The sequence below is a fragment of the Cupressus sempervirens genome, chromosome 9, assembly GCF_028749045.1.
Source record: "Cupressus sempervirens isolate cs-2001-9-10 chromosome 9, ASM2874904v1, whole genome shotgun sequence".
NCBI lineage: Eukaryota > Viridiplantae > Streptophyta > Pinopsida > Cupressales > Cupressaceae > Cupressus > Cupressus sempervirens.
This window is the reverse complement of record NC_143126.1, coordinates 614,532,719-614,676,897: the sequence shown is the minus strand read 5'-3', so window position 1 is coordinate 614,676,897 and position 144,179 is coordinate 614,532,719. Positions and strand designations below refer to the sequence as shown.

Below are 144,179 nucleotides of genomic sequence, written 5' to 3'. Positions count from 1 at the left end.
CTATGATGCTATTTTGATTTTGTATCATTTGCATTCATAGTTTAGATATTTACTCTTTGCACTAGTTTTCTGGGTTATTAATCTTTTCAGATTCTAACATAGAACTCTTTAGGATGTGCATGCATATGTTGGTCTAGTGGTATTAATTCCATAAAAATGTTGTGTAATAGGAATTTGTTTCACTGGTAATGTGCTAATGAATTTTGGGTGGTCCACACTGAAAAAGCTATAGAATCCTAATGATTGGCTTAAAATTCCTCAAGCATAATCAATGAGACTATGCTCCATTTCCTTTTTATGCTTGCAAGTTATTTTTTGGCTTATATTATGCTCTGTTCATTGCCTTGTATAAGTTCTCATATGATTTGTCAATGTTGTTATGCGTCACCATAGTGTCGAGATGGTCATTATCTGAGCATTGTCTTGTTGTGCCCTTCTTTATAAAAGTCCACCCTCTACAATGATACATGTTTGTCGATCGATACTTATATGCACTTCCATTTATTATCTAAAACTTTGCTTATACTTTCAAATCAAACACCTATCATTGTATCACTTGCGCTTCTTTGAATGCAAGTGCTAGTGTATTTCATGATATATTTGATTGCACATATTTGTAGGAAAGATTGTCATCTATAATTATTGTGTCTAACATTTTATGGATTATGTCAATTGAAAAATGATATGACTAACACTAATAATTGATATCTGACACTAATAATCAATATCAGCTAAAACCTTACACCTTCTTTCAGTGCTAGGGCTAGTATATTTCAGAGTGTAGAAAAATGCGGTCGAAAGTGCGGCACTAGGAAGCTTTTAGAACAAGAAAATCAGCATGTGATGATAAACAAATCTAATAATCAATATCAGCTAAAACCTTACACCTTCTTTCAGTGCTAGGGCTAGTATATTTCAGAGTGTAGAAAAATGCGGTCGAAAGTGCGGCACTAGGAAGCTTTTAGAACAAGAAAATCAGCATGTGATGATAAACAAATCCAAAGTGCGGCGCGGGGAAGCTTCTAGAACAAATAAACAATGAAAGTTAACATGTGACGCTGAAAAGCATCTACTCTGTCTAAAATCGTGAGCCAAAGTGATTTCTGGCATTTGTAATCCATCTAAACTCAAGTGAGTCAACAAACAAGTGAGAAGAGGGCACAGTGCAATTAGTAGAACAGCACCTCTATAAATACCATAACAATCATGTCATACATCACACAACAAAGGCGAGGCGAGGCAAGCATTTCTTAACAAGAAGATTCCAAGTAGAAATCTGAACTGTTGAGATAGTTGAAAAAGAGAAGATGGTGGCAGGAAGCTACACAGTTGAAATAGAGTCTCCAGTGGAGGCAAAGAGGCTCTGGAACTCAACAAAGGACTTGCACAACTTCATGCCAAAGCATGCCCCTTCTCTCGTTTCGGGCATCACCCTTGTTGAAGGAGATGGAGGAGTTGGCACCATTCGACAAGTTAACTTCACGGAAGGTAAGCATATCTATATTTTGCTCATAAATACAATGACAATGTGCCCATGATTCAATCCTTAGATTGTTAGATGAAATCATGAATTTATTGCAAAATAGAGATATTGACATATTGATAAATTGGTGTGTGTTGCAGGCAACAAGCATTACAGGTATGTGAAAGAGAGAGTGGATTTGATCGACGAGGAGAAGATGGTGTATGGGTTCAGCCATGTGGAAGGAGGGGTGATTGGGACAAAGGCAGCGTACACAAAGTTCAACGTGAAAATCACAGCCAAAGCAGGTGGAGGATCCGTTTCAAGCACGACTGTGAGTTATGAGACGCTCCCTGGCGTACCGTATGACGAAGGGGAAGTGGAGGAGATCAAGGCGGGCAGCGTTGCTCTGTTCAGGATGCTCGAGGGAACTCTCATTGCCAATCCCTCTCTCTACTGCTAACAAAAACACACCATCAACAAGATCCTCCTCTGTTTCTGTTGTTTCAATACTAGTACTAGTAGTAGTAGTAGCAGCTTGCTCAATAAGAGAATGCGTGTTTCTCACACCTGAAATTCCCCTCTTTCTCAGTGGAAGAAGATTTGTGTGTATTCCAGGACTCATGTTTTGGCAAGATCTATCGAGTAACTAACTGATCATCTTTTATCCTCGCATGAACTCTATAAAAGATTAAAAATTCTTCACGAGGCGTGGTAACGAAAAGCTTCATATGTTAACGACATAGAATAATAATAATAACAAAAATGTGAACATTTGTATTTTGAAAATGACATAGAATAACCAAAATGTGAGTAATCTCTATATATGTGTATCCTACAAATGACCTCTCTTGAAATGACATCCCCAAACTGCATCCTCTTATGTCACTTTATCCTTATCCTTTAAATGCTATAGAACACTATTTTCATTTCTAAACACTTAATTTTTTCCTTCAAAATTATTTTATTTTACTATTGACTAATTTAAGAATTATGTTATTTAATTAACATTGCCACCTTTATGTTTATTTGAAAAGTATAATGATTTTTCTAAAGATTTATTTGTATTTAAAAATTAAATTTCAATCTTTTATTTTATTTTAATGGCTATTTCCCATCATCCCTGAATTTGAGAACATTGATATCTCTGGGAAAAAAATTAGATGTTATTAATTAAGTATTGTCTCATCAAGCTAAATTTAAAAAACACGTGTCTTTATATGTAAATGAAAGCAATAAGTGGTCTCATATTAAATATATATGAGATAATGATCTTATATTAAGTTTACAATCCCATTAGTGGTGTACTTGATGAAACAATTCCTATGAGCTTTGACCTTTTACTTGAACATTTTATTAAACTCTATAAACTAGCATTACACACAAAAACATTGATTGGTAATTTTATCCTCTTATTGAAAATTAAAATAGTAGTTCAATTTCAAAGCCTGGGTAAATATTATGCTAAACATATGAGGCCAAATCTAATTTATTTTCAGATATTCAAATCCAATTAAGGAATCAAATTGTTAAACACATGGACATAACAATGTATATTAGATTATAATAGGTTTGAGGTATTTGAAATATTCCAAAAGTATCAATCCTACAAATTTCGCATCATCTTTACAAAGAGGAGCCAAAACAATCTTTGACCTTGAAGATGTCTTACCTTATTTTTTTTTATTGCAATACTTTTCTATAATTGAGAGAGCAACTTGAGGAAAATGTAACAAGCTTCTCCTATATTCATCTTGAAAGATTAAAAAATGTATGATTGGATGTAACTTAATTGCAAAAAAAATGAAGTGTTTCAATCCCTTCGCTCATTGGAAAAATACTAAACAAGACAGGTATCATTGTCCCATATAAGATTTAATTCCTTCTCATAAATTGGGGGAAGAGAAAGACTCATGCTTCACTCTAATATTAGATGGACAATTTTCACTCCAAATATTGAAGATAATAGTCTATAAATAAAAGGGAGTTCACATTATAAGTTGTGGGAAATATATTGACAGAGATGATTTTATGGGATACAAAAGTTGAGTTATAGCCAAAATGATATGTCCATCAATCATAATTACATGGAAGGAGTAGAAAATATTTTTTCTCTATTATTATATTCATTTTAATCCAATCTAGGAATGCTTACTGTTTGTGGTAGATGAGATTTGATAGGACACAATTGATTTCGCAACCAAAATGTCATGTCTACTACTTATAGTATTGTGTCTTTGGTCTTTTCGGTGTAGCTACATAGAAAGTGACATGATTTTATTTTCGATGAGAATGAGATATTATGCCTTGGGTATTCTTTTATAAAAGCATCAAAGAAAAATAATTAAAAATATCTGACAATCAAAATGACTAAATTTAGCCCTTACATCTGATATAAGAAAACACCTACGATGTTAATTACCATCTCTAATATCTCTACTAATGTATGCCATCCCTTATCTTCTCCATATATCCCTATCCTCTATATCCAAATTTCTTCCCTATCTATCCCTATCTCTCTCTATCGATATACATCTCCCTCTCTACTTTCTCTTCTTTATATATTTCATTCCCACTTTCTTTCTGTGGACCTCTTCCTCTCATCTGCATATACCTCTTCTTTTGAATCTCCATCCCCATGTATCTCTCTATCTCCTTACTATCTCTTGTTCTACCCTTTGCACATCTCTCTCTCTCTCTCTCTCTCTCTCTCTCTCTCTCTCTCTCTCTCTCTCTCTCTCTCTCACACACACACACACACACACACACACACACACACACACACACACACACACTCATGCACTCGCACTTGCACTCGCACTCTCACTCTCACTCTCACTCTCACTCTCACTCCCTCTCTCTCTCTCTCTCCCTCTCTCTCTCTCTCTCTCTCTCTCAAACACACACACACATTCAATTTTTTTATGGACCAACTATAATATATCAAATAATTATATATTTAAATTAAAAAAAATTATCACAAATCATTTAAATTTGGTGCATACCTTTTTTATTTATCTATATTATATTTTAAATATCGTTTGGAGTACTGATTTAAATAATTGTTGTTAATATGTTCATTCATTATAATATAATTAGTAATGATATATTTAAATTAAAAATTATATTTCCATTAAATAATCATAAACATAAGAATTAATTTGACCTATTTAATTAGTTTCTATTTAAGAATTTTAATGATCTTTTAAGCATTTACAATATTGTTATATTATTAATATTTTAAATATAATTTTATTTTGTAAATATCATCCTAATCTAAAAAGATTAAGTTTAAATAAATAATAAATTATGAGAGGCATAAATGTTATATTTTAAATTTGATAAATTTATTTTAGATGTATTATAAAAACAAAATATTATATTTTTGTTTTTTCAAGTAAAATTTAATAATATGTTAAGAAAGTTTTGGTGACATTGTATTAAAAGTAATCATGATGCATATCCATATTTATATATAGATATTTATTTAGTTTCTTAACTATATGTTAAATTATATTCTCAACAAGCATAGTTTAAAATAGGACAAGATGAATAATAGATATAAATAATAAACTTTTATTTTGTTAGGGACACTAGTACATTTACACTCAAGTTTTCACCAAGATTTTTGACCAAGCCCTAAATGGGTTTCTTCAAACACTTTCTTTTTTTATTTTTTGCTTGAGTTGGTTAAAATTTTGACCAACTTAGGGTTTCCCAATTTGGTCAAATTGAGCCCATAATAATAAAAAAGATATGATTTAGGCATTGTGTGTTTTTGTTATTTTATTATTTGGGCATTTTGTGTTTTTGTTGCTAGTTTGCAGCAACATGGAAGCCATTGAAAGGTTAGTGCAAGATAATCCATCAACATTTCTTGTTTGAATTTCTTTTTTAAATCTATAACTTTGAAACTTCACATATGTTTCCACATTCAAATTTGTTAAAACATTGTAGATGGGTAAAAGCACAAACCTGTGTCACCCTTTTACAAAGGAAAAGTCTAACAAAAGTATAATTGTTCACCTTCAATGACATAAAACTTGTATTATTATTTAAAATTTATAAATGAAGTAAACTAATGAAATGTGTTGAAATGGATGAAGTTTAGGATTATAATTTTTAATAATTATTTGGAATAAGAAATGATATAGTTTCCTATTTTTTAGTGATAACTTTTTAGTTGCTAAAAAACACTAGAAATCAAGAGTCTAGTTCCTACCACAAAACTACATTGAAATAGACTTATCTCCCTTTGATCTCATATTATGTTATAGATAATATATGTAGCTAGAACAATCACAAATAAAAATTGTCTTTAGACCCATATTTTCTCTTTTATAACGATTCAAACTTCTACTTATTCAAATCAATAGTATTCAAATCAATAGTTTTCATCTCCCACCACATTTTTCAAAATTATTCTATTCCAACCAAAAGAAAACTCAGAGATTCTGAAAGAGGACTCTTTCCTCTAGAATGTCATATAATTTTTTATTTCTATTGATTTGATTTAATATTTTTTTCTTTCTCAAAATCGACATCTTTCTGAGTGTTAAAATATGTACTTATAGAATTTTTTTAATTACAAAATGGGTATGTGTAGGACCATGGTCAACCAAACTATGACCTTAAGTCGTATTAAAAAACTAGCAAATCAAGGTTATGTCAACTTGACACATAATTTTAAAGTGGTTTTGGACTTTATATCAAAAAGTTGTAAGAAAATAATCTGTAGGAAATTGAATGTAGTTTCTAAACTACTAGGCCTTATCTAGAGAAAAAAAAATTTGATTGGTCAAAAGTTTGGATTTTAATGCAGTACTACAAAAATTTTAGAGCAAAAATAAAAAGTAGGTGTATGTCTGACCACCTTAATCAAAATCAAATGATAATATTTCTAAATATAATTATAGATATAAAAAGTAGACTCATGCTCAAATGTGACACATATTTTTGGGTATTTTTATTTCAAATAAATAATTAAATATGAATTTTCTACTAATTTTTTTTTGGAAAAATAAAAATAAAAAATCCCCTATCTCATCAACTTAACTAATAGAAAACTTTACGAATTTTTATTTATTTTTCCTTATACTAGCGAAGCATAGAATGTGATGCAACTTTTGAATTTTAAAACTATTATACCATTTGAAAGTTATAGATATTTTTCAATTAGTATGTCAATCAGAGCTTTACAATCATCTTCATTGAAAATTAACTAATAAATACCTATCAAATTTAGAATTTGACAACAATTATATCAATGGAATTTCAAGAGTGTTATAAAGAAAACTTTTCATTTCATTGAATTTTGATAAAAATAACATTGTTAGATGGCTAACCGAAGTTTGAGTGTCAATGAAATCCTTCTCACACACATTTTTTGGGTTAAGAAAATAGGCTTGGTAAATACCAAACCTAATTAAATACCCAAAATAAAATTGAGTATCCTATCTAAAATCAAATATTCGATATGAAATTGGGTATCTGGTCACTGCTTGATTTTTCAAGTATAATTTTGGAGGGAAATTTAAGAGGAAAGATTTTTCAATTGCAATTTTGGAGGGAGGGAAATTTATTTGAGGAAAGTGTGGACATTGATATTATTATTACATATGATTATGATTATTATTATTAACTATTATTATTATATATGATTATAATTATTATTATATATAGTAATATGTATGATCATTATTATTAAATATAATATAAGTATAAATATAATAATTATTATTATAACTAAATATAATATAGTAATATATATGATAAATATTATTATTATTAACTATATTTGTAATATTATATGACTATTATTATATATAATAATATATATGGTCATTATTATTATTAAAACTATAATCTAGCAACATATATGATTATTATTGTTATATAATCTAATAATATATTATTATTATATTAAAATATACAATATTATATTATTATTAAATATAATATTGTCATAAAATGAATCAAAAGGGGTCATAGGTTAACCTATGACCCCTTTCGACACATTCCTAATGCCTCCCTAGGGTTCCTAGGGCCCCTAGGGACATACATTTTCATGAAATGCGTCGAGAGAGCTATGACCCATCTCCATACATTATAACCAAACAAATGCATCATTAGGGGTCCTTGGCCCATATGGACATACATTGTCATGAAATGTGTCGATACGGCTCATAAGTTAACCTATGACCCCTCTAGACTCATTGGAATCAACCAAATGCATCCCTAGGGGTCCTAGAACACCTACGGACATAGGTTGTTATGAAATGCATTGAGAGGGCTCATAGTTTAACCTATGACCCCTCTTGACACATTGGAACCAACCACATGTGTCCCTAGGGGTCCTAGGGCCCCTAGGGACATACATTGTCATGAAATGAATCGAGAGGGGTCATAGGTTAACCTATGACCCCTCTTAAATTATTAGAACCAACCACATGCATCCCTAGGGGTTCTAAGGCCCCTAGGGACATACATTGTCATGAAATGCATGGAAAGGGGTCATAGGTTAACCTATGACCCCTCTCGATGCATTGGAAACAACCACATGCGTCCCTCGGGGTCCAAGGACCCTTAACAACATAGGTTGTCATGAAATGCGTCGATAGACCTATGACCTCTCTCGACACATTGGAACCAACCACATGCATCCCTAGGGGTCCTAGGGCCCCTAGGGACATAAGTTATCACAAATTGCATTGAGAGGAGACATATGTTAACCTATGATGCCTCTCGATGCATTAGAACCAACCACATGTGTCCCTAGGGTTCTTCGGGCCCCTAGGGACATATGTTGTCATGAAATGCATCAAGAAGGGTCGTAGGTTAACCTAGGACCCCTCTCGATGCATTATGACCAACCAAATGTGTCCTTAGGTATCCTAGGGCCTCTAGGGACATACGTTGTCATGAAATGCGATGAGAGACCCCTCTCGATGCATTATAACTAACCAAATGCATCTCTAGGGGTCCTCGGGCCCCTAGAGAAATACATTTTCATGAAATGTGTTGATAGGGGTCATAGGTTAACCTATGACCCCTCTTGATGCATTGGAACCAACCAAATGTGTCCCTATGGGCCATAGGACCCAGGGGACATAGGTTGTAATGAAATGCATCAAGAGGGGTCATAGGTTAACTTATGACTCCTCTTGACACATTAAAACCAACAAAATGTGTCCCTAGGAGTCCTAGGCCCCCTAGGGACATACATTGTCATAAAATGCGTTGATAGGGGTCATAGGTTCTCGATGCTTTGGAAGCAACAACATGCATCCTTAGGGGTCCTAGGGCCCCTAGGAACATATGTTGTCATGAAATGTGTTGATAGGGGTCATAGGTTAACCTATGACCCCTCTCAATGCATTGGAACCAACCACATTCATCCTTAGGGGTCCTAGGGCTTCTAGGGATATGGATTGTCATGAAATGTGTCGATAGCCCTCTTGATGGATTGGAACCAATCACATGCATCATTAGGGGTCCTAGGGCCCCTAGGGACATAGGTTGTCATGAATTGCATTGAGAGCGGTCATAGTTTAACCTATAATGCATCAAGATCCTATGACCCCTCTTGACAAATTATAACCAACCAAATGAGTCCCTAGGGGTCCCAGGGCCCTAGGGACATACAACATCATGAAATGCATCGATAGGGGTATTAGGTTAACCTATGACCCCTCTCGACACATTATAACCAACCAAATGTGTCCTTAGGGGTCGTAGGGACCCTAGGGACACACATTGTCATGAAATGTGTTAATAGGGGTCTTAGGTTAACCTATGATGCCTCTCGACGCATTAGAACCAACCACATGAGTCCCTAGGGCTCTCAGTGCTGCTAGGGACATAGGTTGTCACAAAATGCATTGAGAGGGGTCATAGGTTAACCTATGACCCCTCTCGATGCATTATAGCCAAGAAAATGTGTCCCTAGGGGTCCTAGGGCCCCTAGGGACATATGTTGTCATGAAATGGGATGAGAGGGGTCATAGCTTAACCTATGACCCCTCTTGATGCATTATAACCAACCAAATATGTCCCTAGGGGTCCTAGGGCCCCTAGCGACATACATTGTCATGAAATGCATCAATAGGGGTCATAGGTTAACTTATGACACCTCTTGACACATTGGAACCAACCAAATGCATCCCTAGGGGCCCTAGGACCCCTATGGACATAGGTTGTCATGAAATGCATTGAGAGGGGTCATAGGTTAACCTATGACCCCTCTCGACCTATGATCCCTCTTGATGCATTAGAACCAACTAAATGTGTCACGAGGGGTCCTAGGGCCCCTAGGGATATACATTGTCATGAAATGTATTGATAGGGGTCATAGGTTAACCTATGACCCCTCTTGACACATTGGAACCAACCACATGTGTCCCTAGGGGTCTTCAAGCCCCTAGGGACATACATTGTCATGAAATGAGTTGATAGGGGTCATAGGTTAAACTATGACCCCTCTTAATGCATTGGAACCAATCACATGTGTCCTTAGGGGTCCTAGGGCCTCTCGGGACATAGGTTGTTGAGAAATGCTCCTAATGCATTGGAACCAATCACATGCATCACTAGGGGTCCTAGGGTCCCTAGGGACATAGGTTGTGATGAATTGCATCAAAAGGGGTCATAGGCTAACCTATGACAGCTCTTGGCACATTAGAACCAATGAGATGCATCGCTAGGGGTCCTAGGGCCCTTAGGGACATACATTGTCATGAAATGTGTTGAGAGGTGGCATAGGTTAACCTATGACCCCTCTTAATGCATTATAACCAACCAAATGCATCTGTAGGGGTCCTAGGGCCCTTAGGGACATATATTGTAATAAAATGCATTGACAGGTGTCATAGGTTAACATATGACCCCTCTCGATGCATTATAACCAACCAAATGCATCCCTAGGGGTCCCAAGGCCCCTAGGGACATATATTGTCATGAAATTCTTTGATAAGGGTCATATGTTAACCTATGATGCCTCTTGATGCATTAGAACAAACCACATGTGTCCCTAGGGGTCCTAGGGGCCCTAGGGACATAGGTTGTCATAAAATGTGTCGATAGGTATCATAGATTAACCTATGACCCCTCTTGATGCATTAGAACCAACCAAATATATCCCTAAGGGTCCTAGGGCCCGTAGGAACATACATTTTCAATGAATGCATCGATAGGAGTTAACCTATGACCCCTCTCGATGCATTATAACTAGCCAAATGCATCCCTAGGGGTCTTAGGTCTCCTAGGGACATACATTGTAATAAAATTGGTTGATCAGGGTCATAGGTTAACCTATGACCACTCTTGATGCATTGGAACCAACCAAATGCATCCGTAGGGGCCTTATGACCCCTAGGGACATAGGTTGTCATGAAATGCATCGATAGGGGTCATAGGTTAATGTACGATCCCTCTTGATGCATTAGAACCAAGTAAATGCATCCCTAGGGGTCCTAGGGCCCCTAGGACATACATTATCATGAAATTTGTTGATAGGGATCATACATTAACCTATTACCCCTCTTGACACATTGAAACCAACCAAATGTGTTCATAAAGGTCCTAGGGCCCCTAGGGACATAGGTTTTCATGAAATACATTGATAGGGGTCATAGGTTAACCTATGACTCCTTTCGATGCATTGGAACCTTCCACATGCATCCCTAGGGGTCCTAGGGCCCCTAAAGACATACATTGTCATGAAATGCATCGAGAGGGGTCATAGGTTAATCGACAACCCCTCTCAACACATTATAACCAACCAAATACATCCCTAGGAATCCTAGGGCTCGTAGGGACATACATTGTCATGAAATGCGTCAATAGGGGTCATAGGATCTCTATGCATAATAACCAACCAAATGCATCCCTTGGGGTCCTAGGGCCCCTAGGGAATAACATTGTCATTAAATGTGTCCATAAGGCTCATAGGTTAACCTATGACCCCTCTTGACTCATTGAAACCAACCAAATACATCCATAGGGGCCTTAGGACTCCTAGGAACATAGGTTGTTATGAAATGAGTCGAGAGTGGTCATAGTTTAACCTATGACCCCTCTTGATGCAATGGAACCAACCACATGCATCCCTATGGGTCCTAGGTCCCCTAGGGATAGATGTTGTCATGAAATGTATCAAGAGGGGTCATAGGTTAACCTATGACCCCTCTCAAAGCATTGGAACCAACCATATGCGTCCCTACAGGTCCTAGGGCCCCTAGGGACATACGTTGTCATGAAATGCATTGACAGGGGTCATACGTTAACCTATGACACCTCTTGATGCATTGGAACCAATGACATGCATCCCTAGGGGTACTAGGCCCCCTAGGAACATAGGTTGTCATGAAATGCATCGATAGGCGTCATAGGTTAACATATGACCCCTATCAATGCATTGGAACTAACCACATGCATCACTAGGGGTCCTAGGGCCCCTAAGGACAAAGGTTGTAATGAATTGCATCAAGAGGGGTCATAGGTTAACCTATGATGCCTCTTGATGCATTAGAACCAACCACATGCATCCCTAGGGGTCTTAGGGCCCCTAGGGACATATGTTTTCATAAAATGCGTCGAGAGGGGTCATAGGTTAGCCGATGACCCTTCTCAATGCATTATAATGAACGAAATGCATCACTAGGGGTCCTAGGTCCCTTAGGGACATACATTGTCATGAAATGCAACGAGAGGGGTCATAGGCTAACCTATGACCCGTCTTGATGCATTATAACGAACCAAATGTGTCCCTAGGGGTCCTAGGGCCCCTAGGGACATAGGTTGTTGTGAAATGCATCAATAGGGATCATAGGTTAACCTATTACCCCTTTCGACGCATTGAAACCAACCACATGTGTCTTAGGGGTCCTAGGGCCCCTAGTGACATAGGTTTTCATGAAATGCATCGATAGGGGTAATAGGTTAACCTATGACCTCTCTCGACACATTAGAACCAACCACATGCGTCATAGGTTGTCATGAATTGTGTTGAGAGGGGTCATAGGTTAACTTATGACCCCTCTCGATGCATTTTAGATTCAACCAAATAGATCATAGGTCATAATAATAATAATAACAATAATATTATATGTTGTTTTATTTAATAATAATAATAATAATAATAACAATAACATAGTATATTAATATATTTTAATAACATAGGTCATAATAATAATATTAATCACATATATTATGTTATTATATTTAATAATAATAGTAAAAGTAATAATATAATATAATAATCATATATATTAATAATAATAATAGGTCATAGTAATATATAATACATAACTCATTATATATTATTGACACAAATCTTAATCCTAAATAATATTATACATAACTCATTATACGTTATAATCTTAATCTTAATCCTTATTTCCCTCCAAAATTTTGGTGTGAATATCAGATATCCGATTTGAAATCAAATATTTGATTTATTATCGGGTATCCAATCTCATATTGGATACCCAATTATACTAGCATGGTTTTCCCAAAATATTCCCTGTGATTGTAGATCTGACAACATCGCTTTTTGTGGGCCATTTTCACAAGTTTTGAGAAAAGTAACATTTTTGGGGCCAAATGATAAAAAATGTTTGATAATATATCATTAGCTGTTTGATATTGTCATCTAAATGGGGAGCAATAGTCATTGAAACACGAAATGCAAAATGAAGGTATCCAATGAAGACATTGTGACATATAGGGAAAGGAACAAAGTAAGTCATCGAAGGAAAAGACAAGGTATGTTAAATGTGAGTCAAGTTGACGATGAATTAGTCAAAGTTGAAATCATAGAGTCAGACAATGAATATGTATAGTTGGAGAATAAAAATGTACCAATTGAAAACAATAATGCTAAGATTGAAAATTTAGAGAATACAAATTTGGAGGATGAAATGGTACCAGGTCATAATGTAAATTGCATGATTGACCATGTCAAACATGACAATGCACAAGAATCTTACATATCTCCTAATTATAATCAGCATGAAGGTTCTAGAACACCAAAATGGATAATTGAAATTGATGAAACGATTATGGCCAATTTGGAAGGGACAAAATTAGAAAGAACCATTCGGTTATGGGCTTCAAGACTATATAAGATGTTTTTCGACAACAAGATAGTGGTGGAGCAATGTCAGCTTTTTATGCACTTATTAAAGATGAAAAAGATGAGACCTATGCTTTCCAAATTGAAGATTCATGTTAATAAAAAATTGGAAAGAAATGTCATTATTGTGATGAATATTTTCAGTGCTCTCAATAGCAGTGAGAAAAATAGCAGGGAGAAGGATAAGAGAGCTGTTCGAATAGTTATTACAACCTCTTTGGTAAGTCATCATTTGAGAAATGGTAGATATATGGGACAAACTTGTATTGACTTGAACCTAAATTGTACTACTTTGAGAAGAGCACTTAGTAGATGAGAGAGAATTGACGATCCTCTTCAAAATGAAACATGGGCTTTTGGTGGGAGACTTCCACGTTCTGATAAGAAGCTACCCAATGATGTGAAGGAAGAAGTTACACAATTCTGGCACTCTAGCTCAAGAGTATCACCCAATGCTAAAGACGTGTTAAAGTTGAGAATTGGCATCAAAGATTGCACACTACATCTTGAACATTATTTGGAGGTAAGTCAAAGTATGTTGTTCAAACAATTTAGAGAGAGTCATCCAAGTCTTCATATATCACAAAGGGCTTTTGAATGTTTGAAGCCATTTTATTGTGTGCCACTTAAAATTCAAAATACATGTTGTTGCAAATATCATGTCAAGTTTTCTATGCACCATGAACTACTATGCTCCATCCATTCTACTTTTCATAGTAAAGAAATGTTGGAAAATTGTGGTGCTAGTGGGCTTCCAAAATCATCAAGAGACTTGCTAGATCAATTTTTATATCATAGAGTTGATGGTTGTTTCTTTTATAGAAATGCTTGCTTAAATGAGAAGTGTTCAGAATGTGGTGGCTTATCCAAGTTTGACACATGTTTCCATGAGGGGTCCAAACAAGATCTTGGAAAGACAATAGTAAAAAAAAAAAAGGTATATGAAATGGTGAAATACACATTGAAGAGTGAGGGTGAGGGCTCTAGATGTGAATTAGTTGCAAAAGAAATAAGTGTGGCTAGTTTTATTTCAGATTTCAAGACAAATATTTTCTACAAGTATGCAAGACATAGTCACAGGTCTCAGTAGTTGGATCAACAATTTAGAATGTGTAAGGAAACTTTTTCCATTGGCACTATTATATCAGTTGTTGACTTTGCTAAGAACTCCACATTTCAATCTTAAAATGAGACACAATCTCATTATTACAACTCCATTCAAATTGCTATTTTCGTCCACATAACATATAGACATGCCTCTAATAGTGTGGAAGATAATCATAAGATTATTAGAGAGTATCATTTATATATGAGTGATGATAGATCTCACTCTCACGAGTTTGTGCAACATTGTTTCAAGAGTTATTTTGATTTCTTACAAAAGCATGCAATTGCTATGGATAGACATATCATTTGGTCAGATAACTATATAGGTCAATTCAAGAATGCTCGCATGTTTTATTGGTTGTGTAGGATGCATTTAGAGAGGGGATGCCTCATATTTGGAGTATTTTTCAGTCTGGCCATGGGAAAGGGGAACATGATGGAGCAGGGGCATGTGTGAAGGGAGCTCTAGTTAAGGAGCAATTGAAGATTTTAGGAGCATAGCTTCTTGATGCTCGTAGCATTGTTGATTGGTGTAGTTTAACATTATCACAAGGGGACTCTTGATTTAGTGGTACACAAGTTCTTATGGTTGGTTGAGGAAGGGTCCATAGGTGATAAATCAAATTGTACTATAGTGAGAGACTCATAAAAAATATATTCATTCCAAAGCTCTAATTCTAGTACATGGACCATTTGGACACGACGTTTAGCTTGCTTTTGTCCTAGTTGTTTTCACTGTGATTAGGATCACGGTGAGTCGAGTGAGTGGGTGGACACATGGGCTCCACATTATCTTAGTTCATTGTCTATCATACCCTTTATTAGAAATGATGACATGGAAAGTTCACTTGAGCATAACCATCTATCAAATCTTCTTCAACTAGGACATGTCTTTGCATCGGTTGCACCACAAGGGAATGATGAGAAATCCAATTATTTGTTAGCACATTATGTAAGAGGTAAACAAAAGCTTGCACTATTGATCACAGATGATGATGGATTTACATATCCTATTGGTTCAGTGGTTGTCACTGGAACATGGCTATAGACATACATGCTTAGAAGAATGGAATTCCTACATTCAAAGTCTATCAGAAGCACAAAATAATTCTCATATATTCGCATCTTATTATAGCAACAAATGTAAAGTTGTTGAAGCATCAAGGAAGACCAAAAGTAAGAGAACATTTTTCTATTACTAATGCTAATCATGAAGCCCTATTGGAGACCCTAAAATAGAGAGAGGACCCTATTGGAACACTCAACTAGGTATATTTACTTCTTATGTTATTTTCTTCATAATGATTCAGTGAACCGATGATTATCTTGTTTAATACAATAAGTTACTAATATTTGTTATGATATTAGAATGTAGGTACATCATGAAGAGTAGCTAGGCATGAAGATAAAAAGATAAATAAGGAGAATAATGAAGAAAAATCTATTCTATATTTGACACTATGATTTTTGACAATACTTTTATTGATACTACGATTTTTGACACTACTATTTATGACACAATGATTTTTGGTAGTTGTGTATTGATGTAATAATGATGAAAAAATTGATATATTGTAAATGTGAACTTGTTGATTTAATGTAAGAAACAAAGATGATTTTACTTAATGCAATTTATGTGGTGGGACCTAAAAAATGATGATTTTAAAACATATTAACACCAAACTTGCATTGTGCCAAATGCCAAAAATTGGAGAGAGATAAAAAATAATGTTTTCTCTTTTAATAATAACCCTAGTGACACCATTGTTCTAGTTGCAGAGACCATCCATCGTCCGTGGCCACCCCGTACTGAGGAGTCTCTGAGGTGCTCTAAGTGCATTTTGAGGTCGATCTTCTGAGGGTTGTAACTCAAAGCTCATGAGGGCTATAGATTAAATGTTAAACTCTATAGGAAAGTGATGTCGAGCCTAAAATAACCTATCTCATTTTTGAGAGATCACATTCCATTTGGATTTGGTATAGCGATCTCGCTCGATGCTAAAACTCACAGTGTGCCTCAGTTCATAGGTGCACCACAACATAGCTTTGAAACCATTGATCTTGGCATCAAATTTTCAGTACCATTAGCTCTGGATGGATGGGTGAACCCTAGTGACACCCTTGTTCTAGCTGTGGAGACCATCCATTGTTCGCGGCCACCCTGTACTAAGGAGTCTCCAAGGTACTCTAAGTGCGTTTCAAGGTCAATCTTTTGAGGGTCGTAACTCAGAGCTCATGAGGACTATTGATGAAACATCAAATGCTATAGGATGGTGATGTTGAGGCCTAAAATAAGCTATCTCTTTTTTGAGAGATCACATTCTATTTGGATTCGGCACAATGATCTTGCTCGATGCCAAAACTCATAGTGTGCCTCAGTTCATAGGTGCACCACAACGTAACTTTGAAATAGTTGATCTTGGCATCAAATCATCATTTCCATTAGCCTTGGATGGGTGGGTGAACCCTAGTGACACATTTTTTTTGGCCACAAAAACCATCCATTATCCACGGCCACTCTATACTGAGGAGTCTCCAAGGTGCTCTCAGTGTGTTTCGAGGTTGATCTTCTGAGGGTCATAACTCAGAGCTAGTGAGGGCTAACAACAAAACATCAAATGCTACAAGATAATGATGCTAAGGCCTAAAATAACCTATCTCATTTTTGAGAGATCACATTCCATTTGGATTCAACACAATGATCTCGCTCAATGCCAAAACTTGTAGTGTGCCTCAGTTCATAGGTGTACCATAGTGTAACTTTGAAACAGTTGATCTTGGCATTGAATCATTAGTACCATTAGCTCTAGATGGGTGGGTAAACCCTAGCTTCACCCTTGTTTCAACTGTGAAGACCCTCCATTGTCTACGGCCACCTCGTACCGAGGAGTCTCCAAGGTGCTCTAAGTGCATTTCGAGGTCGATCTTCCGAGGGCCTTAACTTGAAGCTCGTAAGGACTATTGATAAACTATCAAATGCTATAGGATGGTGATGACAAGGCCTAAAATAACATATCTCATTTTCAAGAAATCACGTTCCATTTGGATTCGGCATAGTGATCTCGCTCGATGCCAAAACTCGTAGTGTGCCTTAGTTCATAGGTGCACCACAATGTAACTTTGAAACCACTGATCTTGGCATCAAATCATCAATACCATTAGCTTCAGATGGGCAGGTGAATCCTAGTGACACCCTTTTTTTGGCCGCAAAGACCATCCATTGTTCGTAGCCACCCTGTATTAAGGAGTCTCCAAGGTGATCTAAGTTCGTTTCGAGGTCAATCTTTTGAGAGCCATAACTCAGAGCTCATGAGGGCTATCAATGAATTGTCAAATGCTATAGGACAATGATGTCGAGGCCTAAAATAACCTATCTTATTTTTAAGAGATCACGTTCCATTTGGATTCGGCATAGTGATCTCGCTTGGTGCCAAAACTCATAGTGTGCCTCATTTCATAGGTGCACCACAATGCAACTTTGAAACCCCTGACTTAGCATCAAATCATTAGTGCCATTAGCTTTGAATGGGTGGATGAAACCTAGTGACACGCTTGATCTAGCTATGAAGATCATCCATTGTCTACAGCCACCCTGTACTGAGGAGTCTCTAAGCTGCTCTAAGTGCATTTCGAGATCAACATTTTGAGGGTCATAACTCGGAGCTCGTGAGGGCTATCAATGAACCATTGAATGCTACAAGAAGGTGATGTGGAGGCCTAAAATAAACTATGCTACAAGAAAATGATGTGGAGGCCTAAAATAAACTATCTCATTTTTGAGAGATCACGTTCCATTTGGATTCGACACAACGATCTCGCTAGATGCCAAAACTCGCAGTGTGCCTCAATTCATAGGTGCACCACAGTGTAACTTTGAAACCACTGACCTTTGCATCGAATTTTTAGTTCCATTAGCTCTAGATGGGCGGGTAAACCCTAATAACACCCTTTTTTTGGTCGCGAAGACCCTCCATTATCCACAACCACCCCATACCGAGGAGACTCCAAGGTGCTTTAAGTGTGTTTCAAGGTCAATCTTCCAAGGGTTGTAATTCAAAGCTCATGCAGGCTATTGATAACCCCTTACCAATTTTGGTGAACTCATCTAATTAAGAATTTAAAGCTATAGCAAAAATTTTTGAAAATTGCAAAAGTTGCAAAATTGCAATTTTGCAACTTTTTCTTGCAAAGTGAAAATGAGTGCAAAGAGTCAGTTAGGGGTTTGAGCATGACCATGCAAGGTTGGAAACACCTATATAAGGTGTGAAATAATAACATGCATTAATGAAGTCAATTTTGTTAAGTGGATCAGTATAGGTAATCTAATCAATGTGAGAAATGTATAGATGTTATTCATATGGATATGGTATTGGGGAACCAAGTTAAAAAGGTTTGATCCAATCAAGTCTCTTAAGTTGGGATATTTTGAGGTTATGTTGAAATTGAAAAGTTGTAGTATGAGGATAGTAACAAAGTGAAGGGCTAGTTATCAAAGATTATGAGTCTAGGAATGAGTTCATGGTTGGGAATAGAATCCATGGTTGAGGAGTGGTGTCCTTAAGTGTGTTGAGATTAGATTTGAAGCCAAGAGTTAGTCTCAAGGTTGAAGGTGGAGTTTAAAATCAGATTTGGGGTTATGTGAACCTTTTGTAGGAGGTTAACAAGTGTGCTTATGTCATGATAGCACTTCAATTAAGCATTGCATCCAAATTTGATAATAAAGGTTGTTAAAATGTTATTCACAAATTATTGCATTTGAATCAAATATAACAAACATAATCAAAATTAATGATATTCCATACACATGAACAATACACATGATTCATGATAAAGTGAACAATACTAGATACTAAATTAATATGTATATAATTGTGCACATAAATGACAAAAATATATATCAAAATACATAGATCCATATACAAAATGTGGCTGATCATGCCATGAGAATGTGTATAATATCAATGTTTTTGTAAACAATGTGGCATATGCCATCTCAAAATGTCTCATGATGCATCGTATGACAACTATACTATCCTAGGGTGTTGGCGGATGATCAAAATGTAGCCTCTTCGCTACATTAGGTGGATCAGATGCCTCCTACATAAACAAAAAAGGAAAACCCAAAGTTAGACTACTAAATTTATATGATTCTTTCCTAATAAATAATAAACTTTCATAATAAATACCTCCCTTGTCAACCTCCTGTGCTAGTCAAGAGTCCTCTTGTATGCCCTCAACAATGCTTGTACCTCACCAATTGTGGCTTGTGTATGTTAAAATATGTTTGTTAGATGAATCTACAACTTAAACTATAACATTATAATTCATAGCATGCTAAATTTATAACAGATTTAATCAAGAATTCAAATTACAACTTACTAGTGTAGGCTCCTCCTTAGGATATAGTGGTTGCATCATCAAAGATACAAAACTCTCTCATCCAACCTCATGTGCACATAGTAGTTTTTAATATCACAAAAATTAGTTTTGAGTTTATTTATGAAGATAAGGAAAATAAAAAAGAAATGGTACTTATACATACAATGGGGCTCTTAGTGTGAATAGAAATGCTTGAGTGTCTACGACGCAGAATCTACATGGGCTCATTGCCAGTAGCCATCCCCTATACAATAAAGAATGTAATTAAATTTCATTACCACAAACATTTTACAAGAATGAATTGATATTTAATCAAATAGAAAGCACCTAATTACCTTTCCTTTGTCAATCAGTCCTAGCTCATCCCCCGCACTTTGTGCCCCAGGGAGAGGTGGTACCTACAAGATAAAAGAAAGATTAGAAACCATATATGCTACAATATCAAATAGAAAAAACAATGAGAACATAACATAATGTACCGTAGGTCTCTCAAGGCCAAATGAAATGGCCGAGAGCATGGCATCATCAACCTATCTGAGATTCTCCTTAGTCATCAACTAAACATGAATGAAGATCACTACATGTATAAATCAGCATGGCTTAAAAATTAAAATTACTCTATTATAAAAATTAACTTTAAATCACATATGTCATAACAAAAAAATGTATACACGTAATGACATAGAAGGAGTCCATGCCTTTGCATGCCCCTCCTCTCTCACATCAGGGTTTTTCACCTCTACACGTGCATCTGGTGTATCCTCATCTAATACAAAAAAAAAACTTGGGAAGATCACCTATGGCACCCAGACAAATATTCTTGCATGTAATGCAACTATGAGACACACAAACGTGCGATGAGCTAGCCAATGATGAACTTGTGCCAACATCATCAACACGGGGAGGCATGACTAACCTAGTCTGAGATATCAATAGGCTACTCAGTCTATGGATGGATCTAATGGTCTGAGAGTTAGCCTCTGTGATAATATTAGGATGTTGCACTTGACAATGGGGGCAGACATTAGTAGGGGGGACAAAAATGATAGCTTTCTTCCACTGGGAAGAGGGTCTATCCTAAGGAGCTCCTAGTCCTACACCCATGTTGGGCTTCATGCTTCAATAGTTCACTTTGAGTTTCAACACAAATTCTGCATACAATTTTCTAAGGAAATGAAATGGCACCTCTAAATTGCTATGTGGAGGGATGTTAAAAACCATCCACCCATGATCCCAAAAGTTCATACATATGGTGTCGTTTGTGCACCGTTTAATCGATAGTTTGTAGTTTTTGTGGTCAACTACTAAACTAGTTTTTGGGTTTGCAAAAAGGGCAACCAAATCATCTTTACTTATATTGAGGGCTGCAACCTCATCATAGTCCAATCCATCATCAAACACCTCATGCATTTCGTCATGCCAACAAAGAATGACATTTTTTTCCTGGGTAAGTGTTTCAATGTTATCCACTATTGTGTTTAATGTGGATAAAATAGGAGCCAATGTAGGTACATTATTATATGTTGTTCACAAAGCCCTCAATTTGGTGAGATTTTCAAATATCAAATCCTCCATTTGAGGAAGGTTTTGAGGGGGTAAAAGATCATTTTATGGATGATTTTGTGAGGGCACCAGATCATTTGGTGGGGGGTTACAAGGAACAACATTCCTTGCCTCAGTATCATCATTTTGGTCTACCATACCTATTAATTCACAAAACATAATTTATATTTAAAAAAACCTAAATTTTAACAATTTCTATCAAAAAAACCTAAAATTCTAACAAATTCAACTAAAACTAACAAATTTATAGTAAAATTTAATAAATTTATACTAATATTGATTAAAAACAAAAAAAAAAACTTACCTCTTATCACGTATTTGATCAAAAAATGGATATCCGAGCAAGAAAATGCAATATCACTATGAAAACACAACCCACGGGTTGTTTTAAAAAAAAAAAATAGTGATAGTTATTGGGTATCCGATATGATATCAGATACCCAATGTAATCTAATATCAAGTATCCGATATCAAATGAAATACTCGATAAGGGTTGGGGGCCTACTTTCCAGGTTTGGTATCAGGATGGGTGGAAAAAAGTCAGAGTGGATTTTGAAACATTTTTAGATGTTTTCAAACTCTACTTTTTTCACATTGCCACTTTTTGGCACACCATGATTTTGCATATACCCAAATACTATATCTAATTAAAATACTATGAACTCTATATGTGAATATTCTTGAGTTTGAACTCTATAAAATGATGTTTATTTCATGCCCTAAATTTAACAAGGCAAAACACAACCAATTTTTTTTCAAAAGGTGAGCCAAAGGTAATATGTATAGATCTTTACTTGTCATGAATTCTCTATTGAACTATGAGGCATCTGGATGAATGATTCATGTTTCCTCAAGGATGTTATAAGATCACTAATTCGATCATAGAGTTTGGAGATGAAATTGTTGGTGTAAAGGAATTTGTTTCATTTGAAAATTTGGACTTCAAGTTTTCCATGAGAGGCCACCTAGTTTTCTACCATTGGTTGAAATTCCAAATCATAACAATAGAGTTAGATGATGTTATTGTTTTGAATTTTCACCTTCTATACCCCAAAGTATGACACTTTGTATATACAAGTGAAGTACAATTTTCATATAAATGTAGTTGCAATGATTCAAGGGTTTGTGAATGCGGAGATGTTTATAATTGTTCTAAATGTTTCGAATACAAGTTGTCATGCCACATACATATGTACGCACACTTATTATGTGCCTTGCCCATTTATATTCTATTTCCATTTAAATTCATATATATATATATATATATATATATATATATATATATATATATATATATCCCCTTTAATGAACTTGTTACATCTTATCCAGTTTTGAACTTTTATCAAATTGATACATTACTAATTAAGTATTTTTAATTATTTATTTGATTTTATTTTAATTAGATATTTATTTATTTAACTTATTATTATTATTAATTATCCCTTCAATTTACTATTTACACATAATTAATTATTAGATAAAATAATAATCATATGCTTCCATAACTACCACCCCGAAGCTACACATATTTCCTATTAACACATGGGTTTTAAATAATATGTTAACTACCAACTCCTATACATTCATTTTACTATCCATTATTCCACAATACTTACTAAATACTAATATTATAGTTAATCCACTTATATATTTGCATTAAAAAAATTAACTTTAGATAAATAACCCTAAACACCCCATGACATGCTTTATTAACTTATCTAATCTAACAACCTAATCTTACCTCTTAACCTACTTGCTAACTACCACTTTATGCTAATGCTAAATAAAATAAAAGTTTACACATCTACCTACACTTGACCCCATACAAACCCAATCATTAAATGTTATCCTCCTTAAAAATATGTCTTTCCTTTTTATACAAAGTCCCCCCTTTCTCATGACTCACGTACCCTTCTTGTTCTTCCCAAGGTGGGGTGACAAGGTTCACATCCTTCAAGGAAACCTAGGAGACAATCATGTCATGTGGGAAACATGGATCCCAAGAAAGACATCAAATCAAGCATGGATCACTTCACAACTTAACTTGCCCCTCCCTAGGTGTGACATGATTGGGTGAAGTTTTACACTAACTCCAACTCCAAGCAAGGAAGTGGATGCCTAGGAGAAGGTGGCTAACATATGTCCGGAAGTCCAAGGTGGTGTCTAGAGCATGGAATGTTGAACAATATTTAAGTTTAGTATACATATATGTTACTCTTATTTTTCTTGGGTCCAAGTGTTTTGAAAGTTTACAATTTCTTTTATTTGGTTAAATTTTAAAAGTGAAACACATTTCTACTCATGTGGGCTCCACTTGAAGGTGGAGTGTTGTGTAACATCCCAAGGTGAGTAGGCATAGTCTAGGTATCTAAGTGGACTCTTAGGTTACTTTATTATTATTATGTTTTCTTTTGTTCTAAGGTGTTTGTTTTTAATGTATCTTCATAAAAATATTTTGGGTATATGCCTTCTGAATAAAATATTGATCTGCAATAAGTTTCAACACATTTTAACTTTCCCCATACAAATTCCAAAGGATAGAGTATGCACCTACAACAGCTTTTTTTTAATGCATTTTTAACTATGTCATTTAAGATTTATTTTCTTCTACTCTTGTCTTAGGAGGTCATGTTTATGAGCTAACATTGATTTATTTTTGACATCTCTATTAATTCTTAAGTTGCAAGTGTATATTAATATACCATCTATCTCATTTACGGATTTGTGAGAACTTGGAATCCAAATGAACTAATATGGATGCTTGTAAAATGAACTATCAAATATAATAATTTTCTTCCATTATATTGAATACATAATATATAAACTTATGATGCAATCATCTATGTTTTGATTTCAAATCAACTATATCAAAAGAAACATAACCGTTATGAAATAGTGCCACCAATTGATTTATAAGAAGAAGTGTCTCATTTACATGATTCTTCATATTACATCAAACCACATAATGTAAAAAATTACAACGAATATTTCCTTGCAAGTAACTATATACCATTTCTCAATCTATCTTTACATCATTTCAACAATATACAATAATAAGAAGACTTCTTTTTACATCACATTGAAACAAAAATGGAGACTTAACATCACAACACATTTTGTGATAACATAGGAAGATTGGTCTCTCTGCACACTTGGTTTTTCAACTTTTTCAAGGGTGAAACTGTAACATCTTCAAGGATTCCACCTTCAAAAAACCTGCAAACACACACAAACTAGGAACCATGGAGGCTCACCTCCCATCCTAGGCTTCTATGAAGCCACCCACCAAGCAGGGGAACCAAGATCCAAATGGGATACACACATATAACATATGATAATGCATGAGAAACTTATAAGACAACACATAATACTCCCTTCCAAGGTTTACACATCGATTCACCATTGGAATCATAAGAACATTGCGTGACGGTGGGCTCTTCAAGAGGAGACTTGTCATGTCAATACAACTCACACTCATTGAATTCACCATACCTCTACAAGGCTTGCATCATACATGCTTTTCTTCACAATCTTCCACTTATTACCCCCAAATTTATATTTTCACTTATCATCCCCAATCATAATATCAAAACAATGGCTTCAATGGAGCCCATACTCCATGAAAAATTTTCCCTTTCTCTCCAAGAGAAGAGGCTCTCTACTACATTGTTGAGCCCAACTAATCCATTCACCCAAGGCTTCTCTTCCCTCCCAAGGGTGAGTGAAGCTTCCACACCCATGATCACATTCATCATTCAAATCAAAACAAGAAAATAAATAAAGAAAGCCGAGAAATTTACAAGAACACAATACACATTCACATTGTCACACACAATACCAAAATCTACAATATAAAGATTCATCACAGAATGCATGATTCCATGACACATACTCCATGCTTGCAGATTAAATATGCAATACTAAAAGAAAGAAAATGAACATGGTTTGAATCACCAACCTTGGTCCACGCTAAAGGCAATGATAGTTGTTGTAGAGCTCCCTTAATCTCCCTCCAAACCCTAACTATCTCTAAACTTAGAGAATGGGTAAACACCCCACTAGTTTACCACCACTCCTCTAAAAAGAATCTTTGCTAACCCTTTTTAGTAGGAACATCAAGCCCCCTATTTATTACATTGTTGTCCCTTCAAAAAAATAAAGTTTGACCAAGTGGGATTGTGAGCGTACACTCATGGGGAAACCCCAAATTTCGAATTGGTTGAAAAGTGCATTGTTTAAGGTATCCTCTAAGTTAGCTAAGCACTAAAATGGTTGAATTTAGGCCCCTAACATGTTATACTACCATACGGGTGGCTTATTTTCAATAAAATGACACTTTAGGGTCACATTTAGGCCCCCTAAAATATTTAATCATTTTAAATCTGCACTGTTCTATGCACTAATTAATATAAAAATGACTAAAGTATTATAAGCTTAAGACGTAAATATACAATTTTAAAAAATTTAAGGACAATAATTGAAATTAGTTAAACTAAAAATAAAAATAACTAGAGAGAGAGGTATATAAATATTAATATAACTAGATGGTCAAAAAAATGTTATGAAAAATACCATTATGATTACACATAACTATCATCAACATCTACCTTTAAAATAGAAAATCAACCAAGAATAAAATAATGTTCAACAATAATTAAGAGAGTAAAACATACTATCTCAATTAGCACATCCTTACCCATAACTAAACTGAATTTACATGAATAACATTATAGAACTCTACCAACACAAAAAAACAAAATAGAAAAATATCAAAATGTATCCTACAACTAGTGCTTCACAAATGAATAAATGATATGACAATATCAAGGTTTAAAAAAATATCTTGATGTTTTCTTAAAAATAAATATTATGTGGCATGTAAAATTCATATCTCTGACCTAGTCAAGTGTTGATTCCCATTAAGACTATTTTTGGTTTTCCATGGCCTATATGGAAATGTTGTCAGAAACATCACCTTCGCTCAGTTGGTATACACATTGATGTACCAAAAATAGGTGTAGATATTGTAGGGCATAAAAATTGATTGGAAGCTATACCAAGCAATGTCTAAGAAAAAAGGAAATATTTGTTGTGTTGGATTTTAAGAATTTAGGTAAAAACCCTCTTTTCTAAGGGTTATAAAGAATTAGGTTTACATGTGTGCCCTTTTTATTACAGTGTACTACTATAGATCAAGTGCTAAATATGAAAGTGATAAAACATTGACATTGCAGGGTTTGTGGAAGCAAAACATGGATAACAATTTTCATGAACATTTTCCTTCCCTATGGAAAAATGGGTATGAAAATAATTATTATTTTGATTTCAAAGGTCAAACTCTGCAGCTCTAGCTCCATAAAACCTATACCATTCATAATCGGTAACTCACTAATGTATCAATTTCCATTCGGCGATGGTTTACTATCTGTTACTATTTCTTCACTTTTATCTTCCTGTGAGAGGGTAAATGTCGCAACTAATTTATGATCGATTTGATGTTATTACTAATAACCATGATATTGGTCGGCACAATATCATGGTCGGCCTCCATTTCCCCTTGTATGATGTTGCCTGAAGCTGTGGTGAGTGTTCTGAAGCTTGGAAGCCTTAAACATCACACACTAAGGAAGAATTTAAGCCTGGAAAAGTAAGTCAAACTTTGACTATTTAACACTTTTGCACTAGGAATCAAGCCTTAGTGTGTGACGTTTAAGCCTTCGCTGATGCTTCACTCAAATCAAATGACATCCCTATCAGATTGGACGCCTGGTGAAGCTCAAAGTTCTCAATATTTTGAGCAATATGCTTGCTGCGCTACCTGATGGAATAGAAACCTGCTAGTAAGTTATTTAAAATAGTGCAAACGCGTTTTCTCATTTTCTTCTCCGCGAATATCTGCCCGATCTTTCAAGTTAATTACAATATTGAATATTCGCAAATGCAGTTTATTCCTTTATTATCAGTGCAATGGAAGAGTTGATTGCATATTTGAACCAGCTTTCCCATCTCCCGGAAGGTCTAGGGTTCGAACTCGTGAAACTCCAGAGACTTTCGGTGCATTCAAATAGGCTTACTCGTCTCCCCTATTCAACCTCTCACATGATGTGCTCGCATGTTGTGGATGCTCATCTCAATCCCCTTCTAAGTATTCTTCCTACAGATCTGGGAAACCTCACAATGAAAATCTTGAAATCTTCAATTTCAGACAAAATTTTAATATGAAGTTGCATGAACAATTTGGATGTTGCTCCTGGCCTTCTTCAATGCATTTAAAGATCTTTAGTCTAACAATCTTATATACCAAACCCATCGACTCGGTCCAACTTGCAAACTTCTTGCCACTCTTAGCTCAAGCCAAAGCCCACCCTGCCTGCACTTTGGCAGAACTAAGTTGCTCTGCAGCTCTTGTTAAATTTGGTAAGTGTTTTTACAGGGCTGCAGGAGGCACTTAGCACTTGGATAATGAAATTTTATATTAAAAAAACCATATCCCACCATTGTTGATTTAAAAATAATAAATCTGGCACAACTTCCAAACTGTCAAAAAGTAATTTTTACTGACAATTAAAAAGGAGACTGAAGGGAGACGGAAGTTGTTGGGACGGAACTGACGGCACTGGCTATGACCGGGTGCAAATATTCGGCCATTTAGCCAGTGCCGTGTATTTCACAGTGTAGATAAATGCGGGTCGAAAGTGCAGCGCCAGGAAGCTTCTAGAACAAATAAACAATGAAAATTCGCATGCGATGGGAAACATAGAACAAATAAACGATGAAAATAAACACGTGAATGGCTAAGAAGAGGGCAGTGCAATTAGTTGAGGTAGTTGAAAAAGAGAAGATGGTGGCAGGAAGCTACACAGTTGAAATAGAGTCTCCAGTGGAGGCAAAGAGGCTCTGGAACTCAACAAAGGACTTGCACAACTTCCTGCCAAAGCATGCCCCTTCTCTCGTTTGCACATAACATCAAATCAATTACCAGCGAATGTCTTTCTAGTTCTGACATCATCATACACGATTTCCAAGCCCAAGAGGCTAATTTTAACCCTCATTGTTTTGCCAAGATCTATCGAGTAACTGACTGATCATCTTTTCTTTTTGGAAGATCTTTGACGCCATTCTTTTGTCACAAAAAAGAAACACTCAGCTGGATCTGCCAATAGCTAACGTTTGAAGCAACCTTTAACAGGTGGGCTTTCCCAGAATGAGTGAGACAGAATCAAATGATACCAACACAAATAATGCATGTGTAAAATATAATAAATGGCATACACAGTGTTTTGCACATCAAACTAAAATTACAAGATATTTCAGTAGATAAACCAAGAATAGGGGAAGCACCTTAGCATTGTTTTGAAACTTCGAAGTAGTCGACTGAATTCTTTTGCGTTTGAATTAGATGTTGAAAGGCCTTTTGCTCTATTTTTATCATAGAGAGGGACATGAATTATAAATGAGTAAATTGGCCAGTCTTAACTACTCTTACTTCCTTCTTGAAGTGCTATTATGGCCAATTTACATCTAATGGGATGGTTTTAACTTCATTTAAGTTTTGTTTTGAACCCAAGAATCAGAGTACAATGTTCGAGGCGAAAAATCTCACGTTTTTCCTTAATTTAAACCATTACAAACTCTTTAGTAATATTTCCATTGATCTATTTAATATTATTTATCACTTGTAAAAAAGGTGGCAATGCAAAGTAACATGTCATTCCACCATTCAATCTAAATCCCAAGTGAGTCTAGATATAGTTGAACGTTCTAGAATCTAAACTCATACTAGAATTCTTTTGTAAGAAAGAAGTGTCATATTAAGATAGAATTAAATGTTGGAATTGGTGAGGACTATTATTGCTTACAATATAAAAAGTGATGGGATACTGGTTAGAATGGATGATCTCTACATTCACTTTCAGTAGCCACCAATCATATATGAAGATGTGGAACATGTGCTTGTAATAAATCATAATGTCATATAGTCATTAAGGACCCTACCAAGGCAAGAATGAATGTCATCACAAATCATGTATATTCATCCCTTATCCAATTTCATCTAACTCATCTCCTTACTATTTGAGCATTTTTATGTTACTGAAATTGTGAGTGGACACATAATTATTCAATAAAATCTCACAAAGAAATCAACTCAAGAAGAGATTTCTTATACTTTAACTTTGTTAAGTATATATGCTAATTTGACCTTTCATGTTATACATATTTTATTGTACAATATTAAAATTGATTATCTACAATTTTTATTGACATTGAAGAAGTCTCAAACATTTAATGTTGTACCCAACCCTCAAACGTGCATAATTATATTGAGCTAGAGTAATTGGCATTATTGCCACCATTAAGAAAGAGGGGAATGTTAAAATTTTGATCATTATGAGAGACAAACATGCTCTTATTGAATGAATCAATGATTTTAGTGACCCCCACAATAGTAATAGGTCTAAGGGATTATTAACACAGACTGACTAACACTACACCAAAAGCTCAAACTGTTAGTGAGGGTGGCACTAGAGAGATTAGCCAGAGACCGCACAGGTCCGAAGGGAGGGGTTGAGGGTCCCACATGATAATAGTTTAGCCCCCTGAGCTAAGAGGTCCACATGGGACACATGTAACCACGAGATGAGTAAAAAGCCTTGGTGGGATCTAATGAATTGATATCATTTAATTGATAATGCTTCTGTGTTTCAAGTCGTGATGATGTGATAGTCAAAATTCTCAATCAAATCCAATTTTTTCATCATCACACACAATTAAGGGTTGCCCTAGGTCAAAGCTATGAAGTCACGAAATATCGTGTTTGCACTGTCGCAAGTGGTTAAGGGAAAATCATGGTTAAGGTTGTGAAGCAGTGAAGTACATGGAGCACATCATGACAAGGTTCAAGCCATGGTCAAGATTTAAGTTATGATCGTGTGAAAGCTAATACAAGAAGTGAAGTTTACAATGATCGTAGGGTTGCAGAAAATTGATGCCAACTTGAGATCATAACTATGAAGGGGCGACAAAGACAAACAACTATTTTCGCATCGTCACATGGTAAGAAGACTATTAAGTCTAAATCGTAGCAATGGTGTGAATTGCCAATCTCATATCAATTGTAGGGCCACAATGGTTAGGGGGATAAAGTGGAACAAGCTGCAATGCAACAATCAGGCAAAGATGAAGGCACCGGGGTTTTGTAAAGCCAAACAGTTAATGAAAAGTGTGAGTTGTGAATCCATGATTAGAGGCAGTCAGGAGGTCAACATAAAGAAAGAGGTTGAATGAGTTGGTAGGATACTTCAAGGAAATTGGTCCACATGGAGAAGTTTGATGGTTGACTCTATCTGACCTAATGAAATGGTTGACTTGGCATGTCAAGGACAAAGAGAAACAACTTGTTGATGGCAATCGATCCTTTTGATCATCTGTAACTACTTTTTTGGTGATCTCCATGCCTGTTTAAATGCATTTTCCATTCCTTCTACCATCTGGTTATCCATGTACCAGTCAGAATGATTATGGCCACTACTTCTATTTACAAGAACCGAATTTTCATGTAAAAGATTAAATTTCAAAATGGGGACATGCATCTAATCATTATTTTTCTTTTTCTCAATAGTTATTACTCTCTTCTGCAATCTAACTTTATTTGGTTAGAGTTTGAACTCAATATAATATTAGAGTTATACCTGAACTCTATAACAAGTAGTTGTAAATATGTTTTAGGGGTTCCTCCGTCTACACATAGTAGCCTCATGCTCTACAACTGTATTCCTTGCTTTCCATTAATGAAATAGCTCTTTCTTTACCTCTTCTTTCCATTCACTATTTGTGCATGTATCTTGTCTTGTTTTGAATGTTTCTTTCTATTTTTTGAAGTTTGTATGTTGTGCCCAAATTAATGATGATTGTTGTATTGTGAAGATGTCTTTCCCTTCAGCATTTGATCAATTCTAAACCCGCATGTGAATTCCTAGAAATTGGAATAGAGTCAAGACTATATGTACTTTTTCATTGATGTGTTGCACATCCCTGGATAGAGTTGTAACCATTTAAATTAGGTGCATAACCCCCTTTATATTAGATTAGGTAGTGCATCTTGATTGTAAGGAAGTCGGCCTTCTCTGGAGATTCAACCTCAAAGCACAAGTCCCACACTTGGAGGTCATTTCCATGTTACACAAGGTCACTTGAGGGTCATACCTCAATCAAGGGTATAGACTTTTGTGTCAACAAGGACCAAAAGCTCAAATCCTAATAATATCTTCATATTCTTTTCTATGTCTAGCCTCTTGTTATGAATCTTGACTAGAAACATAAGTATTTTATATGCTAAAAATGGCATACAATAACCAAAATGTGAGTAATCTATAAATATATGTACCGTAGAAATGACCCTTTGACATGACATCCCCAAACTACATCCTCTTTTGTCACTCTATCCTTACCCTTTAAATTCTATAGAACTTAGGGTTGAAGAGCTAATTTCATTTCTAAACACTAAATTGTTTCCCTTCAAAATTATTTTATTTTACTATTGACAAATTTAAGAATTATGCTATTTAATTAACATTGCCACCTTTATGCTTATTTGAAAAGTATAATGATTTTTTTAAAGATTGATTTGTATTAAAAATTAAAAATTAAAATTTTATTTTATTTTAATCAATATTCTCAATCATCCCCTAAATTTGAGAACATTGATATCTATGGGGAAAAAATTACATGTTTTTAATTGAATATTGTATCATCAAGCTAAATTTTAAAGGGCACACTTTGTTTTATGTTAATGAAGACAACAAGTGGCTCTTGTAGTAAAAATATATAAGATAATGATCTTATGTTAAGTTTACAATCTCATTAATGGTGTAGTTGATGAAGTAGTTCTTGTGAGCTTTGACCTTTTGATTGAACATTTTATTAAATTCTCTAATTAGCATTACACACAAGATATTGGTTGGTAATTTTATCCTCGTATTAAACATTAAAATAGTAGTTCAAGTTAGAAGTGGTAATTATTATGCTAAATATATGAGGCTAAATCTTGTTTCTTTTTAGATGTTTGAATCCAGTTAAGGACTCAAATGCTCATACACATAGATATAGCAATGTGTAGTAGATTATAATAGGCTAGAGGTATTTGAAATACTCCAAAAATGTCAATCATACAAATTTTGCATCATCTTTAAAAAAAGGAGCCTAAAAATAATCTTAGATGAAAAATGTCTTACCTTAGGCTTTTTTATAACAATATCTTTCTATAATTGAGAGAGCAACTTGAGTAAAATGTAACAAGCTTCTAATATATTCATCTTGTAAGAATTAAAAATGTATGATTGGATGTAACTTAATTGATTGTTTTTGAAGTAATTCAATCCCTTATGTTATTGAAATAATATTAAACAACATAGGTATCACTGTGCCATATAAGATTTAATTCCTCCTTATAAATTGGGGGAAGGGAAAGATTTATACTTCACTCTAATATTAGATGGACGATTTCTCTCCAAATGTTCGAAATAATAATCTATATATGTGAGGAAGTTCACATTATAAAACTTATGTATTGGGAACAGAATAGAAGTGTTTAAGAAAAGTGAAAATAGAGTATGGAAGGAAAGCTAAAAAGAGAGCTTAAGATAAATTAGGTTTCTATTCAAAAAAAATTATTATTAATTTTAATAGAAATTATAAAATATATATACACAGATTTGTAGAGATTGATATTTGTTTTGATTTGTGATCACAAACAATTGCATTAGCCCATGATTTATAATAAAAGAAGGGTAGTTATTGAACTTATCATCCTGCATACAAGTAAAATATATATAGTATGGATAAGGATTTCAATTAGGAAAGAAAGAAATCCAAAATGATTCAGGTGGTGCCAAATTGTCATAGTAATTTTTATAGTTAGTGAATAGTTTGTGCTGACTGATGCAATGAAAATGGTTTGCAAGAGAGAAATTATCTCCAACAAAAATATGAAGTTCTAGTTATCAACTACTCTTTATTGGTTGATTTTTCACCATATAATTTTAACACTTGAAGAACATAATAAAAATTGGACTAACATATATGGAAATGAATGTGTATATAGTTTTAAAAAAAATTGTGGAAAAAGATTCACATAGAAATTTCATATGGTAGTGATGGAAATAAAGAAATGAGAACCAAAACAAAAAGATACATTTTCTAGATTAATTAAACATATTTGTATATCTAAATTAAAATAACTACATACAGTCTATTGAAAGTAAAATGAGATCAATCATGAAATGATGTTATCTTAGTATGAAAGAATTCAAAAATAAAATAAAAACCTATGCACAATGAAATGTGGGCATTGATGATTTTACATTATACATGTGTAGGATTTACCAAACATAAATTACTCAATTAAAAAAAACAATGGTAAATCCATATTCCCTAAATACCTAATCACATCATGGTACTTCCTAAATGTACACATGTCATTGAATAACACATTAAAAATAAAAATATAGTTTCATGAATGTTGCTTTATCAATGGTAACTACTATGGAAATGAAATTTCCTTTGGTTCACATTCACCTTCTATGAAATAGAGGAAATACTTTTTGGTTTCATGTTCACTCCACCACAAACAAACACATTAGAGAGAAGTGGATCAACACTTTTTGGTTATTATTTTACAATTCTAATTAACATCTTAAGAAAAAAGCACAAAATATTGGGACAAAATACCTCTCAACTGATGTATGCAACGAATTTTTCTGAACTCAGATAATTCAAAAACCTCGTTTTGTTTGGCCATGGTGATGGCTATGTGGGAACGTACAAATCAAACCTTTCTATCCATAAAGAAGAATTCAATGCCATGTTGTGGAGTACCCCTATGTTGGTTTTTCTTGTGTTTTTAATCGGGGCATGAAAATTATTTGGTAAGAAAAGAGAGACATTTTTAATTTTAGGAGCTAATGATATTTTTAACACAATGATAGGTCGAGGGATAATTGGTAATGGAAGCTCATCAAAGAGAGAGTGTATGATAATATTACACGTCTCAAGGTAAGAGAGTTTAGGAATAAGCATCTCATTAAAACAACAAGAAGGTATGTGTCTCCTTCTGAATATCCTTCAACCTAACCTAGTGACTTTGGAGGTGGAGGGAATGAAATCTCCTATAGAGACAATACTATTAATCAAAATTAAAGAGCAAATACAAAAGCTAATTTCAAATCTCAAAATCTAGAGCCTTCTATTTATCCCAAAAGAAGGGATGCTCAGTTCTCTAATAGTTAGGTGTAGAAGACAAAATCAACGTAATTACATGTTCCCTTATATTGGATTATCTAGACCTCTTATTTTATTTTACCTAGAAATAGTTTGAAACATACATTGCATTACTAAACATAAGTTTTTTTTGTAGATAAGATTAAGCAATTATTTCTTTCTTAAAAGAAACCTAGTTTTAGGGAACCATTGGTTTCCTTTAGAAAGAGGACACCTTATATTTTGAAGATGAACATGAACACATTAACAAAAAAATATAGGGGAAAATTAAGAAAAAGTAAAAACTCTAACATGGTCTAAACTTGGCTTTGTGCACATGATTATTCCATTGTGTACCGTTGGCTTGCTTGCTTTGGCAAACTAAAATGTGGAGATGAAAACCATATTAAACAATCATAGAAAAAGAATATCATCTATCATTATGGTAGTAGATTAGATTGCAGTGGGACTCTATATGGGATGCCCAACTTTCATCAATACAATTAATTCACTCACATAACCACAAGCCATTGACGTTCCAGATATTTTTTGAAAATGTAGTGTTGTTACTTACTATTAAAGGTGACCATGTTACCAATATAGTCACTACTCATTCTCTAACATCTGACTGAATTGAAGAAAAATAAAATTAATGCAAAAAGTTAGTTGAGAAGAGTTATTTTGTATTTAGATTTGATCACTTCCAAATATACTTTTGGAAAGAAAAAATCACAAAAACTAGATAGTACTATTGGAAACTACAAATAAGACAATTATTATGTTGTCACTGATGTCAAACATAATTGGTAAGACACATTTCTATCTATTTTTTGTGTCATATCTAGATGATTAATGAAGAGGATTTGAGAATAAATAACAATGATGGAAGGATTCAATGAATATGACCTAACCCTAAGATCCATGGTGGTGTTTAAGTGGAAAATGATTAGAATTACCTATTTAATGAGGTACAAGGGCTAACATAATAGTTTGGAGCAGTTGTTGATGGTACTAATTGGAAAACTTAAGTAGGAGATTGAGAAGAGTTCTGAAGAGGTGAAGATTGATTATTTGAAGGGTTTCAAACAAAATCAGAGACTATGATGAAAATGGAGGCCAATCAGTAGATCAACATGTGAGTTGAAATGCAATCTATATTTGCAAAGTGATTTATATTTGTTAGATCAAAACCTACTATTATTTTCTAACCATTGTATTAGTATTGAAATCCTTTAATCAAGGTGGCATTGTAGTGGAATTTTCTAAAGTCCTCTAACAAGGCCACTCCTAATAGGGTGATAAAATCCTTTAACAAGGTCATATTTAATACTATATTTTTTAATGTTTAACAAGGTTGGATCCTAATAGAGCTTACTTAAGACGAGTGAAAGAATAGAGACATGTTACTAGTGGCTTTTCCCAATTTTGATTTCCATGTTAAATCCTAGTGTCAAACTTGTTTGGATGTTACTTGTGATGATTTACTATTAATATTTTGCATTTTACAAGCTTTTTATTATTAGGACAATGGACTACTAGTTGATGCTATTGATAGTTTTCTATAGAGGCCGAGCTAATGGATGCTTAGATCTAAAGTAGTTGAAGTGATTAATTATTGAATTGGTACATCTAGACCTTCAATAATTATTTCACCCCTCCTCTCAACTATTCTAAAAATTCTAACAATTGGTATCAAAGCTCTCATGCTTTTCGAGAAAAATTTGAAGGTACTTGAAACGAAAGATTAAGATGTACAAAAAGAAGGTGCCAAGGTTAAACAAAGAGAATTTTTCCACATGGAAGAATTTGATGAGGTTGTATTTGGCAAGAATTGGAGATCGTAGAATACAATGTGGATAATGCATATGTGGAGATAACAATTATTCCTCTGACAACTCAGGAGCTGGAAGAGAAGGAAGAACACAACCAAGTTATATTTGAGATTGCATCATCCCTAAGCTATGTTGAATTTGATGTCATAAAAGACTACCAAAATGGAAAGTGAATGTGGGATACACTACAGACCATCTATGTAGGAGATGCAAATGTCTTGAAGGAAAAATTAGAGAGCTTGAGAGGTAAGTTTGTTGAAATCAGAATGATGGAAGGTGAGAATATTATCTAGTATTATTGAAGAATCAAAGAGGCTGTAAACACCACAAGAGGAGAAAATGGAAAGATTGATGATGAGACTGTGATCAGCAAGGTATTAAGAACTCTACTTTCAACTTATGCTATTAGGGTTTCTACAATACAAGAATTAAGATGTACTCTGGTAATAACCTAACTCTAGAAGGTGTGATTAGTAGGCTTACTAATTTTGAAATGTCAAATTTTGATAATTTCACCCCTACCACCATTGAATCATCTTTTAAATCACAATTGGTTCTTAGTAAGAAATGAAAAGGAAAATTTTTGAAGAGTGAAAGTGATGCTTCTAAGATGAACTCAATGTGCTTGAAGCACTAATGGCTAGAAGAATTCCAAGAGGTAGAGTAAAATAAAATAGTAAACTTCCGATAATCTATTTTGCATGTAGCAAAGTTGGTCATATTCCTACAAGATGTCCTAAAAAAGAAGACAAGGATGATAGAAGGGAAGGCATGTACAAAGGAAGAAGAGATTACTAAGACACTAGGAGAAACAAGGACTACAAAGACAAAGATAAGAATATTGTTACATTGTTGAAGAAGAAACTAATAATGAATTTGAAAGTAATGATGAAGAAGTTGTCTATGTTCCTATGAAAGAAGATTTTGATGAAGATAAGAAAACTGCATTAATCTCATATGTGGGTAAAGATAATAGATTGATAATTGATAGTGGTTGTTCACATCACATGATTGGTGATAAAAGTAATTTGAAACCATGGAACCATACAAGGGACTACTACATTTGGGCCTGAATTACGACAACCACTTGTCACCTAAGAGACAAAACAAAAAATTGGCTCCCATCGAACATGCATGATACTTTTGTTTTCATAAACTACGATGACAAGGGGTTTCTTCAAAATTGCGATGGATAAAACTATCATAACTTGGAAGAAGGAAGAAGCAAGAGTTCACATTGGCACCATCACAAGTGGGATAGTAGACCATCACAATGACGTTGTCTGAATCTTCTAGTCTATCATTGTAATTGCAATGTCCATGTGAAAGTTATGTTCTAGAAGTGACATTGAACCACTGGAACTAGCTATTGTAATGGTGATCATACTGCGACAATTTTGTTATGAGAGAAATGGCTATCCATCGGAACATGTCATCGCAATTGCAACAAATAGCTGAATAATTAAAAAAATTACTGCTTGTAATGCCTAATGTTTCATTTTCTTTTTAGTGTTTACTTCTATAATTGGACTAGTGTTACCCATATTTGATTGTTGTTTTGGTAGTGCCATAATATTCTCTCTAGTTGTCATTCTTACTCACCTTGTAAGGTTTCATAAATCTTGAACATATAAGTTGAGATCTTCTTTAAAAATAAGGAATTCAAGAAGCCAATAAAAGAGAACTCCATATATTTTAAGTAGATAGGGAAGAAAAATGTTAATTCCATTACCTCGTGATATTATATAGATATCTAGAAATCTTATAAACATATTGTCTGGAATATCAAAACAACTGCCAACCACCCACATAGGCTGCAATTTGGTATTCAAGACGAAGATACAAGGGATATGAGTTATGACATATAGATCATTTCTAGGACAAAAGCATTTTAGATTGATGTGAATGTCTTGTGATTGTGATTGTGTTTCAAAAGTTATCAGACAGGCTGGTCCTGAACCAAATAACAAAAATCACTTGTGATTCAGATCAAGATTAAGACTATCTTATTAAACTCAGTGTTACTACAAACAAATGAGAATTTATCCTAGCTCCAATGCCATGAGAATTATTCAAAGTCTCTAGATAACTCAAATGCATGGAAATTGTGGAACGTCATTGAAGAAAGAGAGAGATTTTTTTTTGAGAAAATGAATGAAAAGACATAAAATAAGAAGCCATAATATGAGCATTGCAATTCCAACTCTATTTATCTCTATCGAGTACTATTACACCTCCTTTGCAAGTAGATAAAGTTAAAAACTACCAAGAAATTAGTTTTATTTTTAAATGTTAAAATATATTAATATAATTTGGGTGCTCAAATTTAAAGTGGATGACTAGATTCCCTAACCATTTACTTTCCCTTCATACCATGGATACAATTAAAGAAGGTGATAGTTTCAATTATTATGCATCCTTAAAGGGTCTTGTCACATGGTAATAAATAAGAAGAGAAGGATTTGGCAAAACACCTGTTAACTTTGCCCCACATTTTTTATATTGATTATTTGACATGGTAGCACTTATTGTATGTCATGGATGATGTCAAGCTCACCCAACTTCCATACCATAAAAATGATAAGCAATTGCTAGCCATTAACAATGGGCACCCAAGGACTAATTCCTATCATTCAATGTTTTGAATCCATAAGTGGACCTACTAAGAATGTGATGAGACAAGTTTCATGGTAAAAAGATGTTGATAAGAAGAAGATTGGGAAGTATAGTTCAACCCAAACAATTGAATTATGATTCATGGGTGGCATCAATGGAAAATTTAATTTAGCACCCTATTATTGATGTCATTCCTAGGTAAAACTTGGCATTGTAAGCTTGAATCTACAATTGAGGGTCAACTACTAAATCTTAAGAAATAAAAATAACTTAACCAAATCTAACCCAACTCATTTTCACCCACTTTCCTTAACTCCTTGTAGTTGATACAAATACATGAAATAAATTAGTATTGTTTAGTGATGCAAGAGAGTTGGGCTGACAAGAAATCCTACATTACCAAAAACCAATTTTTTTCTCATGTTCATGTTTTGCATATTTTATATAGGTCATGATTTCAAGAGCATCTTGTGGAATGTTGTAAGGAAAAAATCTTCTTTATGAAAAAGCTTGGCTTCCATCTCAAAAATCAAAGGCAACTAGGTTGTTTAATGTGATTATATTACACAATTTCAAAATTTAAGAGGTTAAAGAGGTCCATTGGCAAGTTAGAGGAAACTTCTAAAAAAGTCTTAATATTTATTTTGATGATTCTATCAATTTTTTTGCCTCTAAAAGTGTTCATGAGACAAGTGTTTTTCAGTATTCCATTATTGTCTTATTCATTCAATTTGGATTCTTAAAAAGGAAATTTAGTTTATACACTTTTCACTGTAGAAAAGTTGAATTTGGATGATCAAACCATGATAAGATTAAGAAGTTCAAATCTAATTAAAAGTGTATCAAGAAATGAAAAATCTTTCTCCAATTCTAATGTACAAAAACTTGAGTTATCAATTCATTGCAAAATGATGAAAAGTAAAGAACCTAAAACATGCTACTTGAAGGCTTTCACATATATCACTATTTTTTATGATTCTCAGCTTTTACAACTTGATGAAGAAACTTGGCACAAAACTTAGACACAACTTTGTTGATGTAGAAACTTGGCACAAAGCTTAGGCACAACTTTACTTGCACAATAACTCATGTGAAAAAATAGTTCTTCCAAGAAATATAAATGAAGCCCAGCGAGGCAATAATATTTAAGAAGAAGAAAATTTACAAACAATTTTGATATAGAGAAGCAACATAATTTTGAAATAAGAATCAAATTCTTGTTTATGATTCAAGAACAATTTTCCTAAAATAATTGATTACTTAATTTTACAAACATTGTGGAAATTATTAATTCTAATAAGAACGACCTAAAAGCCTCTCAATGTTGAGGTAACACACCAAGGAAACTAATCTGAGGATTGATTATGCAACAAAAGAACACTCATATGCACACGATTCTAAAAATAGTTGTTGATATTGTAAAAGTTTGCACTTCCATTTGTTGCAATAAAAATCTTTTTGAAAAATATATAGTGTTCCTCAACATGATAATTTTCTATGTAATATAGATGATATATTGTGCTACTAAGCCTATTTTTTTTCACATTATTTAATTTTTATATATGATGGTAAGTATTGGTATCAATTGCTAATTACTTCATTTAGGTTCACTTGAAAATTTACAATGTTACTATGTAGATGTTACTTGTGCAAAATGCCACACATTGAATCTAATGGTGTAGTTATGTAGAAGCAACTAAATTTGATATAGGCAAAGGTTAATTAGTCCTAGCTACAAAACCATTTTCATTTTAACATAATCTTATGTCTCTATTACATCTTATAGTGAGAGAATCTTTCTTTTCATGGAGACTTGAAAGGGTGAGGACAACAAAATTCTAGCATACAGGGAGCACATATTTATTCATTTTGTGTAGTTGTAGCCATTCTACTTTAGTGAAAATACACAAAGGAAAAAGGAATTTTATTGAGGAGGACCTATAACATTTTGATGTAGTGTTAATTTGAGATTAATTTTGTTTTTGAAAAGTGGACTATGGGATATTTTCAAAGAGCATGTACTCATCAATGCTGAAGCAATTAAGAGAACTTAGTTAGCTTCGAGTGAGAATTTCATTGGCATCCTAACTTGCATCAAGGGTAACTTTCTAACTAGAGTTTAAATCAAGGTAAAATATTTCTTTTTGTTGGTTTGATAGTAGATACAATAAAAATTCACATATTCTAATGAACAAGCTCTAAAATATTAAGTTTAAGCATATGTATAGTTTGCAACAATAGCCTAGAAATTAACTAAACTTACTAATGGAAAATTGTAGATGTGAATGGCATCATACCATTGATTTGATAAACTTGTGAATGCCACAATGAATTGAGAATGCATGTGCAACTGCATTCTATATGCATGGACAATATGTAGAGATTAAAAAACCCACCACATTTACATTTATTTAATAGGTTTATTCAATTTTTAAATTATAAACCATCATGAACATTAGAACTCTAGCTACTATGGATGAGAGAATGTCCTTAGCATGCCAACACATAGAAAGTCTTGGTTTTCTTGCATGCTGAGGTCATTACCCTTGCTTAAAGAGTTAAAGTTACAATGTTTGTGATGGTCTAAAACTTAAAATACCTAATTAAAGACCTATAACAAAAAGGAAAACCTATTGGATTTTTTTAGCTCCACCTAATGTCTTATGCATATGAATTGAGATTGCATATTGAACTATGCCCTCCTTCTGCATTCCCTGAAACCAAGAGTTTCACACAATTAGTTGGCATGCTAAGTTTGTAGTTAGTGTTACCTCTTTGGTTCTGTTCCTTGTAGCAGGTGGCATAGTGAACAAAGGATCAATGGTAGGAGCTAAATAATGAGATTGTTAGAGCACAATAAAATAAGATTGTTAGAGCTATTAAAAGAGATATTGTTCAAGCAAAATACAAGTGTAGGATAGAACATGTGATGTACTTGAACCACCTAAAGTATCATCCTTTGGGACATCACCCTTGTAACTTCTTAACATACTTTGTAAAAATAACACATATTCATTTTATTTAATGATATAAATAAAATAGTATACTATAAAAATAGTTATTGAACTTTTGTTATAATTAAAAACTACATGAATACTTATTGTATATGTCTAAACTAGGTGCATCAACTCATCCTCCATTTATTGTATTTCACGAGTCTGAGGTTAAGTTGATGCCAATTTCTCTACCATTCTTGGTAAGTCACAAAGCACCTTTTGCACTAGAGCCATAGGATCAGCGGTTGACGCAAAATCAATGACGAATTCATCCTGATTATCATGTATCATGGACTACTATTTCCTTTCCCTTTTCTTGACCAACACTCATCTGTGAGAATAATATTACTAGCACTGTATTTAAAATCAATCTAGAATAGTAGTGAAGAATAAAAAATAATAAAAAATATGCATTAACATATTTCTTGTATCTAATTTGTACAACAACAATGTGTTTTACATGTCAGGAAGAAGTCTCATGAGAACCATCACCACCATGTGTATCCTGTGGCTGTTGATCCATACTTTAGTCCTATATTTCAAAAAAAAAAAATTAAGACATGTTAAAACATGTGTTATTATTCTAAGTTAGCAAAAACAAAATCAAAATTTAATGGTGTGTTGGATTCATTGATTAGAGTTGGTTTTAAATGTGCATAGTACGTACCACCTCACCCATGCTAGTGGTTTTATTTGTATCTTTGCAATTCAAATTGTAATTAATAAGAAGCTCTTCACCTCTATGTATTGATTTTATTGCACATACAAATACATGATTTCCCTTGTACACCCCAAATATTCAATTGGCTCGCTTCTTAGTTGATGTAGGTTATGTACTATTTATAAAACATGTAATATGCCCTGATGCTTTTGGCTTTCTATCAATGTATATAGCTAGTATTTTACTTTGTTCACTAACTTTTTGTTGTATATAATTTTCCGCAAGTGCATAACTATACAATTTTTTTATTATCTACATATCTACATCCAACTATTGTAATCATAGCAAGATCTGACATACTCCATCAATTCAATAACCTTGTTGTAAGAGACCTTTATGTTATCCATGGAAAATAGGCTGAAATGAGGATGGTGTTATGTGATATATCATCTCTCCAATACAAAAAATAATTTTTATTGGAGAAATTTCTTTTGGGACTCATTATTTATGTCAATGTTTTTAACTAAAGGGCACATCAGAGTCACCTTAACACTCATCATCATAAGAAAATGACCCCCCTTTAGAAAGGAAAATTTTTTGATCTCATTTTGGTTTTGACATATGAGTGAAAATACACTTAAAAGTCATTACTTAATAGTACTTAGTGAATGTTGAGCAAGTAGTGTATGCCAAGCATAAGATGTTAGATAATTCATGTTGATCAAAATATATAGTATGTGCCAAGTCACTCCAATGATGAGCAAGCTAATCCATGTTGAGTGATTCAGATGCCTAGTGAATAGTGGATGTCAAGTCATTTAGGAGACAATTTACAACAATGAAGAGTTAATACATGCCAGGTATTAGAGGCTTCAAGTGTCGAGTAAATTTTTTTGGACATAGTTGTTTGTAATGGCACAAAATTCTATGTAAACTATTCTTGGGCCAACTTGAGGATTGTTTTAAGATTCTAGAAGATATATAAGAAGCTATATTATGAATTACTATACAATGCATACATTATATTAAGGGATGTTCTAAAAGGCAAAAAGGGTGAATTGTAATCATTGATTCCTACCTAACCCTAGGTCACCTAAGTCTTCTTAAGGAGGGAAAAACCTAAAGAGTTTTTATGCATAGATGAGAAGAGAAGGGAAAATGCTAAGCATAGAGAGAGAATTCATGGTGACTAAGAAGGTTGTGATCATATTATGAATTTTAGAATCAGTTAGAGAGATAAGAGGAAAGTAGAGAGAGAACATAAGTGATACATTTGATTAGAAGGATCAAGTATACATAAGGAAAGAGGAGATCTAATATCTAGTAGAGAGGTGCTAACCAAAGGATCAAGGCTAAAACATTCTAACAGGTGAATCAGTAAAATATCTTAACTAAGTACTCCTATAAGGCTTTTGTCAATCCTTTAATAGGGTGAGCTTACTTTATTGTAAGTTGAAGTCCTCTAACCAGACACACTTCTAACAAGGTGTTGAAATCTATTAACAAGGTAAGATTTAATAGTCTTTGTAAGCCTTTAATAAGGAAAACATTTCACAAGGTAGATCATAGTTTATGATCAATTGTAACCTTAATTGGATAGACTTTATAACTGTAGTAGTGAAGATTTGTGGGTCTCATCCCCACTCCATTTTTACCTTTTCATTGGAGGGTTTTTGGGTAAAAAATTTACCATGTCATGTGTTAATTATTTTCATGATATGGATAAACATGTGTAGCTAGCTATTTCAATGACATGCAAATTATGAGATAGATGTGTGGTGAATGTTTTTATGGTTAAATTCTTGAAGTTCTAATTAACCACCCCCCACCTTGGCCCCCCTCTTAGAGTTTACTTTCCCATTGTTAATTCCAAAGAGTGTTGGTTCTTTGGAAAGGAAAAATTTGTAACTTTGAGGAAAGATCTTGAAGATGGAAGTCTACAAGTTGGGAAAGACTATTGGGAACTAGAAGATTGAAATCTAGATTTATCTACATCAATTGAATGAAGCAAGAGATGAGTTGAAATGCTCATTAAAGAGAAGGAAAGAGATAGCTATTGAGGAAAGTGACACACATTACAAAGAAAAAGACACTACTAAATTGTTTGTAGATAGAAACTCAAGTGAATTTGATGCAATAGTTATAGATTTGATGGAAAAGAGTGGTGCCCTAACTCAAGAGGTCATAAATCTTAAGATAGAACAAGAAATCCAATCAGTATTGCTATGTGAGGTAACCAAGTAGGAAAAGAAAATTGAGGAAGAAAAAGTCATGATTGAAGATGAAAAAAGAACACTGACCAACATAATGGAAGAGAGGAGATTAGAAGTACAAATAATTTGTAGCATGCAACTAGATACAAGGAATCAACGAATGATTTCCAATCATGAATTGAATGGAAAGGACATTGAGATCACAACCCTAAAGTTATAGAATGAAAAACTCATGAATGAACTAAGAAGAAAAAAGGAATTTGATAAAAATTTTAATAAACCCAATGAAGCTATCAAATACTCTGAGAAATTAATGAGATCTCCTAGATCTAACAATGATACTACTAGATTAGGATACTACAATACCAAGGAAGGAGAATAGTCTAAAAGTGGTGAACAAAGAAATAATAAAGGTAAGAACTACAAACCCACTTGTCATAATTGTGGACACTTAGGTTATACAATAAATCTTTGTAGGAGCAACAATGCAAAATAGAACCCTAAGAAGAAATTGATGGGTTAGTGTCATAGGACATCAAGACCATGAATGTAGGACCAAGACCTTAAGCACACAAATATTTTAAGGATATTGCCACAATTTTCATAAGTATGGACATAAAGAATATGAATGTAGATCTAATAACAAGTGGAGATTAAACAAGAAGACAAAGGTAGAACCCAATGGAAAATCCTAAAATTGGGATTACAATACAAGGTATAGTTATCACTATTGTCAAAAGTATGGATATGTTTTTGAGAATTGCATTGGAACACATTTTAGAAGTGATTATAGTAGGTGGTTGAGTCAAACTACATGTTTTAACTATTTGAAGATTGGTCACATCAACAGAAACTCTCCAACAAGGGCAATAGCACCAAGTAGTAAATTCAATAAAGGCAAAGAGAAGGTTGATGTTGAGAAAGTCAAAGTGCAGATGAATGAGATATGGAAGAAAAAGGAATATTGAAGCACATCAATTTCAGATGAGGTCACTTCATCCAATGGATCAAGTTTTCACATCACCCCCAAGTAGGAAATTAAAAGGTGTGTGAGACTAATATCTCAATGATATATTTGTTGCCCTACTTTTCATTCTCCAATCAATTAGCAATTAATAGTTGTGTTATACTGAGAAGAGTGAATTCTGAGTTGTAATTGACTCTAGGTATAAACCCTCTTAGGTTGGACAAGTCTCCATCAGATTTTCCCTTTACTCCCTCTCCCCATTTCATAATTGGGTGGTTCTTCATTTTGTCGAAGTGATCATGCAAGTAGGTTAGTGCCTAATCTGATGGAGATCTATGTTACTCATTTAGTGATCAATTACAAGTTATATCCACTTATGGCCTACCACTTTTTCAAAGGAAACATAAGCTTATAGAAAATCAAAAATCATTTTATCCTTGGTAGGTTTTATACTCATGAAGATGATTTCTTGCAAAAGGCACTAACTTATGTACATTGATCAAAAACATGAAAAATAGCAAGGCATCCTATGGTGAATCAGTGCTCACTTTGTGATTATGACTTCATAAAATGTTTAAGATTCACCAAGGCTCTCATAATCATCCCTGATGGAAAGCTTAAAACTAACTTCTCCTTGATGGGTTTTCAACCCATGAACTTGGTTTTTTGAAAAGGTAGTTTAGAATGAAAAGGAATGATAACTAGTCTCCTACAAGGTCTTCGCACCTCACTTAGAAATTTTGGATCCCAAGAATGGAAATGGTCTAAATCTTAATTAAGAAAGGAAATGTTGGTAGAGAAACACAAATTGTCTTCTCCTCGGTGGGTTTTCAACCTAGGAAGAAAATTTCATAAATTCTAAATAAAATCAAGCCAATGATCAGGTTAGATTCATAATTTGTGTATTAAACATCTCAGAATGATAACAGAAAGAATCTAACTATTACAGAAAAGAATTAATGAGTAGAATACAACTTAATGGACATTTTCCCATTGAGAAATCTATTGATAACTTCTCAAAGCTTAAAGGAAAATAGGAAAGTAAGTTATGGGGAGATAGAAAGTTACCATTGAACCAACATAATAGTGAAAAGGCCCCTAGATGCCTGCTAAACCCTTACATTTACTATTTCAATGGATATCTCCTTTAATTCATTTGTTTGGCATGAAATCTAAAGACCACTAGATGAATCAAGGCTCCTATATATAAGGAAACATAAATAGTTGAACAAACTACCACTCTTTCTTTGAACTACTATTCTTTTAATGTGCATAACTTTTTCAAAAAGCCAGTATCTATTGCATTAGCCATTCCTTTCACTTTCTTAATTCACATCTCACTCTCAAAACCATGGCAACTAGGTTTGTGGGTTTTGATGAGTTGAACAAAATCAAATCCCAATTGCAAAATTTCAGAGATACCTCTCTTCATTTCTACAACATGGAGGATTTTCAAAAGAAAGTGAAGTCTAAGAAGATTCATCCCATCACTAAGAAGCTTTGAAGATGTGGGTTATTCAAGGCAGCTAGTTTTTCAGTTGTAGTCTAGGCCCCAGAGTTAATGTATAAAGATATACATCATTACAACCTAGAGACAAGGCAAATTGTGCTACTAGATGACATGGTGTTGATTTCAATTGAGAGATAAAATTGTGGTGAATTTCCTTCGAGTACCAGAATGGGAGGAATTCTCAAATTTTACCTTCTGAGGAGCTATTTTTGAGTTCTCTGCAAAGAAAATGATTTGGAGGAAAAAAATCATGCAAACATAGTTCCAGAAACCATAGAGTGCTAAGTGTAAGGTTCCTAAGATCTTGTTTGGGACTAATCTCAAACCAGAGATTATCGATATCTTGGTCCTCTTACATAGATTGAAAGATGAAGTAGAAGATTTGAATTTTGTTGAGCAGTATTTCTTTTTAGTGCAAGTCATTTTCTCTAACACCCAATATATTGATTGGGCCCATGAGGTAAGAAAAATTCAGTCCAATGCTCTCTGTGATACAAAATTTTACAATACATTCTATATGTCCTCTTTCCTCGTCTATATTTTGGCCTCATTACAATTATGGCTAGGCATCCCAAGAGTGGAAAATTTTCCTGATGATGTGAAGTCTTATGAGTTTTACCCATGCCTACAATTGGAAAATAGTTATGTAGAGTATGTGAAAGTTAATGATGCATTCACTATGAGGATTTGTAGGGAGCTAGAGGGACATCTAGAAAGGAGATGTAGTCCTAAAGCCATGGCATCCATCAACCAATTTGGGAGTTATTTCATTTGATTCTCATCCTTCTCTTATTGCATCTTGCAGCTTTCGATGGTTTCCCCTTGAAGCTACCAAGATATCCTAGTGACATGATCATGCTGATCGAGATCGTGCGACAAGTCATTCAAGTGAATGTGTTGAGCAAGATCTTGAAGAAGAAAGGGTACAAATTTCCCATGAAGATGGGGGATTTTAATTGTGACACCTACTCTGATGCCAAGAACATTTTGAAGGTGTTTGAGATGAAGTGTAAATTGGACATGTATGAAGTCTTGAGGCCCATGTTCAACCCAAATGGTTATGCAAGGGATGCTTTGCAAATTAGAACTGTAACTAACCACATTAACACCATTGAGGATTACTGAGCCGATTGTAAGAATGAGTTCAAGAGTTCTGATACAACCTTCACTAGAAAAATAGTCGATCAAGTAAAAATATACAAAGTCAATATTGATGTAGAAGGAGTAGAGGATAATGACCAAAACATGTATAGCGATACTTACCTGACCAAGCTAAGAGGAACTCCAATAAGATCAAACTCTTATGAAGATAATGGGGAAGAGCTAGATATAATGATTGATTGAATCTACAAGTAGACCAAAAAATGGATCGAAGGGACCACAACTAGAAGTAGTTAGAGCAAAGGCACATTCGCTCAAGCTTCCCCCAAAAGTTGCAGTAGCTTCCTCCTCGCAGGGTGGCACATTAGGTGTAATCTTGGCCATTACCTAAGGGCTAGCACAACCATCAGATGGAGGTGATCAACCTCCTGAAAAAAGCATTCCCCTACCTTGAACTTGTCAAGATGGCTCTCTACCAATGATCAAAACTCCAACAAAGGTCGAGAAGAAGAAGGTGAAGGAGTTAAAGGATACTGCAGTCACTCTTTCTTTCTCACCCCATTACAATATGATCTCATATGTAAGTGCTACACTACTCCTTCCCAGTAGCCCCCAAGTGCAAGTAGTGGATCTTGGAGATGGAGGAAGTAGTGAGAGTGAGTCTATTGAGTCCGATGAAGTAAAAAAGAAGAATGCAAAGGTAGAGACAAGCTAGGAATATTCAAAGTTCATCTCATAGGCCCCAAAGAATTGTTTCTCTTCAACTATAAAAACACTCACCTTGATCAAGATAAAGATGTTTAGTATAGATACACTTGGGATTGCATCCAAAGTGATCAATATAGATTCATGGTTGGGGGACACCTTGGACAGAAAAAGAAAGAGGAGAGAAGAAGGAGGTCCTAACAAAGAGACTTTATCTCTAGCTATCTGCTCTGGATCAACACTAACAAAAGTCAAAAAGCAAAAGACCTTGTCCATTCTTGGAAAAGATCATAATACAGGGCATCCGACAATAGAAATTTCCAAACCCACCAAAGAAGGAAGAATCAAAGATATGTCTACAAATGATTTTTCCCTACATTCTATGGATCTCAGGAAAGTTAGGCATGACACCAAGGTTGGCTTATGGAAGTCAAAAAATGATGTGATAGAGGGATAGCTTGAAAGCCTTAAATTATCAAAGGTTAGAATGAAGGTGGAAATCCATGAACTTAATAGCTTTATCAAGCAGTTAGTCACCCCACTGGCAAGCATCTCTGGAATGTTAATCAACAGTGATCCTATTGCAACTGGTGTTCAAGCAATCATCTCTCAGCTACAAGAGGATAAAAATTTTAGGTAGATCAAAAGAGAGTGGAGCAGGAAACTCAAGTTAGAAGGACTTTACATTATATAACATATCCGTAATGGAATACTAAGGCTCAAAATAGAGAAGGACAATATTTCAGCAAATTGAGAGACCTCGATAGTAGAGAAATTTAAGAGTGAAGATTGTTTTTCTTTAATGAAGATGATTTTCCATATGAAGGCTAAGGAGGTCATGGAAGTGAAGATTCTTCCTAAGGGAGATGAGCATCTATTGTTAGGATAAAACCATAGAAAAAAATAACAATTACATGCAAATATAAACAATATCATAAAACAATAGATCACACAGAAAAGAACACAAGATACCAAGATTTAACATGGTTTACCCAATCCATAGGCTACGTCCACCAAATAGAAAGTCTAATATTATTACAATCCAGTGATTACAAGCTAATTACAATCCATAATCCCTTACAACTCAGTACTACCGCACGAACCAATTTTTGTATCACCACAATGAAACAATCCTAACCCTGAGCCCTTTTATACAAGTATTAAACCACTTTAGGGTTATATTTAATAATTACATGTCAGCCTAGAATCCTAATAAAATAGGGCCCACATTTTATTTTTTGGGGCTATGCCTTGAGCCCCGAAGAATTTATGATGTACGGTACTTCCCTAATCAGTCCCCATAAAGTAACATATATTTGAGTGGCTCTAGAGCATGCAATTCAAGTCTGTGATGATCCTAGCAATAGAGGAAGGACTTAAAGAAAAAAAAGCCAAAGTGAAAAAGGATCAAGACAGAGATTATGAACTCTTAAGAGGTCTACATATAGATTCTCATACTAGTACATAAGTAAAGGGGATCATTGGAGTGACCATCATGCAAAAGAACTTCTCTAGTTATATAGATGGTTTAATGGAGATATCTTTCGACCATCGGGACATACTTTTAGAGCTCCAACAACTTGATAGGTGTGTACATGTGGCTATGGAGGAGATACAAGAGAAAACATTAAATGTCATCAAAGATTTAGCTAGAGAGCATTCCAAGTGGCTCTTGAGATATAGAAATGTCCATGTTCATAGACATGAAGAATTGATTCCAATCATTATCAATGCTAAGGCCTATAAGGAAAAGCCAAAAAAGAAAAAGAAGCCAAAGTGATTCATACCTAGCCCTTTCATATTTTGATGTAATAATTGTAATGGACCAATTAGCTCCTTGCCATTTGTCAATTTTGAGGAGATGAATCAATTTGAATTACTTCTTGTAATGGTCATCTCAAAATCCTATGTGTACTAAATTGAAAGATTAATAAAGGGTTAGCTAATTTTTGGTGTGAAATACTTGATGTTGTAGAGACAACTGAATGGTATTTTGTGTCAACTATTTTTTGTTCCATTATTTTTATGTTAGTTTTATGCTTTCTCTTTGTTTGAATTGAACAAAGGAATGAATGGAGTTTTATTTCCCTATTTCAAAACAATAAACTTAAGATAATAGTATTTTTATCATAGGTTCAAGAGAATTCCCTTTTTGTGCTTTCCTTCAGGTCAGTCATTTCAACTCTATAGTAAGTTTAGTTTTAGTTAGGATACATTTTTGAATCATTAAGCTTTATGGGTTCATAAGATGTGTGAATCTATAAACTTAACTAATCTTAAAATACCAACTCTTGCTTAAGTTAGCTCCTATTTAGTCCTAGCTTGGTTTACCTTTCCTATTCTCAGGCTAAGAACACACCCCATTTTAGATTTAGAAGAAAACATAATTCATTGCAAATAACTATGCAATAGGTAGTTGAACCTAAGAATTTAGAGGGAAGTTATTCATTTCATAACAACTTTCCAACTATTCTAACCAAATGTTGTTCACAAATTTGGGCATTTAAGAGTTAAATCGAAAGGAAAATCTATTTACCAATAATATTTTCATCAGTTTCAAAAATCTAAGTTTTGAAAATTTTGGAGGTGGAGGGAGTGTAATCTCCTATAGAGCCAATACTGTTAATCCAAATTAAAGAACAACTACAAAATATAATTTCAAAGCTCAAACTCTAGAGCCTTCTATTTATCCCAAAAGAAGGGATGCTTAGTTCTCTAATAGTTAGGTGTAGAAGAAAAAATCAATTGAATTACATGTTCCCTTGTATTGGATTATCTGGACCTCTTACTTTATTTTGCCTAGAAATAGTTTGAAAGATACAATGCATTAATGAACATAAGTTTTTTTGTAGATAAGATTAAACAATTATTTCTTTTTGAAAAGAAACCTAGTTTTAGGGAACCATTGGTTTCCTTTAGAAAGAGGACACCTTATATTTCGAAGAGGAACATGAATGCATTAACAAAAAAACTATAGGGGCAAATTAAGAAAACAAAAACTAAAAACTCTAACATGGTCTATGCTTGGTTTTGTGCACATGATTATTCCATTGTGTACCCTTGGCCTACTTTCTTTGGCAAACTAAAATTTGGAGAAAAATAAATTTAATGCAAAAAGTTAGTTGAGAAGATTTATTTTATATTTAGATATAATCACTTCCAAATATACTTTTGGAAAGAAAAAATCACAAAAACCTTCCAATGGACAGCACTATTGGAAACTACAAATAAGACAATTATTATGTTGTCATTGATGTCAAACCTAATTGGTAAGACACATTTCTATCTAATTTTTGTGCCATATCTAGATAATTAATAAAGAGGATTTTAGAATACATAACAATGATGGAAGGATTCGATGAATATGACCTAACTCTAAGATCTATGGTGGTGTTTAAGTGGAAAAAGATGAGAATTACCTATTTAATGAGGTACAAGGGCTAACATAAGAGGTTGGAATAGTTGTTGATGGTACTAATTGGAAAACTTAAGTAGGAGAATGAGAAGAGTTGTGAAGAGGTGAAGATTGATTATTTGAAGGGCTACCAAGAAAATCAAAGAGTAAGATGAAAATGGAGGCTAGTTAGTAGATCACCATGTGAGCTGAATTGTGATCTATATTTGCCAAGTGATTTACATTTGTTAGATCAAAACCCACTATTATTTTCTAACCATTGTATTAGTATTGAAACTCTTTAATCAATGTTGACCTAAAAGTCATATGTAAATCCTTTAATCAAGGTGGCATTGTAATGGAATTTTCTGAAGTCCTTTAACAAGGCCACTTCTAACAGGGTGATAAAATCCTTTAGCAAGGTCATATTTAATACTATATTTTATAATGTTTAATAGGGTTGGCTCCTAACAAAGCTTACTTCATAAGAGTGAAAGAATGGAGACATGTTACTAGTGTTTTTTTCCAAATTTGGATTTCCATGTTAAATCCTAGTGTCAAACTAGCTTGGATGTTACTTATGATGATTTATTGTTAATATTTTACATTCTACAAGTTTTCTATTATTAGGAAAATGGACTGCTAGTTGATTTTGTTGATAGTTTTCTATAAAGGTTGAGCTAATTGATGCTTAGATCTAAAGTAGTTGAATTGATAACTCTTGAATTGGCACATCTAGACGTTGAATAATTATTCCACCCCTCCTCTCAACTATTCTAAAAATTCTAACAATTGGTATCAGAGCTCTAGTGCTTTTCAAGAAAAATTTGAAGGTACTTGAAGGTAAAGATTAAGATGTACAAAAAGGAGGTGCCAAGGTTGAACAAAGAGAATTTTCTTGCATGGAAGAATTTGATGAGGTTGTATAATTTGGCAAGAATTAGAGATGGCACAATACATTATGGATAATGCATATGTGGAGATAATAGTTATTCCTTTGGCAACTTAGGAGCTGAAAAAGAAGCAAGAACACAACCAAGTTATATTTGAGATTGCATTGTCCCTAAGCTATGCAGTGTTTGATGTCATAAAAGACTTAAAAAATGGAAAATGAATGTGGGATACATTACATACCATCTATGTAGGAGACACAAATGTCTTGAGGGAAAAAATAGAGAGCTTGAGAAGTAAGTTTGTTGAAATGAGAATGATGGAAGGTGAGAATATTTTCCAGTATTGTTCAAGAATCAAAGAGGTTGTAAACACCATAAGAGGAGAAAATGAAAAGATTGATGATGAGAGTATGATCAACAAGGTATTAAGAACTCTACTTCCAACTTATGCTATTAGGGTTTCTACAATACAAGAATTGAGATGCACTCCTGATAATATCCAAAAGGCTAATTTTTCCCCTCATTGTTTTGCCAAGATCTATCGAGTAACTAACTAATCATCTTTTATCCACTAATCCGTGCATGAACTCTATAAAAGATTAAAAATTCTTCATGAGGCATGGCAATGAAAAGCTTTATATGCTGAAGATGACATAGAATAATAATAAAAAAATGTGAATATTTATATGTTGAAAATGACATAGAATAACCAAAATGTGAGTAATCTCTACATATGTGTACCCTAGAAATGACCTCTCTAAAATGACATCCCCAAACCTGCATTCTCTTATGTCACTCTATCCTTACCCTTTATATGATATAGAACATCCCCAAACTGCATCCTCTTATGTCACTTTATCCTTACCCTTTAAATTTTCATTTCTAAACACATAATTTTTTCCTTCAAAATTATTTTATTTACTATTGACTAATTTAAGAATTTATTTAATTAACATTGCCACCTTTATGTTTATTTGAAAAGTAGACTGATTTTTTGTAAAGATTTATTTGTATTTAAAAATTAAATTTTAATATTTTATTTTATTTTAATGACTATTCCCTGTCATCCCCTAAATTTGAGAACATTGATATGTGTGGGGGAAAAAATTGCATGTTATTAATTAAGTATTGTCTCCTAGAGCTAAATTAAAAAAACACGCGTCTTTAGATGTAGATGAAAGCAACAAGTGGCTATATAGTAAATACATATGAGATAATGATCTTATATTAAGTTTAGAATTCCTATGAACTTTGACCTTTCACTTGAACATTTTATTAAATTTTCTAACTACTATTACACACAAAGACATTGATTGGTAATTTTATCCTCATATTGAAAATTAAAATAATAGTTCAAGTTAGAAGCCTAGATAAATATTATGCTAAACATATGAGGCTAAATCTTATTTCTTTTTAGATATTCAAATCCAATTAAGGATTGAAATTTTCATATAGATGGATATAACAATGTGTAGTATATTATAATAGGCTTGCGGTATTTGAAATATTCCAAAACTATCAATCCTACAAATTTTCCATCATCTTTACAAAGAGGAGCCAAAACAATCTTTGACCTTGAAGTTGTCTTACCTTTTATGATTGAGAGAGTAACTTGAGGAAAATGTAAAAAACTTCTCCTATATTCATCTTGAAAGATTAAAAAATGGATGATTGGATGTAACTTAGTTACAAAAAAAACTGAAGTATTTCAATCCCTTGGCTCATTGAAAAAATATTAAACAAGACAAGTATCATTGTGTCATATAAGATTTAATTCCTTCTTATAAATTGGGGGAAGGTAAAGACTCATACTTCACTCTAATATTAGATGGACAATTTTGCTCCAAATATTGAAGATAATAGTCTATAAATGAAAGGGAATTCACATGATATGTTGTGGGAAATATATTGATAGAGATGATTTTATGGATACAAAAGTTGAGTTGTAGCCAAAATGATATGTTTGTCACTTAGAATTACATGGAAGGAGCAAAAAATACTTTTTCTCTATTATCATATTCATTTTTATCCAATCTAGGAATGCTTACTATCGGTGGTTGATGAGATTTGATAGGACACAATTGATTTCATGGCCAAAATTTTGTGTCTGCTACTTATAGTCTTTTGGTTGCACTTGCATAGAAAGTGACATGATTTTATTTTTGAGGAGAACAAGTTAGGGGAGAGGACCCAGTACTGGAACACCCTAACTTTGTGCTTATCAAAATCCTATGTGGAAATTTCAAATCACTCCCAATTTTATACAGCAACTTATTTGAAAAGTTGTCTACTTATAAATAAGCTATCAAATCCACATCATCAATTATGATGCCACATTAGCATGTCTTTTGCCAAGTTGTCCAAAACAGTCCAAATAAAAAGTGAGCTCATTAGTTGTGCAAAAAGGGTACACATACTTGCACAGCTAATGTGGCATCACATCATTGGTTACTTTTCAGATCAAAGGGTAAAATTTCATTCATTTTTTGGTAATCATCATTGTACTAACAACTTTAAAGTTACAAGTATTGGTGCAATATTGTCAAAAAATTTGGACATTAAGTCAGTAAGTGTAGTTATAAAGTAAACAATTTCTATTACAACCATTGGAACCCATTCAAGTACTAGGTCCTCTCTCTCTCTCTCTCTCTCTCTCTCTCTCTCTCTCTCTCTCTCTCTCTCTCTCTCTCTCTCTCGCGTGTGTGCACAAACACATTAATTTTTTTTATGTCAACTATAACATATCAAATAATTATATATTCAAATTCAAAAAAAATATTGCAAATCATTTAAATTTGGTACATACCATTTTTATTTATCTATATTATCATTTAAATATCATTTGGAGCACTGATTTATATAAAAAAATTTAATATGTTTATTCATTATAATATAATTAGTAAAAATATATTTAAATTAAAAATTATATTTACAATATTGTTATATTATTAATATTTCAAATGTAATTTTTTTTTGTAATCTAAAAAGATTAAGTTTAAATAAATAATAAATTATGAGATGTGTAAATGTTATATTTTAAATTTGATAAATTTATTTTAGATGTATTATAAAAATAAAATATTTTATTTGTGTTTTTTCAAGTAAAATTTAATAATATGTTCAAAAAGTTTTGGTGAGATTGTATTAAAAGTAATCATGATACATACATACATATATAATATATATGGATAGATAGATAGATAGATAGATAGATAGATAGATATTTAGTTTCTTAACTATATATTAAATTATATTCTCAACAAGCATAGTTTAAAATAGGACAAGAGGAATAATGGATATAAACAATAGACTTTCATTTTGTAAGAGAGGTGAAATGCCATTTTTAGTAAAGTTAAATTATGTTTTAATTTGAATTACTCTTCTAATTCTTAAGATTTAATTTTTATTATATATATATATATATATATATATAAATGCCATGTAATTTATTTAAAAGATTAATAAATAATATTTTAAATATTATTTAGTTTTTAATTTATAGGTTATGCTACTAATAAATAATAAAAATCTACATGCTTTTATATATTCTAAATGAATAAAATAGATAAATGAGCAGTGTTTTGAGTTTGAAAGCTCTCTTGCTTCATATTGTCCATTTGATTTTGCCTAACCACTAAATTTTGAAGGAAATGGCTATATGATCCCCATTTTCACAAGAATCGTATTGATAAGTAGGATATATTATATTAATCATATTATATAGATTTATTTTGAAATTATATGTTTAAAACTCACTTGCAAGTTGCCCAAGTGCACAAGGCACCATTACTAGAGTTAGACATTATAGAGAAGAAGCCTCCAACATCCCCATCAACATAGGTGCATTAAAAAAAAATGATAGTTATTGAGGTTAGAAAAATCCTAGTCCTTCCGTAGGGCCATCAAAGCATTCAGCAATGGTAGCATCAATCAGCACACTTCATCTCATGATCACCCATTAACAAAACTCAACGAAAAATAATAATAATATCAAATTAATGACCCAACAACTAAGTGACTATTAACGGTCACCCAGGCTAGCATTGCAATGATATAGAGTCCCAAATTTCCCTAGAGGGCATCAAGTGTACCGTTAGAAATGATGATGGGGTGCTCAACATTGGCATTGTCTTGAGTGTTGTTGAAGGTCTTCAGCATTGCAAACTTAGACAAGCCCATAGTATATTTATTGTGTATTAGAAAAATATGGCAATGGGAACATGGAAGTTAGAATGGAGAAATAATGTGTTATTTCATCTTGTTATTCCTGAATAATAGATGCATATTTATACAATAGATTGAGCCACCAATATTTCTAAATGAATGCTAAATAGATTGACAAAAAACTACTTCATGATTGATAACACACACATGAACTTGACACCTGACTGAATATTACAGAAACATCTACAACATCTTTAGCTAGTTATTGTTTACAACTCAAACTCTTTGCTGCATCTGCATCACACATAATCAAATATGATTTATTCATTATAGTTAGAAAATTAACTCCAACACCTTCACTTAATGTGACAACTATAAAAACATTATGTAGAAATTTGTTCTTTGAAAGATAGTTCATATGCTAGAAAGACTTCCTCAAGTTTCTCTCAACTACTAGTATAGTCATGTAGCTATCATCCAACTCTAAAACATCATTGGACACCATTTACGCATGAAATGCATCATAACCCTCATAAAGGAATGATGCCAAGGTTCCAAATTTTCAGATCTCCTTGAATTATTGGACACCAATCCATGTGTGTCTCATAAACCTGATGAGACCTTATAGTTCTCCAATCCTATAACACCTAAGACTATTGAGCATCCATATAGCCTCTACTTCATTATTTCCTATTTTTCAAATTTTTGACTCATAAATAAAATAAATTCTTCAAAATATGACAATACTAAGTCATCTTCAATGAAATCATCATCACCATCAAGATTTGGTGGTTATCTCCTTGATAACTTCTTCTCTAACATGCACAGTTTAAAAATATTGAGAAAAAATTACTTCATGATTGATATAACACACACACACACACGAGCTTGGTCCACCTAACTAGATATGAGAGACACAACTACAACTAGTCATTGTTTACAATTTAAACTCTTTACCTCATATGCAAAAACACATTATCAAATATGATTTATTCACTACATTTGGAACAATAACTCCAACATTGTGCCCCATATAGAGAGTTTTGAGAAGATGGAAAAATTAAGGATACTGGAATTTAGAGCCCCCACGGGATCAACCATTGAAAACTTGGCATTCAAACAATACAGGCAATAGTAGTTTCCAAGAATCAAATGTTTAAACACCTTCACATCTAATTGATCATTCAGTTAGGTGATGCTGAGTTAAGTAATTTCTCATACACATATTACACATATTTTCCTTGTACTTGACATGCAATAAATATTTGTGTTAATTCCATTACAATATTGTGACAATCAGTTTAAAACATAGTTTGTAGGATTAATTGATAGTTAAAAGAGTTGTATGAATTTAATGCATTCTTACTATCTAATACATTGAATATTATGTCAAGTTTTAATTATAATTTTTAAGAATTATCATAGTTATATATATAATTCCCTTCTTGTTGTATTTTTTAAAGATAAATAAAAGACCTCTCAATTGAGGCATAATGTAATCTTTTCCATTGAATGAACAAAAAAATCATTTTTGGGTGTCTTAAACAAAGCTCTATTTTCTATACATGTATGTTGTTATTGATTTCCCTATGTTGTTAGAATACTAATCCATCATTGAGTCAATGACTGAGTATTGAAAAAAATGTAGAAGCAACTAGATGAGTTGATAATATGTATGAAAACTAAATGATTTTGTTGACAATGGAACTAGTGACCAACTTAATGACCATAAACCTGAGATTGTTCTATCCAACCTAACCCCTAAATTTTGAAGGAAATGGCTAAATGATACCCATTTTCACATAAATCATATTGATAAGTAGGAGTTATCATATTAATCATATAATATCTTTATTTTTAAATTACATGTTTAAAACTCACTCACAAGTTGACTAAGTGCACATGGCACCATTACAGAAGTGAGACACTGTAGAGAAGAAGCCTCCAATGCCCCCATCAATATAGGTGCATTAAAAATAATGATAGGTAGTGAGGCTAGAAAAATACTAGTCCTTTCATGGGCCCATCAATACATTAAGAAGTGGTGGCATTGATTAGCACACTTCATTTCATGTTCACCCATTAATATTTAAAAAAAAAAAAAAAAAAAAAACTATCAAATTAATGACCGAACAATTGAGTGATTGTTGATAGTGGCCTAGGCCAACATTTGCAATGACAAAGAGTCCAAAATTCCCTAGAAGCCATCAAGTGCACTATCATAAATGAAAATAGAGAGCTTAGTGTTGGTGTTGTCTATAGTGTTGTTGAAGGTCTTCAACACTATAAGCTTAGACAAGCCTATAGTATATCTATTGTGTATTAAAGAAATATAACAAGAGAAACAAGGAAGTTAGAATAGAGAAATAATGTGTTATTCCATCTTGTTATTCTTGAATAATAGATGAATCTTTATACAATATATTGAGCCACTAATATTTCTAAATGACTACTAAATAGATTGACAACACACACATGAATTTGACACCTAATTGGATATGAGAGACACATCTACAACAACTACATCTAGTCATTGTTTACAACTGAAACTCTTTTCCTTGTATGCAACATAGATAATTATATTTTATTTATTCACTATAGTTGGAACTTTAACTCTAACACCCCCACTAAATGTGACAACTAAAAAACCATTAGGTAGAAATTTTTTCTTTAAAAGATAGTTCATGGGCTAGTAAGACTTCCTCAAGTTGCTCCCAATTAATAGTATAGTCATGCAACGATCATCCAACTTTGAGACACCATTGGACATCATTTGTGCATGAAATGCCTCATTGTCCTCATAAAGTTATGATGCTAAGCTTCCAAATTTTTACATCTCCCTGAACTATTGGACACTAATCCACACATGTGTCTTATAACCCCAATGAGGCATAGTTATCCAATCCTATAGTACCTTAGACTATTGAGCATCTATCTAGCCTCTACTACATCATTTCCTATTTTTCAAAGTATTGAATCCTTCAAAATAAAATAAATTTTTGAAAATATGACAAGACATTCATTTTCAATGAAATCATCATCACCATCAAGATCTGGTGGTTATCTCCTTGATAACTTCTTCTCTAACATACACAATTTAAGAATATTGACAACAAACCAGTTTATGATTGACAAAAAATACATGAACTTGGTCCACCTAACTAGATATGAGAGACATGTCTACAACAAATACAACTAGTCATTGTTTACAATTCAAACTCTTTGCCTCATTTGCAACACACATGATCAAATATTATTTTTTCACTACAATTAGAACATTAACTCCAACATTATGCTCCATGTAGAAAGTTTGGAGAAAATGGACAAATTGAGGGTACTAGAATTCAAAGCCCCCATGGGATCAACCATTGAACACTCAACATTCAAACAATATAAACAATATTAGTTTGTGGGAATCAAATCTTTATTTACCTTCACATCAAACTGATCATGTAGTTAGACGAAGCTAAGTTAAGTACTTTCTTAGATACATATTTTCCTGGTGCTTTACATGCACAACATATTCTTGTTTATTCCATTTCAATGTTGTGACAATCAATTTAAAATCTAGTTTGTAGGATTAATTGATAGTTAAAAGAGTTGTATGAATAGTGCATTTTGTATATCTGATACATTGAATATAATGTCAAGTTTTAATTTTAAAGAATTATTATATTTATATAAATAATTCCCTTCTTGTTGAATTTGTTAAGCCAAAAGAAAAGACCTCTCAATTGAGGCATAGTTAATCCTTCCCATGAATAGAAAAGTCATTATTCAGTGTCTTAAAAAAATATTCTTTTTATGTGTGTGTGTGTGTGCCCACACTACTATATTTGGGGTCAAATTGTGATGGTAGTGTAATTTGTGTATGATTTTTGTATTTTTTTGCAAGTGTCCCTGATGTCATAGTAATACTGATGATGTCATCAAATTATTATGATATCCACATGATTATAAACAAAACAAAAAAGATAAAGAATTCTTATTTTTTCCAAATGTTGTGAAGTGCAAATAGAGCTAGGGCAAACAAAACTAGGGTGAATGAGCTGGGAGGGACTAACAGTGTTTTAGTGGTGCCACAAATTGTGGTGCTTAAGTCTGAAGTATGAAAAAAGCTAGGGTGAACTAGCCAAGAAGGATTGATGACATTTTTGTGAATTTCAAATGGTACTTTTTATATGTTCTCCCACCTTTCTTACAATTTCATTCCCCTTCTTCCTTTTGATCATGATTCTTGATGTATACTATAACCCACATCAAATTTTATGAAATTTTTGAGTTCATGAAATGTCATCTTTGCAACCCCATAGTGTATGTTGCCTAGCTTATCCTTAATTTGCTTAGGTATTTGAAACATGGCACCAAATGTAATGGTGGGAATTTGTGATGCCACTACTGTTTTTGTATTAATAATGTCTTCCTCTCCCCCTTGCTTCAGATTGTTTACATTACTTGGATGAGAAGGTGTACTAGATTTTGACAAGAGATGCAATTGAATACCTCCTAATTTCCCTTCCTATTTCTATTGAGTGATGACATAATTGGGGTTGTCTCTATCCACTACAAATGCTATGTCAAGTGTAGTCGTGCCCTTCTTGTTCACTACATTCATGTCAATACTTAAAAATGAGAGAAGATAGTCCAATAGATACACTCAACCATAAAACAACATTACATCAAGTTTCTAACACTTAAAATAGGCCTTCTTCCAAAGCATTACAAACTAAAATTATACTTAAATGGTGGCACATTTCAAAACCACTAAAATTGTATTTATATATTGTGAGCACATTTCAGAAAAATATAACTAAAAACTACCTTTAAAATAGAGAGTCACAACTAACTAGATAATCTACTTATTTAGAAACCAATTTGAAATTAGAAACTAACTATGAAAGTCTCATAAATTAGAATCATGTATTTGTTGTCCATTTGTGATTTGAAATTGAATCTCTAGAATAAGAATTTAATCCTTTATTTAGAAGATGTATAAATTTAAATAAATAGTAAATGTTGGTAGATTTTATTAGTGATGAATGTTAACCCATTTAGATGCCTATTTTAAACATTTTTATGAAGATTTCAAAAACAAAAGGCACCTCCATAATTCAATTGATAATTCTTTTGTGTTTCAAGTTGTGATGATGCAATAGTAAAAATCCTCAGTCGAATCTAGTTTTTGCATCATTGCAAATAATTAAGGGTTGCACTAGGTCAAAGCTGTAAATTCACAAAATACCTTGTTCTCACTATCGCAAGTGGTTAAGGGGAAATCATGGTTAAGGCTGTGAAGCAGTGAAGTACATGGAGCACATTGTCATAAGGTTCAAGCTATGGTAAAGATATAAGTTATGACCGTGTGAAAGACAATACAAGTAGTGAAGTTTACAATGATCATAGGGTCATAAACAATTGATGCCAACTTGAGATCACAACTGTGAAAGGGTGACAAAGACAAACAACTATTTTCACATCGTCGCATGGTAAGTCTAAACTACAACAATGGTGTAAATAGCCAATCTCATATCAATTTTAGGGCCGCAATGGTTAGGGGGGTAAAGTGCAAACAAGCTACAATGCAATGATTAGGCAAAGATGAAGGAATTTTGGTTTCATAGAGCGTGAACCTATGATCAGAGGTAGTCAGTAGGTCAACATAAAGAAAGAGGTTGAATGAGATGGTAGGATACTTCAAGGAAATTGGTCCACATGACAAAGTTTGATAGTTGACTCTATTTGACTTGATGACATGGTTGACTTGGCATGTTGAGGACAAAGAGAAACAACTTGTTGATGGCAATCGATCCTTTTGATCATCTGCAACTACTTTTTTGGTGATCTACATGCCTATTTAAATGCATTTTCCACTCCTTCTACTATTTGGTTATCCATCTACCAGTCAAAATGATTGTGGCCATTGCTTCTATCTACAAGAGCCAAATTTTCATGTAAAAGATTACATTTCCAATATGGGGACATGAATCTGATCATGATTTTTCTTTTGCTTATTTCTCCTCTACAATCTAACTCTATCTAGTTAGAGTTTGAACTTAGTATAATATTAGAGTTGTACCTAAACTCTATAAAAGGTAGTTTTAAATATGTTTTAGGGGTTCCTTTCTATTCTTCCATGTCTACTCAAAGTAACCTCATGCTCTATAATTATATTCCTTTCTTTCCATTAATGAAATAGCTCTTTTTTTACCTCTTCTTGTCATTCACTATTTGTGCATGTATCTTTTCTTTTTTTGGATGTTTCTTTCTACTTTTTGAATTTTGTATGTTGTGCCCAGATTAATGATGATTGTTGTATTATGAAGATGTCTTTCCCTTCAGCATTTGATTAATTCTAAACCCACATGTGAATTCTTGGAAATTAGAATAGAGTCAAGACTATATAGAATTTTTTATTGTTGTGTTGCACATCCGTGGATAGAGTTGTAACCATTTTAATTAGGTGCATCACCCCCTTTAGATTAGATTAGGAAGTTTGATTTCATGCATCTCCTTCTCCCTTTTCCACCCAAGAGTAGTTAGGTGCATCCTGATTGTAAGGAAGTCAGCCTTCTTTGGAGATTCAACATCAAAGGGCAAGTCCCACACTTGGAGGTCATTTCCATGTTACATAAGGTTGCTTGAGGGTCATACCTCAATCAAGGGTGCAGGCTTTGTGTCAAGAAGGACTAAAAGCTTAAATCCTAATATTATCTTCATATTCTTTTCTATGTATAACCTGTTGCTATGAATCTTGACTAGAAACATAAGTATTTTATATGCTAAAAATTGCAGATAATAACCAAAATGTGAGTAATCTATAAATATATGTACCGTAGAAATGGCCCTCTAAAGTGACATCCCCAAATTGCATTATCTTTTGTCACTCTATCCTTACCTTGTAAATGCTATGGAACTTAGGGTTGAAGAACTAATTTCATTTCTAAACACTAAATTGTTTCCCTTCAAAATTATTTTATTTTACTATTGACTAATTTAAGAATTATGTTATTTAATTAACATTTCCACCTTTATGCTTATTTGAAAAGTATAATGATTTTTTAAAAGAATGGTTTGTATTAAAAATTAATATTCTATTTTATTTTAATGAATATTCTCCATCATCCCCTGAATTTGAGAACATTGATAACTATGGGAAAACAATTACATGTTTTTAATTGAATATTGTATCATCAAGCTAAATTTTAAAAGGCACACTTCTTTTTATGTTAATGAAGGCAACAAGTGGCTCTTGTAGTAAAAATATATAAGATAATGATCTTATATTAAGTTTACAATCTCATTAATGGTGTATTTGATGAAATAGTTCTTGTAAGCTTTGACCTTTTGCTTGAAATTTTTATTAAATTCTCTAATTAGCATTACACACAAGATATTGATTGGTAATTTTATCCTCGTATTGAAAATTAAAATAGTCGTTCAAGTTAGAAGGGGTAATTATTATGCTAAATATATGAGGCTAAATCTTGTTTCTTTTTAGATATTTGGCTCTAGTTAAGGACTCAAATGCTTATACACATAGATATAGCAATGTGTAGTATATTATAATAGGCTTGACGTATTTGAAATACTCCAAAAATATCAATCCTATAAATTTTGCATCATCTTTACAAAAAGGAACCAAAAATAATCTTTGACGAAAGATGTCATACCTCAGATTTTTTTATAACAATATCTTTCTGTAATTGAGAGAGTAACTTGAGTAAAATATAACAAACTTCTCCTATATTCATTTTGTAAGAATTAAAAATGTATGATTGGATGTAACTTAATTGATTGTTTTCGAAGTAATTCAATCCCTTAGGTTATTGAAATAATATTAAACAAGATAGGTATCACTGTGCCGTATAAGATTTAATTCTTGCTTATAAATTGGGGGGAGTGAAAGACTTATAATACTTCACTCTAATATTAGATGGAATATTTCTCTTCAAATGTTGGAGAGAATAATCTATATATGTGAGGAAGTTCACATTATAAAACTGATGTATCGGGAAGAGAATAGAAGTGTTTAAGAAAAGTGAAAACAAAGTATGGAAGGAAAGCTAAAAGGAGAGTTCAATATATGTTAGGTTTCTATTCAAACAAAATTATTATTAATTTTAATAGAAAGTATAAAATAAATATACAAAGATTTGTAGAGATTGATATTTTTTTCGATTTGTGATTGCAAACAATTGCATTAGCCCATGATTTATAATAAAAGAAGGGCAGTTATTAAACTTATCATACTGCATACAAGTAAAATTAATAATATGGATAAGGATTTCAATTAAGAAAGAAGGAAATCCAAAATGATTCAGGTGGTGCCAAATTGTCATAGTAATTTTTAGAGTTAGTGAATAGTTTGTGCTAACTGATGCAATGAAAATGGTTTGCAAGAGAGAAATTATCTCCAAAAAAAATATGAAGTTCTAGCTATCAGCTACTCTTTATTGGTTGATATTTCACCATATAATTTTCACAATTGAATAACATAATGAAAATTGAACTAACATATATGGAAATGAATGTGTATATAGTTTTAAACAAAATTGTGGAAAAAAATTCTCATAGAAATTTCATATGGTAGTGATGGAAATAAAGAAATGAGAACCAAAACAAAAAGATACATTTTCTAGATTAATTAAACATATTTTTATATCTAAATTAAAATAAATACATACAGCCTATTGAAAGTAAAATGAGATATATCATGAAATCATGTTATCTTGGTATAAAAGAATTCAAAAAAAAAAAAAAAAAAAAACCTATGCACAGTGAAATGTGGGTAATGATTTTATATTATACATGTGTGGGATTTACCAAACATAAATTACTCAATTAAAAAAATTAATATTGTAAATCAATATTCTCTAAATAACTAATCACATATTGGTACTTCCTAAATGTACACATGTCATTGGATAGCACATTAAAAATAAAAATATAGTTTCATGAATGTTGCTTTATTGGTGGTGACTACTTGGGAATAAAATTTCCTTTGATTCACATTCACCTTCTATGAAATAGAGGAAATACTTTTTGGTTTCATGTTCATTCCACTACAAACACACACATTAGAGAGAAGTAAATCAACACTTTTTAATTGTTATTTTACAAATCCAATTAGCATCTTAAGAATAAAACACAAAAGATTGGGACAAAAATACCTCTCAGTTGATGTATGTAATAATTTTTTTAAAACTCAGATAATCCAAAAGCCTCATTTTGTTTGGCCATTGTGATGGCTATGTGGGAATGTATAAATCAAACCTTTCTATGCATAAAGAAGAATTCAATGCCATGCTGTGGAGTACCCCTGTGTTGATTTTTCTTGTGTTTTTAATCGGGCTAGGAAAATTATTTGCTAAGAAAAGAGAGACATTTGTAATTTTAGGAGCTAGTGATATTTTCAACACAATGTCAGGTCAAGGGATAATTAGCAATGGAAGTTCATCAATGAGAGGGTGTATGATAATATTACACATCTCAAGGTAAGAGAGTTTAGGAATAAGCATCTCATTGGAACAACAAGAAGGTATGTGTCTCCTTTTGAATATCCTTCAACCCAACCTAGTGTTGGAAGTGGAGGGAGTACAATCTCCTATAGAGCCAATACTATTAATCCAAATTAAAGAACAACTACAAGAGCTAATTTCAAAGCTCAAACTCTAGAGCCTTCTATTTATCCCAAAAGAAGGGATGATTAGTTCACTAAAAATTAGGCGTAGAAGACAAATCAATTGAATTACATGTTCCCTTATATTGGATTATCTGAACATCTTACTTTATTTTACTTGGAAATAGTTTGAAAGATACATTGTGTTAATGAACATAAGTTTTTTTGTAGATAAGATTAAACAATTATTTCTTTTTGAAAAGAAACCTAGTTTTAGGGAACCATTGGTTTCCTTTAGAAAGAGGACACCTTATATTTCGAAGAGGAAAATGAATGCATTAACAAAAAAACTACAGGGGAAAATTAAGAAAATAAAAACTAAAAACTCTAACATGGTCTAAGCTTGGGTTTGTGCACATGATTATTCCATTGTGTACCCTTTTCTTGCTTGCTTTGACAAACTAAAATTTGGAGATGACAACCATATTAAACAATCAAAGAAAAGAATATCATCTATTGTTGTGGTAGCATATTAGATTGCAGTGGGACTCTATATGGTATGCCCAACTTTCATCAATACAACTACTTCACTCACATAAGTACAAGCCATTGATGTTCCAGATATTTTTTAAAAATGTATTGTTGTTACTTACTATTATAGGTGACCATGCTATCTCCTCATTCTCTAACATCTAACTAAATTGAAGGAAAATAAAATTGATGCAAAAAGTTAGTTGAGAAGAGTTATTTTGTAGTTAGATCTAATCACTTCCAAATATACTTTTGGAAAGAAAAAATCACAAAAACCTTCCAATGGACAGTACTATTGGAAACTACACATAAGACAATTATTATGTTGTCATTGATGTCAAACCTTATTGGTAAGACACATTTATATATGATTTTTGTGACATATCTAGATGATTGATGAAGAAGATTTGAGAATACATAACAATGATGGAAGGATTTGATGAATATGACCTAAACCTAAGATCTATGGTGGTGTTTAAGTGGAAAAAGATTAGAATTACCTATTTAATGAGGTACAAGGGCTAACATAAGAGGTTGGAGTAGTTGTTGATGGTATTGATTGGAAAACTTAAGTAGGAGACTAAGAAGAGTTGTGCAGAGGTAAAGATTGATTGTTTGAAGGGTTTCCAAGAAAATCAAAGAGTAAGATGAAATTGGAGGCCATTAAGTACATTAACATGTGAGCCTAATTGTTATCTATATTTGCAAAGTGATTTATATCTGTTAGATCAAAACCCACTATTATTTTCTAACCATTGTATCAATATTAAAATCCTTTAATCAAGGTTGACCTTAAAGTCATATGTATATCCTTTAATCAAGGTGGAATTGTAATGAAATTTTTTGAAGTCCTCTAACAAGGGCACTCCTAATAGGGTGATAAAATCCTTTAACAAGGTCATATTTAATATTGTATTTTATAATGTTTAACAAGGTTGGCTCCTAATAGAGCTTACTTTAGAAGAGTGAAAGAATGGAGACATTTTACTATTGTTTTTTCTCAATTTGGATTTCCATTTTAAATCCTAGTGTAAAACTTGTTTGGATGTTATTTTTTATGATTCACTATTAATACTTTACATTCTACTAGTTTTTTATTATTAGGACAATTGATTGCTAGTTGATGTTGTTGATAGTTTTCTATAGAGGCCGAGCTAATGGATGCTTAGATCTAAAGTAGTTGAAGTGATTAACTATTGAATTGGTACATTAGACCTTGAATAATTATTTCACTCCTCCTCTCAACTATTCTAAAAATTCTAACAATTGGCATCAGAGCTCTAGTGCTTTTTGAGAAAAATTTGAAGGTACTTGAAGATAAAGATTAAGATGTACAAAAAGGAGGTGCCAAGGTTGAACAAAGAGAATTTTCTTGCATGGAAGAGAATTTGATGAGGTTTTATTTGGCAAGAATTGGAGATGGTGAAATACACTATGGAAATGCACATGTGGAGATAATAGTTATTCCTCTTACAACTCATGAGCTAAAAGAGAAGACAGTACACATCCAAGTTATATTCAAGATTGCATCATCCCTAAGCTATGCCGAGTTTGATGTCATAAAAGACTACAAAAATGGAAAGTGAACTTGAGATACACTACAAACAGTCTATGTCGGAGCCACAAATGTCCTAAAGGAAAAATTAGAGAGCTTGAGAGGTAAGTTTGTTGAAATGTGAATGATGAAAGGTGAGAATATTGTCTAGTATTGTTGAAGAATCAAAAAGCTTGTAAAAAACATAAGAGGAGAAAATGGGAAGATTGATGATGAGACTATGATCAACAAGGTATTGAGAAATATACTTCCAGCTTATGCTATTAGGGTTTTTCAAATACAAGAATTGAGATGTACTCCTAGTAATAACCTAACTCTAGAAGGTGTGATTAGTAGGTTTATTGCTTTTGAAATGTCAAATTTTGATAATTTCACCCCTACCACCATTGAATCTTCTTTCAAATCAAAATTAGTTCTTAGTAAGAAAGGAAAAGAAAAATATTTGAAAAGTGACAGTGATGCTTCTAATGATGAACTCGATGAGCTTGGAGCACTGATGGCTAGAAGAGTTCCAAGAGGTAGAGGAAAATAAAAAGGTAAACTTCCTATAATATATTTTTCATGCAATAAAGTTGGTCATATTCCTGCAAGATGTCCTGATAAAGAAGATAAGGATGAAAGAAGGGAAAGCATGTACAAAGGAAGAAGAGATGACTGAGACAATAGGAGAAACAAGGACTACAAAGACAAATATAAGAAATATTGTTACATTGTTGAAGAAGAAACTAATAATGAATTTGAAAGTAATGATGAAGAAGTTGTCTATGTTGCTACAAAAGAAGATTCTGATGAAGATGAGCAAACTGCATAAATCTCATATGTGTGTAAAGGTGATAGATTGATAATTGATAGTGGTTGTTCACATCACATGACTTGTGGTAAAAGTAAATTTGAAACCATGGAACCATACAAGGGACTACTACATTTGGGCTTGAATTATGATGGCCACTAGTCGTGCAAGAGATAAAATAGTCATGAGAATTTTGTTGTTGCAAATTGCAATGACAAGGGGTTTCTTCACAATTGTGATGGATAAAACTATCATAACTTGGAAGAAGGAAGAGGCAAGAGTTCATGTTGACACCATTGCAAGTGGGATAATGGACCATCACAATGGTGCAAGTCTTAATCTTCTAGTATATCATTCTAATTGCAATGTCCAGGTGAAAGTTGTGTTGTGGAAGTGACATTGAACCATTGGAACTAGCCATTGTAATTGTGATAGTGTTGTGACAATTTTGTTATGGGAGAAAAAACTACCTATTAGAACATGTCATTGCAATTGCGATGGATAGCTAAATAATTTTAAAAAAATCGCTGCTTGTAATTCCTAATGTTTCATTTTCTTTTTATTGTTCACTTCAGTAATTGGACTAGTGTTACCAATATTTGATTGTTGTTTTGGTAGTGCCACAGTATTCTCTCTAGTTGTCATTCTTACTCACCTTGAAATGTTTCATAAATGTTTAACATTTAAGAATTGAGATCTCCTTTAAAAATAAGGAATTCAAGAAGTTAATAAGAGAGAACTCCATTTATTTCAAGCAGATAGGGAAGAAAAATGTTAATTCCATTACCTCATGATATCATACAGATACTAGATATCTTATAAACCTATTGTCTAGAATATCAAAACAACTTCCAACCACCCGCATAGGCTGCAATTTGGTATTCAAGATGAAGATACAAGGGATATGAGTTACAACATATAGATCTTTGCTAGGCCAAAATCATTTTCTAGATCGATGTGAATGTCTTGTGATTGTGATTGTGTTTCAAAAGTTATCGGATAGGCTAGTATTGAACCGAACAACAAAAATCACTTGTAATTCAGATCAAGATTAAGACCATCTTATTAAACTCAACATTACTACAAATGAATGAGAATATTTCCTAGCCCAATGCCATGAAAATTATTCAAAGTCTCCACATAACTCAAATGTGTGGAAATTGTGGAATGTCACTAAAGAAAGAGAGAGAATTTTTTTGAGAAAATGAATGAAAAGACACAAAATAAGAAGCCATAATATGAGCATTGCAATTCCAATTCTATATATGTCTATCGAGTACTGTTACACCTCCTTTGCAAGTAGATAAAGTTAAAAACTACCAAGACATTAGTTGTATTTCTCAATGTTAAAATATACTAATAAAATTTGGGTGCTCAAATTTAAAGTGGATGACTATCTTCACTAACCATTTACTTTCCCTTCACACCATGGATACAATTAAAGAAGGTGATAGTTTCAATTATTATTCATCCTTAATGGGTCTTATCACATGGCAATCGATAGGAAGAGAATGATTTGGAAAATCACCTATCAACTCTACCCCACATTTTTTATATTCATTATTTGACATGGTAACACTTATTGTATGTTGTGGATGATGTCAAGCTCACCCAACTTCCATACCATAACACTGCTATACAATTGCTAGCCATTAACAATGGGCACCCAAGGACTAACACCTATCATTCAAGGTTCTGAATCCATAAGTGGACCTACTAAGAATGTGATGAGACAAGTATCATGGTAAAAAGATATTGATAAGAAGAAGATTTAGAAGTACAGTTCAACCCAAATAGTTGAATTATGATTCATGGGTGGCATCAATAGAAAATTTAGTTTAGTAATCTATTATTGATGTTGTTCCTAGGTAAAACTTGGCATTGTAAACTTGAATCTATAGCTGAGGGTCAACTACTAAATATAAAAAATAAAAATAACTTAACCAAATCTAACCCAACTCATTTTCACCCACTTTCCTTAACTCCTTGTAGTTGATACCAATGCATGAAATACATTAGTATTGTTTAGTGATGCAAGAGAGTCTAGGCTATCAAAAAATCCTACATCACCAAAAACCAATTTTCTTCTCATGTTCATGTTTTTGCATCTTTTGTATAGGTTGTAATTTCAAGAGCATCTTGTGGAATGTTGTAAGGAAAAAATCTTCTTTTTGGAAAAACTAGGCTTCCATCTCAAAAATAAAAGGCAACTAGGTTGTTTAATGTGATTATATTACACAATTTCAAATTTTGAAAGGTTAAAGGGGTTCATTGGCAAGTTAGAGAAAACTTGTAAAAAAGACTTAATATTTATTTTGATGATTCTATAAATTTTTATGCCTCTAAAAGTGTTCATGAGACAAGTTATTTTTGGCATTCCATTATTGTCTTATTCATTCAATTTGGATTCTCAAAAAGGAAATTCAGTTTATACGCTTTTCACTGTAGAAAAGTTGAATTTGGATGATCAAACCATCATAAGATTAAGAAGTTCAAATCTAATTAAAAGTGTATCAAGAAATGAAAAATCTTTCTCCAATTCTAATGTACAAAAAAATGTGTTATCAATTCATTGCAAAATGATGAAAAGTAAAGAACCTAAAAAATGCTACTTGAAGGCTTTCACATATATCACCCTTTTTTATGATTCTCAACTTTTACAACTTGATTTAGAAACTTGGCACAAAACTTAGACACAACTTTACCTGCACAATAACTCATGTGAGAAAAAAGTTCTTCCAAGCAATCTAAATGAAGCCCAGTGAGGAAATAATATTTAAGAAGAAGAAAATTTACAAAAAAATTTGATATATAGAAGCAACATAATTTTGAAATAAGAATCAAATTCGTGTTTATGATTCAAGAACATTTTTCCTAAAACAATAGATTACTTAATTTTACAAACACTATGGAAATTATTAATTCTAATAAGAAAAAACTAAAAGCCTCTCAATGTTGAGGTAACACACTAAGGAAACTAATCTAAGCATTGATTATGCAAGAAAAGAACACTCATATGCACAAGATTCTCAAAATAGTTATTAATATTGTAAAATTTCGCACTTCCATTTGTTGCAATACAAATATTTTTGACATTTATATTTAGTGTTCTTGAACATGATAATTTTCTATGTAAAATACTTGAGATATTGTGCTACTAAGCCTATATTTTTTCACATTATTTAATTTATATATATGATGGTAAGTATTGGTATCAATTGCTAATTACTTCATATAGGTTCACCTGCAAATTTATGATGTTACTATGTAGATTTGACTTGTGCAAAATGCTACACATTGAATCTAATGATATAGTTATATAGAAGCTACCGCATTTGATATAAATAAAGGTTAATTCTTCCTAGTTAAGAAACCATTTTCATTTTAACATAATCTTATGTCTCTATTACATCTTATAGTGAGAGGATCTTTCCTCTCATGGAGACTTGAAAGGGTGAGTGCAACAAAATTATGGTGTACAGGGAGCACATATTTATACATTTTGTGTAGCTATAGCCATTCTACTTTAGTGACAATAGACAGAGGAAAAATCATTTGTATTGAGAAGGACCTATAACATTTCAACATATTGTCAAATTGAGATTAATTTTGTTTTTGAAAAGTGGACTATGGGATACTTTCAAAGACTATGTACTCATCAATGTTGAAGCAATTAAGTGAACTTAGTTAGCTTCGAGTGACAATGGCATCCTAACTTGCATCAAGGGTAACTTTTAAACCAGAGTTTAAATAAAGGTACACTATTTCTTTCTATTGGTTTGATAGTAGATACAATAAAAATTTACATATTCTAATGAACAAGCTTTGAAATCTTAAGTTTAAGCATATGTATAGTTTGCAACAATAGTCTAGCAATTAACTAAACTTACTAATGCAAAATTGTGGATGTGAATGGCATTATACCATTGATTTGATAAACTTGTGAATGCCACTCTGAATTGAGAATGCACGTGTAACTGCATTCTATATGCATGGACAAGAGGCAGAGATTAATAAACCCACCATGTTTACATTTATTTAATAGTTTTATTAAGTTTTTAAGTTATAAACCATCATGAACATTAGATCTCTAGCTGCTATGGATGAGAGAATGTCCTTAGCATGCCAAGACATCAAAAGTCTTGATTTGCTTGCATATTGAGGTAATTACCCTTACCCAAAGAGTTAAAGTTACAATTTTTGTGATGGTCTATAACTTAAAATACCTAATTAAAGACCTCTAGCAAAAAGGAAAAGCTATTGGATTTTTTCAGCTTCACCTAATATCTTATGCATATGAATTAAGATTGCATATTGAACTATGACCTACTTTTGCATTGCCTAAAACTGAGAGATTCACACAATTAGTTGTCACTCAATAATAGGAATACAGGGGGTGCAATCATAACAAGGATTGTTTTTCATTTGGGTCCTATAGTTGTACCTAATAGACTTCAAATCTTGGCCATCTTTCTCAAGGAGGCTAAGTCTTTGAAAGATGTTGGGTATAAAATGTGTTGTCATGAAATCAATGAGTTTATCCTTTAACTCTTTAGTTTGCAAATTCCACCTTTTAAGAAAAAAAAAATGTTAGGTTCATAAATGAATTGAAGCTACCTTTTAATTTACTTGAAAATTTTGATCAAAGGAAACTTGATATATCAATGAAATCAAAATATGATACCATGTACGTATGGTCAACCCAAATATATGGAAACATTCATCATTAATTTTTCATAAAATAGATTATTCCCTACAAAATAATAATGGGATTAATAGTTATTGCAAGGGAGTACATGAGAGGTTAGTGCATTTCATTATGAGTATAAGATTTTATAGTAAAATAAAGGATCAATCTCTAAAGTACCTGGGACTTGGGATACTCTCAGGGGAAGACCATTTTCATTTCTCGTAAGCAATTGATCATAATTCTTTAGTGTTCTCGTACATCTAATACAGGTACCCCAAGGAATGTCATCATCAACTCCTACATAAAATGAATCCAATATTACAAAATTCCCCCTACGAAATAATAGTTCAAGTGAAATAAACACATGAAAAATGAGAGAGAAAGATGAATCTACTTACCAATAGGCGTTACCACTGCATCTGTGGCCATGATACATGTTGCCAAATTTGCAATTAGCATTACCTCTTTGGTTTTGTTCCTTGTAGTAGGTGGCATAGTGGACAAAGGATCTATGGTAGGAGCTTAAAAAATGAGATTGTTAGAGCACAATAAAACAAGATTGTTATAGCTATTAAAAACAGTATTGTTCAAGAAAAATACAAGTGTAGGATAGAACATGCGATGTACTTGAACCACCTAAAGTATCATCCTTTGGGGCATCACTCTTGTAACTCCTCAACATACTTTTTAAAAATAACACATATTTATTTTATTTAATGACATAAATAAAAGAGTATACAATAAAAATAGTTATTGAACTTATGTTATAGTTAAAAACTACATGAATACTTACTATATATGTCTAAACTAGATGCATCAACTCATCCTCCATTTATTGTATTTAGGAGTCTGAGGTCAAGTTGATGCCAATTTATTTACCATTCTTGTTAAATCACGAAGCACCTTTTGCACTACAACCATAGGATCAATGGTTGATGCAAAATTAATGATGAATTCATCTTTCTTATCACGTAGCTCCTCGTGGACTACTGTTTCCTTTACCTTTTCCTGACCAACACTTATTTGCAAGAATAATAATGCTAGCGCTATATTTAAAATCAATCCAAAATAGTAGTGAAGAATAAAACATAATAAAAAATATGCATTAACATATTTCTTGTATCTAATTTGTACAACAACAATGTGGTTTACATGTTAGGAAGAAGTCTCATGAGAACCATTACAACCATGTGTATCTTGTGGTTGTTGATCCATATTATAGCCATATATTTTTAAAAAAAATCATTGAGACATGTTAAAACACATGTGTTATTATTCTAAGTTAGCAAAAAAAACATCAAAATTTAATGGTGTGTTGGATTCATTGATTGGAGATTATTTTTAAATATGCATAGTATGTACCACCTCACCCATGCTAGTGGCTTTATTTGTATCTATGTAATTCAAATTGTAATTAATAAGAAGCTCTTCACCTCTACATATTGATTTTATTGCACATACAAATACATGATTTCCCTCGCACACCTCAAATATTCAATTGCATTGCTTCTTAGTTGATACAGGTTGTGTACTATTTATAAAATCTGCAATATGCCCTGATGCTTTTGGCCTTCTATCAATGTATATATATCTACTATTTTACTTTGTTCACTAAATTTTTGTTGTATTCAATTTTCTACAAGTGCACACCTACACATAATTTTTTTATATCTAACAATCTACATCCAACTATTGTAATCATAGAAAGGTTTGGCATACTCTGTCAATTCAATAACCTTATTGTAAGAGATCTTTATGTTATCAATGGAAAATAGGCCAAAACCATGTAATGAGGACGATGCTATGTGATATATCATCTCTCCAACATAAAAATTAGGTTTTTTTTGGAGGAAGTTCGTTGGGTTCCATTCCTTCTGTAAATGTTTTTACCTAAAGGGCACATCAAAATTGCCTTAACTCTCATCATCATAAGAAAATGACCCCCCTTGAGCAAGGAAAATTTGTTGATCTCATTTTGGTTTTGACATATGAGTGAAAATACACTTAAAAGTCATTACTTAACAGTACTTAGTGCATGTCGAGCAAGTAGTGTATGCCGAGCATAAGATACTACATAATGCATGTCGAGAAAAATATACAGTATGTGCTGAGTCACTCCAGTGATGAGCAAGCTAATCCATGTTGAGTGATTCAGATGCAAAGTGAATAGTGGATGTCAATGGATTTAGGAGATGAGTTACAACATTAAAGATGTAATACATGCCAAGTATAAAAGACTTCAAGTGTTGGAAATTTTTTTTAAGATATAGTTGTTTGTAATGGCACAAAATCCTCTGTAAACCATTTTTTAGCCAACTTGAGGATTGTTTTAAGATTCTAGAAGATATATAAGAAGCTATATTATGAATCCCTATGCAGTGCATACGTTATAACAAGGGATGTTCTAAGCGAAAAAAAAGGGTGAATTGTAATCATTGATTCCTACCTAACCCTAGGTCACCTAAGTTTTCTTGAGGGAAACCCCTAAAGAGTTTGTATGCATAGATGAGAAGAGAAGGGTGAATGCTAAGCATAAAGAGAGCATTCATGGTGACTAAGAAGGTTGTGATCATGTTATGAACTATAGAATCACTTACAGAGATAAGAGGAAAGTAGAGAGAGAACATAAGTGATACATTTTATTAGAAGGATAAAGTATACATCAGGAAAGAGGAGATCTAATATCTAGTAGAAAGGTGCTAACCGAAGGATCAAGCCTAAAATATTCTAATAGATGAATCAGTAAAATATCTTAACTAAGTAGTCCTAGAAGGCTTTTGTCAATCCTTTAATAGGGTGAGCTTATTTTATTGTGAATTGAAGTCCTCTAACTAGACACACTTCTAACAAGGTGTTCAAATCCTTTACCAGGGTAAGATTTAATAGTCTTTGTAAGCCTTTAATAGGGAAAACCTTTCACAAGGTAGATCATAGTTTATGATCAAACAATTGTAACCTTCATTGGATAGACTTTATAAATATATTAGTGAAGATTTGTGGGTGCCATCCCTACTCCATTTTTACCTTCTCATTGTAGGGTTTCTGGGTAACAAATTTATTGTTTCATGTGTTAATTATTTCCATACTATGGATAAATATGTGTAGCTAGCTATTTCAATGACATGAAAATTATGAGATGGATGTGAGGTGAATGTTTTTATGGTTAAATTTTTGAAGTGCTAATTAACCCCCCAACCCTACCCCCTCTCTTAGAGTTTACTTTCCCATTGTTAATTCCAACAATTAGTATCAGAGTGTTAGTTCTTTGGAAAGGAAAGTGTAAGGTCCCTCCTTGCATGTACTTATTAAATATGAATTTCTCTATTAAATCTATTGTAGGATATTAGAATGGATATGAAGTAATGTTTTATGTTGTGAATGTCCTAATGAAATTGAAAGTAGTTGATACATCCATGTTTAATACTCAGTGATTTAGGAACTACTGCATTATCTCGACTATTTAAACATTAAAATTTCACTAATAGAGATATGAGGCATTTTCACCTGATGATAAGGGTGTTGATAGTGGTACCTCGATGGTTAGGTTTGATGCTTTCAAATAGTCCAGTATTCCTTAATTGGTGATGTTTATAATGTTAGGTATATGCATGCCTAACAATGATTATTCTAGTATTTTAATCTAAATTAATGAATAAGTTATGTTATATTGATTATACAGTGTTTACTAATGATTAAACATGAGTAGAAATGAATTAAATAGTTAATTATTGTTGGAAATATTCAAGATATGACAAGTTACTGAGAGGGGAGGGGTGAATCAGTAACTTCTAAAATTTCAAACAATAAAACTGTATACTAATATATTCATCATTCATCCAAGTAACCTATTGTAAGCATGAAAAAAAATCATTTGCAACACTTGAACACACAGATTTGGTGACCCAGAAACCTTCCAAATAGAAAGTAAAACTGGGGTGGGGATGAAACCCACAAGCTTCGTTACTGCAGTATGAAGTTGGCCGGTTAAGGCTTACAATGACCACTTCTGGTGATCTGCCCTGTTAGGAGCACAAAGGATTGCTAGATCCACCTTGTTAGAGGATTTCCAAACATACAATAAAGTATGCACTCTGTTAGGAGATTTACAAAAGACTGTTAAGTCTACCTTGTTAAAGGATTTGCAAAAACTGATTCACCTGTTAGAATGAAACAGTGGATCTGATTACAACTGATTGCTGATAAGATCCGCTATGCTCTGATTCACCTTGATGTGATAGATAAAACTTTTCTGCTTCAAAACTAGACCTGCTGAATATCTTCACAATTCAGCCCACATACTTTCGCACACATGTATTTCTTTCGCACTTTCACACTTTCACATGTCCACTCATTACCATTGCCATAACTGTTGTTTGAATGATACAATACATTGCATATATATACCATCCATATAAATAATACATGCAAGGTCAGCTAAACAATACATGCAAGGTCGGCTAAAACAACAAGTGCAAATCTCTATACAAAGTCGGCCCAAGGTAAAAACTCAGGTTCACTGAACTGACTCGGTGTCCTTCTGATACTCTGCGTCCACTGCGTTACTCGGCATTGTCATGCACTTGGTAGAAGTGAAGGCACGGTTCATACTAAACACTTTGAGTAGTTCTGAACTCGGTAACCACTGGAGACTCGGTAGAAGAGATGTCACTTGGTGAATACTTGTTGCTCGGTGATCAAAGGAAATACTTGATAGAACCTTGTGACTCAGTGATAGTTAGTTTCCTTGATATCTGTCTGAGCTCGGTAAAAAATTAATTTCCTTGATAACTTTAGGAGCTCGGTTATCATGAAGTTCTTAGTTACATCTTAGTACATCTTTACTCGGTCAAAACTGATTCCTTTCTTTATCTTGAACACTCGGTAAACACTGATTGCTTTGTTCACCTTGATCATTCGGTAAACACTGACTTGTTTGTTCACCTTGATTACTCGGTAAACACTGACTTCTTTGTTCACCTTGATTACTCGATAAATACTGACTTCTTTGTTCACCTTGATTACTCGGTAAACACTGAGAACTAGGTAAAGCTTGGCTTCCGGTGAGAGCTCGGTAAGCATTCAGAATCCAATAAGTGTTGTAACTAATGACAAAAATGTATCATAATGCCAACAATCTCCCCCTTTGGCATTAGTGACAAAAAAACAATTATGAGACAAAATTTATCTGACATGCTGATGACTGATTCTGAATATACATAGCTTCGTTATATACAACTCCCCCATAGAATAGCTTTGTTATATACAACTCCCCCATAGAATGTACATACATTATTTACATGAGCTGTATATCTCTTCCTTTGTAAATTTTTTTTTGAAAACACTTATTCACCCATAGTATACATATCCAAAAATAATCTCCCCCTTTTTGACAATAATGCCAAAGAATAAAGAATATATATACTTATATGGAAACACCAAAATGAGAGATGAACTCTGAATGTACCTGAAGAATAAGTTGGAGAGTCTTATCCCAATTCTCTTGCAAAATTTTGCAGGTAGAAAGAGCTATTTGAACTTCAGCCGAAAGTTCAATCACATGATCTGCAATGGAGAAGTTATTATCATGGATTAATGTCTTTGAATGTGAAATATGCTTCTGCATTGAATCCATGATGGGAAGGATCATGTTTTGGATATCTATCAATGTAGATCAGATCCTTGCCTCTTCCCTCAACAGCTCTGCCTGCTTCTCTGACAAAAAATTGATTCTGAGGTGATGAGATGAGCTTGAACTGGGGTCAAGCTTCAAGTTCTATGCGCTTACCTTCAGATCTTCATCAATTTTATTTAGTTTTTCTCTTATTCCTTTAGTGTATTCGGTAACATCACAAAGTTTAGCAAAAAGAGATGTTACATTATTAAAAGAATTTTCCATATCTGCCAAAACTGAGGTTAATGCAACCTGATTTATTGCAATGTTCTGGGCAATGTGCCCTAATACCTTATTATCAAATTTCTTTTCTGCACGCTCAATTAGCTTCTCTTGTCCAGAGGCATCTTCATTGAATTTATTAACTGCCTCTTCCAGTTGAATCAAAATGTGTTGAGAAGTATCAACATCAACACCTATAGCCTCAGTAATTATGTTCTGGGCTTCCTCAATTATCCTATATTCCTTATCCCTTTCTGATCTTAACTGCATCTGAGTAGCCTTTTTCTCAATAAGTTGACTAGCATACCTCATTTCTTCAATGGTAGCATTATCAAAGTCAATCTTTGGAATTACTATCTCTGTGTCCAAGTCAATGTCTTCAAGAATTTCCTTTCCAGTGATCATAAGTCTTAATGGTTGCTTTTGTTTGACTTCTGAGATGACTGGTTTGACCTTTGGAATAGACACAACAGTAGAGATAGAAGGACTAGCAGTAAAAACTGGGATGTTTGAGGTTTGAGTGCCAATAGAAGTATGTACAGGGTCAAAAATTTGAGTGCTGGCCAAAAATGGTGATATACTCGGTAATATAGTATCTGAGCTCACTGTGCCTGAAGTAGATGGTGACAAAATTGTAGAACAAATTTGAGTTGTCAAAATTTGAGAACTTACAGTAATACCAAATGAAAATGATGGAGTCGAGGAGGCTAACTCGGTAGATGAAAAGGGGTGCAGCTCAGTAGTCGAAGAGGGATGCAGCTCGGTAGATGAAGTGGTAGTCACTTCCACTGATGATACCTGGAGCTGAGATATGGCAGGTGTAGATGGTAAAACTGGTGTAGATGAACCTGCTGAAGCTGACTCCAACCTTGATGATGTCATAGGTTTGTCTGGGGAGTGAGGAAGGGATGCAATAACTGCTGCTGCAATTTTTACCGTATCATCCTCCTTATCTTCCTCTTCAGCTTCTTCCTCTTTGTCTTCTTCGTCCTTTTCTTCCATCATTGCATGCAACTCTCCTGGTGTAACTGTGATGGATGGAGTGCTATCTGATTCATCACTGCTGCTGCCGCTGTCATCATCCTTTATTTCTACTGGGTCTACACTGGGCTTATGTAGATGATAGATGTTTTTCCACATGTTTGTAGCATCATTTACAACATGCTCTATATCTTTGATCAAAACTAAACAAGTGTGGAATCTGATCATCATTTTACCTTCATAGGTTTTCAATTCAGATTTTACCTCTGCTCCAGTGAGACTAGGCCGAAGATTCTTCAGGGATTGCTCATATATATCTTTTACCGTCTTGGTGGCTAACTCCCATCTTGGCTGTACTCTCTCCAGTAGTTCTTTAGAGATATGAGGAGCAATCTGGTCCGGGGAGTATTTCCATTTTCCCATTTTGTTAAGTACCAGTTCCTCAATTTGCATTTTCTCTACATCAGTCCTTGTCTCAAATCTCAATGCCTTGAAATTTGCAATGCCAGCTCCTTCTTCCAATGTTTTGAGCCTTTTCTCGAATGTAGGTGCAGGTTTGACCAATACAGGTTCCTGAATACCTTTTCTCGTTCTCCGAGTGAATACTGCAGTAGGCTGCTTCTTGGGCTTGGTAATGATTACCTTGCCTTTCTTCTTTTCCGGTTGCTCTTTTTCTGATTCTTTTTCTCCTTCTTTTTCTTCTTCACTTTCTTTATCTTCACCTTTTCCCTCGGTGACCATAAGAGAACTCATTTCAGTTTTTAGTTTGGCCATTTTCCTTTTACCTTTGCTGATGGCCTGTGGAATTTTGATTTCTAGTTCAATTCTGGCCTTTGCTTCATCATAAGTACCAAAAATTTGTTGCCTTGGGTCTATTGGCTCATTTACCAGTGCTTCAATGATATCCCTGGTTTCATCAATATTTACCTCATATGGAAGAGGTTTCACCCATGCAACTCGGGGTCTAACTGCCTGTATGTATACCTTGTCACAGTCAACCATGAAACAGACATCATCCTTATACTCTTCAACAAGTTTTGGAGGTATTCTGAATCTGTTGTTCATCCTTTCCTTGAAATCTTCAAAATAATTGTCCATTACTTTGTCAAAATTCATACCCATATCTACTATGAATTCATTTATTTGATACAAAATTGGAGTATCTTTCCTCCATACAACTGTACCTTTGGATGGAAAGAATTTCTGTACATAGAAAAATAAACAGACTAGCAAAGAACCAAATTTACAAGGGTTTGTCTTTGCAGTCCTTATGCTTTCCATGTTTTTATTGAATTGTTTTAATAGTACATCAGCTAGGTCAAACTCCATATTTTTCTTTACAATTTTATATGCCAAATCTACAGCTTCGCAAGGTACACTATTCAGCCTGCTGGAACTATACAGTTTGTATGCAATAACATAAATACCAAATTTCAGTTCTATATCTGAAACATTGTTGAGTTTTAAACCTCTGCCATCCCACTCGGCTTGGGTTTTCTTCTATAACTCATCCTGTCCTAGGGTTTTGGTGGTTTTGGCTTTGCTGAGTATTGGGAGACCCGTGATTTTGTGAATCATCTTCTTGGTTATCAAAACTGGTTGTTCCAACCACAACTGACCATTATGTACTCAGCTCAAGATATACCTCACCCATTTCACTTGGAAACTTCTTGGCAAATGCGGGATATGGGTTAAGCCTTTGGTTTCCAAATGTTTGAACTCAGATTTTAGGGTTCCATCCACGCATAACTCGGCTAGGGTGCTATCCATATCTAGTGTCCCTATTTCTTGCACAGTACACTTGAAATGAGTACGAATATCATTGATTAGAAGTACCTTTGGAGGAATCTATGATTGAGCTCCATGCGGGTCGAGTGATTCAGCGATGGTAGGAACAAGCTTGAACGTCGGTGCCTTCCATTCCGTTCCCTTCACAAGCATTTTGGATCCTTTCTTCGCCTTGCTGTTGCTGGTGCTTGCGAAAGCCATTGCTGCTCGATGAGTAAGAAGATTTTGTAAGAATACTTCGCTGGAAAATTTCTTCAACTCACTTGAATTCGCTTGAAAGCCCTCTTTTGTAAATCTCGAATTTGCCGTGAAAAAATGAGGTTGAAATCTGCCCTTTTGATGAAAAATTCGTCATTAATGTTCAGCACGGAGGTAGCTGCGATTGACAGGCTGTCATCCACTAGCTCGGCTTAAACTTCGCAACTCGGTGACCAAGAGAAAATAAGTTAATCCGTCCTTAACTCGGTAAGAGAGGAACCAACCATGCTCGGTAAGTGCAACTTGGTGAAAGAAGCCTTATTGCACCCGACTGAGCTCGGTAAGGTCATGTACCGACCATGATCCTGATGTATCTGAAATACTGATTTGATCATATTTTCATTCTAGGACTGCTTAGGATATTGCTTGTAGATACAGTCTTGGTCTTATCCTGATGAGTCTTAATTGGAAATGGGAGAGTCACTCACTTCTTGAGTGACCATTCCATCACTTGAATTATCTGCCTCGGTAGACTTTAGAATCCATTGCTGCTTCATTTGTTTCCGAATATTATCTACTTTGATTTTCTTCTCATCCTCGACTTTCTTTATGTTCATGCAGTTTTTAGATATATGACCAAGTTCTGTACATGTATAACATCTTACAGTGGTATCCCTTTTTCTTAGGTGATGCCTTGCACAGTTTATGCCAGTATGACTATATTCTCCACAATAATGACATCTGCACCAAGTGTTGTAGTCCCAACCAAATATTGCTTTGACAAGTTGTTCAATTGGATTAAAAGATTTGAATTTGCATTGTGATGCCTTATGACCTTGCTTTTGGCATTTGTGACATTTACCTTCAAATTTCGGTTTCCTTTTGCATTCATTGGCTTTGTGTCCATGCTGATTGCAATTGTTGAACTTTCCATTAAATTTGTCTTTTCCATTGCTCCAACATCCGTTAGATGTATGACCTGACTTACCACAGTGGCTGCAAGTAGGTTTTTGATTCTTTTGAGTACCCTGCTTGGAGGATTCACCTTCTTCCTTGTATCCAAGGCTTGCTTTACCATTTTGTTTATGAAAGTTTTCTTCATTTTGCAGATTCAATTGATCCATGTCTTTTTGAGATTTTACCATTCTCTCATTGACTTGTTTTTCAGAGATTAGATCACTTTGTAAGCTTGCATTGATTTGTCTTTCAGTAATTAAGTCATTTCTCAAAATCTCATTCTCAGATCTTAGATTCATAATTTCTTCATTTGCATTAGATAATTGAGTTACAAGATTTTCAAGCTGAGAGGATTGATTATTCCTTACCTCTAAGTCTTCAGCTGCCTTGTTCCTTTGCTCCAAGATTTCGCATAGCCTGATGGACTGGATTCCTTGTTCCCTTTTGAGCTTTCTTACTTCTTCCTGCAGAGATCCATTCTTTTCTAAGAGTTCTTTGATTGCTTTGTCAGCTTCATCTGAACTATTTGATGGTGAGAGATCTTCAATCTTTTCTTCAACATATTGATGGTCATTCATTTTCTTTGCAAGTTCTTTTCTTCTTTTCAAGGATTGTAAAAGATACTCTTTTGCTTCATTGAGTTGAGCCATGGCCATTTTCAGATCTAGCTTTTCATTCTCAATAGTTTTGTCAAGTCTGAATATCTCCATTGTCCTTGATCTTTGCTCAAGCTGTGAAGCTTTTATCTTGAGAACCTTATAGCTCTGATACCAATTGTTGGAAATATTCAAGATATGACAAGTTACTGAGAGGGGAGGGATGAATCAGTAACTTCTAAAATTTCAAACAATAAAACTGTATACTGATATATTCATCATTCATCCAAGTAACCTATTGTAAGCATGAAACAAAATCATTTGCAACACTTGAACACACAGATTTGGTGACCCAGAAACCTTCCAAATAGAAAGTAAAACTGGGGTGGGGATGAAACCCACAAGCTTCGTTACTGCAGTATGAAGTTGGCCGGTTAAGGCTTACAATGACCACTTTTGGTGATCTGCCCTGTTAGGAGCACAAAGGATTGCTAGATCCACCTTGTTAGAGGATTTCCAAACATACAATAAAGTATGCACTCTGTTAGGAGATTTACAAAAGACTGTTAAGTCTACCTTGTTAAAGGATTTGCAAAAACTGATTCACCTGTTAGAATGAAACAGTGGATCTGATTACAACTGATTGCTGATAAGATCCGCTATGCTCTGATTCACCTTGATGTGATAGATAAAACTTTTCTGCTTCAAAACTAGACCTGCTGAATATCTTCACAATTCAGCCCACATACTTTCGCACGCATGTATTTCTTTCGCACTTTCACACTTTCACATTTCCACTCATTACCATTGCCATAACTGTTGTTTGAATGATACAATACATTGCATATATATACCATCCATATAAATAATACATGCAAGGTCGGCTAAACAATACATGCAAGGTCGGCTAAAACAACAAGTGCAAATCTCTATACAAAGTCGGCCCAAGGTAAAAACTCGGGTTCACTGAACTGACTCGGTGTCCTTCTGATACTCGGCGTCCACTGCATTACTCGGCATCGTGATGCACTCGGTAGAAGTGAAGGCATGGTTCATACTAAACACTTTGAGTAGTTCTGAACTCGGTAACCACTGGAGACTCGGTAGAAGAGATGTCACTCGGTGAATACTTGTTGCTCGGTGATCAAAGGAAATACTTGATAGAACCTTGTGACTCGGTGATAGTTAGTTTCCTTGATATCCGTCTGAGCTCGGTAAAAAATTAATTTCCTTGATAACCTCAGGAGCTCAGTTATCATGAAGTTCTCGGTTACATCTTAGTACATCTTTACTCGGTCAAAACTGATTCCTTTCTTTATCTTGAACACTCGGTAAACACTGATTGCTTTGTTCACCTTGATCACTCAGTAAACACTGACTTCTTTGTTCACCTTGATTACTCGGTAAACACTGACTTCTTTGTTCACCTTGATTACTCGATAAATACTGACTTCTTTTTTCACCTTGAGTACTCGGTAAACACTGAGAACTAGGTAAAGCTTGGCTTCCGGTGAGAGCTCGGTAAGCATTCAGAATCCAATAAGTGTTGTAACTAATGACAAAAATGTATCATAATGCCAACAAATTATATGAAAGATTCATGTTTTGATTTACGTAACTATCTAGATAAGTTTTGAATATATGTATGTGATTTTGTTGAGCTATTGATGTGAGCAATGAGTGTGCAGGATATTTTAGCCTAAAAAATCTAATGGAGAAACAAAATTGAACCCTATGTACTATTTGTGGAAACTAGGGTTGAGTCTAACAAAAGATGCAAACCCCATTATTCGTATTTTATTAGTATCATGAGTTGAATGTATGTATCATTCTGTAATTGTTAATTGTTAATGTTTCATAACAGTAATTTTATAGTGTTGCTTGACACTCATAATTTGTGTATGCATTTCAGCATGATAGTTAGGTTTAATAGAGTAACCTAAAGATCTAAGTTGGAATAGGTTAGTGATCTTTTTGCTAATTAGCTAATAATCGAGGTTAATTATCCTAATCATGATTATTGAGTAATCTATTTTTCTTGAAGGGTGTTAGAAAGTCCTAAAATTTCCAAGCTTCTGATAGGTCCCTAATTAGTTCTTCAGGCCAAAAATCATGAAATCTAAGCACCTAAGCAATATGGGTATGAGTTGGGGGCATTTTCAACCCCTCTAGCCCCTTTAGTTGACTTTTATGGTCACCCAAAAACCCCAATTTTCCTTTATTGCGAAAATTGAATATTTTCATCATGAATTGGATAACTTTAACTCCCCTTTGAGGTTAGTCTTATGTCTAGTTGAGTTAGAAGACTCTAGAACTTTTAGGCAAGTGGGGGAGTTATTGCTTTTTGGAGTGGTTGAGTTTAGGATCTTATTTTAAAAAAAAATTGAGAGGGTTTGAGTGTTCACCCAACCTCTAGTTTTAGAGTGGAATTCAAGATTGAAGGAGAAGGAAAAAGAAGGAATGCTCATCTCAATTTTGTTCAATTGCCATAACCCAATTTTGAAGGTAGGAATTCCTCAGCTCATGTTGTTCATGTTTTGTTGCATGTTTAAGTTATTATGTTTGCATATGTATGTTCGTGTGCATGTTGAATATGTTGGGAAGGATTGAAATAGGTTTTCTTAAATGTTTTCCTTTGTTTTTTGCTTTGAATTTCAAAGGGATTGTATGAGTTGTACTGGCATTACTCACCCTTAGATAGGGAAAAAATAGCCATGTACAGGGGAAGGTCTTTAGTTGGACTCTGACAGTGTAGAGTCTATTCTTAGGACAAGAAGAGGGAGAGAGGGTAGGGTGTTATGGGCCCATACTTGTCAGCACAAACCACATTTTCAGTTTTGGTTTGTAAGAATGGAAGAACAAAAGTTCTTGAGTTTTAGCCTAGAAAGGGCACCTGTTATGGTGTTGTGTCTAACGTCTCTTGTTGAAAAAATCCACCTTCTCCCTAGTTTGGTTCAATGTTGATCCTTTTATGCAAACTTGGAATGGGAGTGAATGTATGAATCTATCTTCATGTTGAGTTTGGTTTTCTCCCAGTCAACTTTCATTCTCTCCATGATCATCATGATGTATTATAAAATTTGTAATGGATCCCTTGTTAAGGGCCAAGAAGGAAATTCAAAATGGTTAATGGATTTTAGTTATATTGGGAGATTTCTCCTCAGGATTGAAATCTTATGTAAAAATGTTATTGTTAGCTTATTGTGGAAATGACAACAATGTTGGGTTTTCTTCCTAGTTCTTTCCCAGCAGAGCCTTTGAATCAAGTGGTTGAAAAAAAATGATTGAGTAATATCCTTGCTTATGATATTTCTAGTTCATTTCAGTTTTTGCATATGTACTTATAAATCAGATGAGATGATGTTTACCTTAGAGTAACATTCTGATGTTTCGTAATCATATCTATTTGATTTGGATTAATTAGATAAAATGATGATAAACAATCATGCAATTTTAAGTTTAAAATATGTTGAGAAATTTCATATTTGGTTAGTACTTAAATTTTGTAATTATTCATAAGGATGAGAAAGTTAAATAATGCTATTCAAATTCTATGGAATTACATTTAATCCTATGTGATAAATCTAATAAAAAAAATACACCCCCTTGTCAAAAAAAATAAATTGCATTAGAAAAATTTACACTTAGAAAAAATATGGACTTAAAAAAAAAAAAAAAAAACCCTCCCAAGAGCAAAAATACTCTCTGGATTTTGTATGGGAAAAAAAAAGAATTAATCCCTTGCCCAAATAGAGAATATTCTTGTGGGATTCTCTTCACAAATCTATTGTTCAATTTAATTAACACCAAAAGGAATTTATAAATAAATAAATAATGCATAAAGTATATATATATATATATATATATATATATATCCTACCAAATAAACTTTATGAAATAACTACCCTTCCCCATAAAGTCCCATCTACCCACCCCTCTAACTTATGTTATCTCTTGCCCAGGCATTGGATGGAAAAAGGTGTCATCACATCACCTAGGATGATGTCACCCCCACTCGTTTTCCTTGTTTGGTCATAGCTTGTTGAAAGGGGAAGTTTCAAAGCATAAAATAATAAACTTAACCCACTTTGTAAATGTATCTCCTCATTCCACCTTGGTTCATGTGTGATTGGATAGGGAGTGTAGGAGTGGGTTTGATAGGATGCGGTTAGGTTAGATAGGTAGTTTGTAGTTTAGATATTTGTTAGTTTTTAATTTTATTATAATAGTGTAATTTAGCGTTATATTTAAATTACTATGTTTAATAAGTTTTAGTTAGTAATTGTAATTTTAGAATTTAATATTAATTTAGTATAGTTAGTAATTAATTTAGTTTAGTTTTAGTTAAGTGTATTTTAGCTAGTTTTTTTATTTTAAATTTTAGTGTTAATAAAATATAATAAGTGTTATTTTAAAAATATTAGTATTATGTAGATAGTTAGTTTTAGTTAGGTTAAGATATTTTGTTAGTATATTTTATTATTAGAATTTATTTTATTATTAGTTAAAGGTAGTTAGTGTTTTGTTGAATTAGATTTTAGTATATTTAAACTAAATAATGTTAAACGTTATTAGAGTTAGATGAATGATTTCTTATTTAGTTTAATTTAAATTTCATTTAATTATTGTTTTATACATGTTTATGTGGTAAGTATAAAGACAATGAATTAGTTTAATTTAATATGGAATTATTTTTTAGGGATCATAATTAATTATAATTGTTATGAATATATTAAATTAAAAGAAGTTTTGTTTATCTTAGATTCAATTATGAGTTATTATAAAAATTTAATTCTAAATTATGTTTACTAGTGGGCCTAGTATACTATTGTTTTGTGAATATAATATTTTAAAAGTAAATAAAAGAAACAATGTGTTAGATATTTTAATTAAATGAAATTGGATTGTTTAATTTAATTATTCAATTTAATAATGAAAGTTTAATTTAACAATTTATTCCTAAATGATGATTATAAACTTAAATAGAATGTCAAGACATTGTTAGGAGAACCTGTATCTGTTTTACATTATACCTATACTTTAACATGTGCAAACAAACATATCAAACTTACTGGTGTTATTAATCTGTAAAAAAGAAAATTAAAAGAAAATTACATGTGTTTTTGCCCCTGTATTTTGGGCATGACGTTTTGGTATCACAACCTAGTTTCGTGACACTTGGGCAATACTGGTTCCATGATAAGTGTCGACATTTAAATTTTACTATACAAAGTAGGGATTTCCCCTTGCAAAAATTTGATAAGAAAATGTATTCCTTCTAAACTGTGACACCAATAATTGAGCCTAAGTAAAATTTGTACCGATATTAACAAATGTAAATGGTTAACCATATTAGATAACTCAGTCTTAATGACTCAAAATGAATGTTTAGATGAAGAATGTTATATTAAAGTATATTATGATCTCATTGATAAATCAAAATTATATTGAACACAATCACCTTGAGGGAAAACTAAATTAAGAACCCTAAAAGAACTTTGAATCATGAAAGTAGAAATGATCATTTAACCTAGAAGTCAAAAAGAAAGTGTTTCTCATCATCATAGTGGAAGTTAGATTTTGTTTGACCCAGTCACTCATGGAAGTATTGCAGTTATATCCAGTACGAAGGTGATCTGGTAAACTAGTATTGTTTTAAACTTTTCAAACATGAGTAAAAGAAGCCTATGATCTTCATAATCTAATTTTGTACCTTTGGATTAAAATATTGAATAGATAAAATGAATGGTGAGTAAATAGGAAGGTAACACTTAAAGAGTATATCATGTTACCAAGTTATTGGGATACCTCTAACCTATTAAGGATTTAAAATATATTGTTCCAAGTAATCGTCAAAAAGAAAACAAGAGCTAATTTGGAATCTACAAGTAACATTTTGGAACCTCAAATGATGGGATTACTAATGTGAGAAGCTATTCAACAAGAGAGAGTTAGTGAGAAGCATACAAAGAAAGAGAGTATCTCAACCTACTATGAGGAATAGAACCCTAATCGAGGAATGAGTCAATCTAAATATGGTGGTATGAACAAAATTTAAATGGTGGAAGTGTTATTGGAAACTACTAAATTAGGGTTATGTGAGTCTATTAATGCATGTAGGCTTATTGTATAAGCATGAGTAATACCAAATTTTAACTATCAAGAAAATGCTCATAGACTCTAGATTGAAATATATGGGATCAATTATAACCCTACACATTAGAGAAAGTAAAGCCACGATGAGGTCAGCAACCTAATACAAACTAAATAATTAAATGTTATCTAAATAAGAGATAACATGCTAAAGGGGTGGGTAGATAACACTTTAGGTTGCTGACACATTTAAAGTGTTATCTACCCACCCCTTTAGCATGTTATCTCTTACCTAGGCGTTGGAGGGAAAAAGGTGCCATCACATCACCTAAGATGATGTCACCCACACTTGCTTTCCTTGTTTGGTCATAGCTTGTTGAAAGGGGAAGTTTAAAAGCATGAAATAATAAAGTCCCACTTTGTAAATATATTTCCTCATTCCACCTTGGTTCATGTGTGATTGGATAGGGAGTGTAGGGTGGATTTGATACGATGGGGTTAGGTTAGATAGGTAGTTTGTAGTTGAGATATTTGTTAGTTTTTAGTTTTATTATAATAGTGTAATTTGGTGTTAGATTTAAATTACTAAGTTTAATAAATTTTAGTTAGTAATTGTAATTTTAGAATTTAATATTAAATTAGTGTACTTAGTTGTTAATTTAGTTTAGTTTTAGTTAAGTGTATTTTAGCTAGCTTTTTTATTTTAAATTTTAGTGTTAATAAAATATAGTGAGTGTTATTTTTTTTAAAATAGTATTGTGTAGATAGTTTTAGCTAAGTTAAGATATTTTGTTAGTATATTTTATTATTAGAATTTATTTTATTATTTGTTAAATGTAGTTAGTGTTTTGTTAAATTAGATTTTAGTATATTTAAATTAAATAATCTTAAACGATATTAGAGTTAGATGAATAATTTCTTATTTAGTTTAATTTAAGTTTCATTTAATTGTTGTTTTATGCATGTTTATGTGGTAAGTATAAAGACAATGAATTGGTTTAATTTAATGTGGAATTGATTGTTTAGGGATCATAATTAATTATAATTATTATGAATATATTAAATTAAAATAAGTTTTGTTTATGTTAGATTTAATTATGAGTTATTAAAAAAAATTAATTATGGGCTTAATTAATATTTTGGTCGATTGTAAATTATGTTTACTAGTGGGCCTGGTATATATTGTTTTGTGAGTATAATATTTTAAAAGTAAATAAAAGAAATAACGTGTTAAATCTTTTAATTAAATGAAATTGGATTGTTTAATTTAATTATTTGATTTAATAAAGAAAGTTTAATTTAATGATTTATTCCTAGATGATGATTACAAACTTAAATGGAATGTTAGGACATTGTTAGGAGAACTTGTATCTGTTTTACATTATACCTAAACTTTAACATGTGCAAACAAACATATCAAACCTAGTGGTGTTATTAATCTGTAAAAAAATTTAAAAAAAAAATTACGTGTGTTTTTGCCCATTTTGGACATGACAAAAAGCTTTGCAACTTTGAGGAAAGATCTTGAAGATGGAAGTCTACAAGTTGGGAAAAACTATTGAGAATCAGGAGATTGAAATCTAGATTTCTCTACATCAATTGAATGAAGCAAGAGATGAGTTGAAGCACTCATTAAAGAGAAGGAAAGAGATAGCTATTGAGGAAAATGACACACATTACTAAGAGGAAGACACTATTGAATTGTTTGTATATAGAAATTCAAGTGAATTTGATGCAATAGTTGCAGATCTGATGGAAAAGAGTGGTTTCCTAACTTAAGAGGTCATAAATCTTAAGATAGAACAAGAAGTCCAATTAGTATGGCTACGTGAGGTGACCAAGTAGAAAAAGATAGCTAAGGAAGAGAAAGTCATGATTGAAGATGACAAAATAATACTGACCAACAGAATGGAAGAGAAGACATCAAAAGTACAAAGAATTTCTAGCATGTAGCTGGATACAATGAATCAACTAATGATTTCCAATCATGAATTGAATGGAAAGGACATTGAGATCACAACCCTAAAGTTACAGAATGAACTAAGAAGAGAAAAGGAATTTGCTAAAATTTTCAACAAACCCAATGAAGCCATCAAATACTCTGAGAAATTGATGAGATCTCCTAGATCTAACAATGATACTACTAGATTGGGATTCTCTAGTACTGAGGAAGGAGAATCATCTAAAAGTGGTGAACAAAGAAACAATAAAGGTAAGAACTACAAACCCACTTGTCATAATTGTGGAAACTTAGGTCACACAACAAATGTTTGTAGGAGCAACAATGCAAATCAAAACCCTAAGAAGAAATTCATGGGTTAGTGTCATAGGACATTAAGACCATGAATGTAGGACCAAGTGGAGATCAAACAAGAAGACAAAGGTACAACCTAATTGAAAATCCTACAATTAGGATTAGAATACAAGGTATAGTTATCACTATTGTCAAAAGTATGGGTATATTTTTGAGAATTGCATTAGAACACATTTCAGAAGTGATTATAGTAGATGGTTGAGTCAAACTACATGTTTTAACTATTTGAAGACTGGTCACATCAACAGAAACTATCCAACAAGGGCAAAAGCACCAAGTAGTGAATTCAATAAAGGCAAAGAGAAGGTTGATGTTGAGAAAGCCAAAGTGCAGATGAACAAGACATGGAAGAAAAAGGAAGATTGTAGTACATCAAGTTCAAATGAGGTCACTTCATCCAATGGATTAAATGATCACATCACCCCCAATTAGGAAATCAAAACATGTGTGGGTCTAATATCTCAATGATATATTTTTCACCTCGCTTTTCATTCTCTAATCGATTAGCAATAGCGAATAGTTGTGTTATAGTGAGAAGAGTGAATTCTAAGTTGTGACTGACTCTAGGTATAAATCCTCTTAGGTTGGACGAGTCTACATTAGATTTTCCCTTTACTCCCTCTCCCCATTTCATAATCAAGTGGTTCTTCATTTTGTTGAATTGATCATATGAGTAGGTCAGTGCCTAGTCTGATGGAAATCCATGTTACTCGTTTAGTGATCAATTACAAGTTATATCCACTTACGGCCTACCACTTTTTCAAAGGAAATAGAAGCTTGCAAAAAATTAGAAATCATTTTCTCCTTGGCAGGTTTTCTACCCATGAAGATAATTTCCTACAAAAGGCACTAATTGATGCACACAGATCAAAAACATGAAAAATAGCAAGGCATCCTATGGAAAATTAGTGCTCACTTTGTGATTATGACTTCATAAAATGTTTAAGATTCACTATTGCTCTCATAATCATCCCTAATGAAAAGATCAATTTTAACTTCTCCTCGATGGGTTTTAAACCCATGAAGTTAGTTTTCCAAAAAGGTAGTTTAGAATGAAAAGGAACGATAAGTGGTTTCCTACAAGGTCTTCGCACACCACTTAGACATTTTCAATCCTAAGAAGGAAAATGGTCTAAAGTTTAATTAAGAAAGGAAACATTGGTAGAGAAACATAAATTGTCTTCTCCTCAGTGGGTTTTCAACCCATGAAGACAATTTCCTGAATTCTAAATAAAATCAAGCCAATGATTAGGTTAGATTTGCAATTTGTGCATAAATCATCTTAGAATGATAATAGAAAGAATCTAACTATTACAAAAAAGAGTTAATGAGTAGAATCCAACTTAGTGGACATTTTCCCATGGAGTACTCTATTGGTAACTTCTCGAAGCTCAAAGGAAAATAGGAAAGTAAGTTATGGGGAGATAGAATGTTATTGTTGAACCAACAAAATAGTAAAAAGACCTCTAGATGCCTGCTAAACCCTCACATTTGCTATTTCAATAGATATCTCCTTTAATTCATTTGTCCAGCATGAATTTTGAAGACCAATGGATGAATCAAAGCTCCTATATATAAGGAAACATAAATAGTTGAACAAACTACCACTCTTTCTTTGAACTACTATTATGTTAATGTGCATAAATTTTTCAAAAAGCCAGTATCTATTGTATTAGCCATTCCTTTCACTTTATTAATTCAAGTCTTGCTCTCAAAAACCATGGCAAATAGGTTTGTGGGTTTTGACAAATTAAACAAAATCAAATCCCAATTACAGAATCTCAAAGGTGCCTCTCTTCATTTCTTCGACATGGAGGATTTTCAAAAGATAATGAAGTCAAAGCAGATTCAACCCATCACTAAGAAGCTCTAAGAATGTGGGTTAGTCAAGGTAGCTAGTTTTTTTATTGTAGTCCAAGTGCTAGAGTTAATGTACGAATTGTTAGAGTAAATTATTAATTATTAATTATTTATTCTATTTACTTAAGTTTACTTAGGTTAATGCATTGATTTAATTGTTGTAGTGATGAATTGTTGACAACATAGGAGTTTTTTCCCTTCTAGCATGTTCGACCTTTTTGTGGAAGAGTGCTTAGTTGTCAACCTTATCTTCTTGCACTTTTTAGCTTGTTCTACAAGCTTCCATGAGGTCTTTATATTCAGGCTCTGTCATTGTATCTCATAATTCAACTCATTGTAAATAGATTTTCATTGTTTTGCAATATGTTTTCTCTCAAGTCCATTTAGAGTTTTTCTAAGCTCCACCTCTTCCTTCTTGGTTTCCCTTTGATAGGTTATTTGCATGTATGTGATCTTGGTGAGTTGAACTTGGCTTTCATCAACTCCTACATGGTATCAGAGCCCCCCTACTACTTCTTGGCTAAAGGATTTTTGAAGCTACAATTTGGAGACACAAACCCTAGTTTGTTTGTGATTTTTTCTTCAATCCAGGGGAAGAGCATATTTTCAAAGCACTTTAGGCCAAAACGAACGTTGGCATTAGATCTGAAAGGCCATTTACAGTCAGGATTCATATAAAATTTGTCAATTTTGGAGATAGAGCTCTGGGAGGAAAATATTTTTGGTTGTAGGGATTGTCATACGGTCGTACGGATGATTTTTGGTGAAAAAAATTTTAAAAATTAAAAAGGACACTATGCCAGTGCACTACTAGGTGGCCACCATTGCACTGTCGTGGCCCTACCTATGCGCAACCTAGGAGTGGCCACAGTTGGCCATGCCACCACAGCAACACTATGGCCCACCCACCACATTTTCATCGGTGACACTAGTAGAGCTTCTAGTACCTATCACCTCCGCCAGTCTTTACTGTCGACGACAGGATCTATCACCTTTGCTTTGCCTTTTGCACTGTTGGAACGCCTGCATGGATTTTTAGATACTTGGCAACAAGTGGGGGTGACACATGGCATGAGTGCCATGGTGGCACTACCACGTGGACCTTGTCACGTCACCTGCACCATGTCATATTTTTCCATGTGGCATGCCACATGGCTATTTTTTTGTTGTGATGGCTAGAAAGCTATCAAATTTTTTCTGTAGTGTGCTGACATCAATACACATCATCAAACCTCTTGCACCTCTCTAGGGCCCTTTTTGACCTATAGACAATTTTTTGGCCATATCTTGAGCATGCAAAGGTAGTTTTTCAATCTAAAAGAAGCACTAGAAAGTTCATTCCAAGAGAGAGACATTGGTGTAGGTATTTTCTTGTTTTGATGTAGTTTGTTGCCCATTTTTGTAGTTGAAGTCTAAAGTTCTTTTTTTTACTCTGGCATGCATGTCTTTTGCATCCCATGTCAATTTTTTGAAAATATTATATTTTTGGAAAGTTGGTTTTGTCATCTTTTCAAAAATGCTATCATTTCCTTTAGATTCTAGCCCATGCTCTTTCTATCATGTTTTTGGGTTTTTTTCTCTATAGTGGATATCTTGGGTGTTTCAAGTCCGAGGATCATTTTCCTGGCATAGAATCTTTTGTTTTGGGCTATACAATCTTTTGTATCAGCTTTTCTCCTCTTCTAATCAATTTTGACATCATTTGTAAGCATTTTTATGTATACATAGTAAGATAAAGTGCCACTTGCATTTTGGGTTCATGAACATTATTTTGAGATAGTTGTACTTGCACTATTTTTATAAAGCACCATGGGGGGATAGTTGTTTTCTATTATTGGCCTTCTTCCTTTTTGTTTTTCCATGCAACGTTAGTGTGATCGTGTCTTTATAGGTGTTTATACCTCTTTCCCTCTCTCGTCATTCTTGGTTCTATCTATAGAGGATATTGGCCCACATTCTTAGTTGCCTGTCATCTCACCTCATCCACATTAAGGGGGGGTTATGTTATTTTTCTAATGCATCCTTGGTTTGATGGTTCGATAGTGTGAGCTATGTATTCAATGGTTGATCTTATATATGAGGTGATTACAATGGCTGGCTACCTATACATCTTGGTGAGATGGATCATCTACCATATAGACACGCTCTGAAGATTCATCCCATCACTAAGAAGCTCCAAAGATGTGGGTTAGTCAAGGTAGCTAGTTTTTATGTTGCAGTCCAGGCCCCAGAGTTAATTTACAAAGTTATACATCATTAAAACCTAGAGACAAGGAAAATTTTCCTACCAGATGACATGGTTTTGATTCCAATTGAGAGACAAACTATGGTGAATTGCCTTCGAGTACCAAAATGGGACAAATTCTCAAATTTTACCTTCGAAGGAGCTATTTCTAAGTTCTCCACAAAGAAAATGATTTGGTGGAAAAAAATCATGCAAACATAGTTCCAGAAACCATAGAGTGCTAAGTGTAAGGTTCATAATATCTTGTTTGGGACTAATCTCAAACCAGAGATTATCGATATCTTGGTCCTCTTACATAGATTGAAATATGAAGTAGAAGATTTGAATTTTGTTGAGCAGTATTTCCTTTAAGTGCAAGTCATTTGCTCTGACACCCAATTTATTGATTGGGCCCATGAGGTAAGCGAAATTCAGTCCAATGCTCTCTATGATACAACATTTTACAATGCATTCTATATGTCATGTTTCCTCATCTATATGTTGGCCTCACTACAACTATGGCTAGGCATCCCAAGAGTGGAAAATTTTCCTAATGATGTGAAATCTTATGAGTTTTACCCATGCTTACTGTTGGAAAATAGTTATGTAAAGTATGTGAAAGTTAATAATCCATTCACGATGAGGATTTATAGGGAGCTAGAGGGATGTCTAGAAAGGAGATTTAGTCCTGAAACCATTGCAGCCATTAGCCAATTTGGGAGTTATTTCATCCTATTTTCATCCTTTTCTTATTTTCATCTTCCAAATTTTGAGGGTTTCCCCTTGAACCTACTAAGATATCCCAATGACATGATCATGTTGAACATGCGACAAGTCATTCAAGTGAATGTTTTGAGTGAGAGCTTTAAGAAGAAAGCGTATGAATTCCCCATGAAGGTGGGGCTTTCAGTTGTGACATACACTCTAATACTAAGAGCATGTTGAAGATGTTTGAGATGAAGTATAAATTGGACATGTATGAAGTCTTCAGGCCTGTGTTCAACCCAAATGAGTATGCAAGGGATATTTTGCAAATTGGAAGTGTAATTAAGCACATTAACACCATTGAGGATTACTAGGATGATTGTAAAAATGAGTTCAAGAGTCATGATCGAGCCTTCACAAAACTAATAGTTGATCAAGTGAAAATGTACAAAGTAAATATTAATGTAGAAGGAGTAGAGATGATGGCCAAAACATGTATAACAATACTTACCTAACCAAGCTAAGAGGAACTGCAATAAGCTTAGACCCTTATGAATATTCTGGGGAAGTGCTAGATATAATGATGGATTGAATCTACAAGAGGACCAAAAAATGGATCGAATGGACCACAGCTAGAAGGAGTTAGAGAAAAGGTACATCCACTCAAGCTCCCCCAAAAGTTGCAACAACTTCATCCTCCCAGGGTGGCACATTAGGTACATTCTTGCCCATTACCCAAGGGCTACCACAACCATTAGATGGAGGTGATCAACCTCCCAAAAAAAGTATTCCCCTAACTTAAACTTGTTAGGATGACTCTCTACTAATGATCGAAACTCCAACAGAGGTCAAGAAGAAGAAGGCAAAGGAGTTAAAGGATAGTGTAGTCACTCTTTCTGTCTCACCCCATAACAGTTTGATCCCATCTGTAAGTTCTTCACTACTCCTTCCTAGTAGCCCCCAAGTGTAAGTAGTGGATCTTGGAGATGGAGGAAGTAGTGAGAGTGAGTCTACTGAGTCTGATGAAGCAACAAAGAAGACTACAAAGGTAGAGAAAGGCTAGGAATATTCAAAGCTTATCTTACAGGCCCTAAATAATTCTTTCTCTTTGGCTATGAAAACACTCACCTCAGTCAAGAGAAAGATGTTTAGTATAGATACACTTGGAACTGCATCCAAAGTGATTGGTATAGATTCATGGCTAGAGGGCACCTTGGATAGAAAAAGAAAGAGGAGAGAGGAAGGAGTTCCTAACAAAGAGACTTTATCTCTAGCTATCTGCTCTGAATCAACACTGAGAAAAGTCAAAAAGTTGAAGACCTTGTCCATTCTTGGACAAGATCCTAACATAGGGCATTCGATGATGGAAATTTCTAAACCCACCAAAGAAGGAAGAATCAAAGATATTTCTAGGGATGATTTTTCCTTGCATTGTATGGATCTCAGGGAAGTTAGACATGACACCAAGGTTGGCTTATGGAAGCTAAAAAATGATCTGATAGAGGAATAGCTCAAAAGCCTTAAATTATCAAAGGTCTGAATGAAGGTGGAAATCCATGAACTCAATAGCTTTATCAAGCACTTAGTCACCCCATTGGGAAGCATTTCTAGAATGTCAATCATTGCTGATCCTATCACTACTAGTGTTCAAGAAATCATCTCTTAGCTACACGAGGATAAAATTTGTGGGCAGATCGAAATGGAATGGAGCAGGAAACTCAAGTTAGAAGGACATTCCATTATATAACATATTGGCAGTGCAATACTAAGGCTCAAAATAGAGAAGGACAATATTTCAACAAATTGAGATACCTTGGTAGTAGAGAATGTTAAGAGTGAAGATTGTGTTTTTTTGATGAAGATGATTATCCATATGAAGGCTGAGGAGGTCATGGAAGTGAAGATTTTGCCTCGGGGAGATGAGCCTCTATTGTTTGGATAAAACCATGGATAGAAATAATAATTACATACAAATATAAATAATATTAGAAAATAATAGATCACATAGAAAAGAACACAAGACACCAAGATTTAACATGGTTCACCCAATCCCTGGGCTATGTCCACCAAACAATAGGTCTGATATTATTATGATCTAGTGATTACAACCTGATTACAATCCATAATCCCTTACAACTCAATACCACCCCAAGAACCAATTTTTGCATCACCACAATGAAACAATCCTAACCCTAAGCCCTTTTATACAACTATTAAATTACTTTAGGGTTATATTTAATAATTACATGTCAACCCAAAATCCTAATACAATAGGGCCCAAATTTTTTTGGGGGGTGATGCATCCAGCCCCAAAGAATTTATGAAGTATGTATAGTACTTCCTTGATTAGTCACCACAAACTAACATCTATTTGAGTGGCTTTAGAGCATGCAATTCAAGTCTAAGAGTATCATGGCAATAAAGGAAGGACTTAAAGAAACAAAAGCCAAAGTGAAAAAGGATCAAGAACTCTTAAGAGGTATACATATAGATTCTCAGACTAATGGATAATGAAAAGGGATCATTGGAGTGACCATCATGCAAAATAACTTCTCTAGTTATATAGATGGCTTAACGTAGATATATTTTGACCATTGGGCCATAGTCTTAGAGCTCCAACAACTTGGTTAGTGTGTGCATGTGGCTATGGAGGAGATACAGGAGCAGACGTTAAATATCATCAAATATTTAGCTAGAGAGCATTCTAAGCGGCTCTTGCGATAAAGAAATGTCCATGTTCATAGACATGAAGAATTGATTCCAATTATTGTCATTGTGAAGGCCTATAAGGCAAAGTCAAAAAAGGGAAACAAGGCAAAGTGATTCATACCCCGCCCTTTCATATTTTGATGTAATGATTGTAATGGACCAATTGGCTCCTTGCCATTTGTCAATTTTGAGAAGATGAACCAATTTGAATTACTTCTTGCAATGGTCATCTCAAAATCATATGTGTACTAAATTGAAAGATTAATAAAGGGTTAGCTAATTCTTAGTGTGAAATACTTGATGGTGCAGAGACAATTGAATGGTATTTTGTGTTAATTATTTTATGTTTCATTCTTTTTATGTTAGTTTTATGTCTTCTCTTTATCTAAATTGAAAAAAGGAATTAATGGAGTTTTATTCCCCTATTTCAAAACAATAAATTGAAGATTATAGTATTTTTTATCATTGATTCAAAAGAATTCCCTTTTTGTTCTTCCTTTAGGTTAGTCATTTCATCTCATTAGTTAGTTTAGTTTTAGTTAGCATACATTTTTGAATCATTAAGCTTTATGGGTTCATAATATGTGTGAATCTATAAACTTAACTAATCTTAAAATACCAACTCTTGCCTAAGTTAGCTCCTATTTAGGCCTAGCTTGGTTTACCTTTCCTATTCTCAAGGCAAGAAAAAACCCCATTTTAGATTTATAAGACAACATAATTCATTGCAAATTACTATGCAATAGGTAGCTGTACCTAAGAGTTTAGAGGGAAGTTATTCATTTCATAACAACTTTCCAACTGTTGTAACTAGATGTTGTTCACAAATTTGGGCATTTAAGAGATAAATCAAAAGGAAAATCTGTTTACCAATAATATTTTACATTAGTTCCAAGTATCTAAGTTTTGAAAAGATTATATATGCATGCATTAAGATGAAATGTATTGGTTATAACTAGGAAGAAATCTATAAGTTTTGTTAGTTTTCATGTTGTTGTCGAGCATGAAAAGTTTCATAGTTTCTGCTGAGTGAAAATGAAATTTTAGTTGATGAGCTATTAAGGGTGATTGTAGTGGCTAAGATTTTTTTGGTTTCTAATTTTAGTATAAATTATGTGTAAGTCAAGTAAGTTTAAATTTCTATGTTAGTCGAGCTTAGAGCTGTGTAAGCACTGAGCATTTATTCCCAAGTTTTAAGAATTATATAGTCATTTTTTGACTCATTTTCTTTCATTCCAGATCAAAGAGAGCACAAAGAGAATAAGGTGAACTAAGGAGAAAGATTCAAGCATTTTTAAACTCGGTTCAACTACTATTTGTCACTAATCATCATATTCATAAGGTATTTATCATGTGTTGAGCTACGCTGTCTAAATTATTGCAAACCTTAGTTATTTAAAAATGGAGTCTAGCTCTTCTACTATTGTTAGGAAGGAATTAAAAGAAGTTTTAAATGTTCAATTAATAAGAAATGAGGTGAGACAACCACCCTTCCAAGCTATTCCTAAGATAGCATATAAGGGAGATCCTTTTGGTGCATTATCGATGATACCGCCACATGTTTTGATGGTACAAGATGTTAGATGCTGCTACACTTGTAAAGTTGGAAGTATCAAAGACATGGAAATTGGAGATTTCTATGCAAAACTATGTGTAGATGGAGTATTGAAGGAGGAAACCAAAATTGTAGAGAGAAAAGGGTTAACATGTGCCCTAGATTTTCCAAATGTATTCAAAATGGAATGGATTAAGATAGCACTTAGCAGAGTACATGATCAATCTATATGGTTGGAAAATATCCCTACTAGGATCACAAAAAAAATTATCCACTAAGTAATAGGGTATCCTACCCCAGACAAACCCATGACCATGCAAAGTGATGCTAAGGAGATAATTGATAAGAATATATGGGCTATATGGAAGACGAGAGGAATGACCATAGACAAAATCTTAGATCCCCTAATTTCATTTGTAGTGAGAATGATTGCTCACAAGTTCTTTCAATCTCATAGATTGAATAGCATGTCTTGTGTGGAAATGGATTTAGGCTACAAGATAGTGAAGAATGATCACACTTATGACCTTGCTAAGTTGCAACTCTAGCAATTATTAGAAAATTTGAGAGCCATAAGAAAGACAAAGAGTGGATAATGAAAATTTGGTTCACTACTAGTTTGCATATTTTCCTATGTGCATAACACATTTCCCACATTTGGTAAGGTGATGTGGAAAGAAAATAGGCTATTGATAATGTAGATTTCAAAGTGACTTGGAGAAAATTTTGAAACAATTATGACTACCTACTTGGAATATTTAAAGAAGTCTTTGAAATAAAGACTAAGGATTTTAGTGTCACTAGTGGAGAAATATTATAATGATGTTTGCTTCTTAGTTGATGTTGATCATACATATGTTCAAGAAGCTATTCCAAGGGTCAGAGGGCTTAGGATATTTCCTTATGAAATCAATGTGGATGAGACATCAATATCCATCACATCACTATTGGCAAAAGAAATAGACAAAAGTGCAATCTCATTTGGCAATTATGAGGAAGCCAAATCAAGAATCACAATAGACTTGAAGACAACTTCTATGATAAGAAAGAAAAAAAATCTTATCAAGAAGCTAAAGGAAATATTTGGTGAAGGGGAAGAAGAAGAAGATGATGGATGAGGATGAGGATGATGAAGAAGATTAACTAGCCCAATCCCCACTTGCACTTACACAAGGTCAAGGAGAGGAACAAGAATAAGTAGAACATGATGAAGTTATCAAGGAAGAGGAAGCAAAGGAAGCACCTAAACTAGTAGAAAAGAAGAAGAGGAAAGATAAGGAACCAACAGTGAGTAAACCAAAGAAAGTTATGAAACCTACACAATAGAAGCTAGCAATACCTATTACTAGGGCTAGCACAAGGGCAACTGCAAAGAAGACACAAGAAGTTGAGAAGCCTAAAGGAAAAAGAGATATTTTTGCTAAAAAGGAGGATGAGCCTATGAAGAGATAGAGGAGAAAGTATGTAGCTCCAAGCAAGTTAAATGATGAGAGATTGAATTCATATGACAAAAATTAATTCCAAGTGGTAAGCCATAATCCCTCTTTTGATTTAGACAACTTGTGTGACAACATAAAGAATAATGAAGATTTATCAAGGTTTACACATGTTGAGTTTGATAAACTTGGAAAGTTAGACATGAATAAGGTGGAAGAGTCTGTATATGAGATGATGGCCACATTTAAGGCCATTACTATTGATATTTCCAACTCATTACCCAAAATTCTATATGAAAAAGTTGAGCAAAATTGGCAATACAATTTAACAACTAAAAGATAGATAAGGGAGACTACTCTAGCAAGGGTAATGCCAAATTTCAATAAGTCAACAAATAGTAAGGCCATAAACAAATATAAGGGGGGGTTTGCTCCAAAATATAAAGCTTTCAATATTTTATAGAATAATATTGATGAGGTTTTCTATTAGTGTAAATAATTAATTGTTATTATACTTAAGTTTATTTAGGAATATGCATAGACATATGAGTTGTCTTGTTGAAAACATAGGAGTTAGAAACCTATTTGAGCACATGGTGTCTACAACATCTCTTTATGAGATACACCTATGTAAACTTATCCTCTCATCATCACATAGGCTCCTATGCTCAATGGAGGATAATCCACTATTGGTGGACATGTGCTTAGTTATGATGTTTATCTCTTTGTTGACTCCTAGTCATTCTAGTTGCCTTTGTATGCAAGGCACTTCTAGTGTGTATTTATCTCATATCTAATTATCTGGTATCAAATCATTCGATATCCATTATCATTTTGTTCATTATTTAGATTCTCATTTGATCATCATTAGTCTCTCTTGTGCTATCTATTGAGCTTCTTGATCTTGGTGTTGAATTGTTGCCTTAGGAAAATCCTTACATGGTATCAGAGTCATACCAAATTCTTACATGGTATCAAAGCTATACCAAATTCTTACATGTTATTAGATCTAGGTTAGCTTCATTGCATAGTCATTGGAGAGATTTTTTTTTGTTGGTCAAGATTGGAGCTTGTTGGTATAAATCAGATATTGGTATCACATTTAGAAGGTCAAAAAACCCCCAAATTGACTTTTGTTTCATCAAAATTAGACATCTAAGGTGAAATCTAAAGTCAATTGATTTTTGGAATTGCGATGACGATGATTTAGGAAAAATAATTATAGAGGTGATTTTCAAACAACGATATGTCCCTCATATGGACTCCTTTTTTTGAGATTTTTTTTTCTTTTGGGGTAGAATTTCATGATCTACACATTGGTGCAAGATGTTTGAGATTTGTATTCATTTTTTTTTTTTGAAATCACAAATCCCAATTTTTGCAACTTCAAAGGCTTAGTTTGGGCTCATCTAGACACATATTCAGGCGCTATATTTTTGAGAGTGCTTATTTTTTATCTACTTTCCTAATCTGGTATCAGTTTGGAGTAATTTTGAGTAGACATAGTACTTTCAAATTTTGGTCTCATTTTGGCCTATTATCACTTTTAATTAATTATATCCTTGAGAGGTCTTGTGTCTTATCATGTTGAGTCTTGTATAGCTTCATAGTTGTTGTTGTAATAATCAAAGTTAGAAGTCCACTTATGCCCTAAATTAGCAAATGGCCATTGTAATCACACTAAATATAAAGTGTCAAATCATGCATTAAGGGTCAAGGGAAGGGGGGTTTCTTTCATTTCTTTTTGCATTTTGGGGATGCATACATTTTTTTATCTCATGGAGTCATGTCAAAAGTGTCACTTTGGTTTAAGATTCAAATTGACAAAAAGGAACTATCAGAAATGGAGTGCTTTGATGATTGATCATCTAAGAGAACATTAGGAAGTGTTTCCTTATCTATATTCAAAGATATGTCCACCTAATACTAATTGGGAACATCTTTCTCTTCTTCTTTACTTTATGTACAATAGTATGAATAAGGAATATTTTGCTCCTTTTAGTAAGGCAAGTAGTCCTCATGATGTTTGGATGTGTCTTTGGGAAGCCTATGGAGATCCATGATTCCCTCCATTACCAAAGGACATTCTACATCCAATCACTCTATTTGTAGTACCTAAAACTCTAGTTGAGATCATACCTTTTGATGCTTCTATTGGTTCTACTAATTTAATTCCATCCATAGATGCTCCTAATTCAATGCAGTAGGAAACATCATGTCTTCCTATTTCAGCTTCATGGGATGACTTCCTTCCAAACATTGTTGTGTTTTTTGTGGAGTCTTATATTAAAGATGTGGGAGACATTATTGATGACATCCATCTTCTCTTTTTTGAGGATAATTCTTCTTCACTTGTTGTGAGGGAACACTCTGACCCTCAACCACTTGTTGTTTCTTTTGAGACTAACATGATTTTGGACACTACTTTTCAATAGTTGGAGGACTCTTTTACTTCAAAGGAGACATATCATTGTTTGGAGATTGTATTCCAATTTCCTCAGACATAATATCTTTTGAAGATTCTTCCTACTAGTTGGGAAGCATTCTCTACTACACCTATGGCACCACTTCTTCCTACAAGAAGGAACATCATTTAGTTTTCATGGTGTAGCTTCTTCAGTTATCAAGGAGCTTCTTTCATGGGTGTGCACTCATCGTTGAGGGGAGGCTACATTCCTTCTCTTCCCATATCTTCCTATAAGAATGATTCCTTATCTTTGGAGTTTGATTGACTTTCATACATGGACATGTTACCTTGTTTGCCACCTTCTTTTGGACATCCACCAAATTGGCTTGTGTCATCTACATTTATCAAGGACTTGTCAACATATGAGAAGACTTCAAAGGCAACATCCATAACATACTACATATGGATTATCATCCATCTTCCTATCCACAATGGGAAGTATACTTGCACCTATACTTGGTGTATCTTCTTCCTAAAGGGAGAAATTTCATTTGTAGGCATTGGATACTTTTTTGTCTCCATGACATCCTTGCAGGAGATTATTCAATATGGGGGGATTCCATCGTGTATTTTTTCTTATGGGGAATATATGTTTGTACATGCATGATGCATGTCATACTAGGGGGGTCTTGATTACTCCATCCTTGCATGCATCTTGTATTTCTTCATCTACTTTTGGAGGAGATTTTTCCAATGAGGTTTTCCCTCTTTCTCCATTTTTAGAGAGATTGCATTACATTATAAGTAGAGCACTGCATTTTTACATGGGTACATAACATGGCCTAATAGTCAGAACCAAAATTGTATCTTGCATTTAGCTCTATGAGCTTAAGTGCATTCCCCTAGGTTGCACTTATGGGGGGGTGTTAGTGTAAATAATTCATTATTATTACACTTTACTTAACTTTACTTAGGAATATGCATAGACATATGATTTTTCTTATTGACAAACTTATATGAGCACATGGTGTCTACAACATCTCTTTATGAGATACACCTATGTAAACTTATCCTCTCATCATCGCACAAACTCTTGTGCTCAATGGAGGATAATCCACTCTTGGTGGACATGTTTTTAGTTGTGATTTTTATCTCTTTGTTGACTCCTAGTCATTCTAGTTGTCTGTATAAACAAGGCACTTCTAATGTGTATTTATCTCATATCCAATTATCTAGTATCAAATCATCTGATATCCATTATCATTTTTATCATTATTGAGGTTCTCATTTGATCATCATTAGTCTCTCTTGTGCTATCTATTGAGCTTCTTGATCTTGGTGTTGAATTATTGCCTTAGGAAAATTCTTCCATGGTATCAGAGCCATACTAAATTCTTACATTATCAAATAGAATACCCAAATATGGGAGGTCATCTACGGGTTGACAATAGTAAAGGTCACTGAACAAGCACCTGAGGAGGTTGGTGAAGAAAAAGACAATCAAAAGGTAGTAGAGACTGTTAAGGATGTATCTTTTAAGGATGGACATAAGGGAAGCACAAAGAAGGAAGTAGACGAAGAGGGTACAGCTAAAGGAGAGCAGCAACAAGACTAGAATGTACCTAAGGTACATATATTGAGTGCCAGTCCCCCTCATGTGGACCAAGCAAGTCAATAGGACATAATAAAGATAAAGGATGTTTCTTATAGCGTAGTGAAAAACATCAATTCTTTGACATAGGATGACTTGAAAAGGATATTATAAGGTTCCACCACAGTTATGCCTAGATCCTATATTGGCGAGAATAGATAAAATTGAAAAGGCTAGAATGGCAACAATAGGGGAAAAGAAAATTGACACATCTAGTGTGACCCTGCAACTATAGACAAAAAAGGTACATAAGGACTATAGGGTATCACCACTAATACACATGTTTCAATGCCCATTATGGTATATCAAGTGAAGGACATAGTGACATCAAATGTTAGTACATCAGTGTTGCATGTTTCAATGCAAGTAGTTTTGATAGTTGAACAGGATGGGACACAAGTCCATATAGGTTAGGAAGTTAGTCTAGCACCCATCTCATAGGCACAAGATTAATTTTTGATAGAAGAGAAGGAAGCTAATAGGACTAAAGAGACAATTTTAATTATGAAACAAGAGGAACAAATAGAAATTTAGACATTGGTTACCCTACTAATCTTTGCATCCCCTATTCCTAGTCAAACTCTGCATAGGCTGAGTATAGATGCTAAACCATTACAATCATCCAGACCTAGTCCTGATACATCTAAGATTGGAGAGGGCACATATTATGGATATTTCAACTTAGATAAGGTGATTGAACTTCCAAAGTTTTATCTTACAATAATCACCATAGAAGAAATGAGCATATTGCAAGAAGCTCTACTAGGAAAGAAGTACCAAGAGTTACTCGGAAGGAGCATAAGAAAAGACAACTTCTACATGACATAAAAGAAATATTTCTTGATACGTTTAGCCTCCCAAAACCTAATGAGGAAAAAACCTATTATTGAGCAACTAATGAATATATTTGATACGATCAGTGATGCAAACCTAGATACAAATACTAAACTTCTAGAATGGTCTAAGAAAAAGTTTCAAACAGAGGTCAATGAAAATATTTCTAGTGCCATTGCACTATGATAGGTTGACTTCAAAACCAAGATGGAGAGTGTAAATAAGGAGTTAGAGAATATATTTTCTCTATACACAAAAATATGTGATGTGAATTTATTCACAAAAGGAGTTCAAAGCACCATTGGCTAGCTACAAGGAGACCTTAAAAGAATTGGTAGCATTCTTAAATTATCTCTTGGTCAGAGCCAAGCTCATTTTCAAAGATTGTTATCTACTCAAGGTCAACTAGTTGCATTACATGCATAAGATGCAAAGATCTAGGCTACCTTGATAAGTATTCAATCCATGTTGAGCCCACACATGAAGGTGTTGCATAAGGAACTAAACTTCATTGAAACATTAGTGAAGAAATATTCTCCTCTTTCCAATGATGATGGCTTAGTAGACCTTTTTTTCAAGCCAAATGTTCAATTTCAATCTCTAGAGGTAGTGTGCAACAATTGGGATGTAACACTTAGGATTATAATAGAAGTTCATAAAACATTTTTGGACAAACACACTATTAGTGTACCAGCCATGACATAAGTGTCAAAAAAAGGGGGATATTGAAAAAGGGGCATTGAGACAAAAAGGAGAGAAAACACAAAGGGGGAGTAAATACAAAAATATAGGAAGACAATAGTTCAATAAATTTACTCAACAAGAGTGTCAAATTTAGATACAACAAAGAACAGACAACTTAAGGGAGTTATGAAGTTTTGAGGTATGACTAATAAGTCATCAATTTTTGTAAAATTTTGACATTTTGAAAATTTGTATGTGAGTTGAGTAAAGAGTAGAGATTATTAGAGTTATGCTCATAAGTTAAGGTTATATATGCATGACAAAGTGTTTTTTCCACTCATGTTAAAGGGGGACATTGTTGATCTCATTTTGGTTTTGACATATGAGAGATAATACACTTAGGTCAATACTTAATAGTACTTAGTGTATGTTGAGCAAGTAGTGTATGCCAAGCATAAGATGTCAGATAATGCATGCCAAGAAAAATATACAGTATGTGTTGAGTAGATAGTTAGTGTTGGGTCATTCTAGTGACAAGAAAGCTAATGCATCTTGAGTGATTTAGATGTTGAGTGAAAAGTGGATGCTAAGAATTTTAGGAGATGAGTTACAGCATTGAAGATGTAATGGATGCTGAGCATCAGAGGCTTCAAGTGCCAAGTAAACAATTTTGGACATAGTTGTTTGTAATGGAAAAAATTTCTTTGTAAACCATTTTTGGGCCGACTTGAGGATTGTTTTACAATTCTAGAAGATATATATGAAGGTATATTATGAATACCTATGAAGTGCGTGCAACAAATTAGATTAAGGGATATTCTAAGAAGAAAATTGGGTGAATCATAATTGTTAATTCCTACCTAACCCTAGGTCACCTAAGTCATCTTAAGGAGGGAAATCCATAAAGAGTTTGTATGCATGAATGAGAAGAGAAGGGAAAATGCTAAGCATAGAGAGAGAATTTATGGTGACTAAGAAGGTTGTGATCATGTTATGAACTATAGAATCAGTCAAAGAGATCAGAGGAAAGAAGATAGAGGAAAGAAGTGATACATCTGATCAGAAGGATCAAGTATACATCAAGAAAAAGGAGATCTAATATCTGTGCTAACCAAAGAATCAAGGCTAAAACATTCTAACAGGTCAATTAGTAAAATCTCTTAACTGACTAGTTCTAGAAGGCTTTTGTAAATCCTTTAACAATTGTAAGTTGAAGTCCTCTAACCAGACACACTTCTAATAGGGTGTTGAAATCCTATAATAAGGTAGGATTTAACATTCTTCTAAACCTTTAACAGGGCAAACCTTTTACAGGGTAGATCATAGTTTATGATCAAACAATTGCAACCTTCATTGGATACACTTTACAACTACGGTAGTGAAGATTTGTGGGTGTTATCCCCACTCCAGTTTTACCTTCTCATTAGAGGGTTTCTAGGTAAAAAAAAATAGTATTCGATGTGTTAATTTTTTTCATGATATAAATGAACATGTGTAGCTAGCTATTTTAGTTACATTCAAATTATGAGATGGATGTGTGGTAAATGTTTTTATGGTTAAAGTTTTGAAGTGTTGATTCACCCCCCCTCTCAAAGTTTATTTTCTCATTTCTAATTCCTACAATTTCATGTGTGTATTAAATTTATTTCTAATATTTGGACCTTGAGTTGATCTCCTTAATTTAGACATACTAAATGTCTCACTTTCTTCTTCCATTGCTACATTTTCCTCACTTGAGGAAGTGAAATCTAACAAATACCTATTCACTAGTTCTTGCACTCCATGAAATGAGATAGGTGACAATGAGAGATATCTTTTACAAATGATAAAAGCCATTAATATCTATGAGGTATACTAATTTATACTAGATGATCCATGAGACTGTGTGGGATGCTCGTGAAACAACTTCGGGTTTCTACATATGTAAATCAATTGTCTTATGTTAGCTAAAAAATTCATGATACATATACTCAAAATTACATTTAATATTAGCATCACATACAAATTATAAATAGTAAAAGGTACATGACAAGTTAATCAAATTAATCATTGATCTATTAAGAAATCAATATTGAATAGGATAAGCATTGATCACATAATTATACATTTCATTCTTTTCATTGATTATCAAACCCCGATTCAATGTTAGCTAATCAACCCTCCCCATCATTGATATTATTCTTCATCAATCTCATCATTAGGATCATCGTTGTCATCAACATCATCACCACCACTATCATGGTCATCGTTGTCATCATCATCATCATCATTATCATCATCATCATCATAATCATCATCTCATCATCATCATGATTGTCATCATTGTCATCATCATCATCATCATCATCATCATCATCATCATCATCATCATCATCAGCATCATCATTGTCATCATCATCATTGTTGTTGTCATCATCATCATTGTTGTCATCATCATTATCATCATCATCATCGTCGTCATCATCATCATCATCACCATCATCATCATCATCATCATCATCATCATCATTATCATCATCATTAGATCATCATCATCATCATCACCATCACCATCACCATCATTGGCATCATCATCATCATCATCACCATCACCATCATCATCATCATCACCATCACCATCACCATCATCATCACCATCACCATCACCATCACCATCATCATCATCATCATCATCATCATCATCCTTTTCCTCCTCCTCCTCATCATCATGATCAATAGAAGTTGTTGGGACTCAAAATTGCGTCCCCGATTTGAGTACCATTTTAGGCTTTTGAGTTATTTTGAGCTCCTATAAGTGCATTCAATGCATGTGTATGTTAAAATAAAACCACAGATAGAAATGGCAATTACATGCAAATATAAACAATAACGAGAAATAATAGGACACATAGAAGAGAACACAAGACACCAATATTTAACATGGTTCACCCAAACCTTGGGCTACATCCACCAAACAACAAGTCCAATATTACTACGATCTAATGATTACAACCTGATTACAATCCGTAATCCCTTACAACTCAATACTACTGCAAGAAGCAATTTTTGTATCACCCACACTAAAATAATCCCTAACCCTAAGCCTTATCTACAAGTATTTTTGTCGCTTTAGGGTTAAAATTATTTACATGTCAACCATAAAATTATGGAGTATCTATAGTACTTCCCTGATCAGTCACCATAATCTAATAGCATACTTGGATGTCCTTTTAAGGCCTAAGAAGTGATTAATGTTTCTAATACTTTTCATTTAGTACTTCCATATGTTCCTTGATGATAAATTCCCATTCCAAGTCAATTCATGAAGTTTCATTTTGAGCAATCCTCAGATTTTCATTTTTGCCCAAGTGTCAAACAATGATAGAAAGCCTAGTTTGCATTTGAATATCTTTCACCCAAAAGTGTTACATGACTCACCTCTTTGGGAGTGTTTAGTATGCATATCAGAGAACCTATATTTTAATTTTCAAGTCATTTTGATATGTTTTGACAAGGTTTTGAATCTCTCAAAGTTAGTTGTTTACTATTGTCATGTTAATGCATATTTCTCAAAAATTTGGGAGGTCTTGTTTGACTAGCTATAACTTTGACCCAATTGACCATACTAAGAAAATTCCTTTTGCATTGTATTCTAGAGGTGAGAAACTTTTTATGTTCTAGATTTGATCCTATGAAAAATCTATTTGATTAGTTTTCAAATGGGATTCAAAATGCAATTTCTAAAGTTTTACTAGTGTCATAAAATGCATATCGATCGGTAGCCTTATTCAAGATGTTGTAAATCTGAATCCATAAATTTTTGAACCAAATGGATTATACCAATGTGTTCTACTCTAAAATCACTTTAAGTGTGATAGTTCACAAGTCTTGAACAATCTATTTGCACATTTTCCCAAGTCCATTCCGTTTGTGAAAATCACTCTTCTGCTAGTGTCCTCAATTCTACAAATCTGAGTACCCCACTTTGACCACTTGCTAAAGCGCCCAATTATTCATCATCAGCCCTAATCATAGATTTATACTCTGCTTGTGACAATGAACTAACACCCCATTTTTTAAGCTCTTAAGTGCTCATTTTCCCTATTTTTAAAGCCAAAACTGAACACATTTTATGGTTTTCTAACGTATTTGTTTTAGGTAGTTTCATGGAAGCAACTTTGACGATCAATATCTTTGACCTAGGTGTCATCATGACATGATATATGACAAGGTAATAAAAGGTTGAACAAAGAATCATTATATCTAATTTTAGGGCTTAGCTAGGTGTTGTAGTCTATTTTTAAGGCCAGTCAAAGGACCCCTTGGCATGAGATTGGAAGTTTGCAGGAAAGGTAAAAAATGAGTTTTAAAAGGTTGAAAGTGAAGTTTAAAATAATCAGGCAGTTTTTGATTATGAATCTAAACAACATAATGAGCTCGATAGATTAGTGCTAAAGGGTTAAGTGTTTCAAAATGAATTTTTTTAGTTGGACCCACCTTGGGGGCCAACTAATTCTATCCGACAGACAAGTTTGGGGCATGAATGATATATTTTTCAGTATCAAGATGGCATTGATTTTTCTTTTATTTTAATTTGCATGTGTCACTGTGCAAAATCAAGTAAGACATGTGATTATATACACATGTTGAATAATAAGAAAGGCACTTGAAGTACTTTCTTAGGTTGCCATTGCTTATAAATTGTATCACACTTGCAACAAAATTCAATATCACCTTCAACAATGTGGAATGAGGGAAGTGTTGACAAGATGTCACATCCACAAAAGGCCAAATATGATTTGCTAAAAGAAATTCTTGCAAGTGGAGAGGAATAGGTAAAGTTTTGAGATTTATAGAAATCCCCTTTGGGAGGTACAAACATTTCAGGCATCACACTCCTTGAAGGAGATGGAGGAGTTGGTACCATTCCACTAGTTAACTTCATGAAAGGTAAAGCATATATTTTTCTCATAAATACAAATACAATGACAATGTGTCCATGATTCAATCCTTAGATAAAAAAATTTAACAATAAGATGGAATTGCAATGTAGAAGAGATGTTGAGAAATTGGTCTGTCTTTTAGCCAACAAGCATTATCGGTATGTGAAAGAGAAAGTGGATTTAATCAATGAGGAGAAGATGGTTTATGGGTTCAGCCATGTGGAAGGAGGGGTGATTGGGACAAAGGCAGCCTACACAAAGTTTGACATGAAAATCACAGCCAAAGTAGGGGGTGGATCCATTTCAACCACAACTGTGAGTTATGAGACACTCCCCAATGTACCGTATGACAAAGGGGAAGTGGAGGAGATCGAGGCAGGCAACATTGCTCTGTTTAGGATGCTCGAGAGAACTCTCATTTCCAATCCCTCTCTCTATTACTAATAAGCTTCAATACTAGTTACTTGTAATCTCACTTGCTCAATAATCAAAATGTGTGTTGTGTTTCTCATAATCATAACGAAAATGATCCCCTCTTTCTCATTGGAAGCACTGGTGTCACTTCAAGTTTATTGATACGAAATGAAGTTTATAATTTAATTTAATTTAATTCTATTTTATTTTATAATCTAATTTAATTTTTTTATGAACAATTCAAATATTTTCAATAATTTAATTTAAACTAGAGAATTACTATTATACTAATACAAATTTAAATAATATTTACATAACTTAATATATTCAATATTTAAAATTTATTCCAAGCAAAAATATCCTATTTCCAACCTACTTATTATTATTAGATTTGAACTAATGTTTTTAACAATTTACAAAATTATCATACCAAATATTTTTTAAATTTCAATCAACTTCATCAATAATCTAGAGTAAATATGTTTATTTAAAATTTAATGGAAAAAAAATATTTCAAATTATATATATATATATATATATATATATATATATATATATATATATATATATATATATATATATATATATATATATATATATATATATATATATATATATATATATATATATATATATACTATTTAAAACTTTTAACAAATTTTTTTTTAACCTTGTGTAACTTATCTTTTATTTTTATGTGATTATAATTATTTATTTTTATCAGTAAACAACCAAAACCTTGTATACTATATTGGGAAAGATAAGATTACTATTTTTATATGATTATTAATAGAAATATTCTCAGCCATTTAAAAATAATTTTAAAATTTTAAAAATGAAAAATAATATTTTTTATAAAAACATATAAAAGATTAAATAACTACTTTATTGCAATTAATTTAATTTAAATTAATAGCAATCTCCAATAAAGTTTTAAATACAAATTTAAATGCCAATAGTGGCATGTTGTGATGGTTAAGTTGTTGCGTTGTTATCCTTGCCATCAAGATTCAAATCTAACGGGGATGAGGTCCCTTGTTTATGGCATCACTAGTTCATAGCTCCAGGTCAAAAGCATTTACCACTAAAAAAAAATACAAATTTAAATTAATTTAATATATTAATGATTTAAGGTGGCTTATTTAAAAAAAATTAAAATATTTCATTGCTTAAGTCTATGTTTGGACAAATACAAATTAAATTTACTGTAAAAGTTCATAATAAATACTATTAACCAACATAAAAGTTCCTTCTTAATACTTTATAAGAAAGAATAAATATTATATAATAAAAATATTTTTGAGACTTGGAAAATTAATTTCAACCTTTAAAAATTATGAAGCTAAAAAGATAAAAGGAATTGATAATTAATATAGTTTCATTCATAATGATCAAATAAATAAATATGCATCCTTTGATACATGTTCTATTGGGAAAACATTCAACAATATAGTTAAAAGATTTACCACACTCAATGGTGGTTATAACTTTCTACTCAAGGGAGGGTAAGGTAGCATCCCTTCTAGAGTTTTTGGTGTTTCCCCATCACGAGCCTATTTCAACATGCCAACAAGCTTAATTGAAGGCCTTTCAGGCCATAGAGATAAACATTATGTAAGTTATTAGCACACCATTTACTTGTTTATCTTCTGTTGTTTTTATTATAACCAATGATTTGGAATCACACTTGGTAATTCATCATATGATGAAAAAGTTAAAAATTCTTAGTACTTAGCACTACAATAGATCGAGGGTCAAAGTTATCCGATGTTAATGGAGGTATATACAGTGGAAGAGTTGGATAAAATTTATGATTGGATAGAGAAGATTGTGAATGGTAATAAAGTAATGGAGACATTACATGCAGAGATTCATAAGCTCAAGGACCAAGCCCAAGAGAAAATTTTACAGGCAGAGAAACATTATAGTGATGCATGTTTAGATATTTTTCAGGATGATGCAAGGGACAAATTGATATTTATGGAAATAGTTGTTGAGTAGTTCTAAAAGACTTTTGAAGAAGCTTCTAATGATGATCATATTAGACAAGCATTCAGAATCGAAGAACCATTACTAGATTTAGATGTGAAACTTGTAGATTTTGTGGAGACTCACATCGAGGTGGGAAAATATAGGCAAAAAGTGAAGGACAAGTATGAAGCTTTAGATTTTCCAGATGGAGCTCAAGTCACCGAGACTATTGAGAAATTCAAGGGAAAATATCCGAACATAGCTTTGGTATAAAGGGGAACAAAATCTAGAAGCTAGAATTTTAGGTTTGACACTTGGTGAAATTTTGCATTTTTGGACGTGCTTCCATGGTGCGCAGGTGTGCTAGGTGCACTGCTTCCAAGATGTTCTTTTTAGAAGTGTGCTAGAAGTTTTTGAAGAAGTCAGAGGTGCATCGACAGTTAATTATCAGTTCTTCAATGATTGCATTAGTGGAATTAAGGAAGTGTTGCTTCTCTTTTCATTGGTTACCCAGTGATCTTTTCAAAGGCTTAACTCATAGATGTGTTGTTTTTATAGCTTATGTCCATTAGGATTTTACTTTTCTTGTTATTTTCTTAAACTTCTTGTTATCATATCTTTGTTATTTTCTTTACTAACTCCTTGGTTAAATTAGGAATTCATATAGTTTCATTATTAGATTGCATTCATCATAAAACAAAAAATACAAAAAATATATATCTTTTGTGTGGTTGTTATTTTGAGATAGCAAGCAGATTCAAAATCTTATCTGTATCATTTAAGAACCAGCAGAGGCCTCCTTGTGAACACTCACATTTATCTTTAACTGAGCTGATTCTAGTAGTTTGCAAGATCACCTAGAACCTTGGATTTAATCCCATATTAACTTTCATGAGAGGAGTTAAAAAGTATTCCTATCATTAAGCATCATGCAAAATGAAATCTCAACACAACTATTTTATTAAAACCCATTAATGAAGTTTATTGTTATTTTTGTGTGACATTCTTGTTAAAATGTTCTATAAAAATGATCAACCAAACAAGGGTTTTTGAAAATAAAGTTGAAAAGGGTTTCCTTGTGACAATATCCAATGGTGAAAAAGAGGTAAATTAAATGTTTGATATAAAAATCATAGGTGCATGCTTTTCTTTTCTTTTGTATAGATGGTGCTAATTTTTTGAAAGGATTGATCTATTGCTAGAGTTTTTGAAAGATTCCTACCTCATTTCTTTTCTAATAAAAATTGAGATGGATGTATATTTTTTAATTTTATCTTTAGAATGGATTGTTTAATTTTTGTTCAAAATATCAAGGTTTCACCATTGATCCAAATCTTTGATAACATGGGGGTATGTGCAAGATCATGGTGTACCAAACTATGGCCTTAAGTGGCAGTGAAAAATCAGCAAATCAGGCTTATGTCAACTTGACACATAATTTTGAAGTGGTTATGGATTTTATATCAAAAAGTTGTAAGAAAATAATTTGTAAAAAATTGAATGTAGTTTCTAAACTACTAGGCCTTATCAGGAGCAAAAAATAATTGATTGGTCAAAAGTTTGAATTTTAATGCAGTACTAAGAAAATTTCAGGGCGAAAATAAAAAGTAGGTGTATGTCTGACCACCTTAATCAAAATCAAATCATAATATTTTTTTAATATAATTATAGATATGAAAACTAGACTCATGCCCGGATGTGACGCATATTTTTTGATATTTTTATTCCAAATAAATAATTAAATATGAATTTTCTACCAAAACTTTTTCGGATTAAAAAAAGTCCCGTGTCTGACCACCCTAACTAATAGAAAATTTGATCAAATTTTTCTTTTTTTGTATTTTTCTTATACTAGGCGAAGTATAGAATGTGATGCAACTTTTAGATTTAAAAAATGTTATACCATTTGAAAGTTATAGCTATTTTTCATTCAGTATGTCAATCAGCACTTTACAATAATCTTCATTGATAATTAACTAATAAATACTTATCGAACTCAGAATTTGACAGAAATTATATTGATGGAATCTAGAGAGCGATATTAAAAAACCCATTTTGTTTCATTCAATTTCGATCAAAATAACATTGTCAAACGGCTACCCGAAGTCTGAGTATCACTAAAACTCTCTATAAACACATCTTTGGGGTTGACCGGGCAGGCTTGGTAAATACCAAGCCTGATCGGATATTCGATTCAAAATCGAATATCCGATATGGCTCGGTAGTCAAATTCCAAAAATCTTCAAATTTTGGAGGGAAATTCGATTTAAACGTTCTAGTTTTTTATTTTTAAATTATTTCACTTATATTAATATGTAAAGGCATATTTTAATATATTATATATATATATATATATATATAATAACGTAATGTAAACATACAAGATATAATCTAGTAATATATAATAATATCTTATGTTAATCTTATTACAATCTATAAATATAATATATATTATTATTATTTTTACTAAATATAATAACGTAATTTATATATATATAAAATACGTATTATATATTATTATATTAATATGTATGTTATTAATATATACAATAACGTAATATTTTCATTAAATGTAATATGTATTATATCTTATTATATTAATATGTATAATAATATAATATTTATATAACAACGTAATATTTTTATTAAATATAATATATATTATAAATATTATTATATTAATATGTATGTTATTAATATATTTATATAATAACGTAATATTTTCATTAAATATAATAATGTAATATGTATATGTATATATATATATATATATTATTATATTGATATGTATATAATTAATATATATGTATATTATTAATATATAAGAGTCAAAGGGGGTCATAGGGTGACCTATAACCCTCTTTGACCCATTAAATGATGATATATGTCTCTAAGGGTCCTAGGACCCCTACGGACATATGTCGTATTTTAATGGGTCAAAGGGGGTCCCTTTGACCCATTAAATGACGACATATGTCCCTAGGAACCCCAGGGACATAGCTGAATCGTTCATATCGGTCACCCTATGACCCCTTTGACCCATTAAACGATGACATATGTCTCTAGGGGTCCTAGGACACCTAGGGACATATTCGAATGGGTATTATGGGTCAAAGGGGGTCATAGGGTGACCTATGACCCTCTTTGACCCATTAAATGATGACATACATAGTCGAATCGTTCATATGGGTCAAAGGGGGTCATAGGGTGACCTATGACCCCCTTTGTCCCATTAAATGATGACATATGTCCCAAGGGGTCCTAGGACCCCCAAGGACATAGTCGAATCATTCATATGGGTCAAAGGGGGTCATAGGGTGACCTATGACCACCTTTGACCCATTAAACGACGACATATGTCCCTAGGGGTGCTAGGACCTCTAGGGACATATTCGAATGGGTAATATGGGTCAAAGGGGGTCATAGGGTGACCTATGACCCTCTTTGACCTATTAAACGATGACATATGTCCCTAGGGGTCCTAGGACCCCTAGGGATATATTCCAATCGTTCATATGGGTCAAAGGGGGTCATAGGGTGACCTATGACTCTCTTTGACCCATTAAACGACGATATATGTCTCTAGAGGTCCTAGGACCCCTAGGGACATATTCGAATGGGTAATATGGGTCAAAGGGGGTCATAGGGTGACCTATGACCCTCTCTGACTCATTAAATGACGACATATTTCTCTATGGGTCCTTGGACCCCTAGGGACATATTCGAATGGTTCATATGGGTCAAAGGGGGTCATAGGGTGACCTATGACCCCCTTTGACCCATTAAATGACGACATATGTCCCTAGGGGTCCTAGGACCCCTAGGGACATATTCGAATAGGTAATATGGGTCAAATGGGGTCATAGGGTATCCTATGACCCTCTTTGACCCATTAAACGACGACATATGTCCCTAGGGGTCCTCAGACCCCTAGGGACATATTCGAATCGTTCATATGGGTCCAAGAGGGTCATAAGGTAACCTATGACCCTCTTTGACCCATTAAACGACGACATATGTCCCTAGGGGTCCTCGGACCCCTAAGGACATATTTGAATCGTTCATATGGGTCAAAGGGGGTCATAGGGTGACCTATGCCCCTCTTTGACCTATTAAATGATGACATATGTCCCTAGGGGTCCAAAGAACCCTAGGGACATATTCGAATCGTACATATGGGTCAAAGGGGGTCATAGGGTGACCTATGACCCTCTTGACCCATTAAATGATGATATATGTCTCTAGGGGTCCTAGGACCCTTAAGGACATATTCGAATGGGTAATATGGGTCAAAAGGGGTCATAGGGTGACCTATGACCCTCTTTGACCCATTAAATGACGACATATGTCCCTAGGGGTCCTAGGACCCTAGAGAAATATTCAAATTGTTCATATGGGTCAAAGGGGGTCATAGGGTGACCTATGACCCCCTTTGACCCATTAAACGACGACATATGTCCCTAGGGGTCCTAGGACCCCTAGGGACATATTCGAATGGGTAATATGGGTCAAATGGGGTCATAGGGTAACCTATGACCCTCTTTGACCCATTAAACAATGACATATGTCTTTAGAGGTCCTAGGACCCTTAAGGACATATTCGAATCATTCATATGGGTCAAAGGGGGTCATAAGGTAACCTATAAACCTCTTGACCTATTAAACGACGATATATGTTTCTAAGGGTCCTAGGACCCCTAGGGATATATTCGAATGGATAATATGGGTCAAAGAGGGTCATAGGGTCACCCCCTTTGACCCATTAAACGACGACATATGTCCCTAGGGGTCCTAGGACCCCTAGGGACATATTCGAATGGGTAATATGGGTCAAATGGGGTCATAGGGTAACTTATGACCCTCTTTGACCCATTAAACGATGACATATGTCTTTAGAGGTCCTAGGACCCTTAGGGACATATTCGAATCATTCATATGGGTCAAAGGGGGTCATAGGGTAACCTATAAACCTCTTGACCTATTAAACGATGATATATGTTTCTAGGGGTCCTAGGACCCCTAGGGATATATTCGAATGGATAATATGGGTCAAAGGGGGTCATAAGGTGAGCTATGACCCTCTTTGACCCATTAAACGATGACATATGTCCCTAGGGGTCCTCGGACCCTAAGGGACATATTCGAATAGGTAATATGGGTGAAAGGGGGTCATAGGGTGACCTATGACCCTCTTTGACCCATTAAACGACGACATATGTCCCTAGGGGTCCTAGGACCCTAGGGACATATTCAAATCGTTCATATGGGTCAAAGGGGGTCATAGGGTGACCTATGACCCCCTTTGACTCATTAAACGATGACATATGTCCCTAGGGGTCCTAGGACCCCTAGGGACATATTTGAATCGTTCACATGAGTCAAAGGAGGTCGTAGGTTGACTTATGACCCCCTTTGACCCATTAAACGATGACATATGTCCCTACGGGTCCTAGGACCCCTAGGGACATATTCGAATGGGTAATATGGGTCAAATGGGGTCATAGGGTAACATATGACCCTCTTTGACCCATTAAATGATGACATATGTCTCTAGGGGTCCTAGGACCCCTAGGGACATATTCGAATCGTTCATATGGGTCAAAAGGAGTCATAGGGCCCATTAAACGACAATATATGTCTCTAGGGGTCCTAGGACCCCTAGAGACATATTCGAATGGGTAATATGGGTCAAAGGGGGTCATAGGTCACCCTATGACCCTCTTTGACCCATTAAATGACGACATATGTCCCTAGGGGTCCTAGGACCCCTAGGGATATATTCGAATGGGTAGTATGGGTCAAAGGGGGTCATAGGGTGACCTATGACCCTCTTTAACCCATTAAATGAAGACATATGTCTCTAGGGGTCCTAGGACCTTAGGGACATATTCAAATGGTTCATATGGGTCAAAGGGGGTCATAGGGTGACCTATGACCCCTTTTGACCCATTAAACGATGACATATGTCCCTAGGCGTCCTAGGACCCCTAGGGACATATTTGAATCGTTCATATGAATCAAAGGGGGTCATATGGTGATCTATGACCCCCTTTGACCCATTAAACGACAACATAAATCCCTAGGGGTCCTAGGACCCCTAGGGACATATTCGAATGGGTAATATGGGTCAAATGGGGTCATAGGGTAACCTATGACCCTCTTTGACCCATTAAACGACGACATATGTCTCTAGGGGTCCTAGGACCCTTAGGGACATATTCGAATCATTCATATGGGTCAAAGGGGGTCATAGGTCATTAAACAATATATATGTCTCTAGGGGTCCTCAGACCCCTAGGGACATATTCGAATGGGTAATATGGGCCAAAGGGGGTCATAAGGTGACCTATGACCCTCTTTGACCCATTAAACGACAACATATGTCCCTAAAAGCCTTAAGACCCCTAGGGACATATGCGAATGGGTAATATGGGTCAAATAGGGTCATAGGGTAACCTATAACCCTCTTTGACCTATTAAACGATGACATATGTCTCTAGGGGTCCTAGGACCCCTAGTGACATATTTGAATCTTTCATATGGGTCAAAGGGGGTCATAGGGTGACCTATGACCCTCTTGACGCATTAAACGATGATATATGTCTCTACGGGTCCTAGGACCCCTAGGGACATATTCGAATGGGTAATATGGGTCAAAGGGGGTCATAGGGTGACCTACAACCCTCTTTGACCTATTAAACGATGACACATGTCCCTAGGGGTCCTCGACCCCCAAGGGAAATATTCGAATGGGTAATATAGGTCAAATGGGGTCATAGGGTGACCTATGACCCACTTTGACCCATTAAACGATGACATATGTCCCTAGCGGTCCTAGGACCCTAGGGACATATTTCAATCGTTCATATGGGTCAAAGGGGGTCATAGGGTGACTTATGACCCCTTTTGACCCATTAAACGACAAGATATGTCCCTAAGGGTCCTAAGACCCCTAGGGACATATTTGAATCATTCATATGAGTCAAAGGGGGTCATAGGGTGACCTATGACCCCCTTTGATGCATTAAATGATGACATATGTCCCTAGGGGTCCTAGGATCCTTAAGGACATATTCGAATGAGTAATATGGGTCAAATGGGGTCATAGGGTAACCTATGACCCTCTTTGACCCTTTAAATGATGACATATGTCTCTAGGGGTCCTAGGACCCCTAGGGACATATTCGAATCGTACATATGGGTCAAAGGGGGTCATAGGGTGACCTATGACCCTCTTTGACCCATTAAATGATGATATATGTCTCTAGGGGTCCTAGGACCCCTAGGGAAATATTTGAATGGGTAATATGGGTCAAAGGGGGTCATACGGTGACCTATGACCCTCTCTGACCCATTAAACGATCAGATATGTCGTTAGGGGTCCTAGGACCCCTAGGGACATATTCGAATGGGTAATATGGGTCAAAGGGGGTCATAGGGTGACCTATGACCCCCTTTGACCCATTAAACGACGACATATGTCTCTAGGGGCTCTAAGACCCCTAGGGACATATTCGAATGGGTAATATGGGTCAAAGGGGGTCATAGGGTGACCTATGACCCTCTTTGACCCATTAAACGAAGGCATATGTCCCTAGGGGTCCTAGGACCCTAGGGACATATTCGAATGGTTCATATGGGTCAAAGGGGGTCATAGGGTTACCTATGACCCCCTTTGACCCATTAAATGACAACATATGTCCCTACGGGTCCTAGGACCCCTAGGGACATATTTGAATCATTCATATGAGTCAAAGGGGGTCATAGGTCACCCTTTGACCCATTAAACGACGACATATGTCCCTAGGGGTCCTAGGACCTCTAGGGACATATTCGAATGGGTAATATGGTTCAAATGGGGTCATAGGGTAACCTATGACCCTCTTTGACCCATTAAACGATGATATATGTCTCTAAGGGTCCTAGAACCCCTAGGGACATATTCGAATCATTCATATGGGTCAAAGGGGGTCATAAGGTGACCTATGACCCTCTTTGACCCATTAAATGACGACATATGTCCCTAGGGGTCCTCGGACCCCGAGGGACATATTCGAATGGGTAATCTGGGTCAAATGGGGTCATAGGGTGACCTATGACCCTCTTTGACCCATTAAACGATGACATATGTCCATAGGGGTCCTAGGACCCTAGGGACATATTTCAATCGTTCATATAGGTCAAAGGGGGTCATAGGGTGACCTATGACCCCCTTTGACCAATTAAATGACAACATATGTCCATAGGGGTCCTAGGACCCCTAGGGACATATTTGAATCGTTCATATGAGTCAAAGGGGGGTCATAGGTCACCTTTGATGCATTAAACGACGACATATGTCCCTAGGGGTCCTAGGACCCCTAAGGACATATTTGAATGGGTAATATGGGTCAAATGGGGTCATAGGGTAACCTATGACCCTCTTTGACGCTTTAAATGACGACATATGTCTCTAGGGGTCCTAGGACCCCTAGGGACATATTCGAATCGTACATATGGGTCAAAGGGGGTAATAGGGTGACTTATGACCCTCTTTGACTTATTAAATGATTATATATGTCTCTAGGGGTCCTAGGACCCCTAGGGACATATTCGAATGGGTAATATGGGTCAAAGGGGGTCATAGGGTGACCTATGACCCTCTCTGACCCATTAAACGACAAGATATGTCACCAGGGATCCTAGGACCCCTAGGGACATATTCGAATGGGTAATATGGGTCAAAGGGGGTCATAGGGTGACCTATGACCCCTTTTGACCCATTAAATGATGACATATGTCTCTAGGGGTCCTAGGACCCCTAGGGACATATTCGAATGGGTATTATGGGTTCTTTGACCCATTAAACGACGACATATGTCCCTAGGGGTCCTTGGACCCCAAGGGACATATTCGAATGGGTAATATGGGTCAAATGGGGTCATAGGGTGACCTATGATCCTCTTTGACCCATTAAACGACGACATATGTCCCTAGGGGTCCTAGGACCCTAGGGACATATTCCAATCGTTCATATGGGTCAAAGGGGGTCATAGGGTGTCCTATGACCCCCTTTGATGCATTAAATGATGACATATGTTCCTAAGGGTCCTAGGACCCCTAGGGACATATTGGAATGGGTAATATGGGTCAAATGGGATCATAGGGTAACCTATGACCCTCTTTGAACCTTTAAATGACGACATATGTCTCTAGGGGTCCTAGGACCCCTAGGGACAGATTCAAATTGTACATATGGGTCAAAGGGGGTCATAGGGTGACCTATGACCCTCTTGACCCATTAAATGATGATATATGTCTTTAGAGGTCCTAGGACCCCTAGGGACATATTCGAATGGGTAATATAGGTCAAAGGGGGTCATAGGGTGACCTATGACCCTCTTTTACCCATTAAACGACAATATATGTCTGTAGGGGTCCTAGGACACCTAGGGACATATTCGAATGGGTAATATGGGTCAAAGGGGGTCATAGGTCACCCTATGACCCTCTCTGACCCATTAAACAACAAGATATGTCTCTAGGGGTCCTAGGACCCCTAGGGACATATTCGAATGGGTAATATGGGTCAAAGGGGGTCACACCCTATGACCCCCTTTGACCCATTAAACGATGACATATGTCTCCAGGGGTCCTAGTACCCCTAGGGACATATTCGAATGGGTATGGGTCATAGGGTGACCTATGACCCTCTTTGACCCATTAAACGATGACATATGTCCCTACGGGTCCTAGGATGCCAAGGGACATATTTGAATGGGTAATATGGGTCAAAGGGGGTCATAGGGTGACCTATGACCCTCTTTGACCCATTAAACGATGACATATGTCCCTAGGGGTCCTTGGACCCCAAAGAACATATTCGAATGGGTAATATGGGTCAAAGGGGGTCATAGGGTGACCTATGACCCTCTTTGACCCATTAAATGATGACATATGTCCCTAGGGGTCCTAGGACCCCTATGGACATATTTGAATCGTTCATATGAGTCAAAGGGGGTCATAGTGTGACCTATGACCCCCTTTGATCCATTAAACGACGACGTATGTCCCTAGGGGTCCTAGGACCCCTAGGTAGATAGTCGAGTCATTCATATGTGTCAAAGGGGGTCATAGGGTGACCTATGACCCTCTTTGACCCATTAAATGACGACCCTCTTTGTATTATATATTATTATATTAATATGTATAATAATATAATATATATATAGCAACGTAATATTTTTGTTAAATATAATATATATTATAAATATTATTATATTAATATATATGTTATTAATATATCTATATAATAACGTAATATTTTAGTATATATAACATAATATTTTAGGATATACTATTTATTCTATTTTAGGATAATAATTATAATATAAATAAACACTAAATATTAATATTATTATATGTATAGTAATAATAATAATACTATTATAGCTATAATAATAATATATATTAATACTATATATTGTAGCTTAATATAAATAAACACTATATATTTACACTATTATATCTATATTAATAATATTAATACTATTATAGGTATAATAATAATATTGATACTATAGGTATATTAATACTATTTTATATTAATATTATTGATATTTTATACTAATACTAATATACTATTAACTTAGTTATAAATTAAAGTCGTTTGCCTCCAAATATTTTCATAATATTAATATTATTGTGGCAAAGGAGGGAAACCTTAGCAAGTTTTCCCCCCAAAAGTCCTTTTCCTATATCGGATATCCGATCCTGGATCGGATATCTGATCTATTATCGGATATCCGATTATATTGGCATCAATTTCAAATATTTGACTATCCCTACAAACCTGACAACATTACTTTTTTACCTCTTTTTTCACGGGATTTGTAAAAAGTCGTGTTTTAGAGCCCAACCAATCGAAAAGAATTCGAAAATATAACCTTAGGTGTTCGAATTTGTCATCTGAATGGGGAGCAGCAGTCATTGAAAGAATAAACGTAAAAGGAAGATATCCAATGAGGACATTACAACATATAGGGAAAAGGACAAAATGAAACACCGAAAAAAAAGATAAGGTATGCTAAATATCAATCAAGTTGACGATGAATTAATAGAAGGTGAAATCGTAGAGTCAGATAATGAAAATGTACAGTTGGGGAATGAAAATGTACCTATTGAAAATGATAATGCGGAAATTGAAAATGTAGAGATTGAAAATTTTGAAGAAGAAATGCCACCAAGTCATAATCCAAATTGCATAATTGACCATGTCGAAGATGACAATGCACAGGAACTTAATGCACAAGAACCTTACATATCTCCTAATTATAATCGACATGAAGGTTCTAAAACACCAAAATGGATAATTGAAATTGATGAAACGATTATGACTAGTTTGGAAGGAAAAAAATTAGAAAGAACCATTCGGTTATGGGCTTCAAGACTATATCAGATGTTATTCGGCAACAAGACAGTGGTAGAGCAATGTCAGCTTTTCATGTACTTATTAAAGATGCAAAAGATGAGGCCTATGCTTTCCAAATTAAAAATTCGTGTCAATAAAAAGTTGGAAAGAAATGCCATTATTGTGAAAAATCTTTTCAGTGCTCTCAATAGCGTTGGGAAAAATAGCAGAGAGAAGGATAATAGAGCTACTCGAAGGGTTATTACAATCTCTTTGGTAAGTCATCATTTGAGAAAGGGTAGACATATGAGACAAACTTGTATTGATTTGAATCTAAATCGTACTACTTTGAGAAGAGCACTTAGTCGACGAGAGAAAATTGATGATCCTCTTCAAAATGAAACATGGGCATTTGGTGGGAGACTTCCACGTTTTGATAAGAAGCTATCCGATGATGTGAAGGAAGAAATTATACAATTTTGGCACTCTAACTCACGAGTATCACCCAATGCTAAAGATGTCTTAAAGTTGAGAATTGGCATCAGAGATCGCACGCCACATCCTAAACACTATTTGGAGGTAAGTCAAATTATGTTGTTCAAACAATTTAGAGAGAGTCATCCAAGTGTTCATATATCAAAAAGGGCTTTTGAATCTTTGAAGCCATTTTATTGTGTGCCACTCAAAATTTGAAATACATGTTGTTGCAAATATCATGTTGAGTTTTCTATGCACCATGAACTATTATGCTCCATCCGTTCTACTTTGCATAGTAAAGAAATGTTGGAGGATTGTGGGGCTAGTGGGCTTCCAAAATCATCAAGAGACTTGTTAGATCAACTCTTATGTCATAGAGTTGATGGTTGTTCCTTTTATAAAAATGCTTGCTTAAATGAGAAGTGTTTAGAATGTGGTGGCTTATCCAAGTTTGACACATGTTTCCATGAGGGGTGTGAACAAGATCTTGGAAAGACAATAGTGAAAAAAAGGGTCTATGAAATGGTGAAATACACATTGAAGAGTGGGAGTGAGAGCTCTAGATGTGAATTGGTTGGAAAAGATATCAATGTGGCTAATTTTATTTCAGATTTCAAGGCAAATCTTTTTTACAAGTATGCAAGACATAGTCACAGGTCTCAGTGGTTGGATCAACAATTTAGAACGTGTAAGGAGACTTTTCCCATTGGCACTATTATATCAGTTGTTGATTTTGCTGAGAACTACACATTGCAACCTCAAAATGAGACACAATCTCAGTATTACAACTCTATTCAGATTGCAATTTTTGTTCACATAACATATAGACATGCCCCTGATAGTGCAGAAGATAATCGAAAGATTATTAGAGAGTATCATTTTTATATGAGTGATGATAGATCTCACTCTCACGAGTTTGTGCAACATTGTTTCGAAAAAAAAAATTATTTCTTACACGAGCATGCAATTGCTATGGATAGACATATCATTTGGTCAGATAACTGTACAGGTCAATTCAAGAATGCTCGCATGTTTTATTGGTTGTATAGGATGCACGTAGAGAGAGGGGTGCCTCATATTTCAAATTTTTTTGAGTCCGGCCATGGAAAAGGGGAACATGATGGAGCAGGGGCATGTGTGAAGAGAGCTCTAGTTAAGGAGCAACTGAAGATTTCAACAACAGAGCTTCTTGATGCTCGTAGCATTGTTGATTGGTGTAGTTTAGCATTATCACAGGGGGGGACTCTTAATTCAGTGGTACGCAGGTACTTTTGGTTGGTTGAGGAAGGGTCCATAGGTGATAGATCAGATTGTGCTACAGTGATAGACTCATCAAAAATGCATTCATTTCGGAGCTCTAATTCTAGTACATGGACCATTTGGACACGACAACTAGCTTGTTTTTGTCGTACTTGTTTTCAATTTGATTGGAATCACTGTGAGTCAAGTGAGTGGGTGGACACATGGGCTCCACATTATCTTACTCCATTGTCTATCATACCCTCTATCAAAAATGATGACATGGAAAGTTCACTTGAGCATAATCATCTATTAGATCTACTTCAGCCAGGACATGTCTTTGCATTGGTTGCACCACAGGGGAATGATGAGAAATCCGATTATTGGTTAGCACATTGTGTAAGAGGAAAACAAAAACTTGCACAACTGATCACAGATGATGATGGATTCACGTATGCTACTGGTTCAGTGGTTGTTGCTAGAACATGGCTACGGACATACATGCTTAGAAGGAACGAAATTCCTGCATTCGAAGACTATCAGAAGCACAAAGTAATTCTCATATATTCGCATCTTATTATAGCAACAAATGTAAAGTTATTGAAGCATCAAGGAAGACCAAAAGTAAAAGAACTTTTTACTATTGCTAATGCTGATCATGAAGCCTTGTTGGAGACCCTAAAACAGAGAGAGGACCCTATTGGAATACTTGACTAGGTATATATACTTCTTATGTTATTTTCTTCATAATGATTTAATGAATTGATGATTATCTTGTTTAATACAATAAGTTACTAGTTTTTGTATGATATTGGAATGTAGGTACATCATGAAGAGTTGGAGGGGGGTGGTATTGGGGAGAATTTCTAAAATTTATGGTGTATTATGATGTAAAATGTGTACTTTTTTGTATATGGTTTTTGTATTTTGGTAGGTTCTTCGTAAGGAATTATAAGAGGAAGATATTGAACAAGTTCTTCCAAATCATATTTGCATGTGATACAAGGCTATAACAACAATTTTAAGAGCATTTATAACTATATGAAAGATAATTGCATGCGGTTATCTTATTACAAATTTGGTTTTTTCCTTATTTGACATAAAGCTAACATTATGATTATTAAAACTATTTTTATCAAACTAATCAAATAAGAAAAATCCATAAAGTACAGATGAACAATTAGAATACTTGATTTCTTCCATTTTACAACCAATCATAGCATTTGAAAGCATAAAGAGTCATAATATTGTATAATGTTTTGAAAGACTTTCATATTGAAAAGTTGTATGAAGCACATTTGGGATAAGCCATAAAATCCATGAAAGAAGATAGCATGTAGGATAAGCAATTAAAGCCAATAAACAAGATAGCACATGCATACTGACATGATATGAAGTTGGATATGAAGGCTATGAGTGGATGAGTCATTAGAGGTATCAACAATCCCATCATAAATGAGATCTTGGATTTTATGTTTCAACACTATGGAATCTTTAGTTTTATGAAATTTTCTTCCATGGAGATTAATTTAAGAATGCCCCGTGTGTATGTAAAGGTCTTAAGGGAGATTAATTTAAGAATGCAATATTCTCCTCTAACCTTTTCTCAAGTTTAGAATTGATTTCTATCATGTGCTTAGAGAGATGAAGGTAAGAAAGATTATTTGTCTCTTCTAGCTCTTTGTATTGAACATATAGAAAGAGAGATGACAAGTGAACAAATTTAAGTGTAGTCAGTAGATCAAGGAAACCATTTAGTGAAAGAAATTCTTACTATGCATATCATAGACCATGAAGTTAGAAAATACCAATAGCTCTAATACCAAAGAGCCATTTTAAGTATGTTCAAGCACTAGAGACATATAAAATCAAAGTCAATTTATGAAACTCCCCTTAGCAAAAAATGCAAACAAATATTTGCATTTGACATTTTGACTTGGTTGAAAAAGTTTGACAATAATTGATAATATTGCAAGCTTGATGTTCAAAAGCAATTTTTTTTCCAAGAAAGATAGTGACACATGGAGTAGTCTTCAAACAATCATCCATCTTTTGCGGCCACCCCGTACCGAGGAGTCTCCAAGGTGCTCTAAGTGCATTTGGAGGTCGATCTTTCGAGGGTCATAACTTAGAGCTCGTGAGGGCTATTGATGAACTGTCAAATGCTACAGGATGATGATCCTGAGGCCTAAAATAACCTATCTCATTTTCGAGAGATCACATTCCGTTTGGATTCAGCATAGCGATCTCGCTCGATGCCAAAACTCGTAGTGTGCCTCAGTTCATAGGTGCACCACAACGTAACTTTGAAACCGTTGATCTTGGCATCGAATCGTCAGTGCCATTAGCTCCAGATGGACGGGTGAACCCTAGTCACACCCTTGTTCTAGCCACAAAGACCATCCATCATTTGCGGCCACCCCATACCGAGGAGTCTCCAAGGTGCTCTAAGTGCATTTTGAGGTCGATCTTTCGAGGGTCATAACTCAGAGCTCGTGAGGGCTATCAATGAACTGTCAAATGCTATAGGACGGTGATCCTAATGCCTAAAATAACCTATCTCATTTTCAAGAGATCACATTCCGTTTGGATTCAGCACAACGATCTCGCTCGATGCCAAAACTCACAATGTGCCTCAGTTCATAGGTTCACCACAACGTAACTTTGAAACCACTGATCTTGGCATCGAATCGTCAGTGCCATTAGCTCTGGATGGGCGGTTGAACCCTAGTTACACCCTTTTTTTGGCCACGAAGACCATCCATCATTTGCGGCCACCCCGTACCGAGGAGTCTTCAAGGTTCTCTAAGTGCATTTTGAGGTCAATCCTTCGAGGGTCATAACTCAGAGCTCGTGAGGGCTATCGACGAACTGTCAAATGCTACAGGATGGTGATCTTGAGGCCTAAAATAACCTATCTCATTTTTGATAGATCACATTCTGTTTGGATTCAGCACAACGATCTTGCTCGATGCCAAAACTCGCAGTGTGCCTCAGTTCATAGGTGCACCACAGCGTAACTTTGAAACCGCTGATCTTGGCATCGAATCATCAGTCTCATTAGCTCTAGATGAGTGAGTGAACCCTAGTCACACCTTTTTTCTGGCCATGAAGACCATCCATCATTTGCGGCCACCCCGTACCGAGGAGTCTTCAAGGTGCTCTAAGTGCATTTTGAGGTCAATCCCTCGAGGGTCATAACTCAGAGCTCGTGAGGGCTATCGATGAACCATTAGAGGAGACAAGTTTGTAAGGATGGAGTGGCTTAATGTTTTTGCTAAAATAAGTTAGTGGGAAGGCTTTATTAGAGGGTCTTGGCCAAACTAGTGGGGTGTTTGCCAAAATTTCTTGTTTTATTTCTACTTGGTTTTGTTTTCTTATTTTGTGCTTGAGTATTGTTATGGGATTGGGACTTACACTCACCCTTGTGGGAAGGGAAGAGAAGTCCAGGGTGAAGGGCTTAAGTTGGGTTCGAAAAATGTATTGAGAACCTTGGAGTATGGGCTCCATTGTATGCCATAACATTTCATATCTTGCTGGGGGTGATAAGGAAAGTATGGTGTAGAAAGGAAGTTTGAGAAGTTACAGCTGATGGTAGTGGGTTTGGAGGAGGAAATGTGGAGGCCCCGAGAGGGCATTAAATGGTTCATTTATGATAGCCCCGAGAGGGCATGAAATTTGGTGAACTATTATAGCCCCGAGAGGGCATGAAAATTGTTTATTGAAAATATGGTTTGGTATGGCAAGTCTCCATTTTAGAACACACCTTCACCCTATGTTTATGGTTCCATCTGTGAAGCCATTGTGAAATAGTCTTGGGGGGAAATTGTTCAAGTTTGAAATGTAATGTTTATGCATTGAAAGATTGTATGTGTATCCCAGTTTGAGCCTTGTTCCCTAGCGCGGGGGTGGTCTCTTTGAGGCCTATGGTTGGGTGGAAAGCACCCATGGTCCTTGTTATTTTGTTGTGTTGCATATGCAGATTTGTGTCCAAGGGAGCAATGGAAATGGCTTGGAATGATCATCTTGCAGATTGATGTTGGATGAGAAAACTTGACATTGTGCCCTCATCTGTGAAGGAGGATTCACCAGCTTGTTCATGTTCTCAATGATCATGTTGGACAATGTTCATGCTACTCATTGTCCATATCTTTCAATGTCCATGTTCCTTATGATTTTGAAAAGTCCCTTATGTTGCCCCATTGTGATGGAAGGAGATTGTATCATTGTTACCTAATGTACGTGTAGAAGAAAATATTGATAAGGTTTTATATGCATGTTTCATTTGGAGTTTATATTGTTATGAAAGCATTGGTACGAGTCACAGATTTGCTTTGACATCATTGTTATCATTTGAAAATGTGAAAGAAAGTTTTCTCCTTGTGGTATTGTAAATGACTAGTTGATAATAACAATCCATAGATGTTATGTGATACCATTGATTGTATAAATTTAAAACTTAGTAGATTGCTTACAATCTTGTTGTGCACTCAATAATTTGGTGAGGAAGCAATGTTGATAGATAATGAGGATATAGTAATATACTAATTGTCACATTAATATATATTGTAATGATTAATGAATGTGTGTACATTGGTAATGAGGATAATAAGTAATTCTGATCCCCTTCCCTTACATGCTAGAATCGCGACCTAGTCCATATGATACAACTGACAGACCCTAATAGAATATTAGTATCAAAGGCTTGTTAGGATATGAATTACCTCACTAATTTATGAGTGTTGTATCTTGAACTTGATCGTTTGACTCGTGACACTAACTTGAACTAGACTGTCATCCAATCTATTTGAAAACCACCTGTGACTAAAATGTTAACACCTTCACACTATTCACATGAGTCTTGAACTCCTATTCAATGATAACCTTGTTTTAGAATATGTAATTTCTTATGCAACTTCATAAGCTAAAAAAAAAAAAAAAAATTGTTGTGTTTTTACTAGTAAAATTTAGGGCATGACACATGATCCACGATAAATTGAACAATACTAGATACTAAATTAATATTTATATCATTGTGCACGTAAATGATAAAAATATATATCAAAATACATGTATCCATAGACAAAATTTTACAAAAATATATATCAAAGATCATGTATCCATAGACAAAGTACTCAAATATATATATATCAAAATACATAGATCCATATACAAAATGTGGCTGATCCTGCCATCAGAATGTGTATAATATCAATGTTTCTATATACAATGTGGCATATGCCATCTCAAAATGTCTCATGATGCATCCTACGAAAACTATACTATCCTAGGGTGCTGGTGGATGATCAAAATGCAGCCTCTTCGCTGCACTAGGTGGATCGAATGCCTCCTACATAAACAAAAAAGGAAAACCCAAAGTTAGACTACTAAATTTATATGATTCTATGTATCTAACATTGAATTACTCAAATTCATAATGATCTTTTCCGTATTGGAGATTAGTACTATCAAAATTTCATAATAAATACCTATCTCGTCGACCTCCTGCGCCGGTCAGGAGTCCTCTCGTATGCCCTCGGCAATGCTGGTACCTCTATGATTGTGGGCTATATATGTTCAAATACCTTTGTCAGATGAATCTACAATTTAAACTATAACATTATAATTCATAGCATGCTAAATTTATAACATATTTAATCATGAATTCAAACTACAACTTACTATTGTAGGCTCTTCCTCAGGAGTGAGTGGCCGCGTCATCAAATCTACATAACTATCCCGTAGAACCTCATGTGCACTAGGAGTCTCCTATGAGATAAAAAATAGTAGTTGTTAATATCACAGAAATTAGTTTTGAATTTATTTATGAAGATAAGTGATGCAAGAGCATCCCATGCTCATCAGGGGAACATTGAAGATCCAAGGCATTACAGAGGTCATGGAACATCTCTTGAAGTCAATTGGGCAATCCTTGCACCAATTATGGCTCATGGAAGCATAAAAAGTTATAATGTTGGACTCATATGTGGAAGAAAGTTGTAATTGGGCATGAGATAGGATTTTAGGATTTCATATGGTAGATGTGTCATTTGATAGGTTCATGTAGGTTGTCATGATCATATCTTGTCATTAGACAAGTCAAAACGTTCTAGAATTGAGTTTTGGGGTTTGAACAAGCAGGCCTTGGTTTTTAAGCCATTTTAAGGAGGGTTTTGATGTTTGGGTGTTTAGGAGTGTGACCAAGACCTATAATCTTGAAAATCCTTAATGTGTTGGTCCCTTTGTTGAAGCCTTGGTGTGTCTAATTCCTCCTTGTGTGTCCTAGAGTTGAAAGGTACATAAGTGGTGTCCAGAGATTTCTTGGTGAGGAAAGAAAGAGAATCAGTGAGTTGGCCCTTGGGAAGGAAGAAAACTTTTTGTGAAAATGCCTCCTAAAAATCAAATGGCTAGAGAACTTGAAGAATTGAGAGAAGAGTTGGCAAAAGAGAAAGAGAGAGGAGAGAACTTGAAGCATCTAGAGTGAGGGAAGAAAGACAGATGAGAAGAGAGAGGCTGAAGCTTATTGCAAGGATAGAATCCTTAGAAAAGGAAAGGCAAGAACCTAGAGGAAGAAATCATGGAGAGAACCATGAAGAAGAAGAGGTTGGTAATGCAAGGCAAGAGCATGAGACAACAGATGATCCTGAAGAAAGGAGATTTATGAGAATCATTAAGGCAGTACAAGGTAATGGTGGGAAGAACCATATTGATTTTCCAATATACCAGGGTAAAATGGATAGTGAAGAAGTGCTAGGGTGGATAGAGGCCCTTGAGAACTACTTTGATCTTGAAGACATAGAGGCAGATAAGAAGGTAAAAGTAGCAACAACAAGACTGAGAGGAACATCACTCACTTGGTGGACTAGTGTTCATAATGAGAGAGAGGAAAGGTGGTGCAGGGCACCTAACCTATGTGGCAAGGGGGAACAAGTATCTCTGTTGTCGGACACCTTGCCACTCCATGAAAGCGAGGATTCAAGTAGATTAGGAAGTTGGAACAAAGGTTTGGTCCATATTTTACAAGTTGGTCTATGTTTTGTAATAAAGGCACATGTAAGGCCCACAAGCATTTTGGTGTGGTTATAAACCAAGTGACTCCATGGGACCAAAAGGCCTTAGAATAGGTTATTTAGAGTCTAAACAGTATTAGCAAAAAGTGGTTGTTTGTTTGTTTTATGGTTGGGAACGCCTATATGGTTGTTCCAACGGTCATGTAGACCTTTATATATGTCATATGTGATCTCAGTTGAAAGGGGGAGATCAGAGTGTATGGTGGTTTGGAGAAAAAATAATAAAAACTTCAATTTTCTGGAAATTTACTTAGTTGCATTTAATAAATCCATATGACCAATTTTGAGTCAATGGAATAGTTTAGAAAGTTAGGGAATGCATAAAAACTATAGTTTGAAATTTGAATTTCAAATTCAAACGGTCATATTAGTTTTGGAGGGAAAGTAGTAATTTGGTATTTGTTTGATTAAATAAACCTTTGTAACCAACTTGGTCGGTTGGACAGGTGCATATAAGCCTATTTAAGTTGTAATGAACATATGCAAGACATGAATCATTATTGGTATAGAAAAAATCATAGAAATTGTATAGAACAACAATCATACTTTCCTCTGCATCAATTTAAAAAATAAAAAATAAATGATACTTATACATACAATAGGGCTCTCTGTGCGAATGAAAATCCCTGATGATCTAGGACGTCGAATCTGTACAGGCTCATCGCCAGGAGCCACACCCTATATACAATAAATAATGTAATTAAATGAGATTACCACAAACATTTTACAAGAATGCATCAATATTTAATCAATTAGAAAACATCTAATTACCTTTCCTTTGTCAATGCATGCTGGCTCACCCCCCGCACTTTGTCCCCCCGAGGCAGGTGGTATCTACAAGATAAAAGAAAGATTAGCAACCATATATGCTACAATATCAAATAGAAAAAAGAAATGCGAACACAACATAATGTACCGTAGATGTCTCAAGGCCAAATGAAATGGCCGAGAGTGTAGCATCATCTATCTGTCTGAGCTCCTCCTCAGTCATCAACTAAACATGAATGAAGATCACATACATGTAAAAGTCAGTATGGCTTAAAAATTAAAATTACTCTATTATAAAAATTAACTTTAAATCACATATGTCATAACAAAAAAATGTATACACGTACCGACACCGAAGGTGTCCATGCCTCTACATTCCCCTCCTCTCTCGCATCAGGGTCTGTAGCCTCTGCACGTGCGTCTGGTGTATCCTCGTCTAATACAAAATGATACTCAGGAAGATCACCTATGGGACCCAGGAAAATATTCTTGCATGTAATGCAAGTGTGAGGCACACAAACGTGTGATGAGCTAGCCGATGATGAACTGGCACCAACATCATCAACACGAGGAGGAAAGACTGACCTAGCTTGAGATATCATTAGGCTACTCAGCCTATGAATGGCTCTGATGGTCTGAGAGCTAGCCTCTGCCATAATATCTAGATGTTGCACTTGAGGACGGGGGGAGATATCAGGGGGGGGGACAAAAGTGCCAAGTTTCTTCCGCTGGGAAGAGGGTCTATCCTGAGGAGCTCCTAGTCCTAAGCCCATGTTGGGCTTCATGCTCCAATAGTTCACTTTAAGTTTCAACACAAATTCTGCATATAATTTTTTAAGGAAATAAAATGGTATGTCTAAATTTCCATGTGGAGGGATATTAAAGACTATCCACCAACGGTCCCAAAAATTTGCACGTATGGCGTCATTTGTGCACCATTTAATCGATAGTTTGGTTTTTTTTGGGTCAACTGGTATACCCATTTTTGGGTTAGCAAAAAGGCTTGCCAAATCATCTTTGGTTATGTTGAGGGCCACGACCTCATCATAATCCAAACCATCATCAAACATCTGGTGCATTTCATCACGCCAACGAAGAGCAGCATTTTGTTGGTTTGTAAGAGTTTCAATGTTATCCACTATGGTGTTTAACGTGGATAACATAGGAGCCAGTGCAGGTACATTATTCTATGTTCTATGCAAACCTCTCAACTCAGTGAGATTTTCATTTATCAAATCCTCGATTCGAGGAGGGTTTTGAGGAGGTAGAGGATCATTTGGTGGACGATTTTGTGGGGATACTGGATCGTTTGGTGGTGGGTTGCGAGGAATATTATTCCCTACCTCAGTGTCATCATTTTGATCAGCCATTCCTATTGAATTGCAAAACGTAATATATATTAAAAAAAAATCTAAATTTTAACCATTTTTGTCAAAAAAACCCTAGATTAAACTAAAACAAACAAAATCTTGTTAAAATCTATTAAATTTAGGTTAAAAATGAGTTAGGGGGGGGGGGGAAGGAAACATACCTGATATCTGATATCCGATTTGCTATCTGATATTCGATTTATTATCTGATATCCGATCTGACTGGCCCAAATTCGCGTGAAAATAAGGGCTGTGGGTCTTTGATTTTGTGTTTAATCCATGCATAGGTATCGGATATCCGATATTATAATATATATAATATAACATATATATTACATTTTATATATTTTTATATTATATTTTATATTTATTATATTAATTTACTATATATTATAATATAAAATATTATTATTATACTATATTATTATAATTTATAATATGCTATACTTTTTTATTATATATTATATTATAAGATATTACTTTTTATTATTATATTATATTATATATATATATTATATTACATTACTATATATTATAATATATGAAATATTATATTATATTATTATAATATAATATGTTATTATAATATTATTATTATAGTATAATATTATACGATTATAATATAATATTATTATTATTATTAGATTATAGTATAATAATTATTATAATAATAATATTATTATATTATAGTATAATAATAATTATAATAATATTATTATATTATAGTATAATAATTATTATTATAATAATATTATTATATTATAGTATAATAATAATTATAATAATATTATTATATTATAGTATAATAATTATTATAATAATATTATTATTATAATATAATAGTATGATATATTATTTAATATTATTATTATTATTTTATATCAATAATAATAATATTAAATAATATATCATACTATTATATGATTTTAATTATTAGTCGGATATTGGATTTAAAATCGGATATCCGATATCAAATTGGATATCCGATATGATTACGGATATCTGATAAGGCTCGGCTTAACCTTCCAGGTTTGGTTCCTGGATAGGTAAAAAAAAGTCAGAGCGGATTTTGAAGCGCTTTTAGGCGTCTTCAAACTATTTTTTTTTCACATCGCCACTTTTTGGCACACCATGATCCTACACATACCCATGGTCACTTTGAGACATGAGGAATGTTGTTTATACAAGTTTCTTTTCAGATGCATACTTGAATGAAAGAAGTTTATGTTATTTTAAAAGATGGTTGGACAATTATTTATGTTTTTCTTAAATTGCTAATGCAAGTTTAAAAAATAAATAAATTGTTGTTTCATTTATTTTGGAAACCAAATATTTCTTTTATTGAAGTTGAAAGACATTGTGATTATCTCCTCTTTCTCTTTAACATAAGGATAATATGTTTGGTTATAAATATTCTTGTGGGATTCAAAACATTTACCCTAATAGAGGGTTTCTATGAAATTTTAAGGATGTTGTTTAACTAATTTAGTGGTTTAGCTCTCTACCATTTGCAAAAGCATTTAACAATTTTTTTAATTAATTGCATATTGTTGCAAAATATGGAGATATTTTTGAAGTGAAATATTTGTTAAACCTGTTTTGAGGTTTTTGTTTTTTTTATATCAATTTTTATAACTGATGATTGTTTAGTGAATGTAAAAATTCTTAGTACTTCCCTATATAAGGGAGTATGGTGGTGCATTGAATCATATGATTACAAGAAAATAACATACAATCATATTTTCATGTATATAAAGTACATGTTTCAGTGTTGAAAGTAAGAACATAAGATTGTGTTTATATGTACGTGTATACAATAAACACATATAGTTATATATGTATGTGATTTGTAAACATACATTGTGAAAAGAATACATAAGAGTTGAAGCCCTAAGCACTCATAGGATATGATGTCATGAAGAGATTGTGTATATATGTGGGTGTGGGCAATAAAAGCATATAGTTATATATGTATGTGATTTGTAAAGATACATTTTGAAAAGAAGATAGAAGGGTTGAAGCACTAAGCACTTATAGAATTTGATGTAATGAAGATATGTTTCTCAATAAAGATGACATGTTCCATCAGCGTAGTTTTCCTCTATGAGAAAACTGAAAGGTTTTGAGGGTCTCCCACACAGCACAAAATCCTTTGTCTCCTTTTTTGTGAGTTGCTATTATTATGTTGTGATATCTTGTATTTCAATTGTTCTTGTTCAGTCTAAATACATACAATTATCTTTGTGTAAAAAAGGTCATTATAGAATTTATTCTAATGCATCCCCCCTCTTAGAATAGCCTTTACATCCAACATTAGCTTCTTCAGAGATGGAGTATCATTAACTTCATCCCCATTCATTCCCTATATGTGCTTTCTTTCTTGAAGCCACCTTACTATTTCATAGTTTTGTTATACAATTAAAAACAAAAAATTTATTGATAATAAGAACCTTTTTAAATTTGTTAAATTCCATCTATTATACTTAGCTATACTAGCCAAACAATTGCTACAAAGGAAATTGAATATTAAAATTAATATTTATAATTTTCAAGTGTAAAGATACTATATCATTGGTCGCCTTTATTGATTCATGCATAATTTATTTAAATGTGTAAGATGATGCTCACATAGGGGGAGCAAGGTATTAAAACTATAAAAGTATATAATTCTAGATCAGTAATCATCTAACACTAGGTAAGTAGAGGTGTGAAACTAGAACAATGAATGTTTTTATAGCACAAATTATCACACACTTGGGAATATATACCTCAGAATATCCATTGACCATTTCAAAAAAATCATCAATAGGAACAGGTTCTTTGGATATCATCTTGTCTTTTCCAAGTAAGGTAGAGGAAGGATAAATATTAGTTTCCATTCCAATCCTACATCATATATCTTTAGTACCAACTAGCTAGTCATCTTCCACATAAAATTTGACTTAAAATATTGATGAGTTTCTTAAGTTGAGTTACATGAACTTCATGTATCCATTTGCAAGAATCATGCATGTGATCATCTTTACATGTACTAAAAGGTTAGGATATCTATGAATGGTTTTTGCACTATCATGATGAGGATGGTCAAAGAAAGGCAACAAATTGATGAATTCCCAAGATCACCCAGAACTCTCTTTCTTTTTCTAACACTTCCTAGAAGTACGTTTTTGAAAAACTTTGGAAATTTGGATTACCAAAGCTTAACAAACTTAGATTTTGATTTGTAAATTAAATTATCCTCTATGAAAGCTAAAATAAATTATTACATAGCTTAAAATAACAAGCCAATCTATTGGTCTCTTACTAGACATGAAGAGTTTGAAGTTAAATACTAGTTTAAATTTGAAGAATTCTGAACTACAGATCTATTGGGCATCATGAATAGATTATTGTAACTTTCATGTTTGAACTAGCCAAAAAAATAATAGAGTGTATAACTCTATAGATGCACCTCCAAAAATACTTCCTAATGTGTTTCATCAATACAAAGAACATAATGGAATGTTCATAGTCTGATTGAATGCATTTATGGAAGCACATTGATCCATTTAGTCATTTTTGGATGATAATAAATTCTCTTTATTGCTACACATATGCTTCTAAAAGAGATGTTGACATATCAGTCAAGTTTTTTATTAGTGACACACACTTATTCAGAATCTGTATAGCTATCAAGCTCATTGAATAGTTTACAATGTTTTCCATGTAACTCAGTAGCCATCAAGCTCTACAGTTGCTACTGAGTCTTTTGGACTAACCCCAATGGTTACCAAGCAGATTTAGTCAGTGTGAAGTTCAACAGTTGAAACCAAGTATTTCAGTGTTCACCAAGTGTATCAGTGGTTACCAAGTTCACAGTTCATGTGATGTGAAGCCTATATTTATCGAGCATTGCAATATCTACTGAGTTCGTAGTTCATGTGATGTAAAGCCAGTTTTAACTGATCTACTTCATGGTAACCAAGTGATTTAGTATTTTCCAAGTTATACAATATCTACCAAGTCACTAGTGCAGACTGAGTTCAAGACTACTTAAAAGTGATCAGTATAGACCAAGCTTCTACATCTACTAAGAACATGACAATGCCAAGCAATGATAGTGGATGTCATATATTAGAACCTCACCAAGTTAGTCTTCAGAATCCGAGTATCTTCATGTGGGCTGACTTTGTAATATTTGTGTTAACTTGTGTCATGGTTGACTTTGTAATTTTGTAATTTGGATTGGTATATATATGTAATGTATTGTATCATTTCAAATGTATGTAAGGACAAGAATGTGAATGTGATTATATGTATTGTAATGTGGATGTGAAAAGTTCAAGTTTTGATTATAGTAGATAAAGAATTATAAAGGCCATATCAGTATAAGGAGCAACAAAGACAAATCTATTACAGTAAGGTGATCAATACACTAAGAAATCTCTATCAGCAAACTCAGTTGCAAGTCAGAGATCTACTACTTCATCCTAATAGGTGAGCCATTCAAAATCTTCTAACAAGGTAGACCTAACCGTCTTCTATAAATCTCTTTGCGAA

The 144,179-nt window shown here is 33.9% G+C and overlaps 2 protein-coding genes across 2 annotated transcripts; both read left to right on the top strand.

Annotated features, from left to right (window-relative positions):
- The first annotated feature begins 1,167 nt into the window (after window positions 1–1,167).
- LOC149540195 (major allergen Pru ar 1-like) lies at window positions 1,168–1,925 on the top strand. Its single transcript, XM_089799500.1, has 2 exons — window positions 1,168–1,488; window positions 1,624–1,925. Exons 1-2 carry the CDS (start codon window positions 1,308–1,310, stop codon window positions 1,923–1,925), a joined length of 483 nt encoding a protein of 160 aa, XP_089655626.1. The 5' UTR covers window positions 1,168–1,307.
- A 26,560-nt stretch (window positions 1,926–28,485) lies between these two features.
- LOC149540194 (major allergen Pru ar 1-like) lies at window positions 28,486–115,386 on the top strand. The gene is made up of 4 exons (XM_089802667.1): window positions 28,486–28,596; window positions 81,468–81,474; window positions 114,887–114,949; window positions 115,085–115,386. The coding sequence occupies exons 1-4, from the start codon at window positions 28,486–28,488 to the stop codon at window positions 115,384–115,386; spliced, it is 483 nt and encodes a 160-aa protein (XP_089658793.1).
- Window positions 115,387–144,179: the final 28,793 nt, after the last annotated feature.

Bases quoted from the DNA above. Each gene is read 5' to 3' on its own strand.
- LOC149540195 (XM_089799500.1), top strand. From the start codon at position 1,308: ATGGTGGCAGGAAGCTACACAGTTGAAATAGAGTCTCCAGTGGAGGCA. The intron at 1,489-1,623 runs GTAAGCATATCT...TGTGTGTTGCAG, and splicing joins ACAAGTTAACTTCACGGAAG to GCAACAAGCATTACAGGTAT.
- LOC149540194 (XM_089802667.1), top strand. From the start codon at position 28,486: ATGGTGGCAGGAAGCTACACAGTTGAAATAGAGTCTCCAGTGGAGGCA. The intron at 114,950-115,084 runs GTAAAGCATATA...TCTGTCTTTTAG, and splicing joins ACTAGTTAACTTCATGAAAG to CCAACAAGCATTATCGGTAT.